We start from the raw sequence: 135,115 nt of genomic DNA, 5'->3' as shown, positions 1-135,115 counted from the left end.
TTAAATATTTTTTATTGTGCTTCCAGAATGTCCTCTGTAATAAATTTGGTCACAGCCTAAAAATAAGAATTGATAGCTTAACTTCTTATATCCTTGTTTAATTATCTGAAACGTTAGAAATAATAATAAATAACCATACTATCATCAGTTAACTATATATGAGTCAGCAAATGTATAGTGTATTATATTAGGGCTTTAAGGGATTATTCCATTAAATCCTCATTATATCAGTATCTAGTCATATAAAGAGGGTATCATTAGCTCCGTTTTATAGACGAAAGAAACGAGGCTTCAAAGGGCTTGAATAATTTTCTCAGGCTTCCCCAGGTATGAATTTAGCTCTTTCTGACTCTGGAAACTGAACTTCTAAGCACTAATCAATGCACCCGTTAGGACTGTTTTTAGGAGTAGAAACTACTGAAACTCTAACATAATCTGTAAATACAGAGCTGTAGTGAAGACATGCCAAAAAATATTTAGATTCATGCAAGTAAGATTCAAGAAAGCAGTCAAAGTTTTTAGAACTAGAATTTTCTTTGCCATGGTTATGCAGAAGTGGTTTAGTCATGATACTTAAACCATGATTTTCAGAACTAAATTATTGATAATTTTTATAATGAGCTTATTTTATTTAAAAATTCTTTTGTTATAATAACTTTAGAGATGGGTTTTTAAAATAAGAGTAGTTTTACATATTTGGAGTTAGACTAACAGAACAGGAAAGGTGCATTGTTTTTCAGAGTTATATGGCACTTACCTTATGGTTTCACATGTACTTTTTAAAAGATATTTTATTTAAATTCAATTCTCCAACATATACTGTAATACTCCGGGCTCATCCCATCAAATGCCCTCCATAGTGCCTGTCACCCAGTTACCCCCTCACCCACCCACCTCCCCTTCTGCAACCCTTTGTTTCCCCAGAGTTCGGAGTTTCTCATTGTTTGTCTTCCTCTCTGATTTTTCACCACTCAGTTTCCCCCTTTCCTTACGATCCTTTTCACTATTTCTTATATTCCGCGTATGAGTGAAACCATATGATGATTGTCCTCTGAATGACTTACTTCACTCAGCATAATACCCTCCAGGTCCATCCACGTCGAAGCAAATGGTGGGTATTTGTAATTTCTAATGGCTGAGGAATATCCCACTGTACACATAGACCACATCGTCTTTATCCATCATTTGTCGATGGACACCGAGGCTCCTTCCACAGTGTGGCTATTGTGGACATTGCTGCTAGAAACATCAGGGTGCAGGTGTCCCATAGTTTCACTACATCTGTGTTTTGGGGGGTAAATCCCCAGCAGTGCAATTGCTGGGTCATAGGGCAGGTCTATTTTTCACTTTTTGAGGAACCTCCACACAGTTTTCCAGAGTGGCTGCCCCAGTTCACATTCCCACCAACAGTGCAGGAGGGTTCCCCTTTGTCCACATCCTCTCCAACATGTGTGGTTTCCTGTCTTGTCGTTGTTAGCCATTCTCAGTCTGAAGTGGTGGCTCAGTGTGGCTCATTTTGATTTGTATTTCCCTGATGGCAAGTGATGTGGAGCATTTCTTAATATGTCTGTTGTCTATTTATATGTCTTCTTTGGAGAAATGTCTGTTCATGTCTTCTGCCCACTTCTTGACTGGATTGTTTGTTTCTTGAATGTTGAGTTTGGTAAGTTCTTTATAGATCTTGGATACTAGCCTTTGTGTGGTACGTCATTTGCAAATATCTTCTCCCATTCTGTAGGTTCTCTTTTAGTTTTGTTGACTATTTCATTGCTGTGCAGAAGGTTTTGATCTTGATGAAGTCCCAATAGTTCCTTTTTCTTTTGTTTCCTTTGCCTTTATAGACGTGTCTTTCAAGAAGTTGCTGTGACCGAGGTTAAAATGTTGCTGCCTGTGTTCTCCTCTAGTGTTTTGATGCATTCCTATCTCACATTTAGCTCTTATAACCATTTTGAGTTTGTTTTTGTGAACGGTGTAAGAAAATGGTCCAATTTCATTCTTCTGAATGTGGCTGTCCAATTTTGCCAACACCATTTGTTGAAGAGACCGTCCTTTTTTCCCTTGGATATTCTTTTCTGCTTTGTCAAAGATTAGTTGGTAATAGAGTTGAAGATCCATTTGTAGGTTCTCTATTCTGTTCCATTGATCTATGTGTCTGATTGTGTGCCAGAACCATGCTAATTTGGTGATTACAGCTTTGTAATACAGCTCAAAGTCTGGCATTGTGATGCCACTAGCTTTGGTTTTCTCTTTCAACATTACTCTGGCTATTCTGGGTATTTTCTGATTCCATACAAGTCTTAGGATTATTTGTTCCACTTCTGTGAAAAATGTTGATGGTATTTTGATAGAGATTGCATTGAATGGTAGATTGCTCTGAGTAATATAGACATTTTTACAATGTTTAATCTTCCAATCCATGAGCATGGAATATATTTCTATTTCTATGTGTCTTTCTCAATTTTTTTTTCATAAGTGTTCTGTAGTTTTTAGGGTATAGATCCTTTTCCTCTTTGGTTAGGTTTATTCCTAGGTATCTTATGGTTTTTGGAGCAATTGTAAATGGGATTGACTCCTTGATTTCTCTTTCTTCAGTCTCATTGTTAGTGTATAGAAATGCAACTGACCTCTGTGCATTGATTTTGTATCCTGCCATATTGCTGAATTCCTGTGTCTTCTAGCAATTTGGAGGTGAAGTCTTTTGGGTTTTCCACGTAAAGTATCATATCATCTGTGAAGAGGGAGAGTTTGACTCCTTCTTTGCCAATTTGAATGCCTTTTGTTGTTGTTTGATTGCTGAGCCTAGGACTTCTAGTACTACGTTGAACAACAATGGTAAGACGGGCATCCCTGTCATGTTCCTGACCTTAGGAGAAAAGCTCTCAGTTTTTCCCTATTGAGAGTGATATTCACCAAGGGCTTTTGTAGATTCTTTTATGATATTGAAGTATTTTTCCTCTATCCCTACATTGTGGAGACTTTTCATCAAGAAGGGTTACTTTAGTTTTCAAATGCATTTTCTGTATCAGTTGAGAGGATCATATGGTTCTTGTCTTTTTAGTAATGTGATGTATCAACAGTTGGTAGAATTTCTCTGAGAAGTGATCTGGCCCTGGAATCTTGGTTTTTGGGAGGTTTTTCATGACTGGTTCAATTTCATGCTGGTTATGGATCTGTTTAGGTTTTCTATTTCTTCCTGTATCAGTTTTGGTATTTTATAAGTTCTAGGAATGTATCCACTTCTTCCAGATTGCCTAATTTGTTGGCATATAATTGCTTATAATTCTTAACATTATTTGAATTTCCTTGGTTTTGATCATGATATCACCTCTTTCATTCATGATTTTATTAATTTGGGTCCTTTCTCTTTCTTTTTGATAAGTCTGGTTGTAGTTTATCCATCTTATTAATTCTTTCAAAGAACCAGCTTCTTAGTCTCATTTATCTGTTCTACTATTCTTCTGGTTTCTACATTATATATTTCAACTCTAATATTTATTATTTCTCTTCTCCTGCTGGGTTTAGGCTTTATTTTCTGCTTTTTCTCCAGCTCCTCTAGGTGTAAGATTCTGTATTTAAGGTGTATCTTGTGTATTTAAGATTTTTCTAATTTTTTCGGAGAGTCTTGTATGGCAATGTACTTTCCTCTTAGGACTGCCTTCACTGTATCACAAAGGTATTGAGAAGCTATGCTTTCATTTTCATTCATATCCATGAATTTTTAAATTCTTCTCTAATTTCCTGGTTGGCCCATTCATTCTTTAGTAGGATGCTTTTTAGCCTCCAAGTGTTTGAGTTCCTTCCAAGTTTCCTCTTGTGATTGAGTGTGAGTTTCAAAGCATTGTGGTCTAAAAATATGCAGGGATTAATCCCAATTTTATTGGTATCAGTTGAAACCTGATTTGTGACTCATTACATGAGTATTCTAGACAATATTCCATGTGCACTCAAGAAGAATGTGTATTCTGTTGTTTTAGAATGGAATGTTCTATATATATCTGTGAAGTCCATCTGTTTCAGTGTGTCATTCAAAGTCCTTGTTTCCTTATTGATCTTTTGCTTAGATGATCTGACCATTGCTGTGAGGGGATGTTGATGTCCCCTACTATTATCGTACTATTATCAATGTGTTTCTTTAATTTGGTTATTAATTGGTTGATATAATTGGCTGCTCCCAAATTAGGAGCACAAATATTTATAATTGTTAGATCTTCTTGTTGGGGAGACCCTTTAAGTATGATATAGTGTCCCTCTTCATCTCTTATTACAGTCTTTGGCTTATTTTTTATTTTTTAAAAGATTTAATTTATTTATTCATGAGAGGCAGAGAGAAGCAGAGACACAGGCAGAGTGAGAAGCAGACTCTCTGCAGGAAGCTTGATATGGAACTCAATCCTGGGACTCCAGAATCACACCCTAAGCCAAAGACAGATGCTAAACCACTGAGCTACCTAGGTATACCCAGTCTTTGGTTTAAAACCTAATTTGGGGTAGCCCAGGTGGTTCGGTGGTTTGGCGCTATCTTCAGCCGAGGGTGTAATCCTGGAGACTCCGGACCAGGTCCCAAGTTGGGCTCCCTGCATGGAGCCTGCTTCTTCCTCTGCCTGTGTCTCTGCTTTTCTCTCTCTTTGTCTCATGAATAAATAAACAAAATCTTAAAAAAAAATCCCAAAACCTAATTTGTATGGTACAAGGACTCCTACTCCAGCTTCCTTGGGATCCATTAACATGTTAAATTGTTTTCCACCCCTCACTTTCAGTTTGGAGGTGTTTTAGGTCAAAAATGAGTCTTTTGTAGACAGCATATGGATGGATCTTGCTTTTTCATCCAAACTGATACTCTGTGTCTTTTGATTGGTGTTTTTAGCCCATTTACATTCAGAGTAACTATTGAAAAATATGAATTTAGTGCCATTGTATCACCTGTAAAATCCCCATTTCTGTAGATTTATCTCTCTTTTTTCTGGTTTATGTTACTCTTGTGTTCTCTCTTCACTTATAGCATCCCCCTTAATATTTCTTTCAGGGCTGGCTTGGTGGTGACACAATCTTTTAGTTTCTGCCTGTCCTAGAAACTCTTTATTTCATCTTCAATTCTGAATGACAGCCTTGCTGGATAAAGTATTCTTGGGTATACATTTTTCTCATTTAGTACCCTGAATATATCATGCCAGCTCTTTCTGGCCTGCTAGGTCTCTGTGGAGAGGTCTAATGCCAGTCTAATGTTCTTACACCTCTAGGTTAAGAACCTCTTGTCTTGAACTGCTTTTAGGATTTTCTCTTTATCTCTGAATTTTGCAAGCTTCACTATTATATATCAGCATGCTAATCTATTTTTATTGATTTTGAGAGGGGTCTCCTACACCTCTTGGACTTGAATGCCTCTTTTCTTTCCCAGATTAGGGAAGTTTTCTTCTATGATTTGGTCAAGTATACCTCTGACCCTCTCTTTCTTCTCCCTCGGGGATTCCAATAATTATAATATTTAAAAAAAATTTGATGGCATGACTGATTTATTGAAGCCCCCCTCATGGTTCATTAGCTGTTTTTCTCTCTATTCCTCAGTTTCTTTCATTTCCACCAACTTGTCTTCTATGTCACTTACTCTCTCTTCTACTTCATTTATCCTAGTTGTTATAATATCCAATTTAGATGGCCTCTTAGAGTATTTTAATTTTGGACTGATTAGATATTATTTATGCACTAAGAGATTCTTTCATTTCTTTTATGCTTTTTTTCAAGCCCAGAAAAATAACCTTATAATTGTTATTCTGAATCCATTTCTGACATTGTACTTATATCCCTATTGATTAGATCTGTAGCAGAGAGTATTATCTTTGGTTCTTTCTTTTCTTGTGAATTCTTCCTTCTAGTCATCTTGCCCAGAGAAGAATGGATGAATGAGTGAGCACTATCAAAAATATCAACCATGACCCAAATGAAATACATACTAGACAAATCTGAGGAGGTCAGAAACTAGAAAAGAAAAATAAAAAAAAAAAACCAAAAAATAGAGAAAGAAGAAAAAAGGGGGAGATAGGATATAATCTCACAGGGTGGACAAAACAAGGTGATCCACTTGGTCTTGAATATATTTTGGTCTGTGTGTTAGAAGACACTAAATTCCAAAACTGTAGATAAAGCAAAACTTATATATATATACACAAAAATAAAAGTGAATACAGTGAAAGGAAGCCAAAAATAAAGAATATATTTATAAAATGTAAATGTTATAAATGAAAGTTTAAAAAAGACCTAAAAATAAAGAGTTGATAAAAGAAATGAGTTGAAGTGGGAAAAAAATGGAAAATTTAAAAGTGAAAGATAAATGAATCATAAGAAAAAAATCTTGATTTCTAAACACTATTTTCCCCTAGAGCTGGACTTGCAGTCCTGTTTGGTCTGTAACTAGTGGTTCACCTTTCCTTCCAGCTGGTCTTCTAAAGGAGGGGCCTATTGCCCTGATTCTCAGGTGTCTGTGTCTGGGCAGAGTTGTACTGCCCCTTGCCAGGGGGCTGGGCTCCGTGGAAGCTGTTTGCTGTGTGCAAGTTTTGTTCCCTGAAGGCTTTCTGCACTTTTTTAGAGGGTGAAAATAAAAATGGCTGCACCCTGTTAACTAGCCCTGGAACCAAAGGAGCTGAGAGATGTGGGTGTGTGCCAAACTCTGCAGACTCTTCTGGTGTGTGGGAGTCAGATCCTCCCAGTGGAAGGCAGAGGTCTGTTGATTTGTGCACTTTGCAGGGCTCAGCATGGAGAGCACTCACCTGACCCTGGGCACACCTGCTCTGCCACCCCCGCCAAAGGAAGGAGAAGGTCACCCCGTTTCTGTCCTGTAAGGGGCCCTGGCATGGAGAGAGCTCCCTGGCCGTGCTCACACCCATTCCACCTCTCCTGGGGGAAGGTGGAGAGTCCTTTGCGGGGACCCAACACAGACAGAGGGCATCTGGAGACCTCAAAAGTCCTGTCCCACCTGGAATCTGCCCCACTTTGTCACTGAGCACCTTCCAGGCAGGGAAACTTCTCCCTGGAGGTTTGCAATTTTGAGCTCCAGGGCTATGTGACTTTCTAGTACCAGCATATGGGGACTCCCTCCCCCATAGTTCATCTTCCAATATGTCTTCCATTTCTATTCTCCACAGTCCTACCTTCAAAAAGTGGTCGCTTTTCTATTTGTAGAATTCCAGCCATTCTTTTCTTACATCTCAGATTGAATTCATACTTGCTTAGGATATTTTGATAGTTATTTAGCTAAATTCAAGGGACCAGATGAAATGAGGACCCCTATTCTTTCCCCCATCTTGCCTCCTTCTCTCTGGAATTATGGAATTATGGAATCTTATTAAAGATAAGGTTGTATAAACAGTAGAAAGGAGGTGGATACTGGCCCAGTAATGTGAATTCTGAATCATACTATCACTTGTCATTACAGTATTTTTCCTATTTGTAAAAGGAAGTTCTTTCCACTTGTAGATATATTCCACAAAGTTATTGAGTCAATATTTTAGCTTTATTGGTATTGTGACAGTTTTCAATGTGTCCCAGCTCTTTTTTGATTGAATATCATCACAGGGGCAGGCTGTTATAAAGAAGCAGGAGAAAGGTTTTACCATTCTTCAACAAAGGCTGGGAGAGGCCACGATTAGTTCATATGGTATCACATCCTTGTTCAACAAATCCCACTACTAGACTCTAGAAAATTGAAAAGGATAAATTAGGGACAGATAAAATGAGGAATCTTAACAGGCTATAAGCTCTTAGAATTTGTTACCTCATATGCGGTGTACCTTCTACCAATATAAAACTTTCTTAAGGAGTTAAATTAGGTAAATTTATTAATAACTCCCCAAAAAGGAAGAGACACTTGCTGTTCTGGAAGGTGTACTTAATCTTTTGTGGGTGTCCTACCCTCTGCCCTTATTTTGGGCAGAGTTCTGGGGAACATGGTCAAAATCTGACTGAGACAGGGAATGTGAAAAAAGATGTGCTTTCACTGCATGAGGGTATATACATATTTAGGGGCTCCCAAAGACTTACTGTACAATCAAAAATTTTAATTATAATGCAAACTACATTAATGTCAATAAGGGAGCATGTATGCAGATTTGTAAAGAATAACTGGATTATTTTCTCAGCAATACTTCCTGAAAAATAGTTAGATCTTAAATATGCACACATGTTGGCAAAATAAATAAGAGTTGTTTGTTATTTCTTTAATGGCCATATAGTAAAATCTAGAAGAGCAATCTCTTCTGGATCACAAGTATAAAAACTTCAAGCTTCAAACTGTTTGGTGTATAACAAATATGGATCTGCACAAAATAGATTAAAAATTATCACTAGATATATGTAAAGGAGTAGCCAACTGATTATTATATGTAGAATTTCTTTTTCCTTTATTTTGAAGGAAGTATGTATGGAAGCCACATATCTTGAATTTTTTTGGAACTGTTCGCATTTCTCATAAAATCTGTTAGAGGTCATTCATGAAATATATATTAAATTATATCAGTATAAATAATTTCAAATATATAAGTCTAATTCAAGAATATTTAACCAACATATTTTGGCTTTATAAATATGGCCATGGTTGATATAATACATATCAATCTTAATAATTTGCAAAGATAGCTCAGTATTAAGTAATCTATTACTGTAATATACCACACTAATCAATTAAAGGAGAAAAAAATAATCATCAGCTAGATGCTGAGAAAGCATTATATAAAGATTCAACATTCATTAATGAAAAAGATAGTATTAGGAAACCAGGCAAAAAGGACACCACCAATTTGATGAAAGGTTATTTAAAATATAAATATATTGGTGACATTTTAAAAAACATTACTGGTAAATTTATGAAAAAAACTAAGGAATTCCTCAACCTTTGCTTCCTTTCACCAATTTACTGGAGATCCTAGCCAGAAAAATAAATAAAAGGAGAAAAGAATAAGAGCTATATTTGCAAATATTATCAGTTTCTACATAAAAAAATCCCAAAGAATCCAAAGACAAACCAATAAAACTAATAAGTGTCATCAGTAAGTTTTCATGTAACACAAATAGTTAACAAATATGAAAATCTAGTCCACCTTATTAGTCATCAAGATAGGCATTGGATTCCAGTCAAATTGATGAAAGTCTGATGATATCATGAATTGGTGATCATACAAGCAAACAGGAATTTCCATATATTAGTGGTGGAATTGTAAATTGGAACAATCCTTTTGGAAATATATTTGCATTTTCCAGTTAATTTAAAGTGTGCTCACCCTGTGTGCCCTGAGGAACTCTTCCAAGTTCTCAAGCAGACTTACACAAGAATATTTATGGAAGCATTACTCGTAATAGTGAACAATTTGAGACAACCAAAATATAAAACAACGGAAGAATAGACAAATTGTGTTTTTTATTCATACAACGGAATAACCACAGCAGTGAAGTGAATGGGCCATACCTATTGGTGTCAATACAAGCAAAAAATAGTTACAGAAAAATGTTCACTATGTTACCATTGATATAAAATTAAAACAAAACAAAACAATGTCATGTATGCTCACATGGATAAAAAGATACTAACTGAATAGAAGTCTACAATGTCTTGCACAACTTCAAGAAGTACCATTTGCACAACTTCATTTGCAGTGGAACTCCCATTCAGTACGATAGGAATGGAGTTCCTTGGAATCTTGCAATGCAGAGCTCCTGGTGACTGGCTCTGTGAGAGGAGGAGTGCAGTGGGCCCAGATTATCTGCAATGTGTTGTTTTAGAAAATATGAAGCAGATATAGAAAATGTTACATTTTGATTTATTTATCTATTTGTATATTTTTTATTGGAGTTCAATTTGCCAACATATAGCATAACACCCAGTGCTCATCCCATCAAGTGCCCCCTCAGTGCCCGTCACCCAGTCACCCCCACCCCCCACCTCCCCTTGTTCTTTTCCCAGAGCTAGGAATCTCTCATGGTTTGTCTCCCCCTCCGATTTTTCCCCACTCAGTTTCCCTCCTTTCCCCTATGATCCCTTCCACTATTTCTTATATTCCCTATATGAGTGAGACCATATGATGATTGTCCTTCTCCGACTGACTTACTTCACTCAGCATAATACTCTCCAGTTCCATCCTTTAAAAAGGAATACATCACTAGCGTTTTAGCAACAAAATCTTTATTTGGCAAAAATATTAGAGATAATCTAAGCAGCAGATATATTAGAAATCTGCTCAGTTGGGGTAGATCTCTGAATTTTAAAGACTATGCTTCAAGTAGTTCCAAACAGAGAGGAAACACAGTCTCTGTGCATAAAATATGTTATGACGTAAAGTAATGGCTTGTCTGAAGTGTCCCATCATGTGAGATCTGAATGGACCAGAGCAGCACCAGGCGCAGAAAGAAAAATGTGAGTGTGGGGCCAGAGCAACACGATGCCAGACACACCTAAGATTTCGCCACTGTCCTGGAGATGAATTGATGAATAATTACAAAATCTTACTAGAAATGCATCTGAATATTATTTGTAATATACCATATATATTAAGAATGTTAGATATTTACAGATGTTGAAGAAATGAAGAACATAGTGTCTGAACAAGGATTCACTAAATGCCAGTGTCTAAACTGAGTTGATAAGGTGCGACTATCTTTTACAAAATGGTGCTTAAACAGGTCCATTTTGCTTGGGATATTCCATAATATTTACACAGATAATTTTATTTTATACATGTTTGCTTATATCTGCATGCATACACTGTGAGCAAATTAATACAAGCATCCTTCTAAGATCTCAAACTAAGCTTCACTGCATTCAGAATATTTTTGTGGAACAATAAGTTATGCTGTTCTTGAATGAATTTATTAGCTAAACTATATTAGTTGTACACCTTTGAGTCTCAGTTGAGGTAATTTTAACCTAAAGGAATAAAATAAAAATTACCTGCTTCTTAAATTGTGACTTCTAGCTGTTATCTCTCTTTAGTAAAAGAATTAGACATGCTTTCAGTAAAATTCACCTGGCTTACCTACCGTCTATTAGTCCAATTGGCCTGAGCCCGGGATCGGGGACACAAAATTTGTAGTTGTTTTCTCTCCAAGAGCAATAGGGCTTGCTTGGTTTTGTGGTGCAGGCCCCTAGAATGCCATGCACTATGTCCGTAGGCACACTCTCTGGCTGCTGGGACAGCATCATTATTTTTTGACATAAAGGGCAGCATGCAGCATAGAGAACAACGAAGGAGTACATTAGTGGTATCTCCTCCGTGTCGTCTGAGTATCTGAAAGCCACTCAGCACTCGCACTGCCATGTGCAAAGCTACCGCTGAGTCTGCAGACATCAGCTCTGCCTGCAGCCGACAGCTGGGCTGCTTTGCCTTCATTTTTGCTGTTGCAGCGCTTTTTCCTCCATGAAGCTGGTCTAGGAAAAACATGTACAATTCTTGTCCTGTAAACCTGACGCAAGTCTTTCTTGTGATATTATTACCGTCACGTCTGCAATCTCCCACTCTCCATCCTCTCTTCCCCAAAAGAACCAGAGCAGCATCTGAATGACCCCTGCTTTGGGTTATTTAATTAATGATTCACACGGAGCCAGAGGTGTTTCTAAAAATGAAACTTCTGTTATGCTATTCACTTCCTGGATAAAACTCTCCAAACATACCCTATCATCCTTTAGATGAAACACAACTTTGAAGTGGTTGGAAGGGTTGGTTATCACTCTGCCTTTTGTCTGCTGTACTTTGCCTCTTCCTCTGTACTCTTTCTTCTGGTGTCCAAACTCTTTTGATCATGAGGCTTGTAAATAAAATAATTTTCTCAACGTTTTCGCCAGTCATACATTTTGAATATGTATTTTCTATGTACAAACCTTATTGTGAATCCTTTTTTTAAATCAGTAGGCATAGCTCTTTAGATGTAATAGGAGGCGCAGTAGATGTGCTAGCACTTCACTCCTCTAGCGGGTGTTCTTGCACGCACCTGGCGGGGGGGGGGGTGTCCCTTCTCTTCTGCTCTGGCAGTGTGGGGTTGCTTTAGAACCTCTGCACATCATCTTTCTTCTGCCTGGACCATTTTCTCCTAAACTTTATCTAGTTACTCCTACTCATAGATAAATTTGGATGTCTATGAAGCCAGTAGGCACTAAAAAGCCATTACTGTTAAGATGAAATGAGCCAATGTAAGCTCAGTAATTAAGAGTTATATCCAATCTTTAAGTAGGTGTTAGATTTTGCTAGTACCGATTGCTGAAACCACAGTTACAAATACCTGACTTTGACTTCAACCCTAAAGGGTTGTCATGTAAACCTGAGGCTGGAGGCTTGGGCTTTGCCAATCAAGGTCTTTCTTGTGATTTTGCTATTTCCACGAGCCATGTCTGCTACTTGCTCTGTCCTTCATTCCTTACCTGGTGGTTATGGATACTGTATGTTTTCACCGGATATCTCCTAGGATCTTGCTCCAGCTAAAAGCAGGTGAAAAGTCAATTTCTGTGCTGGTCCCTCAAGACAGGTGTGCCACCAGCCAGGGCAAAATGCACACCCTAAGTTTTTGAGAACAAGGTCCATACCTCCCCCCAGCACCAGCAAACCATACCAGAAGCCAGGGCCTCCATTTCCATGGCCACTAGCAAACTGGAAGATGGGGGATGGTAGGCAAGTAATAAAAATGTTACCACAGGGAGGGAAAATTAGATGAGGGTGGTCAAAAGGTGTAAAATTCCAGTTATAAGAGAAATAAATACTGGGATGCAACATACAACATGATGACTATAGTTAACACTGCTATATAGTGTAATTGAAAATTACTAAAACAGTAAATCCTTAAAGTTCTCATCACAAGGAAAACATTTTTTTTATGAATACAGGAGGTGATCGATGTTAACAAAACTTATGTGATGATCATGTTGCAATATATGCATGTCAAATCATTCTCTTGAACTTATACTGTGCTAGATGCCAACTATATGTCAACAAAACTGAAAAAAAAAATGCCTCTATGCTTTTTTACAGAAATTTATCTGCCTCTTTCTTCACTAAGCACTTGCGTGGTTGCTGTGTTTGATTAGATTTTAGGGTTCAGAAAATTTTATTTTATTTTATTTTATTTATTTTATTTTATTTATTTTTTTATAATAAATTTATTTTTTATTGGTGTTCAATTTGCCAACATACAGAATAACACCCAGTGCTCATCCCTTCAAGTACCCCCCTCAGTGCCCATCACCCATTCACCCCCACCCCCCGCCCTCCTCCCCTTCCACCACCCCTAGTTCGTGTCCCAGAATTAGGAGTCTCTATGTTCTGTCTCCCTTTCTGATATTTCCCACACATTTCATTTGATCAGTTTGCTTCAGTGAAAGTACCATTTTTTGGAGTTCATTACTCCATTGTTTCTGTGGTATCACTTCTGTATTCTCTTTTAATTGTCCAATCATAGTAAGTTAATCTCTACAGTTTGTGTGTTTTTTTTAAATAATTTCTATCTCTTTATTGATAGTCTCTTTTGAAATGACATTCCCATGATATCTTCTCTTCTTTAATCATGATTTTCTTTAAATTTTTGAACATGCTTATAATAGCTACTGTGACCTTTTGTTAAATTAGACATCTGATTGGTCTCACAGGCAGTTTTTGTTGCCGGCTATTTACTCCTTGGCATGTGGATCATACTTTCCTGTTCCTTTGTAAGTCTTATAATTTTTCCTGGGAATTGGATATTTTAGATGATATAACATAGTAACTCTGGGTACTGGTTCCCTTACCCCATTCTGGGGATTTTTTGCTTTTAGTTGCTTGTTTATCTGTTCTGTGACTGGCTGAGGTCTACACTTCAACCCACCCTGCAGTATTATACCTCTGATATTCTCCTCAGGGGATGTAGTTTTGGGTTTGCCTTGGAATGATGATAGTTTGGACAGGGCTCTGTTTGGTGGCTCTTCCGCTGATCATACCTAGCTGTTAAGCACCACTAATTGCCGATTCTGTTGTTTTCAACAATGTCCTGTTGCATAAATTGCTCCAAAGACTTATCTAACCACATTTGGGATCCCTCATAGGGAACGTTCCCAGGGACGGTGATTGAGCTTTGTTCTACCCTCAGGAGGCCCCCTCCTGCTCCCCTACTTCTCTCAGCAGAATCCCCAGCATATATAACCACCTATACCTTTAATGCATCTATTGTTCTCCCAGCTGCCTTTTTGTCAAACCCTAAGTTTGAAGGTGGTCAAACTGCTATTTTTGAGGATGCTGAAGCTTATCCATCACTGATGAAAATAAAGTCAATTACTTTGAAAAGAGATTAGGAGCTATTTGTTTTATAGCCTGTTTCTCACCTCGGGGAGGTGGACACACACCAGGTGGGTGGAGAAATGGACAAAATAGATAAAGAAGATTAAGAAATATGAAATTTCAGTAGTAAAATAAATAAGTGTAGCATAGAGAATATAGTGAATAATATTGTAATAAAGTTGTATGGTGACAGATGGTGACTACACTTACCTTAGTGAACACTGAGTAATGTATAGAATTGTTGAATCACTGTGTTGTACACTTGAAAAGAATATAAGATTGTATGCCAATTATGCTTCAATATAAAAATAAATAAAAATAAATTAAAAATCACAACAACAAAAAGGCAGAGAGAAAAAAAGAGGACACCAAGTCATTTATAGTACTTCATCCTTTATTTAATCTCAGCTGTCTGATCCAAAGCTACATTATCAATAAAACTGTACATATGCTTATGGTGATGTGGTTTGGAGGGGTGGGGTTCAGAGCCAATGATCAAGAAAGAATTCTTGAGACATTTTTGATGCAAAAATGGTGTTTTATTATGGCACAGGGACAGGACCCATGGGTAGAAAGAGCTGCACTGGGGTTGTGAGGAGTGCCTGATTATATAAGATTTTCTATCCTATTGAGGGGAGGGTGATGTTAGGGTTCCAGGAAATTGAGTCTAGAGGTTTCTGGAGATTGCTATTTTCTCATAAATCATTAGGACAGTTGCAAACTGATGGAGATTCATATCCTACATGACTGTGATCTCTATCAGTTAATTATTTTTTTTCCCTTTGTTTTGTTCTTGGGCAACCAGGGGTGTCTGAGGAATGTCACACATATTTCAACTGGGGAGTAATATTCCATTGCACTAACTTAGCCATCAGAAAGGATGAATACTTACCATTTACATAGACATGGATGGAACTGGAGGGTATTATGCTGAGCAAGATAAGTCACTCAAGGAAAGACAATTATCATATGGTTTCACTCACATGGGGAATGTAAGAAACAGTGCAGGGGATCACAGGGGAGGGGAGGAAAAACTGAATGGGAATAAATCAGAAAGGGAGACAAACCACAAGAGACTCTTAACTGTAGGAAACAAACTGACTATCTTTGGAAGGGAGAGGGGGCAATTTGGTGATGGGCGTTCAGGATGGCATGTGATATGATGAGCACTGGGTTATATGCAACTGTTGAGTTATTGAACTCTACATCTGCAACTCTACATTATTATTATATATTAGTTATTATTATATTATTATTTATTATTATTATTATTATTATTATATTATTATATTATTATTATATATTAGTTATTGAACTCTACATCTGCAATGTACGATATGTTGGCTAATTGAATTTAAGTTTAAAAAAAAAATCTCACCTGGGAAGGAGGGTTGTGTGGTGTTAGCTTGTGCTTTGCCCTCAGCTTTCCTTTTGCTCCTCATCAATGGTATCAGCAAAGCAGTTTAAAAATTTGATCAAAATAAAAGAACTGGGGCAGCCCCAGTGGCGCAGCGGTTTAGAGCCGCCTGCAGCCCGGGGTGTGATCCTGGAGACTCAGGATCAAGTCCCGCATCGGGCTTCCTGCATGGAGCCTGCTTCTCCCTCTGCCTGTGTCTCTGCCTCTCTATTCGCTCTCTCTGAATGAATAAATAAATAAATCTTTAAAAAAAAAAAAAGAACTGAAGGGATCATCATGGGAAAAATCTGAGCCATGTTGATCTTTCTTACTCAAATGTATGCAGTTTGATACTGTTTTTGTTTGAATTACATAGAAAGGTAGGGTAGGAAACCACACTTTCCCCCCAGTAATTATAAGTATTAAAAACCTTGAACTTGGGCAGCCCAGGTCGCTCAGTGGTTTAGGGTGTGATCCTGGGGACCCGGGATCAAGTCCCATGTCGGACTTCCTGCATGGAGCCTGCTTCTCCCTCTGCTTGTGTCTCTCCCTCTCTGTGTCTCTGTCTCTCTCTCTCCATGAACAAATAAATAAAATCTTAAAAAAAAAAAAAAAAACCTTGAACTGATTTGAAGATGCTAAGGACTAGAATTGACAATGTCTCTGAGTTGGAACTCAGCCTTTATATTTTGCCTTCTAGCCTTCTTGATTTTGTTTCTCAGATTAAACGTAACAAATGAAAGACAGTGAGAGGTGAAGGAATTTCTAGGTGATTTCCTTTGAGGACGGATGTAACAGCCGAGAGCTTGGGAGTGATGAGGGGATGGCAAAGTTACTAACAAAGCAGAATTCAACATGCACAGTACTTTGGGACTATTTATGACGGTTGTTAAATTGCACTACTCACCTCTATGGTATCACAGGAGGCACAACATCAAAGAAAGTCTACATTTTATTGAGAACACTCAGTTCAATCACAGAAAAAAATATTCTATACATTATTCTTTTAACGATAGAAATAACACTTAAAAATCACTTATAGGGTTGTGCTTTAGATTTTATGAAAAATAAGCTTCCATCTAGTGTCTTAATTATCAAGAAATCCAAGTTAACATACATTCGAGTAATATTGTCCATTTGGCAAGAAGTAACCAAGGAAGGATTTCTACAGAACACAGAGGACAAGACATACTTCAGGTTCCATCTCAAATCCATGATGAATGCTGTCTGGAAACCTGCCTGGAAATCTTGGTTTGAGTAAGGACTGGTGATAGCATCTTTAATGACTTACTTCTTTTTAGGGTCTGGTTATTCTTTGATGCTTATAGGTGACAGTCATAAAAAATAGTCACCTCCGCCCCCACCCCAGCACCTAGGGAGGATGGTCTGCTTTGTTGTCTTATCTCGGTTTCCTTACATTTCTGCATTTTGGGGATTCTTGTGAGCCTGACCACGGAGCCCCCTACCTCTCTCTCCCTACCTAGCCGCCCCCCCCACCTGTCCCTTACCACTACCAGGCAAGAAGTCCTATTTGTGGCTGGCTCCTCCTCTCAGCAGCTCAGGGAAAACTCCCTTGACGATCAAGCATTGCCTCTTGCAGAAGACTCAGCCACTCTCCGTGGGTCCCACGCAGAGCTGCTCGGTGAATTTAAAGACCTTACTTGCCTCTCTCTCATCACTCATCCCTTTAAATCACCCTCCAACTCAGCAAGGGCTTATGGTCAGAATTTGCTTCTTTTTTAAGCTTTATCTTTAGCTATTAAAAAATGGATGAACTTGCCAATTTTATTTCTATATTGTCACCGGGGACGCTGCTTCTCAATATCTGGCACCTTTCCTGTGGCTGACAGTAGAATGAAACTTTCCAGTGACTGCATCTGCCTCTTACACTCATCTGTGGAAGGAGTTAAAAGGTTTTTCATCAGTCTCTGGCCTGGGTCTCCATTCTAGCACTGTTCTTGAAGTGGTGTTTCCGTTTTGGTTTCTCCCGTAGTCACAAGGTGAGGTGAACTCACACTCTCTAATCATTCTACACAATATATATTGGGGTTTTTAGTCTCTTCTTTTACCCCTACATTTAGACACACGCACAAAGAATGGTTATGCTTTCTTCAAAAACGAACTAGGGGTGGTGGAAGGGGAGGAGGGCGGGGGGTGGGGATGAATGGGTGACGGGCACTGAGGGGGGCACTTGACGGGATGAGCACTGGGTGTTATTCTGTATGTTGGTAAATTGAACACCAATAAAAAATAAATTTATTTAAAAAAAACAAAAAAAAAAAAACAAATAGTCACATTTTTCCTCTGGCCTTTATTTATTTCCACATGGTCATGTATTAAATTTTTATTTCCTCCTCTGAAATTTATGCTTCTGAATCATGAGAGTTTTAACAGGAAAGGATTTTAAGGCCAGTGGGATACTCCATGAGCAAAGAGGGCTAACAGAGAAGTTTCCTTTATTATTGGACACTCAGAGCCGCTTATTTGACATTGATAATTTATGCCCTGCCTACTTCCAAAAAGATTTGAGATGGGGCACCGTCTCAAATGACTCAGTCCTTTGGATGTCTGACTCTTGATCTCAGCTCAGATTTTGGCCTCAGGGTCATGAGTTCAAGCCCCGTGTTGGGCTCCAAAAGATTGAAAAAAAGATTTAAGGTGGAATACAGTAAAGCAAGCAGGCAGGAAGGAGGGGGGAGGGCAGGGATTCTGTGTGGCTATGCTGGATAGTTGCAGTAATTTATTGGCACCTTTCACTTGCTTACAAACACGTTGTAGCTTGTGCCCTGAGCATCCGTCCTGGCGCTTTAACTTCTAGAAACTGATTACAACGCCCTCCAGCCTAGGAAGGCAATCTCAGCAACAGGCTTGCTAGATATCTATAGAAGAGCAAGTTTTTACCTTAGTGCAAAAACTCTTAGATTTATATGTTTATATTGCCATCTGTGCTTTGTAGTCGGTCATTCTTTTTCATGCATTGTTTTCTCTCTGTGGTCATAAAAGTTGTAACCTACGGCAAGACTCTTCAGGACTCTTCAAGACTCTTAGACTCACAGGACTAAGCTATTACAAACACTAGTTAGTGGGATAACCCTTGCGCACATTAAGGAAAGGACGGACCGCGGGGAAGCATGAGCATTTGTTGGTGTGTCATGTTATTCTGTTACTTGACAAAATTATCCCTGTTGCTTCTAAAATCAGGGACCAATAATTCCACTAGGACCTACTGCAGAAGACCATCTTCTTAAATGCCTCCCTGAGCTCAGGGCTCCTGAAGGCATATATAAAGGGGTCAATGACCGCATTGCACATGATCAACATGCCGTTCACCTGGAAGAGGGACATGTAGCAGGCGCAGTAAGGGTTATTTGGGCAAAATGTCATCAACAGAACATGAAGGACAAAGGGAGCCCAACAGAAGATGAAGACTCCAAGCAGGATGGTCAGTGTGATGGCCCCTTTCATGTTGGCTCTGGGAAGCGTCAAGATCTTCCTGGCGTGGGAACGGGCAAGCAAGAACATGTGCACATAAAGGCACAGGATAAAGACCAACATCAGAGGGAACAGCGACGTGAAGGTGATCACTGTGGGGACGTGATGAGAGAAGATAACCATGGTAATGGCACCGCCTGTGCAGCCTGTCCAGATGACCGTCAGGACAACGATGGCTCGGCGCATGGTCACAATGCTGTGGTACTGCAGAGCGTGGAAGATTGTAAAGTAGCGGTCAGCTGCTATCACAGACAGGCTGAAAATGGAACCAAGGAGGGAGAGGATGAACAGGGAGTCCATAATGTCATCCGCTGTGGTCTCAAAATTGCCCCGAGGCTTGAGATAACCCATGTTTCTGAACACGATCAGGATATTTTCAAGGATCTTATACAAGCTGCCCATCATATCAGAAATGGCCAGGCTGCAAATGAAAAAGTACATGGGTGACTGCAGATTCTTATTCTTGATCACAGCTAGAAGGACCATCAGATTTTCCAAAACCCCGATGATGGATATTATAAAAAATATCTCTTCCGGCAAAACCACATGAGGACAGTCTGAATTATTTCTTGCTGTATCGTTGATGTTTTCATGTAGATTGATAATGTGCTTCATTTCTCCGGCTAGTGGTTAAGACAAAGGTGTTACTCTGCCTCGGCAGAAAGCTTGATTGATTCTTCAGAATCTTTTCTTGTTTGTAGTACTTGCTGGAGGTCAGAGGTAAAAACCACCAGGCCACCTAAAGAATATATAGTGACATATATTATATTATATATATATTATAGACTAGTTGCTAAATAGTCTAAATAAAATAAAAGCTAAGTCACATTATCTTTTAAAAGCTCTATTGCTTCAACAAAATATGATGGTGCAGTAATTTAAATAAAACAGTTTACTGGATTCTCATCTTAACTTCTCTATGAGAAAAACATTGTTAATGGAATTCTGACTTCAGAGATAAAAACAAAGATTGTCCTTGTCCTCTCCTCTCTCCATGCCCCATCCTCATGAATCCAACTGTGTGTGAGATAGATTAAACGAGATGGATTGAAATGGAAAAAAAAAAAAAGAAGAAGTAAAACAAATGAAAGGCATGTGTAGAAACAGGAAAGCACACAACTACCCTTCTTTGATTGGAAGGTGGTGGCTGGATTCAATGAATAAATGAGATGTTTAGGTCCTTTCTATTTCACTGTCTTTTGGGTCACTGCCTGACCCTACAGCTACTGGCTTAATGGCAAGTATTGATGTACCGATCCCAAAATACATGTTATTATTTCTATTTCAAAGATAGAACTCACAGGAGTGGTATTTCTGGAGAACTCCAATAATTCCAAGGTGTTGGAGTTCAATTATGGCACCAGAAGGGTCCAGTTTCCCTCAAACAGAAGGGGATGAGGAAATCATAATTGAACAACTTTGAGAAGTCTTCTTCTGCTGAGAGCTTGTGGAATTTTTACTGATTGTGTTTTCAGATGGTTGGACACAGGCAGTTTTAAGAAATGTGTCAAGTTTGCCTTTGCCAAGGTGGTGGTTTTAAAGGCATGATCATAGATTTTTTACACTTTTCCCTTCAAGGGACGGAGCTTAATTCTCCTTCACTTGAGTGTGTGGGAAGCCAGCTGCCATGCTTTAGGGTGGTCCCAGGGAGAGTGCATCTAGGAGTGTAGCTTTTGATCAAAAGTCCACAAGGCATACGTTACTATATTATAGTGAGGTTTCTCCTGGAAAGGAAGGAATTTTCTTACAAAGGACTGAGGTCAGAGGTCAAGTGTTAAGGTGTAAGTTTTTGAGTTAGGTAGGTTGATGTGAAGAGAGAAGTGGAGGGGGATCCCTGGGTGGCTCAGCGGTTTAGTACCTCTCTTTGGCCCAGGGCATGATCCTGGAGTCCCGGGATCGAGTCCTGCATCGGGGTCCCTGCAGGGAGCCTGCTTCTCCTTCTGCCCATGTCTCTGCCTCTCTCCCTCTCTCTCTGTGTCTCATGAATAAATAAATAAAATCTTAGAAAAGAGAGAGAGAGAGAGAAATGGAGTGACAGGTGGTAGCAGCTGATAGGGTTCTACCTAGGATGACCACCTTGTCCTGTTTGCCTGGGACTGAGAGACCAGTGTCCAGTCGTATCCCTCAGCCCCAGGCAAACCAGGATGCTCAGTCATCCTAGCTTCCCCTAGTAGGCCTGGGAAGTCTCTATGCTGTCAGCGTGCACTCATGTATCTACGTATGTTGGAAAGGATGGGGCCAATGATGTGTGTCAAGTTGTGTGTCAACTTGACTGGTCTCAGGTGCCCTACATTTGGTCAAACATTATTCTGGGTGTCTGTGAGGGTGCTTTGGGGGAGAATAATACTTGGATCAGTAGACCGATTGAAGCAAGTTGCCTTCCCCAGCAGGCCTCATCCAATATGGTGAAGGCCCACATAGAACAAAAATCCTCCAGTGAGTAAGAGGGAGCTCTGTCTGCCTGACTGCTGAGATGGGTCATTGGACTCAAAAAGAAACATCAGCTCTTCTTGGGTCTTGAGGCTGTAGGCTTTTTTTTTTTAACATTTTATTTATTTATTCATGAGAGACACACAGAGAGAGGCAGAGGCAGAGACACAGGCAGAGGGAGAAGCAGGCTCCATGCAGGGAGCCTGATGTGGGACTCGATCCTGGGATGCCAGGATCATGGCCTGGGCCGAAGGGAGGTGCTCAACCGCGGAGCCACCCAGGCTTCCTGAGGCTGTAGACTCTCTGATTGAAACTATACCATCATCTCTCCTGGGCCTCAGCTTGAGGACTGTAGATCTTGAAACTCCTCAGCCTATATAATAGGGTGAGCCTATTTCTTATAAAGATGTAGCACCCTCTCTTTCTGTCTCCATTCATCTAGTGATGCCACTCAGGTTGCTTCCATATCTTGGCTATTATAAATAATGCTGCAGTGAACATAGGATGTGCATATGTCTTTTCAAATTAGAGTTTTCATTTTCTTCAGATAAATACCAAGAGTGGAACTGCTGGATCATATGACAGTACTATTAATTTTTTGAGAAAACTTCATAGTGTTTCCCATAGTGGTGGCATCATTTTATATTCCCTTCAACAGTGCTGGTTTTCCTTTTTGTTCACATCCTTGCTAACTTTTGTTATTTCTTGTTTTTTTGACACTAGCCATTCTGTGAGATGTGAGGTGATATCTCATTGTGGTTTTGATTTGTATTATCCTGATGATTAGTGACGTTGAGCAGTTTTCCATGTGTCTTTTGACCCTCTATATTTCTTCTTTGGAGAAATGTCTATTCAGGTCATCTGCCTATTTTTTAATTAGATCGTTTTTCATATTGAGTTATGTGAGGTCTTTATATATTTTGGATATTAATGCAACTCTATCAAAATACCAACGGCAATATCCAACGGCAATTTTCACAGAACTAGAACAAAGAACCTTAAAATTTGTATATAAATACAAAAGACCTCAAATAGCCAAAGCAATCTTGAACAAGAACAAAGCTGGAGATATCACGCTTTCTAATTTCAAACTGTACAACAAAATGATAATAACAAAAACACTATGGCACTGACACAGAAAAGACACATAAGTCAATGAACACAGAACAGAGTCCAGAAACAAAATCATTCTTATATGATCAATGAATCTTTGACAAAGGAAGCAAGAATATAAAGTGTAAAAAAAATATAAAGAAAACTTCTTTAATAAATGGTATTGGGAATACTGGACAGCTACATGTAAGAGAATGAAACTGGGCCGCTTTCTAGTATGAATATTTTATTTCTTAATTTCACTTTCTGATTGTTTATTAATACATACAGATGCCACAGATTTATGTATATTAATTTTGTATCCTACAACATTACTGAATTAATTTATTAGTTCTAATATTTTTGGGTGGAGTCTTTAGGGTTATATATGTAATATCATCTGTAAATAGTGACAATTTTACTACTTTTTCAATTTGGATGCCTTCTATTTCTATTTCTTCTCTCATTGCTATAACTAGGATTCTCAGTACTATGTTCAATAATAGTGACAGGACTGGGCATTTTTGTTTTGTGGTATCTGATCTTGGGGGAAAAGTTTTGAATATGACATTAAATGTGGGTTTGTGATATGGCATTCTCTTCTATACCCACTTTGTTGGGAGTTTTTAGTCATAAATGAATGTTGAATTTGATAAGATGCTTTCTCTGCATGTATTGAGATGATCATATCATGTTTATCTTCCTTTTTGTAACGTGATATGTCACATTGGCTGATTTGTGGGTGATGAACCATTCTTACATCCTTGGAATAAATCCCACTTTGTCATGGTGTATGATCCCCTCACTCTACAATTGAAATTGGTTTGCTAATATTTTGTTGAGTATTGAGTATTTCTGCGTTAATTCATGTTCATCAGAGATGTTGGCTTGTAATTTTCTTTCTTTGTAGTGTCTTTGGTTTTGGTATCAGGATAATACTGGCCCCGTAGGATGAGTTTGGAAGCATTCTTTCCTCTTCAATTTTTTGGGATCATTTGAGAAGAATAAGTATTAATTCTTCTTTAAATGTTTGGTAGAATTCATCTATGAAGAGTGTTTTGATTGTTGGGAGTTTTTTAAATTACTGATTCAATCTCATTACTAGTTATCAGTTTGTTCAGTTTTTTTAAAATCTCTTCTTGATTCAGTCTTGGAAGATTGTGCATTTCTAGTACTATATCCATTTCCTCTAGGTTATTTCCCTTTTTGGCATGTAGTCATTCATAGTAGTCTCTTATATCCTTAGTATTTTTTTGCTATCAGTTGTAATGTCTCCTTTTTTCACTTCTGGCATTATTTGAGTATTCTTTTTTTTTCTTGATGAGTCTAGCTAAAGATTTATCGGTTTTGTTTGTCTTTATTATTTCCTTCCTTCTACTAACTGTGGGCTTTGTTTTTCTTTCTCTATGTTTTTTAGGTGTAAGGATGGACTGTTAGAGATTTTTCTTGTTTCTTGAGGTAGGCTTGTATTCCTATAAACTTTCCTCTTAGAGCTGCTTTTGCTGTATCCCATAGATTTTGAACTGTTGTGTTTCCATTTTCATCTGTCTCAAGGTATTTTTTGATTTCCTCTTTGATTTTTCTCATTAACACATTTGTTGTTAAGTTAGCATGTTGTTTAGTCTTCACATATTTGCTTTCTTCTTGTAATTGATTTCTAGTTTCATACCATTGTGGCCAGAAAAAACGCTTGATATAATTCCAATCTTCTTAAATTTACTGGTACTTGTTTTGTGGTCTATTCTGGAGAATGTTCTATGTACACTTGAAAAAATGTGAATTCTGATATTTTTAGAGGGAATGCTCTGTATATGTAAGTCCACCTGGTCTAATGGATTGTTTAAGGCCAACGTTTCCTTATTGATTTTCTGTCTGGATCATTTATCTATTGATGTAAGTGGGTTGTTAAGGTCACCTGTTATTATTATATTACTGTAAATCTCTCCCTTTATGTCTGTTAATATTTGCTTCATTTATTTAGGTGTCCCTATGTGGGGTGGATAGATATTTACAAATGTTACATCCTTTTGTTGGATTGATCCCTTTATCATAATGTAAAGTTCTTTTTTGTCTCTAATTACAGTCTTTGGTTTAAAGTCTCTTTAGTCTGATATAAATATTGCTACCCCAACTTTCTGTCTCAATGTGCATGGAATACATTTTCCATTCCTTCACTCTCAGTGGCCGTGTGTTTTTTTATCTGAAGTGAGTCTCCTGTACATAGTATACATGGTATTGTTTTGTTTATCCATCTAGTGATACTATGTTTTTGGATTGGAACATTTAGTCCATTTACATTTAAAGTAATTATTTATAGATATGTACTTTTGCCATTTGTTGATTGTTTTCTGGTTGTTTTTGTAGTTCTTCTCTGTTCTTTCTTTTTTTTCCTTGCTCTCGTCTGTTGTGATTTGGTGACTTTCCTTAGTGTTGTGCTTATATTCCTTTATCTTTGCCTTTTGTGTATCTATTATTGATATTTGGTTTGTGGTTCCCATGAGGTTCACACATAAAATTCTATGTATATAGCATATAGCAGTCTATTTTAAGTTAATGGTTGCTTAAGTTCTAGTGCATTCTAAAAGTGCTACATTTTTATCCCCCTTGCTTTATGTTTTTGATGTTATATTTTACATCTTATTATTTTGTCTATACCTGAATAATTATTGTAGATCTAAATGATTGTATAACTTTTCTGTTTTAATCTACATACTAGTTATGCAGATGGTTGATCCACTACATTTACTCTATGTTTATTTTTACCAGTGAGATTTTTTTCTTTCATAATTTTCTTATTTTAATCATGGCCTTTTCTTTTCTGTTTAAGGAAGTCCCTTCAACATTTCTTATAAGATTATTTTAGTGGTGATGAAATTCTTTAGCTTTTTCTTGTCTGGAAAATTTCTCTTTCAATTCTGAGTAATGACCTTTCTGGGTACAGTATTCTTTGTTGTAGGTTTTTTCATTTCATCACTTAGAATATATCATGTCACTCCCTTTTGGCTTGCAGTGTCTGCTGAAAAATCAGCTTATAGTCTTACGGAGGATCCTTTTTATATAACTAGTTGTTTTTCTTTTGCTGCTTTTAAGAGTCTCTCTTTATCTTTAACTGTTCACACTTTGATTATAATTTGTCTTGGTATGGCTCCCTCTGAGTTCATTTTGCTTAGGGCACTGTGGTTCCTGAACTTGAATATCTGTTTTCAATGTCAGGTTACCTTTACCTCTTTTTCTGAGGTTTTGTTATCCTTTTGCTTGGAAGATATTCTGCTATTTCCTTATTTTGTCTAACTCTTTGGTAATTTCTATGTATTCAGTAGATCAGTTATGACTGATTAATTATGATCCCTAGCCTTAAAAGATTGACTTTATGCAGAAGGTCACCTGTGAGGCTTAGTAGCTCAAATTCTCCTGATCACTTGATCCAGGTGCCCTATGACTGACGCTTGTGTGGGCTGCGTGTACCCTCTTGTTGTGGCTGGATCACACAGTGCAGACTCACTGGTGTGTGTGGCTGTCCCGGGCAGGGCTGCCTGCAATGTTTTGCCATGGCTGCTGCAAGCATGCTGGTAAGCAGAGTTGGTCTTTGGCCCTTCTAGCTGGACTCCTGTGAGAGCACTGGTGAATGGGACAGGCTTCTGGTACAGCTTGCTGTGAAATCTGACTGAGACTTCTGTAGACATTCTGGTGTTCAGTGCTGGCTTCCCTGGATGGGGGTGCTTGGAGCGGCTCTGTTGCTTGCTGAGGGTACTTGCTGGACTGGTAGGGCAGGGAGCCACTTGGGAGAAGCCTGATGGCATCCACCAGGTGTGGTGGGGCCATGAGCCACTCGGGATGGGCTCTGGGGCAGGCTGAGGTTGTCTGCTGAGACTGGTAGGGCAGTGAGCCATTTGGCAGGGGCCTAGATCTGGCAGCTGGGTTAGATAGGGCAAGTCCACAGGGGAATTATGGGTCAGGATGAGCAGTGCTAGCACAGCAGGTACCAGTGCTAGGCCAGCTAGAAAAAAATGAGTGCCCATCATTGCTTCTGTCCTTGGGGAATGTTGCAACAGGTCCCTGCTGTCTGGCACAACCCTAATATTCGTCAACAGATCTCTGTGTATAACTCAGGTGTTTTTCAAACTTCTGTCTCTGTGCTGAGTCTCAGAGCAAGTGAAATCATGGGCATGAAGTCTCCATTTCCTATTGCCCTCTACATTTTCCAGACATAAGCTCTATAGTTTCAGACAGATGTTATAGAGGCTCATCTACTCAGTGCAGGTTTCTTGGACTGTAGAGCCCGTTGTGGGGTTTGGACTCATTGTTCCTCAGGAGGGGCTTCTCTGGCTTTGATAGCCTTCCCACTTGTGAGTTACCATCCTGGATGTATGGGCACTGACTAACCCACATGTCTGCCACTCCCACCTATCTCAATGTGGCTTTCTCTTTGTATCCTTAGTTTGTATGATCTGTTCTGCTAGTCAACTCAGTTTGTTTTCAGAGATAGCTGTTATATATACAGAATAGATTTTGTGTCTGTGGGACCTGGTAAGCTCAAGATCTTCCTACTTGATACCCTATCCAGAGCCAGTTTAATCAGATTTGGTATTATGCATTTTCAATCTTGAATGCATTTGATGGTAGAACTGATAAAGAAAAAAAGAAATGGTGAAAGAGATTCTGGTACTTCTTAGGAAGAGGTGGTTCTGAAACCCAACTTCAGTCAATGGACATTGATAATCTGTTCCTGTCAACCCTATAAATCCGAGGAGGCTACCGAACGTGAATAGAAATTTGAATTTGAAATAGTGTGGTCTATGGAGTCATCTTCAAGAGGCCATCAGTCAGCCATTGTTCATGTGGATTCACGAATTGCTGCCAATCTGGTTGGTAGGGTCTACAGGTGGAGTGCAACCCATTTTTTTAAAAAAAAATATTTAAATTCCAGTTAGTTAACATACAGTGTAATATTATTTTTAGGTGTATGATATAGTGATTCAGAAGTTCCATACATCACCACATGCTCATCACAGCAAGTGTAGTCCTTCATACTCATCACCTATTGAACACATCCCCACCCCCACCTCCATTCCCCTAACCACTGATTTGTTCTCCATAGTTAAGAGTCCATTTCTTGGTTTACTTCTCTCTCTCTTTTTTGTCCCTTTGCTTCTTTTTTTTTCTTAAATTCCACATATGAGTGAAATCATATGGTATTTGTCTTTATCTATTTCACTTTTTTCTCTAAATCCATCCAAGAAATTGCAAATGGCATGATTTCATTATTTTTTTATGTCTAAGTAATATTCCATTGTGTATATATAGCACATCTTTTTTATCCATTGATCAATCAATGGACTCTTGGGTTGTTTACATAACTTGTAAATAATGCTGCCTTAAACATAGGAGAGCATGTATTCTTGCAATTAGTATTCTTATTATTTGGGTGAAAACCCAGTAGTGTGATTGCTGGATCATAGGATAGTTCTATTTTTAACTTTTTGAGGAAACTCCACACTGTTTTCCAGAGTAGTTGCATTACTTTGCATTCCTACCAATAGTGGAAGAGGGTTCCCTATCCTCATCAACACCTGTTGTTTCTTGTGTTGTTGATTTTAGTTATGCCATTGATTTTTACAGATGTGAGGTAATATCTTATAGCAGTTTTGGTTTGTATTTCCCTGATGATGAGTGATGATGAGCATCTTTTCATGTGTCTGTTGGCCATCTGTATGTTTTCTTTGGAAAAATGTCTATTCATGTCTTCTGTCCATTTTTAACTGGATTATTATAATTATTTTGGTGTTGACTTTTATATTTTGGATACAAACCCTTTACCAGATATGTCATTTGCAATTATTTTTTCCCATTCTGTAGCTTTCCTTTTAGTTTTGTTGATTGTTTCCTTCATTGTGCAGAAGCTTTTTATTTTGATGAAGTCCCAATAGTTTACTATTTATTTGTTCCCCTTGCCTCAGGAAACATATCTGGAAAGAAGTTGCTATGACCAATGACAAAGAAGTCACTTCCTGTGTTCTCTTCTAGGATTTTAATGATTTCTTGTCTCACATTTAGGTCATTATCCCATTTTGAATTTATTTTTGTGTATAATATAAGAGAGTGGCCCATTCTTTTGCATGTCGCTGTCCAGTTTTCCTAATACCATTTGTTGAAGAGGCTGTTTCCTATTGGATATTCCTTCGTGCTTTGTCAAAGGTTAATTGACCATGTATTGTAAGTTTACTTCTGTGTTTTCTATTTTGTTCTATTGATCGATGTGTCTGTTTTTGTGCCAGTACCATACTGTTTTTATCACTACCACTTTGTAATATAACTTGAAGTCTAGAATTATGATGCCTCCAGCTTTGCTTTTCTTTTTCAAGATTGTTTTGTCTATTTAGGGTCTTTGTGGTTCCATACAAATTTTAGGATTGTTTGTTCTAGTTCTATGAAAAATGCTGTTGGTATATTGATGAGAATTGCATTATATGTGTGGATTGCTTTGGGTGACATAGACATTTTAACAATATTTGCTCTTCCAATTCATGAGCATGGAATGCCTTTCCATTTTTTGTATCATCTTCAGTTTCTTTCATTAGTGTCTTTTAATTTTCAGAGTAGAGGCTTTTCACCTCTTTGGGTAGGTTTGTTCCTAGGTATCATTGTTTTTGGTGCAATTGTAAATGGGATTGATTCCTTACTTTGTCTTTCTGCTGCTTCATTGTTGGTGTATAGAAATGCAACAGATTTCTATACCTTGATTTTGTGTCCTGTGACTTTACTGTCCTAGTAGTTTTTGTTGTTATTGTTGTAGAGTTTTAGGTCTTTCTATGTATAACATCATGTCATTAGTAAATAGTGAAAGTTTTACTTCTTCTTTGCCAATTTGGATGCCTTTTAATTCTTTTTGTTTCCTGATTGCTGTGACAAGGTCTTCCACTACTATGTTAAATAATAGGGGTGAGAGTGGACATCCCTATCTTGTTCCTGACCTTAGGGAAAATGCTCTCAATTTTTCCCCATTGAAGATAATATTAGTTGTGGGTTTTTCATATATGGAGTTTATTATGTTGAGGTATGCTTCCTCTTAACCTACTTTGTCAACGGTTTATATCAAGAATGGATGTTGTACTTTGTCAAATGTTTTTTCTGTATCTAATGATTTCTTTTATTAATGTGATGTGTCACATCAATTCATTTCTGAATATTGAACCATGCTTGCAACCAAATCCCATTATCTTGTGGTAAATGAGTTTTTAAGAAGTATTGTTGGATTTGATTTCCTAGTATTTTGTTGAGGATTTTTGCACCTGTGTTCATCATGGATATTGTCCTGTAGTTCTCTTTTTCAGTGTGTCTTTATCTGGTTTTGGTATCAGTGTAAAAAATTTGAACGTTTTCCTTCCTTCCATTTTTTGGGGATAGTTTGAGAACAGGGATCAACTCTTCTTTAAATTTTTGGTAGAATTCACCTGTAAAACCATCTGGTCCTGGATTTCTGGTTTTTGGGAGGTGTTTGTTTGATTTTTTTGTTTTGTTTTGTTTTGTTTGCCCCACTGATTCAATTTCTTTCCCAGTAATCAGTCTGTTTACATCTTCTATTTCTTTCTGTTTCAGTTTTGGTAGCTTATGTTTCTAGGAATTTATCCATTCCTTCTAGGTTGTTCAATTTGTTGCCATATAGTTCTTCATAATATTCTCTTACAAGTGTTTGTATCTCTGTGGTGTTGGTTGTTATTTTTCTTCTCATTGGTGATTTTGTTCATTTCGGTCCTTTCTCTTTCTTTTTTGTTGAGTTTGACTTTATCAATTTTATTTTATTTTTTTCAAAGAACCAGCTCGTGATTTCATTGATCTGTTGTATTGGTTTTTTTTTTTTTGTTTCTATATTATTTATTTCTGCTCTAATCCTTATTATTGCCTTCCTTCTGCTGGCTTTTGGCTTCATTTGTAGTCCTTTAGCCCCTTTAGGTATAAGGCTATGTTTATTTAAGTTTTTTTTGTTGTTGTTGTTTTGGTTTTTTTTTTTTTTTTGCTTCCTGAGTTAAGCCTGTATTGCTATATACTTCCCTCTTTGAATGAGTTTGCTGCATTCTGAAGATTTTGGATCATTTTGTTTTAATTTTCATTTGTTTCCATGTAATTTTAAATTTCTTTTTTGATTTCCTGGTTGACTCATTCATTATTTAATAGCAAGTGTTGAACCTCCATGTATCTGTGGTCTTTACAGATTTTTCTTCATATAGTTGATTTCTAGTTTCCTAATGTTGTGGTCAGAAAAGATGCATGGTATGACTTCAATCTTCTTGAATTGTTTTTTTTTGTTGTTGTTGTTTTTGTTTTTGGTGGGTGGGGGGCTATTATGTGACCTATTCTAGAGAATGTTCCCTGTGCACCTGCAAATAATGTGCATTCTGCTGTTTTCGGATGGATTGTTCTGAATATATCTGTTAAGTCCATCTGGTCCAGTGAGTTATTCCAAGCCTTTGCTTCTTTATTTTAGATATCTGTCCATTGATGTAAGTGGGGTGTCAAAGTACCCTACTATTATTGTATTATTATCAATGAATTCCTTTATTTCTGTTATTAATTGTTCTGTGTATTTGTGTGCTCCCATGTTGGATGTATAAATCCTTATGATTGTTATATCTTCTCATTAGATTGTGCTCTTTATTGCCATATAGTACTCTTCTTTGTATCTTGTTACAGTCTTTGTTTTAAAGTCTAGTTTGTCTGATATATAAGTATTCCTACTGCAGCTTTCTTTTGACTTCCACTTGCATGATAAATATTTCTCCATCCCCTCAATTTCAATCTGCAGGTGTATTTATGAATAAAATGAGTCTGTTATAGGCAGCATATAGATGGGTCTTGTTTTTTATTTATTCTGACACCCTATGTCTTTTGACTGGAACATTTAGTCCACTTACATTCAAAGTAATTACTGATAGATATAAATTTATTGTCATTTTATTTCTTGTTTTGTGGTTGTTTATGGAAATTTTCTCTGATCCTTTCTTGTCTTTCACGTTTTGCTGATTTTCTTTAGATATTTGTATTTCTTTCTCTTTATTCTTTGTATGTTTACTGGTGGTTTTTGATATGTGGTTACCATTAGATTTGTATATAACCTCTTCTGCATATATCAGTCTATATTAAGTTGATGATCATTTAAGTATGAACTATTTTTTGTCCTCTCCTTCCTGTATATGTTATTATATTTTATATACATTTTTTGGTTAGTTCCTTGATTAATTTTTTTTTACAGAAAGATTTGTTTTTGAGATGCCTAGGTGGCTCAGCAGTTGAGTGTCTGCCTTTAGCTCAGGGTATGATCCTGGAGTCCCAGGATTGAGTCCCACACTGGGCTCCCCTCAAGGAGTCTGCTTCTCCCTCTGCCTATGTCTCTGCCTCTCTCTATGTCTCTCATGAATAAATAAATAAAATATTTAAAAAAGAAATATTCGTTTTTACAGTTTTTGTATTTCCTACCTTCATATTGTTACTTTTGGTCTCTCCTTTCCACTCAAAATGGATTGGAAAGTGTATTTCTTGCAGGGCTGGTTTAGGACTCATGAACTTTAGTTTTTGTCTGGGAAACCGTTTATCTCTCCTTCTATTTTGGATTATAACCTTGGTGGATAGAGTATTCTTGGCTGTAGATTTTTCCCATTTAGCACTTTGAATATATCATACCACTCTCTTCTGGTTTGCAAAGTTTCTGTTGAAAATTTCCTACTAGCCTATGGGTTTTCCCTTGTGAGTTAATGACTTATTTTGCATCGCTTCTTTTAAGATTTCTTTCTTTATCACTATATTTCACAGATTTAATTACAATGTTCTTGGTGTAGACTTGCTTTTGTTGAGTTTAGTAGGGGTTTTTGTGCCTCTTGGATCTGGATATCTGCTACCTTTCCCATATTAGGGAAGTATTTCTTCAAATAAATTATCTGTTCTCCTTTCCCTATCTTCTTCTTTTGAGACTCCTATAATATGAATATTATTACATTTGATGAAATTACTGAATTCCTTAAGTCTATTCCTGCTTTGCATATTTTCTCTTTTGTTTAGCTTCACTGTTTTTCTTACTTTGTCTTCTAGAGCATTCATTCATTCCCCTGCTTCTTCCAGCTTGCTGTTCATTGCATCAAATGTATTTCTAATCTCATTTATTGCACTATTGATATCTGATTGATTCTTTTTTAACTCTTTTATTTTTGTAGTAATGATCATTATGATCATTATAATGATCTTATGATCATTGCTTTAAATTCTTCATCTGCATGTTACTTTTATCTGTTTTGCTTAGTTCTCTGGCCCTAGTCTTTTAAAAAAGATTTTATTTATTTATTTATTTATTTATTTATTTATTTGAGAGAAAGAGAGAGAGAGAGAGAGATGTTGTGCATGAGCAGGAGGAGGGGCAGAGGGAGAAGGAGAGAAAGAATTGTAAGCAGACTCTGCACTGACTGCAAAGCCCAACGTGGGGCCCAATCTTACAAACCTGAGATCATTATCTAACCTGAAATCAAAAGTCAGATGCTTAACTGACTGAGTCACCCAGAGACCTCTCTCTGGCCCTTGTCTTATTTAGTTCTTTTGTTTGGGATAAATTCCTCTGTCTTGTCATTTTGTCTAAGTCTGCCTGTATCTGCGTTTTAAAAAGTCAGTTATGTCTCCTGCTCCTAAAAGTAATGGCCTTATGAGGAAGAGATCATGTAGTACCCAAGGCCGGCACTTCAGGGAGTATCTTCAGTGTGTGCTCTCTGTGCTCTGCTGTTATGTTTCGGCTGCTCTATCCTTCTGGCCAGTCACCTGCAGAAGTTCTGTTTCCTATTGCAGGCCATGTTTGGTCCTTGGACTGAATGTGGTGAGTTTAGTTAGTTGTGCTTTGATCTAAATACCATCTCCACTGGAAATGACACCCTGCTGAACTCTCTGATTGGGAGACATGATGTGAGCAGAATTTTGTGTTGGTCTCCTGGAAGGGCAATTTCATCAGTGCACAGGTATGTGGGGCTAAGGGTAGCAAGTTAGGTAGCCAGTTCCAGCCTCTGCTGCTTCGCACAGGTGGCTCTATGTTTATGCTAAGGGGCAGTGGGAGGGGATGGTTCCAAACAACTCCTTTGTTCAGAGAGGTGACTCCATGAATGCTGCCTGTCAGGGATGTGCTCTGAGAACAAATATTCTCCCCTTCATGCACCCCAGGAACTCTTCAGATTACTGTTTACATGCTCTCTACTCCCAGGTTTTTTGCCTATCTTCTCTCCAAGACCAACACATTGACCTCTAGGGTCTATTGAAGCCTGCTGACCTTTAAAATTCCAGGCTTTAAGCCTCACTCATTGTAAATACTCAAGAAATTCAGCTCAGCTCACTTTCTATGCCAGTGGTGATGGAGAAATGTTCTCCTTGTGCATTCCCTTGTGTGTTTCCCTCTCTCTCTATCACCCTTCTCTGCTACCATGACTCCCTTCTCGCCACAGCAGCCATGATCTATTTGTACCTTAAACCACGTCTCTGCACTTCAGACCTTCTTCAATGTGGCCTCTTCTCTCCCAGAACAGGAGTTTGTTCTGTCAGTCTTCAGGTGGATTTCTGAGGTATTTAGGATGAATTAATAGTTAGTTGTATTCATGGATGGGCTTAGGGTCCTATTCTGCTGCCATCTTCATGCCTCCAGTGTGCAACCTCATTCTTGGTTGAAGAGAGCGATGACACTAATAGGTGTTTATGAGTGCTTACTATATACTGGACACCATTCTACGTACTCCACACACATTAATTCATTTAATTCTTACAACAACTCTGTAGGTAGGTAATGTTATTATCCCCCTTAGAATTGAGGAAACCATCCAAACAGTTTAGGTAACTGCCCAGTGCCACACTCTGGGCGGGTGTGTACTCGAGCCACCTCTTAACTGCCATACTTGCATCCCTTTCTTAAATAGCAAGAGTAATAATATGCAAAAATTAGACAAATCGTTCCCCACCCCAACCCAAACTGCAACAGAAACCGATATGTATTATTTGCTTATTGGTTCAGTGTCTTTCTTAGAGCTCTATAGGGATCATATGTTATAATATATTTATATGCTCCTGTTGCTCAAACTAAGGTATTATTGTAGAAAACATTAAGTAACAGAGGAAACAAAACTCTTTTCACTAACACTTTACAGTAATTCTTTGTTACCTGATCTCAATGATCCAAATATTTCAGGAGAGAATGTTCTTTGGCTTAAAGAATGTGGATAATAATCTCCACTTGCTGTGGTCTGGCTTGTACCAATTAAAAACTCTCTACTGCTTCTTTCTTGTTTGCTTTTGTGTCTTGATTTCTTTACTCCAAACAACACAGTTTTAGAGTACTTTTGCTTCCTTCCTTGGCTTGAAGTTTGCTGGGCAATAAGTGTCCACCTTACAAAACCATACTGCTTCTCTCCAACCAGAATTCTACTGAAACCTGCTTCTTGCTAAACAAAATGCGTCAGGAGCCCAGCTTAAGCTAAACCTCTCATCTCTTCCACTATGATCCCTTTTGCATTAACACCACTAGCACTTATGCATCTACAGTCATATTCTATATTTTAGGTTAAAGAAATTATGTTTTAATTGGAAACACTGTTTATAAATTTGTTTTCTTTTAGTTTGGCAGAGCCATAGACTACTACGATATCTTAAATATTGATTTAAAAAACCCTGCCCCATTTTAATACTCTTAAAAGACAAATTTAAATTCTTCATCATAGTAGGAAAATCTAGAGCATGCTTGAAAATTTTTGGCTAGTCTTTTTGAAAACCAATGTGATCAGTAAATATGAAAAGCAAAATAACTAACTATTCATGGGATATTTAGTAGAAAATAAAAATGAGCCTACTTGTGTTCCTTAACACCTGTCAAAATGTTATTAGTTCATTTTCTAGCTTCAATGTACCAAATGTGAGATTCTTTTCCAAATTAATAAAGAAACACATTCCTTGAAGCAACAGTTTTCTTTGTGAACATTTTGCTTTTTACAGTTGTAGTAGAAGGTGCAATTTAAACCAGGGGGATCTGGACTTAAGTGATAATAAATGATGAATTTCTATATCATGCTGCCAGAGAACACAGTGTGATAAGCATTAATGTTCCCCAGAATGTTTGCGGTCATTTGGAACAGTTGCTAAAGTTATGGCTAAACAAAGAATTTTAGAAAATAACACCAAGAATTATTAAGAATTATTATCCCACAATAAAGAGAGAATGCATTTAAACTAGCAGGTGTTTTGCTTTTGCTTTTTTTCTTTTTGCTTCCTGCTGACTCTGGCCTTGTCTACACAAATCGAGCATTTGATTCCCGACCTCAGTATGGCCATGACATTATTGATTGACCAGCTATTTGTGCATACCCCCTAAGGGAGGTCACACGCAACCTGACTAATCCAGCTAGTTTGGCTAAGTCTTGGTTTATGAGTGATATTTAAATTTTAGTCATTATTATATTTTTGTTCACCATTGGGATAAATTCTTTGTCCCTCAATCTTGAGCTTTAGAAACTGATGTCTTGGAAGGATCATCAAGACAGTGTGGTCCTGGCACAAAAACAGACACATAGATCAATGGAACAGAATAGAGAATCCAGAAGTGGACCCTCAACTCTATGCTCAACTAATATTCGACAAAGCAGGAAAGACTATCCACTGGAAAAAGGACAGTCTCTTCAACAAATGGTGCTGGGAAAATTGGACAGCCATGTGCAGAGGAATGAAACTAGACCATTCTCTTACACCAGACACAAAGATAAACTCAAAGTGGACAGAATAGCTAAATGTGAGACAGGAATCCATCAAAATCCTAGAGGAGAACACAGGCAACACCCTTTATTTACCTCAGCCGCAGCAGCTTCTTGCAAGACACGTCTCTAAAGGCAAGGGAAACAAAAGCAAAAATGAACTATTGGCACTTCATCAAGATAAAAAGCTTCTGCACAGCAAAGGAAACTGTCAACAAAGCTACAAGACAACCTACAGAATGGGAGAAGATATTTGCAAATAACATATTAGATAAAGGGCTAGTATCCAAGATCTATAAAGAACTTATTAAACCCAACACCCAAAAAACCAACCAATATAGTCAAAAAATAGGTAGAAAGGGATGCCTGGGTTCCTCAGTTGTTGGGCATCTGCCTTTGGCTCAGGGCATGATCCCAGGTTCCTGGGATAAAGTCCTGCATCGGGCTCCCCATGCGGAGCTTGCTTCTCTGCCTGTGTCTCTGCTTCTCTCTGTGTATCTCTCATGAATAAATAAATAAAATCTTAAAAAAAAGATATGGTCAGAAGACATGAATAGATATTTCTCCAAAGAAGACCTATATATAGGTCTACAAATAGACAACAGACACATGAAAAAAATCCTCCACATCACTTGGCATCAGGGAAATACAAACCAAAACCATGAGATACCACTTTATATACCAGTTAGAATGGCTAAAATTAGCAAGTCAGGAAACAAATGCTGGCAAGGCTGCAGAGAAAGAAGAACCTTATTAAAGTGTTGGTGGGAATGCAAACTGGTACAGTCACTCTGGAAAACAGTAGGGAGGTTCCTCAAGAAGTTAAAAATAGAGCTACCGAACAAACCAGCAATTGCACTGCTGGGGATTTACCCCAAAGACACAGATGCAGTGAAACGCCGGGACACCTGCACCCCATTGTTCACAGCAGCAATGTCCACAATAGCCACACTGTGGAAGGAGCCTTGGTGTCCATTGACAGATCATGGGTAAAGAAGATATATATATCATATATATATATATATATATGATATATATATATCATTGCTCAGCCATCAGAAAGGATGAATATCTACCATTTGCATCGTCATGGATGGAACTGGAGGGTATTATGCTAAGTGAAAAAAGTCAATTGGAGAAAGGCAGTTATCAAACAGTTTGATTCACATGTAGAATATAAAAATAGTGCAAGAGATCATAAGGGAAAGAGGGGAAACTGAATCGGGAAAAATCAGAGAGGAAAACAAACCATGAGAGACTCAACTCTGGGAAACAAACAGGGTTGTTGAAGGGGAGGTGCGTGGAAGGATGGGGTAACTAGATGACAGGCATTAAGGAAGGCATGTGATGTGATGAGCACTGGGTGTTCTATGTGACTGATGAAATATTGAAAACTACATCAGATAATAATGGTGTACTATATGTTGGCAGATTGAATTAAAAGAAAATTTCAAAGAGAAACTCTGAAGAACCGAATGAATGAAAAAGAAAATGTAATAGAGCACTGGGTGTTATATGCAACTGATGAATCCCTGTAATCTACCTCTGAAACTAATAATATACTATATGTTAATTCATTGAATTTAAATAAAATTAAATAAAAAATAAAAAAACAAGGCTTCATCCCTATGGTGTTGCCCTAGGAGTCAGCCAGTACGGTGAGTGATGGAGAAGTGAGGGAAGTCTTTCATAGCTGTGGACTCTGTACCCAGAAATGACCTTTGCTGACTCATTTGCCCTGAAGGGTCAGTTTAGAGAAAAAGTAGAGAATTATGGACAATCATAATCATATAAGAACTAGAGGTGAAATCAAATTTGTTTTGACTGAGTCTATGAAAACATGAATTATCAGAGCTAATGGCATCACAGGACAAACAAATGTGGCCCCAACTACTGTCATGTAGCTCAACTTGACAGATGCTTCTTGCAGAAACAAAGAGACCATGGGCAACTGTAAAATGAGATTTTTATTTATTTTTTATTTTTTGAAAAATATTTTATTTATTTATTTGAGAGAGAGAGAGAGAGAGAGAGAGAAAGCATGAGCAAGGGGAGGGGCAGAGGGAGAAGAAGACTTCCCACTGAAGGGATCCAGATATGGCATTAAATCCCAGGACCCTGGGATTGTGACCTGAGCTGAAAGCAGACGCTTAACCAGCTGAGCCACCCAGGCACCCATGAGATTTTTATATTGATTATTACCTTGGACCAGAAAGTGTAAACATATAATTTTTAATATTTTCAAAGAGCCCTAAAAGAAAAGAGAAAGCTCTGTTATTTGTTAAATCCCTGTTGTGTGCCAACTGGTACCATGACACATGCTGCACATGGCATATACCATTTTTATCCTTTTGTCAACAATATGAGGTAGTTATATTCTTCCCAATTTGCTTCTCTGAGGAATTGAGGCAGGGAGATCAGACCTCTTCAGACTACTGGTCTGAATTTCCATAGGATTTAATTGCAGAGTTGGGATTTAAATCAATGTCTGTTTGGCTCCCCAAATGAGAATTTGTTACAAGAAATCAGTTAATCCTAATGCTTTGTTGCATCTGTTAAGGAAATTCTATTGGCTTTAGTAGAAAATGAAAACATGATAACTTAAAAACCTGAAACCTGAGCATATTTAACCAATTCAGAATGATTTTCTCAACCCTCTCTTTGAAAAATTATTGAAGAAATTCAGAGAACAGAAAGGCCCCACAGTCCCCACTTTGGATTGAGAAAGGATATTGATGCCATGGGACGCCTTAAGCAGAAAGGCTGTAGATATCCTGCAGATGGTGGGCTGTGTGCTGGGGGTTCCTCTGAATCTTTCCAAAGGTAAGTTAACGACACTGTGCCAGCTGCTGTCTGTGGTGCTGGGGTCTTGTATTTGCTCTAAAGGAGGACAGCTGGGAAGGAGGATATCATGGCCTTTTTTTTTTTTTTTTTTTTACTAGGCAGATGAGTGATTTTTATTATAGGGCTTTCAGGTTATTCCAACTGGAAGAGTTTTGTAATATAGGCTTTGTGGAGAGCCAGCCTAGGATTTGGGCTCTGGGCCTGAGGGAGTCTGCGTGAGCTGTCAGGCATGACTGGGACTGAGCTGCGTGGAGGTGTATATGTGGGTTGAAGTTCTGGACTACTGAGTGAATTGATAGCTTCCAATTCCAATGTGAGAGGGGGTTCCACATCAAGCAATTCTCACACACCAGCTGGGTGTCCTACAATTCAACTCAATTTTGACACTGTCTGCCTGAAATAGCATCAGATTTCACAGGTTTAGGGGCCAGTACTGTAAGACTGCCCTCCCCCACTTCAGATGCCAGTCACAAGTCCAGTTTGTTTCCTATGCTTTTGATGTAACTGGCTATAGATCAGATTCCAATGACCCCCTCCTCAAGTCTGATTAATTTGTTAGAGCAGCTCACAGAATTCATGGGAAAAGCACACCTACTAGTTTACCAGCTTATTATAAAAGGACACAACTCAGGAACAGCCAGATGGAAAAGGGCATAGAGCATAGGGCAAGTATGTGGAAAGGGTATGGAGCTTCCATGCTCTCTGAGAATACCACTCTCCCGGAGTCTCCATGCGTACACCAACCTAGAAGCTTTCAAACCCCATCCTCTCGGGCTTTTATGGTGGCTTCATTACATGTGCACGATTGGTTAAATCATTGGCCACTGGGAATTGATTCAACCTCAGGGGCCTGCTCCCCTCCTTGGCTGTCAGAGGTTGGTATTGAAAGTTCTCAACACCCTAATCACATGGTTGAGTCCCTTGGTAACCAGCCCCTATCCTTAGGTTACAGAGAGCCTCTCCAAAAGTCACCTCATTACCCTAACAAAAGACACCTTATTGCTCCCATCTCTTAGAAAATTCCAATGGTGTTAGGAGCTCTGTACCAGAAAAGGGAAGGAAGACTAAATATATATTTCTTATTATGTATCACAGGGCTCCTCTCTGTATCTCAGCTTCTCTGCTGCCTTCTCTCCTTGTTTTCACTAGATGTTTTTAACATTTCTATTTCACTCTTTGAATAGGTACTACAGGCATATATATTTATATATGTATGTGTAAATGTGTGCAGATATGTATGAATAATAAAAAGTTTCCCTCTCAACTGTTTATCCCCTATTCCCAATTACTGCTCCTCAAAGAGGTAATGAATCTTCTGGGGTTTCTTCATACATATATAAGCAAATATGAATATAATCACTTTCTCCCAGTTGTTAGGGTCTCCGAGAAGTAGTGACAAGATGGAATCAGAAATGCCTGTGAAGGATGAAGGGGAGAGGCAGCAGGAGAAGAAAAGGGAGCCTTTGGATTATGAATGGCTCATAGTCTGACTCTTGGGGGCAAGGATGGGAAAGAAAGGAAGATTGAGTAGGAAGAGTCTCAGACTGTGGTCCAGCTCCAGAAAATGTTTTGACCTGGCCAATGAGGAGTCCTTGAGCCAAAGCTACCAATTCCAGGAGTCCTAGGTCCTGTAGAAATAGATCAGTTCTAGTACCCCTGCCATGCTCAGTCACGGGCTGGGAGCAGCCTAGGGAAATAGGACTGCAGCACGACCATGGTGGCAGTACATTATGCACCGTGTTTTGTACCTTGTGTCTTGGAGACTTCTCACAAAGCAGATGGCTCACTTTCTCTTTCTTTCTTTCTTTTTCTTTCTTTCTTTCTTTCTTTCTTTCTTTCTTTCTTTCTTTCTTTCTTCTTTCTTTCTTTTCTTCTTCTTCTTCTTCTTCTTCTTCTTCTTCTTCTTTCTTCTTCTTCTTCTTCTTCTTCTTCTTCTTCTTCTTCTTCTTCTTCTTCTTCTTCTTTAAATCATTGCGTGGTGTTCCATTGTGTAGATATATCTTAAGTTATTGAATCTTTTCTGTATTGGTAACTGCTTGGGCTCTTTCAAATATGTTGCAGTATAAAGAGTATTGAATGAATAATCATGTAAGTATGTAATTTCTTTCTTCTTTTTTTAAAGATTTCATTTATTTATTCATGAGAGACACACATAGAGAGAGTGAGAGAGAGAGAGGGAGAGAGAGAGAGGCAGAGACACAGGCAGAGGGAGAAGCAGGCCCCATGCAGGGAGCCCGATGTGGGACTCGATCCCAGGTCCCCAGGATCACACCCTGGGTCAAAGGAGGCGCTAAACTGCTGAGCCACCCAGGGATCCTGTAAGTATGTAATTTCTTATGTGCATATATGTGAACTTATTATGTTCACATAAGTGGACTTGTGGAATTATTTAGTGAAAGCGTATATGTGGTTTTCACAGATAATGTGAAATTGACTTCCAAAGGGATTGTGCCAATTTATATTCTCACCAAGTAGTGCATAGGAGTACGTTTCCTCCCATAGTCTCTTCAATTCATGGTTAGCAAACTTTTGGATTGTTGCCAATGAAATACCTGGATTTTGGTTTGCATACTTGCCATGAATTTTGTTATCTTTCTTTGTATTACTTAGGTATCTCAATTGGGTCATGTTCTCTACCACTCCTGCCCTTTAAGGCATTTCAGTTTTTCTGGTTTTAGATTCCTACTTCTGTCTCAGTGCCCATAAACACACCAGATTTGCATCAATATTTGGCTGAGACAGGCACCAAATGTTTCCTGTTTGGGCACAAACTGTCTTTATAATTGACTTATGCTTTTATTTCTTGTTCTTGAATTCAAAGAGAGAAGAAAAAGAATAGAAAATATGAGTAGCAAAATGCGCTACTGTTGATCTGTAGTACAGAAAGAAGAGCTAAAAAATAAGAAAAAACAGTAATCTTAAAGATCAACATGCAGGAGCAAGTTAAGTCTTACATAAATTAAAAGTAGCCAAAGAAAAACTGTCCTGAATGAACACATTTTTGAGTCTTATACAGATAGCTAAATAGATGTCAGTTTTTCTCAAATTACATTATATAGTATGAATAAAGATTAAAAGAGTCAATCACTGAAGTGGAAAAGCTGAGTCTCTAGGATACTTAGGTCTGCTTTCTTGTTTAACCATATTCCAGAGAAATGATGCACTTTTCTGGGAAAAGAGCTGGATATGTTCATAAGAATACAATTGAGGATGCTCAACAGAGGGATTACCTAAAAAATACTAAATCTCATCCCTAAACACCTCATCATGATGAGATATTTGGCTTCTGCAGTAGTTAATATTTTTAGTGATGACATATCTTGTGTTTCTACTTTTATTTCTTTCTCTTTAAAACAATTCCTAGGGCATCCTGGGTGGCTCAGTGGTTTAGCACTTGCCTTCCGCCCAGGGCATGATCCTGGAGACCTGAGATCAAGTCCCACGTCGAGCTCCCTGCATGGAGCCTGCTTCTCCCTCTGCCTGTGTCTCTGCCCCTTTCTCTCTGGATCTCTCATGAATAAATAAATAAAATCTTTAAAAAATTCCTAATATTCTTGGAAATTTTCAAATATTCCCAGAAGGGAAATCTGAGAAATTGTGTGTGTGTGTGTGTGTGTGTGTGTGTGTGACAGAGACAGAGAGACAGAATGAGGGAGAGAGAGAGAGAATGAGAAAAGATATACTAAGATCAAACTAAAATTTTATTTTCATTAGGGACAGGTAACTTCCTGGGTACTAATAGGGATTCTTATATCTAATTTATTCTAAAAAATACAAAAACTTTGTGGAAGTTAATTTTTATTTTAGTCTTAGAAAAATAATCATTGAAATCAAGAAAAGGCATTAAAGAAATAAATAGATATCTTTAGCCTTTGTCATCTTTAGTTCTCACATATGTAGGTGGAGATAATATTACTTAGTTCATAAAGTTCTTACATTATGGTTTTGTTTTCATATGCATACATAGGCACATGGTGTGGGCTTCATAAAAGTTATATTTCTTCAAAGAATTATCATTGCTTACAGAATAAAATCCAATTAAAAAAAACCAGCATTTAAGGCTCCCTACAATCAGTTCCAAGGTAATGTTTTCCTGCCATATTTTCCTGTATTCCATGTAGGACCTGCATGTCAGCCAGCCAGCCCAAGTGTCTTGTCTCCAGGAAACTTAGCACATCCTTGCCTTCCTGTTTTACTACTGTATTCCCTCTGGAATTTTCTAATCTCTCCTATCTAAATCCCACTTTTGTTTAAATCCAAAGTCAAAATAAAATGTCTTGAGTGTCCCTAGTTACCACCTCAACCCCTGTGACCTTTCTCTGCTTTCATGTCCTGCAGCGTGTCTTGTTCTTGCCTAGCATTTGGCATGTGGCACTCCGCTCATGAGAAAGGTCAACTTTGAGTGTTTATGTTCTGTCTCCTGAGAAGCTGGGTAACACCCTGGAGGGCTGGCACATTCTGTATCCCTCCTTTTTACATCATCCCAGGAACTCACTGAGGTGCCCAATAGCTATTTATTGATGTGTTACAATGAGACCACCATCAATAATCAGAAGTTCGTATTTCTAAAAAAAAGTATATTTGGGGGAGATAAATAAAATGTGCAAGAAACAGATTTAGTGATTTCATTTTTTTCATATATCAGAGCTTAAAAGTTTTACTGGATAATATTACAGTTGAAATCTTGTGGTAAAATGAGTACTTTTTTTAATTTCTTAATATTTTTTTTAATTTTTATTTATTTATGATAGTCACAGAGAGAGAAAGAGAGAGAGGCAGAGACATAGGCAGAGGGAGAAGCAGGCTCCATGCACCGGGAGCCCGACGTGGGATTCGATCCTGGGTCTCCAGGATTGCGCCCTGGGCCAAAGGCAGGCGCCAAACCGTTGCGCCACCCAGGGATCCCTAAAATGAGTACTTTTGCTAGAGATTAAAATTTTGCTTTTGTCTTCTTTTGAAGTGGTGCCAGTAATATGCACAACCTTCACTCTCTTCTTAGGGCAAAGTATCTAGACTCTTAGAAAACAACTTTATTTGCAGGTGCATGTGCAGGGTCCAAGGTCTCCTGGGTTGTAAAAGCAGAAAACAATGAGACCTTTTGTGAAAGAAAGAAAGAAAGAAAGAAAGAAAGAAAGAAAGAAAGAAAGAAAGAAAGAAAGAAAGAGGGTTTTGCTTAAAGGGAAAAGGACAAGTGAGTACCCTTGCCTATAGAAAACAGTTGAAATTAATCTCTTGCACCATACACAAAGATAAACTCAAAATGAATGAAAGATCTAAATGTGAGATAAGATTCCATCAAAGTCCTAGAGGAGAACACAGGCAACACCCTTTTTGAACTTGGCCACAGCAACTTCTTGCAAGATACATCCACGAAGGCAAGGGAAACAAAAGCAAAAATGAACTATTGGGACTTCATCAAGATAAGAAGCTTTTGCACAGCAAAAGATACAGTCAACAAAACTCAAAGACAACCTATAGAATGGGAGAAGATATTTGCAAATGACGTATCAGATAAAGGACTAGTTTCCAAGATCTATAAAGAACTTATCAAATTCAACAGCAAAGAAACAAACAATCCAATCATGAAATGGGCAAAAGACATGAATAGAAATTTCTCCAAAGAAGACATAGACATGGCCAACATGCACATGAGAAAATGCTCCTCATCACTTGCCATCAGGGAAATACAAATCAAAACCACAATGAGATCCCACCTCCCACCAGTGAGAATGGGGAAAATTAACAAGACAGGAAACCACAAATGTTGGAGAGGATGTGGAGCAAGGGGAACCCTCTGCATTGTTGGTGGGAATGTGAACTGGTGCAGTCACTCTGGAAAACTGTGTGGAGGTTCCTCAAAGAGTTAAAAATAGACCTGCCCTATGACCCAGCAATTGCACTGTTGGGGATTTACCCCAAAGATACAGATGCAGTGAAACGCCGGGACACCTGCACCCCAATGTTTATAGCAGCAATGTCCACGGTAGCCAAACTATGGAAGGAGCCTCGGTGTCCATCGAAAGATGATGGATAAAGAAGATGTGGTTTATGTATACAATGGGATATTCCGTTAGAAACGACAAATACCCCCCATTTGCTTCGACGTGGATGAAACTGGAGGGTATTATGCTGAGTGAAATAAGTCAATCAGAGAAGGACAAACATTACATGGTCTCATTCATTTGGGGAATATAAAAAATAGTGAAAGGGAATAAAGGGGAAAGGAGAGAAAATGAGTGGGAAATATCAGAAAGGGAGACAGAACATGAGAGACTCCTCTGGGAAATGAACTAGGGGTGGTGGAAGGGGCGGTGGGCGGGGGGGGGTGTGACTGGGTGGTGGACACTGAGGGGGGCACTTGATGGGATGAGCACTGGGTGTTATTTTATATGTTGGAAAATTGAACACCAATAAAAAATAAATTTATAAAAAAAAAGAAAATAGTTGAAATTAGATGTCTTATTTTTTGAAAGTTGAAAAGGAAGAAAGTGCCCAATTTCTGGGAATGTTTACTCTGAGGGAGAAAAAGAGACACAGTCCTTATCTAGAAAAAGTGAGAAGGTGAACGTTGGACCTTGTTTTGGCCCAGTGCTCTAGGGCAGTTAGTCCCTGTGGGTAGCTCTTGAGGTCTAAGAAAATGCTGAGGACTGAGAAGCCTGCTGTGTGGATCCCAGTGAGGCATGCTTGGCCTGGTTCTGTGTCTGGGGGAGTCAGGGCTGCCTGGACCAATAAACTCCTATGCCTGAAACTAATATTACATTATGTTAACTAACTGGAATTTAAATAAAAACTTAAAAAAAAAAAACTGGAGCATTTCCCAACAGTGACACCATATGACAGTGACCAAATGCCAAACTGTTCTTGCTGGGTTTGGGAGTCTGTAAGTCTCTGTAAGTCTGTAATTGGGGTTTAGAAAATTCATGGTACAGTGGCACCCCAGAGGAAGATATTGTTTCTTTCCCCTGACATAGTATATTGGTGCTTGAACATTTAATTCAAGTATTAAGAGATGTGACTATTTTTACCACTATTTTGTGGAGCTAACCAAAACTGGTATATGAGATCTATATTAATATATGAAGTCTATGACATATATTCAAGATAAAAACCACTGTTTTAGTGAATAAGACAGGAAATACACACCATGATCAAAAAGTTTAAGCTCAATATTATCAATATAAAGGGACTAAACTATTCATTAATTTCAGATTTCTGGGGTTCTATATGATACAAATCAAAAAATGGCCTAGTGAGTTGTAAAAGGTAATGGGTCTCCCAGAAGTAGATCATCCCTCCTTGTCTTTGTACAAAGTCTATTCATCCAGGAGAAAAATACTGATAATTGGCTGGAATGTCCAAGACATAATTATTCTCTGCTTTGGGTGCAATTTGGAGGGAAAGAGGAAAATGGTGATTAAAGCAAATAGTTTTCTATTAAGGTTGGAGACTTATCTGACCAATGACAGTTCAGAGAAATCAAAATCGAAGAAAAGAAGATGAAAAAATAGTTATAAATAAATTAAGGTGCTGTGAAAGATCATAATTACAGCTGATTAGTTAAATTTTAATAACTATAAGTTGTTCAAAATTCAGGTACCAATTTTTTGTTAAATATTAAGGGGTGCACTTCAAACCCCTTAATTAGAAAATGTATCATCACTAAAAGTCTAGAGTAATGATCCTAGTCACACACTTTAACCCAATAGAAGGTGACAGATAATAGTTCCACTATCACACTGCCTTTAGGAACTAAAAAACTGACTTATCTGTGACTCCATGGCCCTAAACAAATAATCAGTGATATGTGCAATATCATATATATGAGGGTGGGTGGGCAGAGGGAGAAGCAGACTCCCTTGCTGAGCATGGAGTGGACAGGGGGCTGATCCCAGGACTCTGAGATCATGACCTGAGCTGAAGTTAGTCATTTAACCAGTTGAGCCACCCAGGTGCCCCAGAATAATTTTTTTAAAAATAAAATTAATTTAGTTTTTTTTTCGTTATAAATAGAAACAGAAAGGGAGAGTGAGAGAGAGAGAATCTTAAGCAGGCTCCATGCCTGTTGGAGAGCCAGACCCAGGGCTCGATCTCTCAACCCTGAGATCATAACCTGAGCTGAAATCAAGAGTCTGTCACTTAACTGCCTGAGCCACTCAGGCACCCCTAAAATAAACTTGTTTTAGATTCATGGAAAAACTGTAAAAATAGTGCAATGAGTTCCCATAGGTAGTACACTCAGTTTATCATATTATTAACATCTTACATTAGTATGGTACATTAACCACCATTAATGACCAATACAGACATATTATTATTAGCTAAAGTCTACACTTTATTCATACTTCTTTTGTTTTACCTAATGCTCTTTTTCTGTTCTAAGACCCCACATGATATATAGGTGTGATTACATGTAGCATGTCTCCGATGCTCCTCTTGGCTGTGACAATTTCTCAGACTTTGCTTGTTTTTGATGATCTTGACAGTTTTAAGGAGTATTGGTCAGGTATTCTGTAGAATGTCCTACAATTAGTATTTGGTTGTTGTTTTTTTTCTCATGATAAGACTGGGGTATGGATTTTGGAGAAGACCACAAGAGATACGGTGATGTTGTCATTACAGCATGTCAAGGGGCATAGTATCAACACAACTTATTACAATTGACGTTGCCCACCCTCACCTGGCTAAGATAGTTTCTATTAAGTTTCTTTACTGTGAAGCACCCCTGCCCATCTGTGCACAGCCCACATTTAAGGAGTAGAGAGCTAGTCCCCCTCTCTGGTGAGAGTCGAGTATCTACATAAATTATTTACAGTTCTCCATTGGATATATGTCTATTTTCTTCTGTTTATTCATTCTATCATTTGTTTGTATCAACATGAATATGTGGATTTTTATTTATGACTTTGGCTTGAATTATTCCAACTTTGTTCATTGGGAGCTATTTAGTTGGCACCAGTGTCCTCTGAACATACCCTCATAATGGTGGCTTTTTGGAATCATTATATACTTTTTGTCACTAAGAAATGTTCTAGGCTCTTCTTGTTATTTTGTGCCCTCATCATGGAATCAGCCATTGTTCCAAGGATTCCTGATTCCTTTCCTAAAGAACTGTATTAGAAACCAAGATCTGAATTTTATTGGGTTGCCATAGCTTCTAGGCCCTTTTCAGCTAACAGAGAAAATACGCATGTCGCATGTGTGCACTAGCAATGCGTGTGTATTATATATATATGTGTGTATATATATATATACACACACAAATTTTTCTCTATCCATCTCTACCTATATTAAGCTAAACATGAGCTCATACTAATGTCTCCAACGTCAATCCATTACCTCATAGATCCCTCTAGACTTCTCTCCTTGTTTATCTATAACCTTCTACTTCAACACTGGGAAACTTGGCTAGGGTCCTTTTCCATGCATTACTTAATTGTACAATTCTAGTATACATTAACAAAACTGTTAATCCATATCACTGTTGTGGACTTTATTGACTAGAGAACAGTGTTTTTATCTTTATCTTATAGTCTCCATTCATTTTCAAAGTTACTTAATCAGCACCACCTTCATTCCCCCATTCATTGAGCATCTTTATAATACAATTAGATTTTTTCATTTCACTTCATCCTGAGATCCCCTAACCTCTTAAATGACTTGTAAGAATTTTGCATACATAAGATTCGCTGTTATGCCATAAATTTATATAGGTTTTAACAAATACAAATACATATACATATACAAATTTATATTTATATGTAAATGTATACATATACAAATGTCATATACTCACTATTACATTGTCATATATGATAGTTTTATACTCTAAAAATTCCCTGGTACTTCATCTACTCAACCCTCAATTCCTCCTCAAACCACCGGTAACAGCTTATCTGTTTATTCTATTATGGTTTTGCCTTTCCCAAGGCTTGAGTGTTTTTTTGGGGGGGCTTGAGTGCTAAATGATTGTTGAAGGACATCTTGGTTGCTTCCAAGTTTTGGCAATTATGAATAAGGCTGCCAAAGACATGCATGTGCAGTTTTTTTGTGTGTGAACATAAGTTTTCAACTTATTTAGGTAAATATCAAGGAGCATGATTGCTATATCATATGGTTAAGAGTTTGCTTAGTTTTGTAAGAACCGCCATACTGATTTCCAAAGTGCACCATTTTGCATTTGTACCAGCGATGTATGTGAGTTCCTATTGCTCTATATCCTTACCAACATTTGGTATTGTCAGTGTTTTGGATTTTAGCCATTTTGATGTATGTAGTGGTATCTCATTGTTTTAACTTTAATTTCCCTAATGATAAAAGATGACTGAGCATCATTTTACATGCTTATTTACCATCTGTAAATCTCCTTTGGTAGATATCTATTCAGATCTTTTGTCCATTTAAAAATTATATTTCTTGTTTTCTTGAGTTTAATAGTTCTTTGGAACTACTTTTTGGAAAAATAATACTGTTTTGGAAAACTAATACTTTTGGAAAAAACTCACTTTTTAATATTTATTTTGCAAGTATTTTCTTCCAGTCTATGGCTTGTCTTTCCACTATGTTAGTAATGTCTATCATAGAGCAAAAGTTTTAAATTTTAATAAAGTAAATTTATTTACTTTTTCTTTTATGGATGTGCTTTTGGCATTATATTAAAAACACATCATCAAATCCATGTTATGTAGATTTTTTTCTCCTTTTTACTTGTAGAAGTTGTATAGTTTTGTATTTTATATTTCCTGTTAATTTCTCTGTGTGTAAGACCTATATTTAGATTTCTTTTTGCATGTAAATATCCAATTGTCCCAGCATTATTAGTTGAAAAGCTTATTTTTCCATTGAATTGCTCTTTCACTTTGTTGAAATCAGTTGGCTACATTTATGTGGGTCTGCTGGGCTCTCTATTCCGTTCCACTGATCTATTTATCTATTCTTTTGTTAATACCAACATTCAATAAATATATATATACATATTTAAAAAACAAAGCAAAAAAAAGAGAAAAAAATACCAACATTGTCTTGATTTCTATAGCTTTATAGTAAGTATTGAAGTGAGATAATATCAAACATCCAACTTTGTTATTCAGTATTGTGTTGGCTATCCTAAATCCTTTGCTTTTTCATATAAATTCTAGGATGAGTTTATCAAAGCCTACAAAACAAGTTGCTGGGATTTTGATTGGGATTGTGTTGAATCTATAGACCAAGTTGGAAAGAGTTTTTTTGGAATCTGTGTTTTTTGTTGCTTTTCGAGTTTTCTGAGTTTGGTATTTAAAACATGTGTTGCCTGTTGGTGGGAATGTGAACTGGGGAAGCCACTCTGGAAAACTGTGTGGAGGTTCCTCAAAGGATTAAAAATAGATCTGCCCTATGACCCAGCAATTGCACTGCTGGGGATTTACCCCAAAGATACAGATGCAGGGAAACACCGGGACACCTGCACCCTGATGTTTCTAGCAGCAATGTCCACAATAGCCACACTGTGGGGGGAGCCTCGGTGTCCATCGACAGATGATGGATAAAGAAGATGTGGTTTATGTATGCAATGGAATATTACTCAGCCATTAGAAATGACAAATATCCGCCATTTGCTTCAACGTGAATGGAAGTGGAGGGTGTGATGCTGAGTGAAGTAAGTCAATCGGAGAAGGACAAACATTATATGTTCTCATTCATTTGGGGAATATAAATAATAGTGAAAGGGAATAGAGGGGAAGGGAGAAGAAATGGGTAGGAAATATCAGAAAGGGAGACAGAACATGAGAGACCCCTAACTCTGGGAAACAAACTAGGGGTGGTGGAAGGGGAGGAGGGCGGGGGGTGGGGTGACTGGGTGGTGGGCACTTAGGGGGACACTTGACAGGATGAGCACTGGGTGTTGTTCTGTATGTTGGCAAATTGAACACCAATAAAAAAAAAAACATAAAAAAAATAAATGTATTATTAAAAGAAAAAATAAAATAAAACATGTACTGCAAAAATACACGAGGGGAGCTTAGACAGTTTACCCTCAGCTTCCACTGAAGTACAGGAACCTGTAGACACTGGTTGGATACTCTCACCACTCTTTAGCACTGTGGTTTGCTTCTGTGAACCAAGCGCATGCCTTGGAGTCTCTTTCAAACCATCTCTGCTTCTCGTTATAAGAGTAGTTGCCTCAAATAATCTCAGCCTTAGCATGGGAAGATTTCTGGATAGCCCCAGGTGCCCTCAACTATCTTGCACAAAACTAACACCTCTTTGCCACTCCCATCCTGGTGCTTTCCTTTGGGTCAAAGTATCATCTTCAGATAATGCTTTCTTTTTCAATATATTTTATGATTTACACCTGAAGCAAGGTTGACACAATTTCACTTAATCCCATTATTTATGGTTTATAGAAAGTTGTCAGATAGTTCAGAAGGGAATATGTGCAGGTGCAGTTGACTTTGGTGAGAGTGTGAAGTAGGAAGACCCCAGAGTCGTATCATTGCTATGAAAAGGAAGCATGCCACAGTATTGGGGACCAAGTGTACATGGCCATAATGGGAGCTGAGGGCCCCCAGCAAAGGTGGGCATATCAGGGAGCAACCTTGGTGCCATTTGATCTCTCCTGGAACTTCATTTTTAGCAAATGAAGAAACTCCAATCAAACCCTTGTTGCAGTTCTCCTTAAAAATGAGTATTGAAGGGTAGCCCGGGTGGCTCAATGGTTTAGCGCTGCCTTCAGGATCGAGTCCCTTGTTGGGCTCCCTGCATGGAGCCTGCTTCTCTCTCTCTCTCTCTCTCTCTCTCTCTCCCTCTCTCTCATAAATAAATAAAATATAAGAAAGAAAGAAAAAATGAGTATGGATTCTTTCCTGCACAATTCCATTTCTATTCCCATTTCTGAAATAGCTCCAGATACTTCTTTTCCAAAAGCATAAAATGGTTTCTAACTGGTTTCTAATGGTTTCTAACTGGAACAAGTGCAATTAAATAAAACAACATAAACAATTTCTTTCCTCTTCCAGATGAAGAATTTTAAACTCTTCATATCTTTGGATGGATTCCCTGAAGCTTTCTTTGCCTCATCTGGCTCCTCTTATCACTGCCTTTGAAATGGGCTGACTCCAACCTAAATGGACCTCAAAGCTGCCATGAGCACAATGAGCAACTTTGGTCTTTGGATCCTGCTCTGGCGTTTTTTTGTTTTGTTTTGTTTTTTAAAGATTTTATTTATTCATGAGAGACACAGAGAGAGAGAGGCAGAGACACAAGCAGGCTCCATGCAGGGAGCCCGACGTGGGACTCGATCCCGGATCTCCCGGATCACACCCCAGGCTGAAGGCACACTAAACCACTGAGCCACCCGAGCTGCCCTTCTCTGGCGTTTTGAGGAACTAGTGGCCACTGACTTTGTGCTTCATGCACTCTGTAGTAGGTCTTAGTCCCAGAGGATGAGGGACTGTTAATTGGGGGCAGTTGTTATCAAAGAAGAGTGATGAGAGCGGGTGTATGGGAGGGTATGGAAAGGAGGAAAACTTTAGGACTTTTTGGCTTTAATTCAAGTAGTCAAATAAAGAATTATCATCTGTGGGTACCTTCTAGGACCCAATTTCAGGTTATATGTGGCTGGGAATAAAAAAGATAGAAACACCGTGCTGCCCACCAAAATCTAACTGGGGAGATGTGACATGCACACACAAGAAAAAGAATAGATAAAACTATATTGACTTGCTAACCTGAGTCATGGCTTCCACATGGTGTACATGGCATGAAAAAAGATTGGCTTTACCTACAAGTGACATAGGTAATTCATTGTCTACTGTGTAGAGCCCAAAATGTATGCCTAGCAATTTTAATTAATACTCTAACATAAAAAAATATAATATAAAAAAACAAATTCCCAGTACATCAGCACTTCATTAAAATTTTGTACTTTAAGGACAATTTGATTTTGTATGGCTTCTCTTACAATAATCTCTATGTTAGAGGTCAGAAAGGGTTCACAGTACATGCAAAGAGGTGCATAACTTAGTATTCTCTAATACAAAGTACATAAGAGGTACTATACCTATTCCCTGCTTTCCCACCCATTTCATGGATAAGAAAACAGGCTCAGAGAGATTAAGTAACTTTCTCAAGGTCAACTAGCTACTAAATCTGCCTTCCTCCAAGGCCCATGTTCTCTTCTTTTATTCCATACAGTCTTTGGAGGCTGAGCGTAAGTGGGAACAGCAGGATTCTGGACCACAAGGCTAGTCTGACCAGGTAATGATACTGACTCTTCAAGCATATGGGCATATAGGGGGTGTGTAAGTTTGGGCCTGGAGCAGTAGGAGTTGCTGAAGACTGGGGGGTCCCACTCTTAGGCCTTTTGGGTGCTAAATAGAATAGGATAGAATGGAATAGAATAATAGAATAGACAAGCATCATAATAAGACTTGTGGATATTATTAATCTACACTCTGTTGAAAGAAAGAGGGAAAAAGGAACTCCAGTGATAGATACGTTTTTAATTTACTTACTGACCCTGGGCTGTTCCAAACAGCCTTTGCTGGCATCACATCACCATTACCAGCTAATGCCAATTTTCTTGATCTGACTGAACAGAAGCGCCCCTAATTCTAGACATTGCCTATTCACACGGCAGTGTTATTTAATGATAATCGCTCATCTGAATCCAGTGCATATTCTTCTTTGAAGTACATCTAGGATCAATTGTAAGAGGACTCTTGGTAACCCTGTCTATTGGGGTATGAGGCAGCCGTGTTCTTTTCTTTCCCAATGCATAGTGTAGGCAGGAGCACTGTCAGGGTAAACATTCAGCTGGCAAAGGCCCCTGTAGGTGGCCAGAGTAAAGACATTATAACATTCTGCAGAGCTCTGCTCTTAGACTCTAATGTCCTATTTGACATTACAAGGAGACTGGAATTAGGCAGGAATGACAATGCTACCACATTTTAGGACAAGGACATGAAGGTCCCAAGAAGTGAAGTTTTGCCCACATTTACACAGCGGGGGAGGCTCCTGCTATGTGTGGGGTATCTCCATCCTCTTTTTTCTCTCCTCTTCACCCTGATCCTTGACTTGACCTTCCATTGACTCTAGAGCTCCCTTTGTTGAAGTTCTACTCCAGCGATACACATTTCTCCAAGACCCTTCCTGAATGTGTCTCTGTGTTGACCTTTCCCTGAGGGTGGTTGCTGTAGCAGCTTCAAAAATGCTTGCTGGCTCTACACTTTGACACTGGAACACATGCTAGGTCATTTAAGTGTCTATTGCTTGCATATGTTTTGTTTTCCCACCAAGTCAGGGTTCATATAAGTCTTATTTTTTTTTAAAGATTTTATTTATTTATTCATGAGACACAGAGAGAGGCAGAGATACAGGCAGAGCAAGAAGCAGGCTCCCTGCAAAGAGCCTGGTCCAGGGCTCGATCCCAGGACCCTGGGACCATACCCAGAGCCAAAGGCAGACACTCAACCATTGAGCCACCCAGTTGCCCCCATGTAAGTCTTACATGTGTTGCTGGCACAGTGTTTGGAACATGCATATTTTGAGCTGAGCACTTACTTTAAAGCCACTTTCTAAATTTTAATACTATGGCTCCTCATAGCTAGAGAACTAAGCACAAATTTAAGATCTACACTCTTTTCATACCTTCTTTCTTATCTCTCACTTTTCTGAGCTCCAAGTCCACCTGAGCTCCATGTACACCAGGCCGTCTGTCTTTCAGCTCTTATGTTCCCATTGAGCCTGTGCACAAGGCATAATGTCTGTGTGGTGCCCCATCCTCATCTTCTTCATCTCCTTTTCATGTTCATTATTTTCTCTGTGCAGACTTTCCTACGCTGCCTCCCCTCTCCTGAAGGAGGATGAGAGAGCTTACCATCTATGTTCCTATAGACCATATGTCCTTATTTCTCTGATGGCATTACTCTCATTAGAAAACACAACCTTCCCTCATAAATGGATTCTGAGCTTTCTAGGATAAGAACTGTCCTCACCATCTCTGTAGTACCCAGCAGAGAACCTGGCCATACTGATATCTGTACAATGAATGCAAGATGGGGGCTGTTTACACTGAGCAGAAGGATCTCATTAAAAGTTAATTAGCCATTAAGTATTCATATGGGAAACACATTTGGAAAAATTATCAAGGTAAAGAATAGGATGACTTAAAAATTTTTTTTTACACTGAACTGCCTTGAGTTGCTCTGAGGCAGTGAGGCGGCAATTTCTGCTGGAGCGAACCTCTCCCCCGTCATAAGAGATGCAGGGTTCCCTGAAAAGTAAAGATTGTTGCAGCGCCGTCTACTACATTCCCTACTAGGGGCCCTCCCTCCCCCTTCTACCCTGGGCTGAGGTTCCCAAAAGGTAGAGTTAGGTTTCCTTCTCTGTGCTTCCCCGGCTGGCTGCGTGTGTTCCCAGGTAGGAGGTAGTGTGAGATACTGTCTTATACCTGTGTCCTCAGCCCCTAGCTTCTGGAGGCTAGCAGCAGGCGCTCTCACTGTGGTTTGCAGCAAAGCCTGGCACCTAAGTATCAGCGGACAGTTTTGATCAATATGTAAACGAATGAGCACAGCTTACAACTGTCCCTTCCACACTCCTGCCCCGGGTGCACTGAAAGGAGTTTTCCTTTTCCCAGTCTCGCTCAAGATCTTACTCTCAGTACCTCTCTTACCCCATTACCATCTCTTCTCCTCCTGGGCTTTGTATGTGTGTATATGTTTATGTCTGTGCGTGTATGTGTACCTGTGTGTATATATGTGTATATGCATGTATTTAGGGGAGGGTGAGTGGTAGGGTTATCTCAAGGTAGCCCAAGGAAACAAAAATATGAAGAACAGTTGTTTTTACAAAAAGACTGAAACCTCCCCTCTGGAGAACGTGTGTCCTCCGTAACAGAGCTAACCAAGCAAAGACGGGATGTCTCAAGTCTGCCGTGACTCATTCCCAAATGAGAACCACTTTGAAGGAGTATGTGATAGTAAATGTATTTTTAATTCTTGTTTATATTATATCCTGTATTACTGCCTAGGAAATCAGAGGACTGTTGATCTTAAAGATCAGCCCCAGAACCACAAATAATCCACCTATAAATGCTGATGGCAGAGTTGCTTAGAGACTCATGCCAGAGGCACAGGAAGCCAACCACATGCCAGCATCCCTGATCACCATGGCAGTAAAACTGTAGCACTTGTAAAAACAGAAAAGCTAATCAGGTAAAAGGGTGACTCTCATGAAGGAGCAAAAGAAATATGAGGATAAACCTGGCCATAGTCCTTGCATAGAGCTTGATGAGACTTTAAAGAATACATATATAGAGAAGCTAAAGAAGTCATTAATAAGGAAGGCTGCTTTAGACAAACAAATAATAGATTTTATTATAATAGTTTAATTAGAAAGATAACAAATTCCTTCAAGAAGAATGGAAGACCATAATTAAAGGGAAATGCTGAGCTTAACTTTTCCCCAGATTTGTTCTTGACTGTTCTATATAGGGTCCGAAAGCACTCAAGAACCTGAGGAATAGTAAAAAAAAAAAAAAAAAAAAAAAGGTACTTACCTTCAGTTCTGAAGCATGAACTTTCTGGCTGAGAAGACTGAGAATGAATGAGGTTTGAAAGAAAAGCAAGCAAGTAGGCCTTGGGCTGGAAAGCACCAGAACGTATGCATCACTGGGAGAGACAGTTAGTTTGTTATCATAACCTTGAATAAATGTCATTATGAAGTGAACTGCATATTTCTGTTGATCTAAAGTTAGGGAAATGGAAAGAAACAATTCGATTAGGACATAGTTTCCATGGCCTCAGCTAGACAAGGCCACCTCCAATGTTTATGACAGGGTTTATGGCATATTATGGAATTGAAACCTTTCTCTTTTTTAACATCATTTTGGAATTGCATTTAATTTTTGTGCTAGGGAATTCAATAAACTGGGGTTTTGAGAAAATTATTTCGGAAGAATTTGTCTTAAAATTTCCAGCAAACTTCTCAAGACATCTTGCAAACATTTGCCTCACTCATCTTATTAAGCAGAAGGAAATAACCCTATTGTCCATATTTCACAAGTTCAAACAGTGAAACCGGGGAATTGTATGCTCAAGGGCACCTCACAGAGCACGTGCCAAGTCAAGGAAAAACCCTTATGTCCTGCCAATTCTTTTCTGTCATAAAACTGCACAGAAACTGCCATCAATCATCCCATTATTCAAAGCAAAATTGTTTAGTTTAGTTTAGTTACAATATCGTTGGTTTTCTGTTTGCCAATACTTGCAGGGAAGGAGTCCCGTTGGTACCAGGCACAACCACCTGCATGTTTCAGTGCAGCCTGGGGCCAGATTTCGGGATGCACCTGGGGCTCTGGGGTGGACTCCAAACCAGTAGCTGTTTCTGAAGATACCCGCCCCAGCCCCGAGCTGAGCGCTGTCCGCACGTGGGCGGTCTGGACAGGGCTGAGGACAGAGGTCGGAGTCCGACTTCCCAGGCATGGAAATACTTCTTATTAAAGTTACTTTCCTCTGGCTTGTCCTTGAAGCAAAGCATGTTCTCCCTGAGAGCTGCGTGAGTCGAGGTCATTCCAGGCTTAGCTGAGTGCCCCAGCAACGTGCCCTGGGGCTCAGACGAGGGTGTTTCACAGGCCTCACCAGAATCACATGGATGAGACAGTATAGGAGAGCTGGGCGGTGCCTCCAGAAAGCCACTGTTTATGTTACCTGGAAAAGAAGAGACACGTTGTCCTCAACCCTTAGACTTGCAGCATTATGGAACCTTTGTCAAAGATCTGCAGATGCGATTAGATAGTTGGGAAAACTGGTGGCAAGATCTAGGGAATGAGCCCCAGGCAGGTTGGCAGATGCAGGGGGTGTTGGAGCACTGGGCGCTCTTGGGAGAAGGCAAGCCTCAGCAGCTCCCCTCTGTGTGCAGTCCTGGGCGGCTCAGTTTAGGAGACATGAAAGAAATGTCAAGGATGGGTAAGGTGACCTAAGGGTTTGGCTAAGCCCTAGGAAAGAGAGTTGGTTTTGCTATTTTAGTTCTTCCTTTTTTGCGGGGGTGGGAGGGCTGATCTCCCTCCCATTATGCAAGAAAATAGAGCAAAAAAAAAAAAATCTCTTGGAAGGAGCAGAGTAGAAATGACATGAGCTTTAGAGCCAGAAGGCATGGGTTAGGGTTCTGATTCTGCTGGGTCTCTGAGTCTCCAGTTTCCTCGTGTCAAGTGGGTTGTTGGGGAGATTAAATGAGATTAGGTCTGCGAAACTGTTTAGAGAACTGTGCAATCAATCACACGCCAATCCCTGTGGTTCTCCTTATAGCAAGGCCCAAGATATAATTGAAAGAGTGGTCTCTTCTTAAAATTACCTTAGCTAGAGGGAAACTCATTCAGCTGGTGAACAATTAAAAGCAAACTTGTGAACTGAGATGCTGGCCAAACAACTGCAATGCTGGGTGCTGGGGGTACACCACATGCTACACCAGCCCATGCCTCTTCCTCTGAGAGGCCGGTAAAGGGGACTGTAGGGAGCACGCTTGGAGCTCTCTCTCTTCTTGTACAATCCAGCAGCCCAGACACTTTTCTTCTGCTCTTCACAGCTCCACCACCCTTCTCAGTGTTATGCTGCCTTTGTGGAAGGGGGGGGTGGGGTGGACAGAGAGAGAGAGGTAAGAGAGAGTGTGGGGGGAGAAAGAGAGACAGAGAGAGAGAGAGAGAAGGAAAGGGAGGAAGGCACAGAGAGAGAAAGAGAGAGATGGAAGAGGACAGAGAGAAAGAGAGAGGGAGAAAAGGGGGAGAAGGAAAGAGAGGAGAAGGAGAGAGAGGGAGAAAGACAGAAGGGGAGCAAGACAGAAAGAGAGTGAAGGAGAGAGGAAGAGAGTTGGGGGGTGTGACTGAGCCAAGAGACAGGGCCTGGGGAAGGATGTGGAATGGGGAGCAAGAAGAGACAGGCGCAGGTATCCTTCGCATGCAGGGCCATGCCATTTGCACAACACGTAAAACGCTGGGAGTTGGAAAGTAACTTGGTAAAAAATACACACACACTCCTCTTGTATTTCTCCTTGACTCACATGCTCAGAATACCTCCAATGCCAGGTGTGTGGGTGGTTTTTCACACATCAAGCAATGACCTGACACCAGCTGGTGTCCTATAATTCAATTCAGTTCTGACACTATCTATCTGGAGACGGCGTTGGGCCCTATAGATTCCATAAGCCCGCTCCCCACTTCCGATGCCGATAGCAAGTCCCAGGTTGTCACTTGTGCTTCTGAATTTGTAAATCTAGGTTCCCACGGCTACTTCCTTGGGTTGTGTAATTTGCTAGAATGACTCACACAACTCAGAGAAATACTTAGTTTTATTAGCTTATTATAAAGAATATTATGAAGGATATAAATGAATAGCCAAGGGAAAATATACATAGGCCAAGGTCTAGGAGTACCTGAGTGCAGGAGCTTGTGTCCCTGTGGAGCTGGCGTGTGCCACCCCTCGGGCATGTAGATATATTCAGAGCCCAGAAACTCTTCCAACTCTGTACTTTTGGGGTACTTATGGAGGCTTGATCTCAGACTTGCCTCATTAGAAGAAAAGACACTCCTATCGCCCAGGGTCACCCAAGGGCTTTAGAAACTCTGCGTCAGGAACCAAGGTCAAAGACCAAATATTAGAACAAAAGATGCCCCTCATGCACTTATCACTTACGAATTTACGAGGATTTTAGTAGCTCTGTGCCAGCAACTGGAAACAGAGGCCAATATATATTTTCTCTATTGCTTCACAAATTCACATCTTTGCTGAAATATGCCACTGAAGCAATAATAAAACTATCCATAGTGCTTCCTTTGCGCCGGCCACTAGCATTGTTCCAAGTGCCGTATACATGCGGACATTTGATCTTTACAACAAATGTGGGAGGTGGGCTCTTTGACTTCATTTACACAGGAGGTGCAGCAAAGTGCAGTCACTGGCTGGAGGCATGATAAATGCTTAAAATTCTATTTTGAGAATGATGTGAAGCCCCTGGGTTCTAAGGCAGGGGAGTGGCATGACATGGTTCAGGTTTTAAAAGGATCCTTCTGGCTTCTTAGAGAATGGATTGCAGGAGCAAGAGGGGAAATGGGGAGCAGCTGTACAGGTAGGGGCTCAGTTGGAGTTGCTTGAGGGGGTAATGGAGAGCGAGGTTGCAGTAACAGCAAGTATGGACAAGTGTTTCCAGAAGTTTTTTATGCAAGAGGTGGGTGTCAGCATGGGGAAAAGGAGACATTCTCTTCAGGCAAGGGTCTCATGGGCATGTGTGTGTATTGATGGGAACATCCACTAGGGAGGGGGCCCTGGGGAGGCAGGTGACAGTGCCAGAGAGGTAGCAAGACACAGTCTGAGAAGGCAGGGAGGACTGTCGACAGAAGTGGGACCCTTCAGCCAGAATGACAAGATGGCCTGTGGGAGGCAACGGCCTGACTATGGAAAGATGAAAGCCTGCCTGCTTAGTTGTTTATGTTCTCACAGAAATATGAAGCAATGTTATTTTAGTCTGATCTAACATTTGAGTTATTTCACCAATTTCTGAGCTACTTAGTGAATTAGGAGCACGCATTTAGCATATGTGTCTGACCAAAGGGGCTGGCTAAAGTCATGCCACCCAGAATAGAGGGTCAACTACAGATGTAAATTTAGCTTTCTGCCCGTGAAACCAAAGGGTGCAAATTTCTTACAGGTTTATGTTTCCTATTCGACCCCATTTCCAGTGGTAAAGGGAATATATTAAAATCTGCTTGCAGAAAACCTCTACCTGCACAAAAAGCCCAGCAATAACAATCGGCACAGAGCTGGTATTCAATAAAAGATTTTGGTTCCATCCTCACTCAAACCTTTCTGTTGTTGGCCCATCCACATACATTCGGCCCTTGGATCCTCATACCAACAGCATGTACAGCAAGGCAAAGATTTATCTACTCACTTGCTCATTTATTCAGCACTCCTTTGGTTTTAAAAAATTATTTATTTATTTATTTATTTATTTATTTATTTATTTATTTATTTGATCTTTTATTTATTTATTTGAGAGAGAAAGAGAATGAACAGGCATGAGCCGGGGGAGGGGCAGGGCAAGAAGGGGAGGGAGAAGCAGACTCCCCTCTGAGCAGGGAGCCTGATGTGGGGCTCCAACCCAGGACTCTGAGATTGTGATCTAAGCCACCCAGCACCTCCAACACTCTTTTTATTGTGTGCATCTCATGCCTGGCCCCCTGTTGGGTGCCAGGGAGACAGATGAGTATGACATTCTCTGACCTAGCAGGGTTCATCTAGTTGGGAAGAAGGATCACAGAGGAATCAAGGTGCAACACACAAAGGTTATGTGTAAAAAGTGCTATAGCCTAAGTGTATATACGGTACTTGAAGAATTTAGATATTAAGGTGCCTGTCTTTCCATTAGGTAAGTGTGAGGACGTCTTCCCATATTGTTGAAGTTGCACTGGGAAGAGTAAATAAGATTTTTCTAGGCAGACAGTTGAGAAGAGCATTACAGAAAAAGAAGGAAAGTGATGATAAAAGCATATACTAGAGGGTAGGAAGGAGTGGAGAGGGAATAGGGAGGGATGGGGTAAGGAGGTAGCCTACCACAGCAGATAATATAGATCTTAGAGCTAAGCTACACTGCCTGGGCATGGATCTGGATTTGCAACTGATGATCTGTGTGAGCTTGAACCTGTTACATAAACTTTCCAGGACTTAGTTTTTTGGTTATTTTCTTTCTGGAAAGTATGCTAAGATTTCCTATCTGTGGCAGGGATCCTGGGCTCTCCAAACCCCACGTGTGCTCTCTCTTTTCAGTTTCTATTATAGTTCAGTTGGGACTGATCATGTGACTGCTTCTGGCCAGCCCGCTATGAGTGAGGTGATAGGTGTCAGTCCCACACTGAGCCAGTGAAGGCCACTGTGGCTCCCCATTCGCTTCCTTTTTCACTTTTGTGGGGTCCTCAGAGGCCATCTCTTCCATATGATAAAACCACAGGGTCCTTGAATGACAACATGGAATGACAATGTGGAGCAGAGACCTCTCTGGCCCATACCATACAAACAATGAGCAACAAGTCTATTGTGTTTTAAGCCACTGATATTTTTGGGTTAAGTTGTTATTTTATTTTACCCTGCCTGTTCCAACTAGTACATTAGCAGTTAGTGATATTATAAGAGTCAAAAGAATCAGCACTTGTAAAGCATTTGGAATGATACCTGGCATATCGTAAGCACTGTGTAAGAATTTGCTAAGCTAAATACAGGGTTAGACAGTGGGGACTGGTGAAGACATGGGGGTAAGTAAAACCAGCATGATGTTGGATAGTGAAAAACCTTGAATGCCATATAAAAATGTGATTTTTTAAAAAAAGATTTTATTTATTTATTCATGAGAGACACACAGAGAGGGGCAGAGACCCAGGCAGAGGGAGAAGCAGGCTCCATGCAGGGAGCCCGATGTGGGACTCTATCCTGGGGCTCCAGGATCAGGCCCTGGCTGAAGGTGGTGCTAAACTGCTGAGCCACCCGGACTGCCCAAAAATGTGATTTTTTTTAAAAAGATTTTTATTAAAAAAAAAAAAAGATTTTTATTTATTCATGAAAGACACAGAAAGAGGCAGAGACAGGCAGAGGAAGAAGCAGACTCCTGCTGGGAGCCCGATGTGGGACTCGATCCCAGGACCCTTGGGTCACGCCCTGAGCTGAAGGTAGACGCTCAACCACTAAGCCACCCAGGTGCCCCAAAATATTATTTTTAATTAGAGGAACATATTAAAAGTAGATAAGAATTTTGGTAGCATGGGCAGAGAGAATAAAAAGGCAGAGCCTTGCACATAGTAAATAAACCCTTAACGATGACTGGTCTTTGTGCATCATGTTAAGTTCTTTGACTGGTGGGTGGGGTAAAGCAGGGAAGGTGGGGCGGTACCAGCTGCCACCTGAAGCTGAGCACTGTTAGAGAGGTTGCACTGATTGATTTGGGAAGGGGGACACGGTGGTGGTGGTGGTTTTTGAAGTAGGGATTTGTACCTTAGCCCCCTGCATGCAGATAATCACCCTTAGGGTTAAGGGAAGCCACAAAATAAAGGAGTGTGTAAGGGGGGGGGGGGCACACAGCCAGCATGGGAAAAGCCTATTTAGAACCAAAAGGCAGAGTCTCTTTATCTTGGTCAAGCTCTCTGGGTTTCACAGAGGAAGAAAGTGACTCCAGAGGCTGACATGCCCAAGGTCAAGTAGCTATCGTGTGCCAGACAAAAGTTAAGTCTGCACTTCCTCACCATTGCCTACTGCTCTTCATATTCTCAAGGAGCCCATGGTAATAAAGACTTTCTCTTGGTCTTTCCTTCTTCCAGTAAACTTCCGTTCTCCTGCTTCGCTTTATCCCAGTGGTCATTTATGTTTTTCTCTTGCTGAACTTCTGTAGCATTCTCCTATCCCTCCCAGATTACGGAGCTTTGTTTAGACAGTCAGAGTCCTGGAAAGGATGGCCCATCACACTGCATTATTTGAGAAGTGTCAAATAAAAGGACTATTTACAAAAATTGGGGCAGATTATAGTTAAACAGCCACAGATCCTTGGGACAGTCGTGCCTGTTTGCCTGTCTGTGGTCCTGGGCCTGAGGGGAGAGCAGAGAGTGTGGTGACCAGTTGCGCTTGAGGGGATGTATGACTGTGGTGACCCCATAGGGAGGAGCAGGAGGACCCCCCTTACCTGTTCCTTCCTCTGCTCAGCCTCATGGGTTTAATCCAACCCATAGCCACAGGGCAAGCAGTTATTGACTTGTCCCACTGCTTAGCCCCCCCACCCCCCGGGGCACAGAGCTGGAAGGATGGGTGGGACAAATGGAAGAGTTTCTGCACAGACCGTCAAGTTCAACGAAAGCGGGCTTGGAAAGGGTTTGCAGAGGTCACTGTGTGCTTGCCACCTGGCACGTATCGGCCTGAGCTTCCCAGGGCCGCACGTAAATAGTCACTGGCCTGTGCTATGTCCGTGCCCGTGTTTCCCCCCACACTGCTCCTCGTCTACTGAGCACTGCCATGTCCGCATCTTGGCTTTCATTACACAGCAACAGAGCGGTTCTGTAACACGGACACTCTGCGGTCTGTGAAGCTTCAAGTCAGGGACTATGCCTGAGGAGTCTGCAGGTGGGGAGAGGGTGCTCTACGCTCTGCAAAGATCTGTGTGCAGTTCCTGTGTTGAAAGCACACAACATTCCAGAGTGCTCCTTTTCCACTTGGCCGAACTGTCTAAAATGCTTCAAGATCTTAGCACTTTCTGTCTTCACCAGGGAGAGAGATTCGATCAGAAAACATAGCCTATCTGTGCTAATTTAAGTAAACAAATAATAAGGTTCCAAAAAATTGAGAACATAAGGAACTGTTAGTAAATATTCTGGTTTGGGCATAGGCATACCGTCCATCGTTTTTGGTTTTGGAGCTTCTCCCAAAAAGGAAAAATAAGACCCTTGGTTTTGTCTCAGAGCAAGTCCATATGCACAGGGCTAATCACTGCTACTTTTAATGAGAAACCTTTAGCAAATCCCATACTCTAAGGATTGGAAGGGCACTCACAAGTCCTTTGGTTTAAAAACTTCGATTTTCAGGAGAGGAAGGGGTAGGGGTTGGGGTAGCTGGGTGATGGGCATTAAGGAGGAGCTTGATGTGATGAGCACTGGATGTTATAAGCAACTCATGAATCACTAAATTCTACCTCTAAAACTAATAATACACTATATGTTAATTAAATTAAATTTAAATTTAAAAACAACTTTGATTTGAAGGTAAGGAAACTAATGCCCAGGGAGGTGAAATGATTCAGTGCCATCCTGTAAGGCCAAGTAATTCTCTTTCATACCTAACGCATGTTTCATTGAAGGCCCAAATTTTGCTTGCCTTGTCTCTCTCTCTCTCTCTTAACAATTAAATATTTGTATATTTTAAAGTTTTTATTTAAATTCCAATTAGTTAAGCTACTTATTAGTTTCAGGTGTCCACTTTAGTGATTAAACACTTCTATACAACGCCTCGTGCTTACTCCAAACACACACCTTAATCCCTGTTACCTGTTTAACTCCTCCCCCACCCACCTCCCTGCTAGTAACCATCAGTTTGTTCTCTATAGTTAAGAGTCTGTTTCTTGGCTTACCTCTCTCTCTCTCTTTTCCCACCTTTCCTCAATTATTATTTTTTTTTCTTAAATTCCACATATGAGTGAAATCATATGATATTTGTCTTTCTCTGACTATTCCTCTTAGGAGGAATGGTTGCTGTGGCCTCCACTTGTTCCGCTGCCCCTGGCATCTCCTTGCTGCCTTGCCCATCCATCTCGGCCCAGGCTGACCCGTCCTACGCTGCCTTAAGCCAGTAGAGGCTTCTTACTCTCCTAGCGTTAGGCTCCCGTGCAGGACAGAAGACTTGCTAGAGCAGTATTGTAGCTCAGAGCCTCCGCTTGTCAGCACTATTTATTCACCTAACATTTGTTCAGAGCTTGCTGTGCCTGACAATATTTTGGTTGCTGGCAGTTTGGCAATTAACAAAATGGGTCACCACTCTCATGGAGCTTTTCTATTAGGGCCAGTCTACTTTATCAGAAAGGCCCTTTTCTTTCCCTTTTCCCTCCGTGTCACCACCTAAATAGGGGGTCTGATCCCTTAAAGTACAATATTTTGTGTTATATCTTTTACAGTTTCAATCCTTGGCCTCCCCAAATTCTTTTTATTTTCAGTGGATCAGAGGAAAATTCAAAATCTCTTTAAAAAATATTTTAAAAGTCTGCCCCAAACAACACCTGTTTACTTGATTTTGTTAAACAGTAGTTTTAAAAGTATGGTCTGCGGATGAGCAGCCTGAAAATTATCTGGAAACATGTCAGGAACTCAGCAAACCTGCTAGATTAGAATCCTGGGGTGGAGGTAGGGGGTGAGGGAACCTGGCCACCTATGTCTTAAACTTTTCAGGTGATCCTGATTCCTGAAGTTTTGAAAACCACAGTTGCAGAGCAATTCAACTCCCACTTGTTTCAACCTTCTATTCCTTCTAGGCCTGGGCCTTTTCTTAACATAACCAACAGATCCAATAAAGTGTTTTCGTAAAGACAGGAAAATTACTTTCAGTAAGTTTAAGGGGAAAAAAAAAAAAGACAGAAGATGTAAAATTTCTGACTTTTAGAAACACAGTGGTCCTGTATCTTTGAAAACAGATCATCGGTAGGTATGAAATATTTAGACTCCCCTGGATATTATAGTTGTCAATATTTATTTATTTTTTTTAATTTATTTTTATTGGTGTTCAATTTACTAACATACAGAATAACCCCCAGTGCCCGTCACCCATTCACTCCCACCCCCCGCCCTTCTCCCCTTCTACCACCCCTAGTTCATTTCCCAGAGTTAGCAGTCTTTACGTTCTGTCTCCCTTTCTGATATTTCCTACACATTTCTTCTCCCTTCCCTTATATTCCCTTTCACTATTATTTATATTCCCCAAATGAATGAGAACATATAATGTTTGTCCTTCTCCAACTGGCTTACTTCACTCAGCATAATACCCTCCAGTTCCATCCACGTTGAAGCAAATGGTGGGTATTTGTCATTTCTAATAGCTGAGTAATATTCCATTGTATACATAAACCACATCTTCTTTATCCATTCATCTTTCGTTGGACACCGAGGCTCCTTCCACAGTTTGGCTATCGTGGCCATTGCTGCTATAAACATCGGGGTGCAGGTGTCCCGGCGTTTCATTGCATTTGTATCTTTGGGGTAAATCCCCAACAGTTGTCAATATTTACAACATAACAGGAATGATACCTTTTGCAGTTAAGCTTATGCTTAAAAAAAAACTTATGACAAAAAATGTTTGAAGTTCCATGAGAAATGTACATGGGAGAAGTAGGCTTCTGAGATTCTTGAGCAAAAAATATTCAAAAACAACTAATTTACAGTATCAAAGCTACACTTCTTAATGCAAATACCGTTTGTAAAATGGCTTCGGCTCACCTTTCCAATTTCCTACAGGGTAGGGCTAGTACATTCATCCTATCTCCACCTACCCTAAAAAAACTTGCAAAAGGGAGTGCTCCTGCTGCTCAGCCTACCACATGGGACACACATAGTGCTTATCTCTTTGCATTGTGACAATTTGCCCAGTTCCTCTACTAGGTCATGGGCTCCACAGGGGTAGGAACCATGGCTTCCCTCATATTGTCCCTTCTCTACCACAGATACTTTTGAATTACCCATCAACCAGTTTAAGTTTACCTTAGGTAGTAGCTCTAGCATTTTTTCTAAGATATCAGTATATGTCACACTTTGTCACTATCCTATTTTTCTCTGCAAATCATGTATTGCACATTTGTCAAACTAATCTATTTTGGTTTTCAAAACATTTATTTTGCTGAATATCCATAAAAAAGTTGGCATATGCATTCTTTCCCCTCTAGGACAACACTCAAGTTGAGGTTTCAGCTGCCTTGGCTCCTCATACCTCTGCATGGGAGACCTCTCTGTGAATTTGGTTAGCCAGGCACTCCACGTTCTGAGAAGTTCTCAGCCAGCCATAGAGTTCCACATTTGGATGGGAATTCAGAGCAATCCACACACAATTTGTGGCTGATTTCTTAAATTGAATTTGCTAAGAAAAAAAAATCATGTTTTCATGTCCTATGGGGTAAGCTCAGGTAACAAAAGGTATTTTTGTAATATCTAAGTTTTTTCAAGGCACTAAACCTCAGTTTAGTCTTTTAGACTTTTAGAATTCCAAACTCCTCTGCCCCTATTGTTGAGTCACTGATGTTAACTTCTTTCTGCGCAGGCATAAATGTTCTTGATATATATGAATAAACCTCAGATCACTGTGGAAAAGAGAATGGAGACGTTTTTGTCATTAACCAGCAAAAACAAGTAACAAATTGAGATGGGAAAAAGAAGTTTAATTCATAGTACAAAAAATAAGGAAATGACTAGGAACTAAATTCAACACTAGATTATAGGAACTATGTGAAGAAAATGACAAAATCTTTTTGAAAAATAAAGCAAGAGATGAAACTTAAAAATTATCTACTATATTTTTAGATGTGAAGACAATGTAAACTTATAAAACTTCAAAATTAATAAGCAACTTTAATGTAATTCTACCCAGAATCCCATTTTTTTGAATTTCATAAAATGATAAAATTGTGCAGTAATATCTGAGAGTAACAAAGAAAACAGTTAAATATAGACTTGTCTTGCTAATTTTTTAGTCAAGTCAAGAAACCTGGAAGCTAAGAATACATTAAAAGGGAATTTGACCTCATTAAAATTTCTAAGGTAAAAGATCTCATAAGTAAAATGAGAAATAATCATTTGTGATCAAAGTATTTCACTGCATAAGTCAGATAGAGGGACTTCCTTCAGCCATTTCCTGTGTCTCTCCTGGCCTTACATTTATTTCTCCACAGTATTGACTTCCATTAGACGTAATGTACCTCTTGGTGACTGATTGCTTGTCTTCCCACATTAGAGTAGAAGCTATCTGAAGGCAGAGACTTTTCTGTTTCAGTGTCCAGAGCAGTGTCTGGCTCTAGTATGAATTTAATAGTATCATTGAATGACTAAATAAATACTGTACAAATTGGCAATAAAAAGATAAACAATGCAATAAAGGGAGTTGAAGAGTATGAAAAGACCAATTCCAGAGATTCAGATCAAAGAAAAGAATAAATATGTAAACGGCTCTGTTCAGCCTTGGTGGGGGCAATGAAAAACAAGGCAACAATGACATTTAAGTTCTCACTAATTAGATTGGTGAAAATTTTAAATGATTATAACTTTAATCCTGGCAGAAGTATTCAGAAAATATATTTATATGGATTGCTGGAGGAAATTAGAATTGTTATAGCATCTTGAGAAAACAATCCAGCATTATCCTTTTTTGAGATTTTATTTATTTGTTTGTTTGTTTGTTTGTTTATTTATTTAAAAGAGAGAGAGAGAGGAAGGAGGAGCAGAAGGGGAGGGAGAGGGATAGAGAATCTCTAGTAAACTCCACACTGAGAAGAGGAACCCAAGGCCAGGCTTGATCTCATGACCCTGAGATCATGACCTGAGCCAAAACCAGGAGTCTGACACTGAACCAGACGAGCCACTCAGGCACCCCAGCAGCATTATTGTTTAAAATAAAATATAATGTACCCTTGAATCAGTGAGCTGACTCTTGAGAATTTATAGCATAATTAAAAAACACTAGTGTTTAAGAATATGCATACGCATTGACTGCAGCATTGGTTGTGATCACAACAAATAGAAAATTAACATACATCAGATGAGAAATGATTTAATAAGCCATGGTGTGTTCACACAGTGGGATATTTGTGACATTATGGAATGGAATAGTCTGGCCATTAAAAAGAATGAACTAGAGCCAAACCAGTTTTCATGAGATGTTGGATCAGAAAAACAAGATGCATAAAATATGCAATATAATACCAAATTGGGATAACAAACAATGAAAAAACTATGTGTGTATGTGTATGTGCATGCGTGTATGTGTCTATGAGTGTATAACTGTATGGAAGAGGGTAAGAAGGAAAAGAATGATAACAGAGAAATCAGTAAATCTATATATATTTGTATGGGAAGAATTATTAAATAAAAAACAAGTTGGATAACAATATGTATAACTTGTTTACAACTGCATTCAAAAACATATGTCTTAAAAAAATAAAAAAATAAAAAAATATGTCTTTATGTATGTATCTAAATACACTTGACTCTTGAACAACCTGAAGGTTAGGGGTGTTGACCCTCCACACAGTTAAAAACCTGAGCATGACTTTTGACTCTCTGAGAATTTAACTACTAATAGCCAACTGTTGCCTTACTAATAACGTAAACAATTACTACATATCTTATATGTTATATGTATTATATGCTGTATTCTTACAATAAATTAAGCTAGAAAAAATATTAAGAAAATCATAAGGGGACACCTGGGTGGCTCAGGCTCAGTTGGTTAAGCATCCAACTCTTGGTTTCAGCTCAGGTCATGATCTCAGGGTCCTGGAATCAAGCCCCGCATTGGACTCTGCACTCAGCACAGAGTCAGCTTGAGATTCTCTCTTTCTCTGCCCCTTCTGCTCATGCTCTCTCTCTCTCAAATAAATAAATAAATCTTAAAAAAAAGAAAATCACAAGGAAGAGAAAATATATTGACAGTACCATAGTATATTTATAGACAAAAAAAAAATCCATGTATAAATGGACCCAAGCAGTTCAAACCTGTGTTGTTCAAAGGTCAATTGTATATCATGAAAGATACTAAAATCTTAATGGTGGACACTTCTAGGGAGAGGGCTTTGTGGATTGGAGGTGAGATAAAGTAATGAAATAAGTTTTTATTTCATACACTTCAAATTTTTTTGCCTTTAGAATGTGGCAAGTTGCATATATAATGAGATTTTAAAAAATCAATAGTGTAGGATGGGATTTGTATTGACTCGTTTCCTATTTTTGCATTAGGACCTTTAGATGTATTTCGTCTGCATCAAAACTTTCTCAGTTTCCTTTAAAAATGCATTTTTAAACAAGATTTTATATATTTATTCATGAGAGACACAGAGAGGCAGAGACACAGGCAGAGGGAGGAGCAGGCTCCATGCAGGGAACCCGATGTGGGACTCAATCCTTGGACTCCAGGATCATGTCCTGGGCCAAAGGGAGGCACTCAACCGCTGAGCCACCCAGGCATCCCTGGTTTGCCAATTTTTTGACAGGGTGGATGTAGAAGGAAGAAAATGCTGTGTGTTTTTGAATGTGTGAATGTGAGTACGTGGCTGGGACTGTGGGTGTAGTAATGTCTGAATCAGTGAATGGCAGGACCAGAGTCTTTCCTTTTTAAGGATTCTACATGCCTCATATTTGCCTCATAAACTGGTTGGTTTAAGGAAATGTAGTAGTGTCAGCCTGTACCAGGGAATTCCCATAGTGGAGAAGACAGCTCAGTCCCATTGATGACAAATGCAGTTACACTTATTATGTAGGATAGAGGTAGTCAGGGATGGGAGAAGGGAGCACTTGGCACTTACCTTTCTGGTGGAATTATGGATTTTACCATTAGATTTGTCATGCTGCATCTACCCATATGGCCTTCCTGATCTCCCAAGAACTACTGCTCAGGTATATGGGTAGTCATGGAGAGCACCTCCTCCTCACTCTAACTCTGCTGCTCATCTCAGGTTTGCACATTAATTCTGGTATTTTAGTTGGCAGTAAGGTACAGGGCAAGGCTTAGGGGAAATGTTCACTATTTTTTTATGTACTTTCTCATTTACCAGCTTATCCATCTTTTGCACTACCCACCATATTTCACCAATATTTGTGGTGATCTGTGCCAATCTTGTCCTATAGCTGTAGATATCCTTAATGGAGAATAAGATCCATATCTGCTCCCTGGAGCTCATTATCTAGGTCTGGAGTCAGACAAAGTATGCTAGAACGTTTACTAGAACGTCATATGCATTATAACATAGACTGGCATGAAGCACCCCGGAAGTGGAAGAAGTAATTAATTCTGTTCTACATGTGGGGCTGGGGGAGCTAGGAAAGTTCTCCTGGGAAGTGATGTGGAGCAGGATCTGAAGTGAGAGTAGAAATCTTCTAGGAAGAAAGGGGGCACTTATAGAATGAATGGAAGGTGGTACAGGACAACCTGGGGAGGGGAAGGAGCATGGGCCCCAAGTGCATGTGGAGAACACAATTCTGGGCTGTATAGCTGGAGCTAAGGAAGGAACAGAAATGTTGAAGCTGGGCAGATTCAGTGAGGAAGTGACATGATCCACCTGCATTTAAGATTAATGAAAATATGAGTAGCACACCATTCCTTTCTTGTCACCCAACTTCACTATTTTCCCTTGGTAACATGGCTGTATGGTATAAAGACAGCCACACACGAATAAGTTGGCCTAAGATCATCATTCTAAAATTTAAGTCTTTTTTGTTTAAGTTTATTCATTCATTCATTCATTCATTCATTCATTCATTCATGAGAGACACAGAGAGAGAGGCAGAGACAAAGGCTGAGGGAGACAAAGGCTCCCTCCCCACAGGGAGCCTGATGCAGGCAGGACTCAATTTCAAGACGCCGGGATCATGGTCTGAGCCAAAGGCAGATGCTCAACCACTGAGCCACCCAGGTGCCCCTAAAATGTAAGTTTTATTTAGTTTTTGGTAGTGATAAAATTTGAAGAAGATGAGTTTTAGCACATTCAATAGAGGTCTACATATCTTACCTGCTGGTCAAGATGGCTTTGTTTCTTCCCAGGAATCACCTCACTTCAGAAAGAAAACAGGAGAAATAAACTGGTTACTACTGACAACACTTTTAATATTCAGAAGAATAATCCAGAGAACATTTTAACTTTCCCCACATATATCCAGATATCACTGGGGTTGAAGTTGAAGTGGGGTGAACTATGTTAACCTGGCTAAGCTGGAACCCTGTGGAAGATGGCAGAAGAGTAGGGTCTTCAACTCATCTCATCCCACCAACTTACCTAGATAACTTTCAAAACATCCTGAACACCTACAAATTCACCTGAGATTTATTTTTATTTTATCATTCTTTTATGCCTCAACACAGAGGCATATATTTATGAATTTCTTGCTTATATTTGGCATACATACTTTTTTGTGTGTATTTTTTATTGGAGTTCGAGTTGCCAACATACAGTATAACATCCAGTGCTCATTCCATTCAGTGCCTCCCTCAGTGCCCATCACCCAGACACCCCGACCCCCTTTCCACCTCCCTTTCCTCACCCTTTGTTCATTTCCCAGAGTTAGGAGTCTCTCATAGTTTGTCTTTCTCTCTAATTTTTCCCCACTCAGTTCCCCTCCTATCCCTTATAATCCCTTTCACTATTTCTTATATTCTCCATATGAGTGAGACCATATGATGGTGGTCCTTCTCCGATTGACTTACTTCACTCAGCATCCCTCGTCAGAATCATCTAGGGTGGAATTTACTTCGGTTGTGGTTGATATTCTGGACTCAGCCCACTCATACAGCCACTCTGCAACTGAGCAAAATGACTAGAAGGAGGAACTCACCACAAAAGAAAGAACCAGAAACAGCACTCTTTGCCACAGAGTTCCAGAATATGGATTCCAATTTGATGTCAGAAAGCCAATTCAGAAGCACAATTATAAAGCTACTGGCGGCCCTGGAAAAAAAGCATAAAGGATTCAAGAGACTTCATGACTGCAGAATTTAGATCTAATCAGGTTGAAATTAAAAATCAATTAAATGAGATGCAATCCAAACTGGAGGTCCTAACGACCAGAGTTAATGAGGTGGAAGAAAGAGTGAGTGACATAGAAGACAAGTAGATGGCAAGGAAGGAAGCTGAGGAAAAAAAGAGAAAAACAAGAGACCATGAGGAAAAGTTAAGGGAAATTATGATAGCCTCAGAAGGAAGAATCTAAGTATGATTGGGGCTCCAGAAAACACTGTGAGGACCAGAGGGCCAGAAAGTATATTTGAACAAATCATAGCTGGGAACTTTCCTAATTTGGGGAGGGAAACGGGCATTCAGATCCAGGATATAGAGAGGTTCCCCCACAAAATCATTAAAAACCATTCAACACCTCAACATTTAATAGTGAAACTTGCATATTCCAAAGGTAAAGAGAAAATCCTTAAAGCAGCAAGAGACGGGAGATTTGTTTTTTTTTTGAGATGGGAGATTCTTAACTTATATGGGGGAAAATATCAGGTTAACAGCATACCTCTCCACAGAGACCAGGCAGGCCAGAAAGGGCTGGCAGGATATATTCAGGGTCCTAAATGGGAAGAACATGCAGCCAAGAATACTTTATCCAGCAAGGCTCTCATTCAGAATAGAAGGAGAGATAAAGAGCTTCCAAAATAGGCAGAAACTGAAAGAATATGTGACCAACAAACTGGCTCTGCAAGAAATATTAAGGGGGAGCCTGTAAAAAAAAGAGGAAGCCCAAAGAAATAATCCAAAAAACAGGGATTGAATAGGTATTATGAGGACACTAAATTCATGTCTTTCAATATTAACTCTGGGTGTGATGGGCTAAATGATCCCATCAAAAGACGCAGGGTTTCAGACTGAATAGAAAAGCAAGTATATCAATCAATGAATAATCAAAGCAAAGACATATTTAGGTAATAATAAACTAATAGTAGGAGACTTCAACAAAGCACTTTCTGCAAATGACAGATATTCTAAGCACAACATGATCAAAGAATCAAGGGCGTTAAATGATACACTGGACCAGATGGATTTCACAGATATATACAGATCTTTGCATATGAATGCAACTGAATACACATTCTTTTCAAGTGCACATGAAACTTTCTCCAGAAGACACCACATACTAATCAGGTCTCAACTGATACTAAAAGATTGAGATTGCCCCATGCATATTTTCAGACCATAATGCTTGGGAACTAGAACTCAACCACAAGAAGTAATTTAGAAGAAACTCAAACATGTGGAAATTAAAGAGCATCCTACTAAAAGATGAATGGGTCAAACAGGAAATTAGAGAAGAATTTAAAAGATTCATGGAAACTAATGAAATTGAAGATACAACCATTCAACATCTGTGGTATACAGCAAAAGCAGTCCTAAGAGAGAAATACATTGCAATACAAGCATCCCTCAAATAATTGGAAAAAAACAAATACACAAGCTAACCTCACACCTAAGGGAACTGGAGAAAGAACGGCAAGTAAAACCCACACAAGCAGCAGAAGAAAGTTAATAAAGATTCGAGCAGAACTCAATGAAATAGAGACCAGGAGAACCGTAGAACAGATCAACAAAACCAGGAGTTGGTTCTTTGAAAGAATTAATAAGATAGATAAAACATTAGCCAGCCTTATTAAAAAGAGAAAAGACTCAAATTAATAAAATCATGAATGAAAGAGGAGAGATCACAAACAATACCAAGGAAATAGAAACGATTTTAAAAACATATTATGAGCAGCTATACACCAATAAAATTAGACAATCTAGAAGAAATCGAAGCATTTTTTGGAAAACAACAAACTACCAAAACTGGAACAGGAAGAGATAGAAAGCCTGAACAGACCAATAACCAGGGAGGAAATTGAAGCAGTCATCAAAAACCTCCCAAGACACAAAAGTCCAGGGCCAAATAGTTTCCCAGGGGAATTCTATCAAACATTTAAAGAAGAAACATTACCTATTCTACTGAAGCTGTTCCAAGGATAGAAAGGGACAGAGTACTTCTAAACTCATTTTATGAGGCCACAATCACCTTTATTCCAAAACCAGACAAAGACCACACCAAAAAGGAGAATTATAGACCAATATCCCTAATGAACACAGATGCAAAAATTCTCAACAAGATACTAGCCAATAGGATCCAACAGTACATTATGAAGATTATTCACCATGACCAAGTGGGATTTATCCCCAGGATGCAAGACTGGTTCAACACTCATAAAGCAATCAACATGATAGTTCACATCAACAAGTGAAAAAATAAGAACCATATGATCCTCTCAATAGATGCAGAGAAAGCATATGACAAAATACAGCATCCATTCCTGATCAAAACTCTTCAGAGTGCAGGGATAGAGGGAACATTCCTCAACATCTTAAAAGCCACCTATGAAAAGCCCACAGCAAATATCAGAGCCGGGGACATCGCAATGCCGGATTTCAGGTTATACTAGATCATCAAGACAGTGTGGTACTAGCACAAAAACAGACACATAGATCAATGGAACAGAATAGAGAATCCAGAAATGGACCCTCAACTCTATGGTCAACTAATATTCGACAAAGCGGGAAGGACTATGCACTGGAGAAAGGACAGTCTCTTCAATAAATGATGCTGGGAAAATTGGACAGCCAAGTGCAGAAGAATGAAACTAGACCATTCTCTGACACCAGACACAAAGATAAACTCAAAATGGATGAAAGATCTAAATGTGAGACAAGAATCCATCAAAATCCTAGAGGAGAACACAGGCAACACCCTTTTTGAACTTAGCCACAGCAACTACTTGCAATATACATCCACGAAGGCAAGGGAAACAAAAGCAAAAATGAACTATTGGGACTTAATCAGGATAAAGGGCTTCTGCACAGCAAAAGAAACAGTCGACAAAATCAAAAGACAAGCTACAGAATGGGAGAAGATATTTGCAAATGACCTATCAGATAAAGGGCTAGTATCCAAGATCGATAAAGAACTTGTTAAACTCAACACCCAAGAAACAAACAGTCCAATTATGAAATGGGAAAAAGACATGAACAGAAATCTCGCAGACGAAGACATAGACATGGCCAACAAGCACATGAGGAAATGCTCTGCCTCATGTTACTCATCAGGGTAACACAAATCAAAACCACAGTGAGATCCCACCTCACACCAGTGAGAATGGGGAAAATTAATGAGACAGGAAACACCAAATTTGGAGAGGATGTGAGAAGTGTGAACCTTCTTGCAGTGTTGGTGGGAATGTGAACTGATGCAGCCACTCTGGAAAATGGTGTAGAGTTAAAAATAGACCTGTCCTACGACCCAGCAATTGCACTGCTGGGGATTTACCCCAAAGATACAGATGCATGAAACGCCGGGACACCTGCACCCCGATGTTTTTAGCAGCAATGTCCACAATAGCCAAACTGTGGAAGGAGCCTCGGTGTCCATTGACAGATGAAGGATAAAGAAGATGTGGTCTATGTGTACAGTGGGATATGACTCAGCCATCAGGAAAGACAGATACCCACCATTTGCTTTGATGTGGATGGAACTGGAGGGTATTATGCTGAGTGAAGTAAGTCAACTGGAGAAGGACAATCATCATATGGTTTCACTCATTTGAGGAATGTAAGAAATAGTGAAAGGGATTATAGGGGAAAGGAGAGAAAATGAGTGGGAAAAATCGGAGAGGGTGCTGAACCATGAACTCCTGACTCTGGGAAATGAACAAGGGGTAGTGGCTGGGGAGGAGGGCGGGTGGATGGGGTGACTGGGTGATGGGCACTGAGGGGGGCACTTGACAGGATGAGCACTGTGTGTTATACTATATGTTGGCAAATCGGACTCCAATTAAAAAATATACCAAAAATAGAGCTTATGTTTTCCCTTTGATTCTGGAGTGGGTCTGTGACTGCTTTTTTTTTTAATATTTTATTTATATATTCATGAGAGAGAAAGGCAGAGACACAGGTAAAGAGAGGAGAAGCAGGCTCCATGCAGGGAACCTGATGCAGGACTCGATCCCAGGACTCCAGGATCATGCCCTGAGCCAAAGGCAGACGCTCAACCACTGAGCCACCCAGGTGTCCCTGTGACTGCTTTTCCAGTAAAAACATGGAAGAAGTGAGTTTTGGAACTTTTAAGTTAATATTTTAGCATTACCTACAGACTCAGCATCTTCCCTTTTGAGAAAGCTGTTATGGTGGGAGTTAGAATTAGTCAGTTCTGTGAAGAGGTTGACATGAATGAAAGGCCCAGCCCAACGTCCTGCGGAACCCCCTTGCTTCCAGGAGCAATGTGCTGGCCTACCCGTAAGTGAGCCGCCTTGAGCGTGGCCACCAGAGCCCCAGCTGAGAAACTCTGATACTACAAGGGCAAAAAGCAAAGATGAGTCCCCACTGAACCTGTCTATATTGCAATCCTTGAGTAAGTAAATGACCTTTTTTTTTTTTTTTTTTTTGGCCACTAAATTTTGGGATAAATTGTTATGTAGCAACAGACAACCTACATCAGAAGTAATTTTCTTCTCTGAGAATTTTATTTCCAAAAATTCTCAACAATGAGTTTAAAATGGAAGGCATTGGTGACTAAGAGGGGATTGCAAAAACAAACAAACAAACAACAGATTTAAAAACAACTAGAGAATGGGGGCAGGTAAAAGGATACTTGAGTATGTTTTTTGGAAGAGAATAATATGTTTTGGAGCTCTTAGATTTTTAATATAAAATAATAAAATATGAATTTGATCTATGTGAGACTTGTGGTCCCTCTTAAAGGAGACATCTTTGAAAAATGGAATATTATTATTTGAAAGAAAACACATGCAAAAGACAATATGTATATATTTTTTGAGAGTAAATCATAAACCTAGAGCATGCAAGAGAGTGATAGGGTTAGATCCAGAACTGAGATTGCTGGTTCTCAGTATTGAAGAATAGCAATTATTTATTCATTTTTTAATTTATATTTTTCAGTAAGCTCTATGCTCAATATGGGGCTTGAACTCACAACTCTAAGGGCAATAGTCACATGCTGTACCAACCGAGCCAGCCAGGTGCTTCCTAAAGAGTATTTTTTCTTATTTCAATTGCATATCGTATAAGCTTTCTGAAAATTGAATCTTAGTGAACAGACGTTCATTTTGGTTATTTTCATAGCTGAATCAATTGAGTGTTAAGCTGCAGAGAAGAAAGGATCTGTATTGGTTTTTTACGTATGAATATGGCTGAGAGTGAAAAATCAACATCCCCACTGGATGTGATCTAAGATTTATGGGGATTTGTTTCACCGCTTTTAACTGAGGCCAGCACTAGAAGGATATGAACATTTTAGCAGAAAACTAACAGACTCATGTAATTGGAGATAAGGGTGTTTTAAAATAGCACTACCCACCTCTCCATATGCCTCCATAACTTCATCATGAAACATTAATTCTTGCTTCGTATAAGTGAAGTTCTCCAGATGAAGCTCCTGAAATACCAGCGGAATAACCTTTAGAATAACCAGTTTGCTTCTTTGTCTTATTTCTCCCGAATGCCGTAACTTGCTTCAGACAGTGGAAAATAATTCAGTTTCATAATTTTTTTTTCAGTTTCATAATTATCCCAACTCGATATAACTTAGAATCTTTGGAACCATTGTCTTGTGTGGATCTGATCTTTGTCCTTGATTTCACAAGCAAGTATCTTGCCAAGTTGGAGAGGGGAGGTGGCTGGGGCTGCTGGTTGAAGAGCTGGTGGGTGGACCTGCACTTTCATACAGTAACCAACTTACCTGCTTTTGCTCACCTGAAACAACCTGCCTTGAGTGTTCTGATTAAACTTTATTTTCCCACTGTGGACTCTGTAGTGAGGATTTAGCATGTTCATTTTAGCAGGAACTGTGCCTATTAACATAGTATGTGGGTGCACAGTCACTAAATTCTCTCTCTTTTTTTTTTTTTAGCAACGGGAGGAATGAAGAGTGGATATGGAATCTCTATAAGTCTTAAACATCAATTGGAACCAAACGCAGGGATCATCAGCCAAAAGTTAGGGGAACTCTGGCTTCAGCCCTGGGATGATGGCAATAACGATGAAAGTTTGATAAATTATTTTTGTAAGTGGGGATGTTCCCAGGCCAGCTGAGGGTCTGGAGGTCCTGAATACTGGAAATAAGAAGAGTACAGCGAATGTTACATTATGCGCAGTGTCCATACTGTCAGGTGAAGAACACTGTTAAAGAATCATTAATTTGACAAACACTCCTATGCTTGGTGCTGAGGTACAATATTTCTCTGTCCTCAAGGGTTTCATTTTCTGATAAGTATATCATTTTCTCCCAAAATGCAGTAAGAATGGTGTTTAAAGGTATACTTTTGTTTTATTTGGTAAAATGAAACAAAGACCTAGAACAGAAAATGCTCGTCATTATCCGGATATTGTTTTGGAATTTGAAGACCATTATTCGTTCATCATTTTTTTCATTGTATCTCCCTCCAGCCACATAAAACAAAGACTTTCTACTGAAATTTTCTATTTTCCTTGTCTCCTCTACTTGTGTTATAAAATAATAGACAAATAATTCCTCAAAGTACAGCCTACATGCATATGGGAGGCATGGAGAGAGGGGCAAATTTTGGGGGTCTAGAGTGATAACAATTGGTTAAAATGTATTTGTGCAACTTGATGGTCATTAGAATTTGGGCAAATTACTTAGTTCTGTAAGCCTCACTTTTTTCATTTGTAACTTAATAATGATAAAGATAGTATTGGTCTCCTGGTGATGTGAGAACCAAAGGAAATAGGCCTGGTGCCTTGTAAGCAGCCAGTAGGTATTTGCCTTTTTTTATTTGTGCAAGAAAATATAGGAGGCAACAGAGAGGACCTTTGTGACGTAGGACATTTGGTGGAAAATTGAAACATATATTTTTTTAATTTATTTTTTTATTGAACTTTAATTGATGTACCATATCCTATTAGTTTGCCATACCCTATTAGTTTTCAGAATCGTAGTGTCCAGTATTTTTATAACATTACAAAACGATCCCCACAATAAGTCTAGTGACCATCTGTCACCATACAGAATTACTACAATATTGCAAACTATATTCCCTTTGCTGCGTCTTACATCCACATTACTTATTTATTTTATAACCGGGAGTTTGTACTTTTTAATCCCCTTCACCTATTTCACCCACCCCCCACCATTTCCCCCTCTAGTAACCAGTAATTTGTTTCCTGTAACTATAAGTTCATTTGTGTTTTGTTTATTCATTTGTTTTGTTTTTTAGATTCCACATATAAGAAAAAGGATACGGTATTTGTCTTTCTATCTAACTTATTTCCCTGAGCATAGTACCCTCTAGGTCCAGCCATGATGTCACAAATGGCAAGATTTCATTTTTTTCATGGCTGAGTATTATTTGATTGTACTTATATAGCACAATTTCTTTATCCATGCATGTATCATGGGCAGAGGTTGCTTCCATGTCTTGGCTATTGTAAATAACTGCAATGAGTATAGAGGTACTTATATCTCTTTGAATTGGTGTTTTTGTTTTCTTTGGATAAATACCCAGTAGTGGAATTGCTAGATCATATGGTAGTTCTATTTTTATTTTTTTTTTGAGGAACCTCTATACTATTTTCCATTGTGCCTGCATCCATGTACATTCCCACCAACAGTTTATTGGGGTTACCTTTTGTTTACATCCTTTATAATCCTTTTGATTTTTTGTCTGTTTGTAATAGCCAATCTGACAGATATGAGGTGGTATATATCTCACTATGGTTTTGATCTGTATTTCCCTGATGATTAAAGAAGTTAAGCAACTTTTCATATGCCTGACGGCCATCTCTATGTATTCTTTGGGAAAATGTCTATTCAAATTCTTTTAAATTGGTTTTTAATCGTCTTTTATACCAAGTTGTGTAAGTTTTTAAATATATTTTGAATATTAACCCCTTATTGGGTATAGGATTTGCTAATATCTTCTTCCATTCAGTAGGTTGCCTTTTTGTTTTGTTGCCGGTTTCCTTTACTGGTGCAAAAGTTTTTTAATTTGATATAATCCCATTTGTCTATTTTAGGGTTTTTTTGCCTATGATTGAGGAGACATATACCCCTCTCCAAAATTGCTAACTACTCAAAGAGCTTACTACCTATGTTTTATTTTAGGAGTTTTATGGTTTCAGGTATTATATTCAAGTCCTTAAACTATTTAGAATTAATTTTTGTATATGGTGTAAAAAAGTGGCTCACTTTTATTCTTTTGCACGTAGCTGTCCAGTTTTCCCAACACCATTAATTGAAGAGACTGTTGTTTAGTCTTCACATGTTTGTGGGGCTTTTTTCTTTTTTAAAACCAGTTTTCTTGAAATTTCTGGTTTCATAATGATGTCAGAAAAAAGTGCTTGAGTGATTTCAACCTTCTTGAATTTATTGAGGCTGCTTTTGTGGTCTAAGAAGTGACATATCTTGGAGAATGTTCCATGTGCACTTGAAAAGAATGTGTATTCTGCTGTTGTGGATGAAATGTTCTGCATACAGTTGATCTTTAAACAATGCAGGGGTTAGGGCATCAACCCCCCATGCAGTCAAAAATCCACGTATAATTTTTGACTCCCCTCAAACTTAACTATTAGCCTATTACTGATCAGAAGCCTTACCAATGACATACAAGTCAATTAACACATATTTTGTATATGTACTAGGTACTGCATTCTTAAAATAAAATAAGTTAGAGAAAAAAATGTCATCAAGGAAATCATAGGGAAGAAAAATACATTTGCAGTACTGTACTGTATTTTTAAAAATCTGTGTATAACTAGAGCTGTGCAGTTCAAATTCATGCTGTTCAAGAATCAACTGCATAGTATTAAGTTTGTCTTGTCTGGTGTGTTGTTTAAGGCCAATATTTCCTTATCGATCTTCTATATGGATGATCTACCCATTGATGTAAGTGGGATAGTAAAATCCCTTACTATATTGTATTACTGTCAGTTTTTCCCTTTATGTCTGTTAATCCTACCTTTACATATTTAGGTACTCTTATGTTGGATGTATAAATATTTATGAGTGTTGTATCCTCTTGTTGGATTGACCCCTTTATCATTATGCGATGCCCTTCTTTGTCTTTTGTTGCAGGCTTTTTAAAAAAAAGTTTGTTTTGTCTGATGCAAATATTGTGACTCCAGCTTTTTTTTTTTTAACTCCAGCTCTGCTGTTGCTTGTTTCCATTTGCACTGAATGTCTTTCTCCATCCTTCACTTTCAGTCTGTGTATGTCTTTAGATCTGAAGTGAGTCTCTTGTAGTTAGCACATAGATGGGTCTTGTTTTTTTATTCATTCAGTCACCTATGAATGGGTCTTGTTTTGTTTTTTTTTAAATCCATTTAGTCACCCTATGTTTTCTGATGGAAGCATTTAGTCCATTTACATTTAAAGTGATTATTGATATGTATTAACTTATTGCCATTTTGTTACTTGTTTTATGATTGTGTTTGTAGTTATTTTCTGTTCTTCCTTTTTGTCTTGGTCTCTTCCCTTGTGGTTTGATGAATTTCTTTCGTGTTATGTTTAGGTTTCTTTCTTTTCATTTATTTATTTTTGTGACTCTATTATAGGTTTCTGGTTGTTGGTTGACCATGAGGTTCTTACACCTCAACCTATACATATAGCAGTCTATTTTAAGCTGATAGCAGCTTAAGTTCAAATGTATTCTAAAAGCACTACATTTTTACTCTTCCCCCATGTTTTATGTTTTTACATTATATTTTAAAATTTCTATTTTGTGTATCCTTTATTTATTGTAGTTATGGTTGATTTTATTATTTTTGTTTTTAACCTTCAGACTAGCTTTTTTTTTTTTTTACTATTTTTTATTGGAATTTGATTTGCCAACATATAGTATAACACCCAGTGATCATCCATTAAGTGCCCCCCTCAGTGCCCATCACCCAGTCACCCCATCCCCCCTCCCACCTCCCCTTCCACTACCCCTTGTTCGTTTCCCAGAGTTAGGAGTTCCTCGTGTTTGTCTCCCTCTCTGATTTTTCCCACTCATTTTCTCTCCTTTCCCCTATAATCCCTTTCACTATTTTTATATTCCCCGAATGAATGAAACCAATATGATGATTGTACTCCTCCGATTGACTTACATCACTCAGCATAATAACGTCCAGTTCCATTCATGTGGAAGCAAATGGTGTGTATTTGTCTCTTATGATGGCTGAGTAATATTCCATTGTATAAATAGACCACATCTTTATCCATTCATCACTTTTTTACATCATATACAAAAATGAATTCAAAATGTTTTTATTTCTCTCTTCTGCTTAAAAAAGATACTTTAACATCCTTTATAAGGCTGGTTTAGAGATGATGAACTTTAATTTTTGCTTTTCTGGTAGACTCTCTCTCCTTCAATTCTGAATGATTGAAAAATTTTGAAAAATTTAAGAAAAATATTCTGAAAAATAGAACATTTTTGGTAGTAAATTTTTTCCTTTCAGCACTTGTAATATATTCTGACAATCATTTCTAGCTTAGTTTCTGCTAAAAAAAAAATCAGCTGATAATCTTATGAATTTCCCTTGTATGTGGCTGTTTATTTCTTGCTGAATTAAAGTTTTTTTCTTTAATTTTTGCCAGTTCAGGTATAGAATGTCTTGGTATGGTTCTTTGAGTTCATCTTGTTTGGAAGCCTTTGTGCCTTCCGGAACTTGATGTTCCACAGTTAAGTTAGTTTACAACCATTATTTCTTCAGATAAGTCTTCTGACTCTTGCTTTCCTCTTTTGGGACCCCTATAATGTGAATGTTAGTATGTTTGATGTTGTTCCCAAAGTACCTTAAGCTATTCTCATTTTAAAATTATTTTTTCTTTGTGCTGTTTTGTGGGTGATTTGCATATTCTGTCTCCCAGTTTGCTGGTTAGTTCTGTATCTTCTAATTTTCTGCTGATTCCCTCTAATGTATTTTTTTCTTTAACTCTTATTGGTTCTTTCACATATTTTCTGTATTTTTGTTGAAGTTCTCACTTTGTTCCTCCATTTGTATCCCAAGTTCAGTAATCATCTTTGTGACCATGACTTCTGAATTCTTCATCAATTAAATACTCATATCCATTTCATTAGGGTTTTTTTTTTCTTCCTGGGGATTCATCTTGCCTTTTATTTGAAACATATTCCTCTTTATCCTCATTTTGTTTGACTTTCTGTGTTTGTTTCTGTGGGATACGAGGAACAGCTACCACTACTAGTCTTGAAGGAGTGACCTCATGTAGGAACATCCCCCTTGTAGGCTGCATAGGATTGGCAGCTTTGGCAGGCTGGCTAAAGCTGGTATGTACATGAACTTAGGAAGTCCTGGGACACAGTGCATCAAGGCAATCTTTGTAGGACAGTTGGAGCTGGAGCAGGTATGAACTGGAGAGTCCCAAGGTATGTTATGCCAAGGCTACCTTTGTGGGATGGCTGGGGCTGGAGCATGTGGTAACCTTGGGTTCCCAGTGTGTGATGCGCTGGGTCTGCCTTGGCATAATGGCTCAAGGTAAAGCAGCTGTGAGCTAGGAGTTTCTCTGAAGCATGTTGTACAAGATAGCCAGAACTTGTGTGGGAACAGTTTTGGGGGGTTCCTGGGCACACCACACCAGTATGGTTGTGGTTGGACAGTTGAAGCTGAGGTGGGCATGGATCAGGAGGTTCTGAAGAACTCTGCACTGTGGTCACCCTGATAGAATAACTAGAGGTAAAGTAGGCATGGACTATGGGGTTTTGGAGCACATGTGTTGGGATTGCCTTGGTGGGGTGGTTGAAACAATAGTGGGTGTGAGCCAAGGGGTCCTGAGGATGTCAGTGCTAGAGCCTCTAGCAGGAAAGCTGGATCTAGATGGAGCATGGTTAGGTGAGGGTGTCCCAGTGTGCTCTGCACTAGGGCCACTCTGGTGGGGTGGCTAGAGCTGGTTTTCTTTTTTAATATTCCCCTGGCTATTTGGGGTCTTTTCTGATTCCACACAAATATTAAGATGATTTATTCCTACTTTCTGAAGAAAGTTCATGATATTTTGATAGGAATTGCATTAAGTGTGTAAATTGCCCTGGAGAGCATTGAGATTTTCACAATATTAATTCTATATGCCAATAAATTAGACAATTTACAAGAAATGGACCCATTTCTGGAAAACCACAAACTACCAAAACTGGAGCAGGAAGAAATAGAAAACATGAACAGGCCGATAACCAGGGAAGAAATTAAAGCAGTCGTCAAAACCCTTCCAAGACACAAAAGTCCAGGGCCACGTGGATTCCCAGGGGAATTCTATCAAATATTTAAATAAGAAACAATACCTATTCTACTAAAGCTGTTCTGAAAGATAGAAAGAGATGGAATACTTCCAAACTCATTCTATGAGGCTAGCACCACCTTAATTCCAATAGGAGACAAAGACCCCACCCAAAAGGAAAATTATAGACCAATATCTCTGATGGAACACAGAGGCAAAAATTCTCAACAAGATACTAGCCAATAGGATCCAACAGTACATTAAGAAGATTATTCACTATGACCAAATGGGATTTATCCCCAAGATGCAAGGCTGGTTCACCACTCATAAAGCAATCAATGTGATAGATCACATCAGCAAGAGAAGAAACAAGAACCATAGGATCCTCTCAATAGATGCAGAGAAAGCATTTGACAAAATACAGCATCCATTCCTGATCAAAACTCTTCAGAGTGTATGGAGGAAACATTCCTCAGGATCTTAAAAGCCATCTACAAAAAGCCCACAGCAAATATCATTCTCAATGGGGCAACAGTGGGAACCTTTCCCCTAAGATCAGGAACATGACAGGGATGTCCACTCTCACCTCTGCTATTCAACATAGTCCTAGAAGTCCTAGCCTCAGCAATCAGACAACAAAAAGACATTAAAGGCATTCAAATTGGCAAAGAAGTTAAATTCTCCCTCTTCTCCAATGACATGATACTCTACATAGAAAACCCAAAAGATTCCACCCCAAGATTGCTAGAACTCATACAGCAATTTGGCAGTGTGGCAGGATACAAAATCAATGCCCAGAAGTCAGTGGCATTTCTATACACTAACAATGAGACTGAAGAAAGAGAAATTAAGGAGTCAATCCCATTTACAATTGCACCCAAAAGCATAAGATACCTAGGGATAAACCTAACCAAAGAGGGAAAGGATTTATACCCTAAAAACTATAGAACTCTTCTGAAAGAAATTGAGGAAGACACAAAGAGATGGAAAAATATTCCATGCTCATGGATTGGAAGAATTAATATTGTGAAAACGTCAATGTCATCCAGGGCAATTTACACGTTTAATGCAATCCCTATCAAAATACCATAGACTTTCTTCAGAGAGTAGGAACAAATTATTTTAAGATTTGTGTGGAATCAGAAAAGCCAGGGATTTTTTAAAAAGAACACTATAGCTGGGGGCATCACAATGCCAGATTTCAGGTTGTACTACAAAGCTGTGGTCATCAAGACAGTGTGGTACTGGCACAAAAACAGACACATAGATCAATGGAACAGAATAGAGAATCCAGAAGTGGACCCTCAACTTTATGGTCAACTAATATTCGACAAAGCAGGAAAGACTATCCACTGGAAGAAAGGCAGTCTCTTTAATAAATGGTGCTGAGAAAATTGGACATCCACATGCAGAAGAATGAAACTAGACCACTCTCTTTCACCATACACAAAGATAAACTCAAAATGGATGAAAGATCTAAATGTGAGACAAGATTCCATCAAAATCCTAGAGGAGAACACAGGCAACACTCTTTTTGAACTTGGCCACAGTAACTTCTTGCAAGATACATCCACGAAGGCAAAAGAAACAAAAGCAAAAATGAACTATTGGGACTTCATCAAGATAAGAAGCTTTTGCATAGCAAAGGATACAGTCAACAAAACTAAAAGACAACCTACAGAATGGGAGAAGATATTTGCAAATGACGTATCAGATAAAGGACTAGTTTCCAAGATCTATAAAGAACTTGTTAAACTCAACAGCAAAGAAACCAACAATCCAATCATGAAATGGGCAAAAGACATGAACAGAAATCTCACAGAGGAAGACATAGACATGGCCACCACACACATGAGGAAATGCTCTGCATCACTTACCATCAGGGAAATACAAATCAAAACCACAATGAGATCCCACCTCACACCAGTGAGAATGGGGAAAATTAACAAGGCAGGAAACCACAAATGTTGGAGAGGATGCGGAGAAAAGGGAGCCCTCTTACACTGTTGGTGGGAATGTGAACTGGTGCAGCCACTCTGGAAAACTGTGTGGAGGTTCCTCAAAGAGTTAAAAATAGACCTGCCCTTTGACCCAGCAATTGCACTGCTGGGGATTTACCCCAAAGAATCAGATGCAGTGAAATGGCAGGACACCTGCACCTCAATGTTCACAGCAGCAATGTCCACAATAGCCAAACTGTGGAAGGAGCCTCGGTGTCCATCAAAAGATGAATGGATAAAGAAGATGTGGTTTATGTATACAATTGAATATTACTCAGCCATTAGAAACGACAAATACCCCCCATTTGCTTCGACGTGGATGGAACTGGAGGGTATTATGCTGAGTGAAATAAGTCAATCAGAGGAGGACAAACACTATATGGTCTCATTCATTTGGGGAATATAGATAATAGTGAAAGGGAATAGAGGGGAAGGGAGAAGAAATGGGTAGGAAATATCAGAAAGGGAGACAGAACATGGAAGACTCCTAAATCTGGGAAACGAACTAGGCTTGGTGGAAGGGGAGGAGGGCAGGGGGTGGGGGTGACTGGGTGGCGGGCACTGAGGGGGGCACTTGATGGGATGAGCACTGGGTGTTATTCTGTATGTTGGCAAATTGAACACCAATAAAAAATAAATTTATTATTAAAAAAATACAAACAAACATAGTACTAGAAGTCCCAGCCTCAGCAATCAGGGAACAAAAAGAAATAAAAGGCATTCAAATTGACAAAGAAGAAGTCAAACTCTACCTCTTCACTGATGACATGATACTCAACATAGAAAACCCAAAAGTCTCCACCCCAAGATTGCTAGAACTCATACAGCAATTCGGTAGCGTGGCAGGATACAAAATCAATGCCCAGAAATCAGTGGCATTTCTATACACTAACAATGAGACTGAAGAAAGAGAAATTAAGGAGTCAATACCATTTACAATTGCACCCAAAAGCGTAAGTTAACTAGGAATAAACCTAACCAAATAGGTAAAGGATCTATACCCTAAAAACTACAGAACACTTCTGAAAGAAATTGAGGAAGTCACAAAGAGATGGAAAAATATTCCATGCTCACCCCATTGTCTTTCATCTTTCAGCAGGCTAACCTCAGCTTTTTTACATGGCAATAGCAGTGTTCTAAGATGGAGCAAAATTACACAAGTGTCTTTAGCCATTAGCTTGATATCAGCATATTATCAGTTTCCTCACATTCTATTGACCAAAACAAGTATTAAGACCACCCAAATTTAAGAAATGAGAGAATCACCTCTACCTGCTGATGGGTATAGAATTTCCACCATATTTACAATACATCTATCCTAGTTTGTGTAGTGAAAATAACATTTATTTTGTAGTCATATCTATGTTTTATCACTAATTCTATGCTTACTAAGTTTATCACTTAGTAAGTTGGCCATAATTAAATGTATCTTATAAATGGCACATGCTTAATGTTAATTTCCTCCCATATATGGTATGCATAGAATGGATTTTGAGTCTTTGCATTAGAATGTGTCATGGACTGAACTAGGTTTCCTCCAAATTTATATGTTGAAGCCCTAGCCTCCACTATGACTGAATTTAAAGGTAGAGTCTTTAGGAAGTAATTAAGGTTGATGAAGTCATAAGGATGCTGTCTTACTCTTTTAGGACCGGTGTCCTTTTAAAAAGAGGACACCAGAAATATCACTTTTTCCCTATCCATACAAAGAAAAGGCCATATGAGGGTACAAGCCAGGAAAAGAGCTCTCATCAGAAACCAACCCTGATGGCACATTGATATTTGACTTCTAGTCTGTTGGTTGAGCAACTCAGTCTGTGGTATTTTTTTATGGTATCATGAGTAGACTAATATAGAATGGATATAATAGAAGAAGAAGAAGAAGAAGAAGAAGAAGAAGAAGAAGAAGAAGAAGAAGAAGAAGAAGAAGAAGAAGGAGAAATAGAAAAAGAAGAAGAAAGAAGAAAGAAGAAGACAGCTGAGTAGGAGGATCCTAGGTTTACCTAGTCCCAGGAATGTAACTAGATAACTATAGAAACATCTTGGATCCCCAGAAATCAACCTGAAGACTGACAACAAGCTCTACAACTGAAGGTAGAGAAGAGGGCCACACTGAAGAAGGTAGAAAGTGCAGAAATGGAGTAGGGAGATAAACAGGTATGACTGTTGTGGTGGGGAGGGGGTCATGGCCACAGAGAAGGGCAAAAGATATACTAGCACATAGGGAAGAGCATGGGGAAGGTGAATTCCTATAGAAATTGGCTTAGAAAGTGAGAGGGATCAAATTCTGTGAGTTCTTGCAACCACTGGGGCTTAAAGCCTGGAGTTTTAAAGGTCAACAGGCTTGCCTCGGATAAAATCCGGAAAGCATTGAGGCTGCTCTTGGAGAGAAGTCAGAGCAAACAGCTCACAGACTTACAGAGTGAAAACAGTGATCTGGAGAGTGTCTCACATGATGAGGAGGTTATTTGGTCATCTCAGAATGTGTCCCAGAGAGGCAAGTTTCACAGAAAGAAAGACCCTTCTAGGGACAAAGGAACTGGTAGGCACCATTACCCTTTCCTGCCCCTCAGCATAACACTGGGCAACCTGTGGGAACCAGTACAGAGAAGACTCTCACTGCCTAACTTGCTTACAACAAACTCCACCCCTCTGCCTCCTAGTGGAACTGCCCTTCCCAGTCATGTTTGCCTCAGTTCCAGCACGGAGGACACTTTTCCTCAGAAGTCTGGTTCAAATGCCTGTCCACACCTTGTCTCCCAACCTAGGAGATTTGCAAGGCTTTGGTTGCAGTGGCAGTGGTGACAGGTCTCATTTCACAAGGAGACCAGAGCATACCTAGTAAAATTTGCCACATTCAGGCCATGGACCAACAATGCCCACAACAGACAAGAAAGGCCTTTTTAGACTGGTCTTAAGGATAAAGAGGCCAGGAAACAACAGAAGAGTGCATGCAGCATACATTGGAGATACTCCTGGAAGTGCCAGGACCTGGAGAACAAGGGACGCTAAATAACAGGGCACTATAGGACCTCCTCTTCATAAAGCCATTACCTTCAAGAACAGGGGATGTAGCTAACTTTCCTAACACACAACAGCAGGCACAGAGACTTAGATAAAATGCAAGACAGAGAAATTTGTCCCAAATGAAAGAAGAGGACAAGGCCATGGCCAGATACCTAAGTGAAACAGATATAATTAACATGCCTGATGGAGAATTTAAAGTAATGATCATAAAGATACTCACTGGAATTGAGAAAGGAGTGGAAGGTTTCAATGAGACCCTTAACACAGAGATAAGGAATAACATAGCAGAGATAAAGACTCAATAAATGAAATGAGAAACATGCTTGAAGGAAGGAATACAAGATGGGAGAAATAGAGGAATGAATTACTGACCTAGAAGACAGATAATGGAAAGTAATCAAGCTGAGCAAAAGAGAGAGAAAAGAATTATGCAAAACAAGATTAGACTTAGGTAACTCTATCAAACATAACAACATTCATATTATTGGAGTCCCAGAGGAAGAGAAAGAAAGGGGGCAAAACATTTATTTGAGAAAAATAATAGCTGAAAACTTCCCTAATTTGGGGAAGGAAACAGATATCCAGACTTGGGAGGTACAGAGAACCTCCAACAAAATCAACAAAAGCAGATCCATACCAAGACATATTGTAATTAAATTACCAAAATAATGATAAAGAAAAAATTAAAGCAGCAAGACAAAAGAACAAAATATACAAGGGAAATCTCATAAGCTATCAGCAGATATTTCAGCAGAAACATTGTAAGCATGAAGAAAGTGGCATGCTATATTCAAAGTACTGAATGGGAAAAACATGTGGCCAAGAATACTCTATCCAGCAAGGCTATCATTCAGAACAGAAGGAGAGATCAAGAGTTTCCAAGAAAAACAAAAGCTAAAGGAGTTTGTGACCACTAAACCAGCCCTGCAAGAAATACATTTTTTTCAAGTTATTTATTAAATTGAAGTTAGTTAACATACAGTGTAATATTAGTTTCAGGTGTACATATAGTGAATATAGTGTTATTCAACACTTCCATACAACACTCGGTGTTCATCACAGTAAGTGCACTCCTTAATCTCCATCACCTATTTAATCCATCCCCTCCCCTCTGCTCTGATTGCCATCAATTTGTTTTCTATAGTTGAGTCCTTTTCTTTTTTTTTCTTTTATTTTTAAGAGTCTGTTTCTTGATTTGCCTCTTTTTTCTCCCCTCTTACATTTGTTTGTCTTGTTTCTTAAATTCCACAGATGAGTGAAATCATATGATATTTCTCTTTCTCTGATTTACTTATTTTACTTAGCCTAATGCTCTCTAACTTCATCCAAGTCATTGAAAATGGCATGTTTTCATTCTTTTTTTATGGCTAATATTCCTTTGTGTATATATACAACATCTTCTTTATCCATTCATTAGCTGATGGACTTTTGGGATCTTTCCTTAATTTGACTAATGTTAATAATGCTGGTTATGAACACCAGGGTGCATGTATCCCTTTGAATTAGCATTTTTGTATTATTAGGGTAAAAACCCAGTAGGAATTGCTGGATCATAGGACAGTTCTATTTTTAACTTTTTGAGGAAACTCTACACTGTTTTCCAGAATAGCTGTAGCACTTTGCAGTCTCACCAACAGTGGAAGAGTGTTCTTCCTTCTCCACATCCTTGCCAAAACCTGTTGTTTCCTGTGTTGTTAATTTTAGACATTATGACTGGTGTGAAGTGATATCTCATTGTAGTTTTGATTTTTATTTCCTTGATGATGAGTGATGGTGAGCATCTTTTCATGTGTCTGTTAGCCATCTTTATGTCTTCTTTGGAAAAATGTCTATTCATGTCTTCTCATGTTTTCACTAAATTATTTGGTTTTTTGTTTGTTTTTTGGGTATTGACTGGTAAGTTCTTTATATATTTTGGATACCAATCCTTTATCAGATATGTCATTTGCAAATATCTTCTCCCATTTGAGGTTGCCTTTTAGTTCTGTTGATTGTTTCCCTTGCTATGTAGAAGCTTTTTATTTTGGTGAAATCCCAGTAGTTTATTAGTGATTTTCTTTCCCTTGTACAAGGAGATATATCTCGTAAGAAGCTGCTAAGGCCAATGTCAAAGAGGTTACTGCTTGTGTTCTCCTCTAGGATTTTAAAGGCGTCCTATGTCACATTTAGGCCTTTAATCCATTTTGGATTTATTTTTGTTGATAGTATAAGAAAGTGGTCCAGTTTCCTTCTTTTGCATATTGCTGCCCAGCTTTCCCAACACTATTTGTTGAAGAAACTGCCTTTTCCCATTGATATTCTTTCCTGTTTTTTCAAAGATTAATTGGCCACATAGTCATGGGTTTATTTCTGGATTTTCTATTCTATTCCATTGATTTTTGTGTCTGTTTTTGTGCCAGTACCATACTGTTTGATGATCACAACTTTGTAATACAACTTGAAATCCAGAATTGTGATGCTTCTGCTTTTCTTTTCTTTCTCAGGATTGCTTTGACTATTTGGGGTCTTTTATGGTTCTACACAAATTTTAGGATTATTTACTCCAGCTCTGTGAAAAATGCTGTTGGTGTTTTGACACAGATAGCATTAAATGTGTAGATTGTTTTGGGTAACATAGACATTTAATAATATTTGTTCTTCCAATTTATGAGCATGGAATGTTTTTCCATTTCTTTGTGTCATCTTCAATCTCTTTCATCAGTGTTGTATAATTTCCTGAGTACAGTTCTTTCACCTCTTTGGTTAGGTTTATTCCTAGGTATCTTTTTGTTTTTGGTGACATTGTAAATGGGATGGATTCCTGATTTCTCTTTCTGCTGCTTCATTATTGGTGTATTGAAGTGCAACAGATTTATGTACAAGCTCTGCAAGAAATCAAGCTCTGCAAGAAATATTAAAGGGGATTCTTTGAGTGGAAAGGAAAAGCTAAAAGTGACAGTATGAAGGTAGGAAACACAAAAACTATAAAAATGAATACTTTTTTGTAAAAAGTTGGTCAAGGATCTCACTAAATAAAGGTTATAAAATAGGATGCTATATAGCTAAAAATGAGGAGGAGAGAAGAATGGACTCAAAACTAAATGGCCATTAACTTAATATAGACTGCTATATGCAGAAGAGGTCATATAAAAACCTAAATGGTAACCACAAATAAAAAACCACCAATAAGCATGCAAAGAATAAAGAGGAAGAAATCCAAATAATTAACTAAAGAAAATCAGCGAAGTATGAAAGAGAGAAAGGAAAGATCAGAGAAAATCACCAGTAACAAACATGAAATGGGTAATAAAATGAAAATTAATACATATCCATCAACAATTACTTTCAATGTAAATGGACCTGAAGCTCCAAACAAAAGATATGGGTGACAGAATAGAAAAAAACAACAACAAGATTCATCTATATGCTGACTATAAGAGATTCATTTTAGGCATAAAGAGAACTGAAAGGGAGAGGATGGAGAACTATTTGTCATGCTAATGGATGTCTAAATAAAGCTGGATTAGCTATACTTATATCAGACAAACTAGATTTTTTTTTTATTGGTGTTCAATTTACTAACATACAGAATAACACCCAGTGCCCGTCACCCATTCACTCCCACCCCCCGCCCTCCTCCCCTTCTACCACCCCTAGTTCGTTTCCCAGAGTTAGCAGTCTTTACGTTCTGTCTCCCTTGCTGATATTTCCCACACATTTCTTCTCCCTTCCCTTATTTTCCCTTTCACTATTATTTATATTCCCCAAATGAATGAGAACATACAATGTTTGTCCTTCTCCGACTGACTTACTTCACTCAGCATAATACCCTCCAGTTCCATCCACGTTGAAGCAAATGGTGGGTATTTGTCATTTCTAATAGCTGAGTAATATTCCATTGTATACATAAACCACATCTTCTTTATCCATTCATCTTTCGTTGGACACCGAGGCTCCTTCCACAGTTTGGCTATCGTGGCCATTGCTGCTATAAACATCGGGGTGCAGGTGTCCCGGCGTTTCATTGCATTTGTATCTTTGGGGTAAATCCCCAACAGTGCAATTGCTGGGTCCTAGGGCAGGTATATTTTTAACTGTTTGAGGAACCTCCACACAGTTTTCCAGAGTGGCTGCACCAGTTCACATTCCCACCAACAGTGTAAGAGGGTTCCCTTTTCTCCGCATCCTCTCCAACATTTGTTGTTTCCTGCCTTGTTAATTTTCCCCATTCTCACTGGTGTGAGGTGGTATCTCATTGTAGTTTTGATTTGTATTTCCCTGATGGCAAGTGATGCAGAGCATTTTCTCATATGCATGTTGGCCATGTCTATGTCTTCCTCTGTGAGATTTCTGTTCATGTCTTTTGCCCATTTCATGATTGGATTGTTTGTTTCTTTGGTGTTGAGTTTAATAAGTTCTTTATAGATCTTGGAAACTAGCCCTTTATCTGATATGTCATTTGCAAATATCTTCTCCCATTCTGTAGGTTGTCTTTGAGTTTTGTTGACTGTATCCTTTGCTGTGCAAAAGCTTCTTATCTTGATGAAGTCCCAATAGTTCATTTTTGCTTTTGTTTCTTTTGCCTTCGTGGATGTATCTTGCAAGAAGTTACTATGGCCGAGTTCAAAAAGGGTGTTGCCTGTGTTCTCCTCTAGGATTTTGATGGAATCTTGTCTCACATTTAGATCTTTCATCCATTTTGAGTTTATCTTTGTGTATGGTGAAAGAGAGTGGTCTAGTTTCATTGTTCTGCATGTGGATGTCCAATTTTCCCAGCACCATTTATTGAAGAGACTGTCTTTCTTCCAATGGATAGTCTTTCCTCCTTTATCGAATATTAGTTGCCCATAAAGTTCAGGGTCCACTTCTGGATTCTCTATTCTGTTCCACTGATCTATGTGTCTGTTTTTGTGCCAGTACCACACTGTCTTGATGACCACAGCTTTGTAGTACAACCTGAAATCTGGCATTGTGATGCCCCCAGATATGGTTTTCTTTTTTAAAATTCCCCTGGCTATTCGGGGTCTTTTCTGATTCCACACAAATCTTAAAATAATTTGTTCTAACTCTCTGAAGAAAGTCCATGGTATTTTGATAGGGATTGCATTAAACGTGTATATTGCCCTGGGTAACATTGACATTTTCACAATATTAATTCTGCCAATCCATGAGCATGGAATATTTTTCCATCTCTTTGTGTCTTCCTCAATTTCTTTCAGAAGTGTTCTATAGTTTTGAGGGTATAGATCCTTTACATCTTTGGTGAGGTTTATTCCTAGGTATCTTATGCTTTTGGGTGCAATTGTAAATGGGATTGACTCCTTAATTTCTCTTTCTTCAGTCTCATTGTTAGTGTATAGAAATGCCACTGACTTCTGGGCATTGATTTTGTATCCTGCCACGCTACCGAATTGCTGTATGAGTTCTAGCAATCTTGGGGTGGAGACTTTTGGGTTTTCTATGTAGAGTATCATGTCATCGGCGAAGAGGGAGAGTTTGACTTCTTCTTTGCCAATTTGAATGCCTTTAATGTCTTTTTGTTGTCTGATTGCTGAGGCTAGGACTTCCAGTACTATGTTGAATAGCAGTGGTGAGAGTGGACATCCCTGTCTTGTTCCTGATCTTAGGGGAAAGGCTCCCAGTGCTTCCCCATTGAGAATGATATTTGCTGTGGGCTTTTCATAGATGGCTTTTAAGATGTCGAGGAATGTTCCCTCTATCCCTACACTCTGAAGAGTTTTGATCAGGAATGGATGCTGTATTTTGTCAAATGCTTTCTCTGCATCCAATGAGAGGATCATATGGTTCTTGGTTTTTCTCTTGCTGATATGATGAATCACATTGATTGTTTTACAGGTGTTGAACCAGCCTTGTGTCCCAGGGATAAATCCTACTTGGTCATGGTGAATAATTTTCTTAATGTACTATTGGATCCTATTGGCCAGTATCTTGTTGAGAATTTTTGCATCCATGTTCATCAGGGATATTGGTCTGTAATTCTCCTTTTTGGCGGGGTCTTTGTCTGGCTTTGGAATTAAGGTGATGCTGGCTTCATAGAACGAATTTGGAAGTACTCCATCTCTTTCTATCTTTCCAAACAGCTTTAGGAGAATAGGTATGATTTCTTCTTTAAACGTTTGATAAAATTCTCCTGGGAAGCCATCTGGCCCTGGACTCTTGTGTCTTGGGAGGTTTTTGATGACTGCTTCAATTTCCTCCCTGGTGATTGGCCTGTTCAGGTTTTCTATTTCTTCCTGTTCCAGTTTTGGTAGTTTGTGGCTTTCCAGGAATGCATCCATTTCTTCTAGATTGCCTAATTTATTGGCGTATAGCTGTTCATAATATGTTTTTAAAATCGTTTGTATTTCCTTGGTGTTGGTAGTGATCTCTCCTTTCTCATTCATGATTTTATTAATTTGAGTCTTCTCTCTCTTCTTTTTAATAAGGCTGGCTAATGGTTTATCTATCTTATTAATTCTTTCAAAGAACCAACTCCTGGTTCTGTTGATCTGTTCCACAGTTCTTCTGGTCTCGATTTCGTTGAGTTCTGCTCGAATCTTTATTAACTCCCTTCTTCTCTTGGGTGTAGGATCTATTTGCTGTTTTTTCTCTAGCTCCTTTATGTGTAAGGTTAGCTTTTGTATTTGAGTTCTTTCCAGTTTTTGAATGGATGCTTGTATTGCGATGTATTTCCCCCTTAGGACTGCTTTTGCTGCATCCCAAAGATTTTGAACGGTTGTATCTTCATTCTCATTAGTTTCCATGAATCTTTTTAATTCTTCCTTAATTTCCTGGTTGACCCTTTTATCTTTTAGCAGGATGGTCCTTAACCTCCATGTGTTTGAGGTCCTTCCAAACTTCTTGTTGTGATTTAGTTCTAATTTCAAGGCATTATGGTCCGAGAATATGCAGAGGACAATCCCAATCTTTTGGTATCGGTTCAGACCCAATTTGTGACCCAATATGTGGTCTATTCTGGAGAAAGTTCCATGTGCGCTTGAGAAGAATGTGTATTCAGTTGAGTTTGGATGTAAAGTTCTGTAGATATCTGTGAAATCCATCTGGTCCAGTGTATCATTTAAAGCTCTCGTTTCTTTGGAGATGTTTTGCTTAGAAGACCTATCGAGTATAGAAAGAGCTAGATTGAAGTCACCAAGTATAAGTGTATTATTATCTAAGTATTTCTTCACTTTGGTTAATAATTGATTTATATATTTGGCAGCTCCCACATTCGGAGCATATATATTGAGGATTGTTAAGTCCTCTTGTTGAATAGATCCTTTAAGTATGATATAGTGTCCCTCTTCATCTCTCACTACAGTCTTTGGGGTAAATTTTAGTTTATCTGATATAAGGATGGCTACCCCTGCTTTCTTTTGAGGACCATTCGAATGGTAAATGGTTCTCCAACCTTTTATTTTCAGGCTGTAGGTGTCCTTCTGTCTAAAATGAGTCTCTTGTAGACAGCAAATAGATGGGTCCTGCTTTTTTATCCAGTCTGAAACCCTGCGCCTTTTGATGGGGTCATTAAGCCCGTTCACATTCAGAGTTACTATTGAGAGATATGAGTTTAGTGTCATCATGATATCTATTCAGTCTTTGTTTTTGTGGACTGTTCCACTGAACTTCTTCTTAAAGGGGAATTTTAAGAGGCCCCCCTTAAAATTTCTTGCAGAGCTGGTTTGGAGGTCACATATTCTTTTAGTTGCTGCCTGTCTTGGAAGCTCTTTATCTCTCCTTCCATTTTGAATGAGAGCCTTGCTGGATAAAGTATTCTTGGTTGCATGTTCTTCTCATTTAGGACCCTGAATATATCCTGCCAGCCCTCTCTGGCCTGCCAGGTCTCTGTGGAGAGGTCTGCTGTTACCCTAATACTCCTCCCCATAAAAGTCAGGGATTTCTTGTCTCTTGCTGCTTTAAGGATCTTCTCTTTATCTTTGGAATTTGCAAGCTTCACAATTAAATGTCGAGGTGTTGAACGGTTTTTATTGATTTTAGGGGGGGATCTCTCTATTTCCTGGATCTGAATGCCTGTTTCCCTTCCCAGATTAGGAAAGTTTTCAGCTAGAATTTGTTCAAATACATATTCTGGCCCTCTGTCCCTTTCGGCGCCCTCGGGAACCCCAATTAAACGTAGGTTTTTCTTCCTCAGGCTGTCGTTTATTTCCCTTAATCTATCTTCATGGTCTTTTAATTGTTTGTCTCTTTTTTCCTCAGTTTCCCTCTTTGCTATCAACTTGTCTTCTAGGTCACTCACTCGTTCTTCCACCTCGTTAACCCTCGTCGTTAGGACTTCTAGTTTGGATTGCATCTCATTCAATTGATTTTTAATTTCTGCCTGATTAGCTCTAAATTCTGCAGTCATGAAGTCTCTTGAGTCCTTTATCCTTTTTTCTAGAGCCACCAGTAGCTGTATAATAGTGCTTCTGAATTGGCTTTCTGACATTGAATTGTAATCCAGATTTTGTAACTCTGTGGGAGAGAGGACTGTTTCTGATTCTTTCTTTTGAGGTGAGGTTTTCCTTCTAGTCATTTTGCTCAGTGCAGAGTGGCCAAAGCAAGTTGTATTGGGAAAAAGAGAAAAAGAGAGGAGAGAAAGAAGGAAAGAAAAGAGAAAGAAAAAAAAAGGGAAGAAAAAGAAAAAAAAAAGAAAAAAAAAAAAGAAGAAGAAAAAGAAAGGAGAAAAAAAGGGGGTGGGGGAAGGAAACAAATCAAAAAGCAAAACAAAACAAAAACAAAAACAAAAACAAACAAACAAAAGAAGAACCACCGGGGAGTATCTTCTGATTCTGTGTTCTTTAAGTCCCTTGGCTTCTCCTGGAAGTTGTCAGTCCGTCTAGCTGGTGTTCTGGGGGAGGGGCCTGTTGTGCTGATTTTCAGGTGTTAGCAGTTGGGGGAGCTGCTGTGCCCCTGCCTGGTGCAGGGCTCAGTGGGGGTTGTTTACCCCGTGAGGCCGCAGGAGCAACAGCCCCAGTGGCGGGGCCAGCTCTGGAAACCTGGATTCAGCTCCGGCAGGAACTCCGTCTGCAGGGCCTGGAGGCTCCGGGGCGGGGCCGCTGATCTGCTCAGCTGGGGCAGGAGCGTCCTCGCTGTCCTGGGCCCTCCCGGCCTCTGCCTGTCCCGGGGGAGGCGGGATCCTGGGCTGTGTCCGGGCGCCCTGTGCTCCGGGGCCTGCGCTGTTGGATTCGCGCTCCCGGGCCGCGCAGCCCCCTCCGCGGAGCCGCCGCCCGAGCCCCTCCGAGCTGCTCCTGGAACCGCGCAGCCCCCTCCGCACGGAGCCTCTTCCTCTGCCCGAGCCCCTCCGAGCTGCTCCCGGGGCCGCGCAGCCCCCTCCGCGGAGCCGCCGCCCGAGCCCCTTCAGCTGCTCCGGGTCCCGCCGGGTCCCGCCGTGCGCGCTGCAGCCCTTAGGGAGCTCGGCGCACTCTCCTGGGCGCGCAGTTGCTGTTACTGTCCCGGGGAGCCCGAGGGCATCCCCGCCCTCCTGGGTCCTGCTCCACCTCCCTGGAGCCCCTTTCCCCCGGGAAGGTCGGTGCAGCTCCTGCGTCTCCGGGACGGGGCTCTCCTGTCCTGGGGACACTCGCCCCGGCCTCAGCCCGGCTCCTCGCGGGGCCCCTCCCCCTTGGAGGCCTTTGTTCCTTTATTTCTTTTTCCCCGTCTTCCTACCTTGATAGATGCGCGAACTCTTCTCACTGTAGCATTCCAGCTGGTCTCTCTTTAAATCTCAGGCCGAATTCATAGATTTTCAGGATAATTTGAAGGTTTTCTAGGTAGTTTGGTGGAGACAGGTGATTTGGGGACCCTACTCTTCCGCCATCTTGCTCCTCCCCCACAAACTAGATTTTAAAACAAAGATTGTAATGAGACGAAGGAGGATACTATATAATAAAGGGGACAATCCAAGAAGATGCAACAATTGTAAATATTTATGAACCCAACAGGGGACCACCCAAATACATTAAACAGTTAATAACAAACCTAAATGAACTAATTGATGATAATGTAATAATAGTAAGGGACTTTAACTCTCCACTTACATCAATGGATAGGTCATCTAAACAGAAAATCAACAAGGAAACTATGGCTTTGAATGATCTATTCAGAACATTCCACTTTAAAACATCAAAATACACATTTCTTTCAAGTGCACATGGAACATTCTCTGGAACAGATCACATATTGGTCCACAAAACAAGCCTTAAAAAATTAATAAAAGATTGCAATCATACCATGCATCTCTTCTGATCACAACTCTATCAAACTAGAAATCAACCACATGAAATAATCTGGAAAGACCACAAATAAATGGTGGTTAAATAACATGCAATGAAACAATGAAAAAAATGAAAATGAAAACACAACACCCAAAACCTTTGGGATGCAACAAAAGTAGTTGTAAGAACAAAGTTTATATCAATACAGGCCTTCCTCAAGAAGCAAGAAAAACCTCAAACAAACAACCTAAACTTACACCTAAAGAAACTAAAAAAAGAAGAAAAATCAAAGCCTAAAACCAGCAAAAGGAAGGAAATAATAAAGATCAGAATAGAAGTAAATGATATAGAAACTGAAGAAGTAATAGAACAGATCAAGGAAAGCAGGAGCTGATTCTTTGAGAAAGTCAATAAAATTGATAAACCTTGAGCCACACTTATCAAAAAGAAAAGAGAAAGGATTCAAGCAAAATCACAAGTGAGAGAGGAGAAATGACAATTAATACCACAGAATTATAAACAATTATAAGAGAATATTATGAAAAATTATATGCCAAAAAATTGGACAACCTAGATAAAACAGGTAAGTTCCCAGAAAAGTATAAACTACCAAAACTAAAACAGGAAGAAATAGAAAATCTTAATAGACTCATAATCAGCAAAAAAATTGAATCAGTAACCAAAAAACTCCCAATAAACAAAAGTCTGGGACAGATGGCTTCACAGGTAAATGCTACCAAACATTTAAGAAGAGTTAACTCTTATTCTTCTCAAACTATTCCAAAAAACAGAAGAGGAAGGAAAACTTCCAAGTTCATTCTATGAGGCCAACATTACCCTGATACTAAAACCACATAAATATATTGAAAGAGAGAACTATAGGCCAATATCTCTGATCAATATAGATGTAAAAATCCTCAACAAAATACTAGCAAACTAAATCCAGCAATACATTAAAAACATTCACTATGATCAAGTGGGATTTATTCCTGGGCTTCAAGGGTAGTGCAATATTTACAAATCAGTTGTGATACATCACATCAATAAGAAAAAGGCTAAGAGCCATATTATCATTTCAATAGATGCAAAAAAATCATTTGACAAAGTATAACATCCATTCATGATGAAAGCTCTCAATAAAGTGAGTTTAAAGGGAAGATACATCAACATAATAAAGGTCATATATTAAAAATCCACAGCTAACATTATCGTTAATTCAGAAAAACTGAGAGCTTTTCCCTAGCATCAGAGCAAGGCAAGAATATCCACTCTTACCACTATTATTCAACATAGTAGTGGACATCTTAGCCTCAGCAATCAGACAACAAAAAGAAATAAAAGGCATTTAAATCATTAAGGAAGAAGTAAAACTTTTACTCTTTGCAGATGACATGATACTCTATATAGAAAACTCCAAATATTGCTAGAACTGATAAACAAATTCAGTAAAGTTGCAGGATACAAAATCAATGCACAAAAATTTGTTGCATTTCTATATACTAATAATGAAGCAGCAGAAAGAGAAATTAAGGAATTAATTGAATTTACTGTCTCACCAAAAACAATAAGATAGCTAGGAATAAACCTAACTAAAGAGGTGAAAGAACTGTATTCTGAAAACTATAAAATGAGGAAGAAACTGAAGATGATACAAAGAAATGGAAAGACATTTTGTGCTCATAGATTGGGAGAACAGATGTTGTTAAAATGTCTATACTACCCAAAGCGATCTACACATTTAATGCAATCCCTATCAAAATACCAACAGCAGTTTTCACAGAGCTAGAACAAACAATTCTGCAACTTGTATGAACCACAAGAGGCCTGAGTAGCCCATGCGATCTTGAAAAAGAAAGGCAAAGCTGGAGGCATCATAATTCATGATCATTTAGTGAAAAGTGGGACCCGCATTTGTAGCCCCCTTCAGTCTGAGGCCGACTGTGTGGCTCTTTTGTCAAGTGGCCAGACAGGAGGGCACTGACTGCCTCACTGGGCTTCTTCGTGACCTTTCCTAGGGTTCAAGCTCTTCTCTGACAACCTCTCTTTAGCGACAACAATTTTATTCAGCCTTCAGATGCACCACAGCATGTGGCAGCATGCTCTTCTCTTACCTGGCAATGTAATCGCCTCGGGGTTTTGGTGTATCATGTCTTAGCCTTGGAGACAATGAGCCTGTGTCAATCGGGGCAGAAGATATGTACTAGGATGTTAAGCTGGGGTGAGGCTGGCATCAGCAGGGCATAGGTGCATCATGATTGGAAAAAGGGGGTTCGCTGACAAGGATGAGGTTGGGGCTGGCTTCCAGGTGAGCACTGTAGCAGGACTGTCTGCCATCTCCACCTGTAGTCCTGAGGGCAAACTGGTAGGCTTTGGTTGACAAACAGGAGTCAGGGGCAGCATAAGGGGCAAGATCGGGCCTGGGGCAAGAGTTTGAGGCCACAGTGGAGGTAGCTTATAATGCGCCTCACTGCTCCGTAGAAACTTCAGCCAACTGTTATATTTCATTTGCTGCAATAAAACACTGTCCTCGTAGGGGTGCATCTGTCTGAGTCAGTCCTTGGCCCTATGGGGCTTGGCTGTTGTAGGGAGCTTCTGGTAACTCAAACGTCTGGCTTTATTTTCATGAGTCACATTCCTCATTGGGGATCGTCCACACAGGACGTGGAAGCTGATCTCTTTCTCCCCAGACCTTTCTTTCTTCCCACCACCTCCCCGCTCCACGTTGCCCCGCCTCTGGGGCCAGAGCAGGCATCATGACTCTGGACCTGAGACCTTGATTGTAATGAGGCTACATTTCAGGTCACAAATGACAGGTTGGCAGTGACCAGAAGAAAAATAACATAATCATGCCTGTGGCCATTCTTTGCAAATTGTGACTCTACGTGTTAGTTGTTCTGAAGGCAAAAATAGCTCAATGAGTGGATCATCCACCTTCGTTGCTAGTCCTGTTCACGGCCATCACTGAAGGAGTCAAGGGGGATGTCCTCCATGCCTCCTTAAGTGTACCCCACTTCTAGCCACTGCTCCCTTATGGGGACCCATCTTGTCATCACACACTTGGCCCGCAATTCATAGCACCTGGTCAATTTTACTACATAGTGAAAAATGAACCTACATACATACCAGAGATAGGTGGGCATGCGATAGGCAGACAGTATCTTTGTAGTCTCCTCTGCTGGATTTACTACCCACTTAAGTCTGACATTTTTTTCATGTTTTTTTTTTTCTCTCCTTTATCTGTAGATTAGGCAAAATTCACTTTCTACCTTTATTTTTTATATTTTTTTTACTTTCTACCTTTAGTTAATGAGTATAAACAGCTGGTCTTTGATGGTACCACGTATTGTAAGTTCTGGCTAAAATTCAACCCTCCGAAATCCTCACACCTTGATTCTCTAAACCCTTCTGTCTTAAACCAGAATTCTAATTAGTTATTATCATTCCTCAGATGCTGCCTGAGGTCAGCTTGGAGGCTACCTCTATGTTTTTCTCCCTAAAGCACCTCGTTGCCTCAGTTGCCCTCGGCTACCATATTCCTCAACATAGGGCCAGGCTAAGGTTTTATGACAGTTGATCTCCTTACCTAAGTATTTTTCACCATCCGAACTTCCATAGCCATTGTTTGTACCATTCTATGAAACTTATCATCTACCCTGATGTTGGAGACCACACTGGGCTTTGGTGATTTGCTGCTCAATAGAAACACGAGGCATCCCATTTGTCTGTGTACTTATATCCTTGGCTGGAACCCATTTCAGGCTCTTTATTACACTACCTGAATCTCTTGAGCCATGTAGTGAGGTGACGTTCTTGTGCAAGAGTTCAATTTCCCTGCACTGCTGCATGTGAGGGTTGCATGAGATAATGTGCCTAAATAATTATCTCATAACATTGTGTTCTTGGCATTAAGCTAAGTGCTTTGTGTGCTTCATTTCATTTGACACTCATAAAACCTGTGTGAGGTAGTTATTATTAATAGCTTTGTTTTATAGATAAGAAAACTGAGGCTTTAGCATGCCAAGTAAGTTCCTCAAAGTCACAGAGCTAGCAAGTCATAGAAATGAGATTCAAATTCAGACTTGTCTTATTCCAGGTCAGTAATCAATCTCCCTCTTTATGTGACCTCTTGCATAGTGTTGAGCATTGTGCTAAAGCTCGCTAAACTTTCTAGAGGTAGTAGGTTTTATTTTTACCTTTCCTTTACCCTCACTCTTACATATGTAGGAGACTGTGGCTCCTAACAAATGTAAGTGATAAATCTCCTGGTCCCCAAACAGAATGAGTCTTGTGGGAGTGAAATAGCAATAACCCGAAATCTCTCAAATGTTCTTTCCCTCATTACCAGGGAAATATTCCTGCTTCTACCTACTGAGAAATCATTATGAAATATCCATCTTTATCTTTCTGACATCACCCCTTATGGTCAGATCCTGATTCCTTAGCAGTGAGGAATCAGTCCCAGGAGCTAACACCTTCCCTTCCTTCTGCATCTGGCTGTACATTCTTTTAGCTAGTTAGGCTTCTTCCTTCCTGATGACTTCGTGTATCCAAGGTGATTACTTCCTCATTTCCTGTAAGATATTTAGATCATTAGGACTACTTGAATCTCATATTCTGATTATTTACTAAGGGCACATTTCCTTTCCTTAAGGTGTTGTTATCCACGTCTCAGCATTTCACATTTTGTATTGTTTTTAATTAGCAGCATTTTAGGATACAAAAACTCTGGAAGGGCCCAAACTACCCACTTTTAAATCAGTTTGGGCTCCTGAGATATGTTATGGGACTAAGAGGAAACATCCATGTGCCTCAGTTTTTACATCAGTATATGGTATATAATATCAGTCAGTATACAGAAAGGAAAAATATAAGAAAAATAGGATGTGTTTCAGTTAAAGGCAACATTTGTCTCTGTTGTGTTAAAAGAGATGTGATTCTTTATCCTTTTTTTTTTTTTCCAATTTTTCTCTCAAAGATGTTTTTTTGTGACAAGTCCCAAGAACGTTTTCCCAGAGTAATAAAAACTTAGGACCATGTTCTACAATATATGTGAAATGTTGGTTTAAAAAAGGTGACCTTACAGAAAGCAAGCTAGTTTAAGAGAGGTTACTGTTTGGAAAAAGATATAAAAAGATCAACATCTATGAGTTATAACTAGGGGACTAAGTCAAACGATATTGACGGATTATAAAACTGAGAACATATTCTGTGCAAAGCTTGTGGTCTGCATAGGATATTAAGTCTTGGACAAGAAAACCAGGGAGTATTTTATGATCATCCTGGAGCTACATGCATTGTGCAGATAAAGGATTCTGAGAAGGGGCAGAGCCGTCAGGGTGGGGTTGTTAGAAAGGCTTGCAGAAGGATTGAGGATAGAAAGGGCTTTCAAGGGTGGAAAGGAGAGCGGAGAGCATTGTAGATCTATGGAAATGGGTGGCCAAAAGGACTGGGGAAAATGTGACCAATGAATCCTCCAGGATAGAAATTTCATAGTGGTTTCCTGTGATTTCTGTAATGGTCTCAGATGACTTTTGAGGATGTCATGAACTATGGGAAATTGTTTATGAAGTACTGTACATATGTGTGTATGTGTGTTTTCCTGAGACAAGGTCCATAGTTTTCACCAGATTATTTGGGGAATCTGTCTGTGACCCAAAAATATTAAGAAATATTATTCTGCTTATGTTCATATTGGACCACAATGCAGCTCTAATATTTATTGAGATCAAGGAAAAAAATTTAAAAATAAAGCTTGTTACACTGTTTTCTCTACCCTTTTGCTTTTCCTTTCCTTCTTCCTGTCCTTCTCAGCTAATATTCCCCAAAGTTTAATTTTTACTGTTTAGTTCATCTTTTTCCTGGCTCAATGCCTCAATTATTACCTTTCTCTGGATAATTTGCTACTATGTGTCTTCAGCTCCCACTCATTTCTGAGATCAATTTCGATGGGATGGCATTTCATAGTGAATATATCCTAAGCTGAAGTTAATAGAATGCTGTACCTGATGGCAATATCCTTATTGATGGCAGGACCATTTTTCCAATAATCATAGTGGTATATTTAACTTTTCATAAGCTTCATCCTTCTATGCAATCAGTGATTGAGTTTATCAGTTCTTCCTTCAGAATTTTTAGTTTGTTTGTTTTTGTTTTTACATCTGAAATGCCTGTTCCGTTACTAGCGGTAGTGCTCTGGAATTTGGATCAACTAATTTAAAAGACACAACAGGCTTCCTCATCACCAGGCTGACTTTGCTTTAAGAGAGATTATAGGGGAGAAAGCAACTCAGCTCATACCACACCTACAAACAGGGGTCTTGAGGCACAACTTTCCAAGTCAGACACACTGTGCTTGGGAGGCATGTGGCCAGGAGAGATGAGGTCTAGTACATGCATACAACCTAAATCAGGAGGACATCACTTCTTGAGTTCTTTTACCTTTGTATCTGCCATGGCACAGAGTTGCAAACACTAGGCAGCCCTGTGAAGGTTGATGCTCAAAGCTCCAAACCACCCCAACTCTTTCCACAAGAAGTGTGGCTGTCTTTGCTGAGGGTGTATTTTTCAGGACTCCATTGGGTGAGGAATTGCCTTTAGCATGAACCACTTTCAGTGGTTTTCTCACAGCCTCATTTCTATCTATACAGCAAAGTAATTTTAGACCAAGAAGGTTGTCAGGGCTGCCAAATGGATTTTATTTTCCATGTTGGCTCTAGTTGGTTGGTTGCTGGTATATGGCGTGTGGTGGAAAGGATTGTAATGCCTTGTACAGGATTGCGATGTCTTGTATGGAAAAAGTAGGGGAACCATGTAGCTGTATCTTTCCTGAGATTGAAAGTACTGAGTAGAGGTGGCATGAGCTACAAGTATTTCTTGACTTAACTTATTAGATGAGATCTCTAGTCTCATTTAAGCGAAATAACTTGTTCCAGATCACCTGGCTAGTTAGTCGCAGAACCAAGAATATGTCTGTTTTCAGAGGCCTATGTTAGTGTTCATGCTTCTCTTGTACTCCAGTTCGAATCAAAAGTGCTTCCATGGCACAAAAGACACTGTTCAACTTGGCCCCTCTTCCCCATCAAGAGTCTTCCACTCAGAGAAGTCCAGTCCTTCAGATGAACCTGGTCCATTTCTAACTCTTCATATTTATTTATACTATGCACCCTCACCAACACCATTCTTCCCCTCAATTTGACCAATGTCCACAGTCTTGGACATCCTCCTCTATTACATTCATCCAGACCGCAGTTATCTCTCCTTTTTTCTGAATTTCTTTCTAATAAGATGTGGCTTAATGCAAATCTCCTTGCCAGTAAAAAGGCAGGGAGGAAGGAGGGAGGGAGGGAAACAGGGAGAGGGAGAGAGAGAAAAAGAGAGAGAGGGGTATTTGGTATTTGGAATGATTCCATTGGGTATCATTTGGTATCATTCCAAATACAATGGTATTTGGAAGCGAAATCATAGACTGTTAGAGAAGGGATCTTAGAAATAATTTAGTCTAATCTCTTCATTTTACAGATAAGGAAATGTGCTCAGGCTCTGCAAGCATGGCTGTTTCTTTGAACACACTCTCAAATCATTTGTGGCATGGAGTGTCTAGCAGCAATAGGAAAGCAGAGGTGACATTTGTTTGGCTAATTTGATTAGTGTAAGAGCCATATGGAAAACTTTCTGGACAGAAGCTTCCTGAAAATACAGTGATCAGTAAGGTGTCCAGTGACCTTGTTTATGTGTGTCTACACTGAGACTATTACTGGGGATAAAATCTTGGCAGCAAGGACTAAGGTTGATGCTCTTTGAGTGTTCACCATGTGGAAGGTGCTGTGCTAAACATTTTATAAATAAGTTTGCCCTTCCTTAGGCATGTACAGGCAGAAGTTAATGCATTACTTCACTATGTGATACAGAAGAGATATAGGGTATAGAAAACTGAGTGGAAGTGCCTAAGACTGCCATTGGATCCCCTAGAACAGTGGCTCTCAACCTTGGATTCTGATTAGAATCATGTTAGGATAATTTTTTTTTAAGATTTTGTTTATTAATTCATGAGATACACGAAGAAAGGGACAGAGAGGCAGAGACAGAGGCAGAGGGAGAAGCAGGCTCCATGCAGGGAGCCCAATGTGGGACTCGATCCTGGGACCCCAGGATCACGCCCTGGGCGGAAGGCAGGTGCCAAACCGCTGAGCCACCCAGGGATCCTCGAGGATCATTTTTTAAAATTCCCAAACTACTCCCACTTCCTACACTCCACCAGAGACTGAGTCAAAATCCCTGGGATCATCCCCGAGAATCTATTTGTTTTTTTTTTTTAAAGTTCCCTACGTGGTTGTGAGGTTGAAGACCTCTGTCCTAGAGGGAAAGCATGTGGGTGGATGCAATTAGTTTTCAATCTTCTATCTCTTTTCTGGTTCTTTCACCTCTTCTCTCTGTTTATACAGATCGGACCATTCTAGATTTCCTATTTGAGGAGTTCTGTGAATATATCTATGCAGTCATATGTACTTGGGTTTGAATCCTGGTTAACTCTCTGTAACCCTGAAAGTGAAGTTAGCCGGCGTGCCTGAGGTAAATACAGATTTACCTTCCATCTGCTTTTGTTAGCTGTCTTCATTCTGATTTCCAATTTTCTAAGAATGTCAGTGCTTACTCACTCCAAATGGCAGGTGCAGAGAGGACTGGATAGCGCACACTGCTCTTGCTATCCCCTCCTTGCCTCTTGGCGTTGCTGTTGTAGGTGAATCCTACACATGTCCACTTAGCAGTGGTGCTATTCTTGGGCCAGACCCTGGACTGGCCTCAGTGATTCCCCACACTGCTTACCAAGGGCTCAGCTCTTTTAATTCATAGTACATGCTAAGCTGTTCTCCCTTCAGGGATGCCGCAAGCTGAGTTCCCTTAGCACCAGCATCAGGCACACACTCACTGCCCAACCAGGAGTCCCCTAACTCCCCTGAACCCCTGATGATGACCTCAGGCCAGCAGCCCTAATGTCTTTTTCATTATTTTGAGCCTTTGATTAGCCCACTCTGTCAAGTTCCCATAACTCTGGATCTCCAGGCCAGCAACTGGCTTGATTCCTTGTCTCTCAAAAGACCTTCAGTCTCTTTTGTGAATTGGTTCATTCCCTTCTTAGATCTCTTTATACCCCCAGGTGAGGGAGCTTTCTCACCTGCACGTGGCCCTATTACACTCCCATTCTGGGACAATGGGTGCCTACAGGCTGTATGTTCTAAAACACAGTGACTGCTAACTAACCATGTTACTTTACCCTGTTGTGGCTCCTGGTGATCTCAGTCTGGGGGCGTCACACTCTGTGTAACCCTCTCCTCTCGAGTGTGCGAGGGACACAATGACTCATTTCTGATAAATGGAATATGATAAGACTTATAGACTATCCCTTCTGAGGTTAGGTTACAATGACCTGGTAGTTTCCATCTTGGGGTCTCACCCTCTCTCTTACTCACTTGGCCTGAAATAAGGCAGCTGCCATGTTGTAAGTAGCTGTGGGAAGAGTCTCAGATGTCAAATAACTGAGGACTTCAGCCAACAGCCTGCCAGCAGTGATATGAGTCAGCTTGAAACTAGGTCCTCCTCCAGCTGAACCTTGACAGGACCACAGCCTTAGCTGACACTGTGAGTGAAATCCAGGATGATATATAAATGCTATATAATGCTATATAGCTATATGATAACTATAAAATGCTATTTTAAAAAATATATATATTTTATTTATTTATTTGAGAGAGAGAGAGTGCACAAGTGGGAGGAGGGCCAGAGGGAGAGGGACAGAGTCCCTGCTAAACAGGGAGCCTGATGTGGGGCTCAATCCCAGGACCCTGAGATCATGACCTGAGCTGAAGTTAGATGCTTAAACTGAGTCACCCAGATGCCCCATATAATGCTATTTTATGCTAATTTCAACTTCCCTTTCCCAGCATGAACATCTGAAAACTTACAATTGAAGTTTTCAATTCAATTGTAAGTTCCTTTTGTGATTATTGAGATGCATATGATTTAATCGTCATTTTCCTTTATCCTTCCTTCCACGGGCTGTTTTCCTTTAATTTGATAAAGTTCAACTTTCCATAGCGGTGTGTGCAAAGAGCAGTGAGTTAGAGTGACACTAAGAAGAAAGGAAAAACAGCAACTTTCTAAATATAAGGAAAGGCAAATAAACAGAAGAGTTTTTCATTGGCATTTCATTGTTCTCAGAATACGTGTCTCTCCCACTGGTGAAAGAGGAGGAGCTTAGATATGTTATGGTTTTCATAGTTTGTACAACATCTACCAATTTGGTGACATTCTATAGCATAAGTATTTAATACAATTGCTGATTAGTGAACTTTGTGATTAAAACTCCTCTGAGTTAATTCAAGTTTTCATTTTCTTTCTAGAATCAAAAGTTTTTGGTGTAAGAAGGGAATGTAGTCATCATTGAGTCCCACCCTCCTTTTACTGACAGGCCACCTAGGTGTAGCAAGACAAAATAATTTGCTTAACATTATGTGTAAAACCTGTGCAGAAATCCGGCTGAGTGCTCACTTCCTCCAACTTCCAGTCCAGAGCTTTTTCACTGTGCTCTGCTGCCTCCTGGAGTCTAGGATGTCTGGCTGGGCACACAGGCCAAAATTTGGTGAGGAAGGTAAATTTACTTACCATGGGAATTTATTTCAGGATGTTCCAACCAGAATAGGTAGGTATTTGTATATATGATCTTTGAGTTTATGCCTGTTGCTACAACTTTCTTTTGATATTTTTAAAATGTTCTAAAACTTAAAAATATATGGAGAATTTTTTTTTTCCAATAAAATCAGATCAATAATAGGTAAAAGTAAAGGTAAGAGGCAAGGAACAAATGTGAGGGAGGCAGCTGTACCTGTGCTCTACTTTTCTCCTCACTTCAGCCAGTCACTGAATCTTCTGTGGGAGCGGAACTCATTGTAATTTTCCATAATCCCAACTGGGATTATGTGTGGGAAAGAAATCAATTCCCAGCCGAGGCATAGGTTGATATGTGCAGGAAGTGACTGTCCCAGGGAGATAAGCATGGTGCCCTCGACTGATTGCTAGAACTAGAAGGTGATTTCACAACCCTTGCTCAATATGTGTATATAGTGCTCGATTTAGAAGTTTCCACAGCATGAGATGTTTACTGGGAAACACTTCAGCCTCTCGCTTTTGGAACACTTTTTCTTTTGTTCTTTAGCCAAATTAAACCTTGTGTTATCTCTTGTAGTGGTACCAATAGAGACAAATCAGTTGATTTTAGTCCTTCTGTGTTCTCATTTGTCTTAATGAACCAGATATGGTTCATTAATATGAACAATTGTGAGGAAAAGCAAAGAATCCCAAAGAAAGAATGAGAATATTCAGAAACATGAACAGCAAATGAGGTAATAATTGATGAGCTCTAGTCTCATAAGATTTATTATTATTTCTTGAGTTCTTTTTTTTTTATTGAAGTACAGTTGATATACAATGTTACATCAGTTCCAGATGTACAAAATAGTCGTTTGTAGCTCTATGTTATGCTGTGATCACCAAGAGTGAGTACTGTCACCAAACAGTGCTATTACAATGCTATTGACTATTTTTTATTGAGATATAATTGACATATAACATTGGAAGTTTAAATTAGTACAATATGTTGATTTGATACATTTCATTTTGCAGTATTATTTAAGTAGTCACTCCTTATCCCTGGGGAATATGTTGCAAAACCACCAGGGAATGTCTACATTCTTAAGCTTTAAATAAAATATATCATAGGGACACCTGAGGGCCTCAGTTGATTGGGTATCTGCCTTCAGCTCAGGTCATGACCCAGGGTCCTGGGATCAAGGCCCACATTGGACTCCCTGCTCAGCAGCTAGCCTGCTTCTCCTTCTCCTCCCGCTGGTGCTCTCCCTTGCTAGCTCTCTTTCTCAAATAAACAAATAAAATCTTTTTAAAAAATAAAATGTACCATAGAAACTTTGCAAGGGTATTTAAAATGTAATCACCTTTATTTATTAAGATCATCTAAAACAGATCTTATGGAAGAAAAATTATATCTGTATATCTATTATATATAGAGAGAGATTAGCTTATATCTGTAGAAATTATCTTAAAGCCAAAAGATAAACTCTTGTTTTATAAGTAACTCTTAATTCTTGCTTGTGCACCGACAGGTTCACTCTGATTTGAGGTATATTGTCCAAAAAAATGGATCCTATTTTACTAAGATCAAACATCTTTTTTAAAAAGATGATGTATGTGATAATGAGGAAGATCTGCCTTAAATGAGTTGCTTCATATGATTTTAATATGCTTCATTTCTCTGTTTTTCTGCTTCAATTCCTTCTCATGAACTCGATTTCTGCTAACAAACTGGTCTTTCAGCAAATAAGACCAGGATGCAAGGTAGACTACTGCTCATGTTAGCGAGGTGAACAACCTTCTTTTCTACTACTGGAGGAGTAAGATGAAGGGTGAGTCACTAGGAACATTGGGAGAGAGAAACCTAATTTCTAAATGTGGGGGACAGTGTTGGACATGAAAGGCCAATTTGGGTAGAGCTTCATAAAGGGGTTGGTGGAAACAGTTGAGAGGATGATTTTGAGCTGGTGAGATGAGTAATAAAAATGAGCATCTGGAGAAATTCCAGAACAGAAGAGGGCAGAATCAAGAAATAAGATTGCATCAAAGGCAAAATTAGAAATGTTAGATTTTAAGTCCTGACAATGATAATGTAAAAATGATAAAAATTTGAATTATCTTCTTGATGTTTTAACTAAACTTTTAAAAATTTTGAGGTATGTGCTCTCTTCGGCAGCACATATACTAAAAATTTTGAGGTAATTGAAGATTCACATGTATTTTTAAGAAATAATAATAATTAATAATAATAATACCTTATATACAATATCGTATTGGGATATTGGCACTGATACAGTCAAGATACCAAACAATTTCTCCACCACAGGATCCTTCATGTTGCCTTTTTTGTGGGCATAATCACTCCTATCTTACTCTCATCCCCTACTGAACCTCTGATAGCCACTAATCTATTTCTATTTCATTACTATAATTTTGCCATTTCACGAATATTACATAAATGGAATGATATATTTTGTATTCTTTTGGTATTAGCTATTTTCCCACATTAAAATTCCTTGGAGATTCATCCAGATTGTTGTATATATCAATATTCCATTTCTTTTTATTATTGAGGAATAATCCGTGGTATGAATGTAAAGTTTGTTTAGCCATTCACTCACCGAAAAAGAGCTGTGTTGTTTCCAGTTTTAGACTACTGTGATTAAGCTGCTGCAGGATTTGTATACAGGATTTTGTGAACATAGGTTTTCATTACTTTGGGTTGTATGTGCTCAGTAGGGCAATTACTAGGTTGTATGGCAGCTGGATACTTAGTTTTTTTAAGAAATTACCAAACTGTTTGCCAGAGTGGTTGTACCACGTTACACTCCACCCACCAGTGTATGAGTAATCCAGTTTCTCTTTACATCCTCACTAGTATTTGCTGTTGTCACTATTTTTTTTTATTTTAGCCATTCCAATAAATGTGTATTGATATATAAATGTGGTTTAATTTGAATTTTTAAGTTGCCAGTGACATTTAACATTTTTTCATGTGCTTGTTTTCCACAAGTATATTTTCTTTGGTGAAATGTCAGTTAATGTCTTTTGCCTATTTTCTTTTTTTTTTTTTTTTTTTTTGCCTATTTTCTAATTAAATTGTTTATTGTTTACTACTCAGCTTTGACAGTTTAAAAAATATTCTGAGTACTAATCCTTTGTCAGATATGTGATTTGCAAATATATCTCTTGTCCTTATTTTTTTCTTTTAATCTTCTTAACAGGGTATTCCACAGAGCAAAAGTTTTAAGTTTTCATTAAGTTCATTTAGCCAATTTTTCTTATTTTGGATTATACCTGTTGGTATCAAATCTGAGAACTCTTTGCTTTGCCCTAGATGTCAAAGATTTGCTGATGATTTTTCTCATTGTTCCAGCACCATTTGACTAAAAAGTTATCCTTCCTGTACTGATTTTGCATCTTTGTCAAAAATTAGTTGTGCATATCTGCATGGATCGATTCTGGGTTCTTGACTCTATGATACTTATCTATCCATCTATCCCTCTGCTGTATAGTCTTCATTACTGCAGTTATACAATAAGTTTTAAAAATAGATACACTGATTCCTCTTACTCTTCTTTTGCAAAGTTTTAGAAACTATTCTGTTTCCTTTTCCTTTCCATATAAATTTTAGAAAAATCTTATTTATATCCATGAAAAATCTTGCTGGGATTTTGATAGATATTTCGTCATATATCCATTTTATTATTTTATTGGAGAGCAAGCTGTTTCATTGAGGTTTTTCTGTTGTTTTTCTGCTTAAAACTTTATTGACTTCTGTTATTGTTTCCTCCTTATTGTTTTGAGCTTATTTTGTTTTCATTTTCCTAGACTCTGAGATGGACTGCAGATTACTGATCTGAGACTTTTTATTTTTTTCTAGTATGGATTTAGGGTTCTAAATTCCCTGTAAGTACTGCTCTAGCATTATTCCCCAAATTCTAGAATATTGCATTTCTGTTATTATTCATGTCAATGTACTAATTATTTTCTTTAGACTTTCCTTTTGGCCCATGGTTTTTTAAAAGTGTGTTTAGTTTTTAAGTATTTGGAGGTTTTTGAACTTTCCCTTACTGATTTCTGGTATGATACCATTGTGGCAGGATAACAAACCATATACGACTGTGATTTTTAAAATTTTTGGAAGTTTGTTTTATGGCCTGGGATATGGTCTGTTTTCATATATGTTTCATATGGACCCCCCCCAAAAAACTGTGTTTTCTGCTGTTATTCAGTGAACTGTTCTGTTAATGCTGATAGGATCATGTTGGTTGATGGTATTATTTAGTTCTTTATTATTCTTGCTGTGTTCTATCTAGTTGTTCATATTGTATTTTCATTTGCATCTGTTCAATGTATTTCTACTGAGAGAGAGGTAGGGTATTGAAGCCTTAAACTGTTATTATGGATTCTGGATTTGACTATTTCTACCAAGTTTTGCTTCATGTGCTTTCCAGCTCTGTTGTTAAATGCATACACATTTAGGACTGCTAGGTGTTCTTGGTGAATGGATCTTTTTATCATTATATAATGTTTCTATTTTTGATAATTTTTTCTCATATTTTCTTTATCATATATTGATATATCTACTTATGCTTTCCTGTACTTAATATTTGCATGGCAAATGTTTTATTCATACTTTTACCTTACTTTCAGTCTGCCTATAACTTTATATTTGAAGTGAGTTTATTGTATATAGTATTTATTGGAGTTGTGTTTTACAATACATTTTGCCAATCTCTTTTAATTGATGTACTTACACCATTTATATTTAATATAATTATTGATATAGTAGGGCTTATATTTACCAAGTTATTTTTTATTTTCTTTTATATATATTTGGTTTTTTTTTAAGAGTTCAATTTGTCAACATATACTATAACACCCAGCGCTCATCCTGTCAGGTGCCCCTCTCAGTGCCCATCACCCAATCACCCTGTCCCCCCTGCCAACCCCCCCTTCCACAGTCCCTTGTTCATTTCCCAGTCCCTTGTTCTGTCTCCTTCTCCGATTTTTCCCACTCATTTTCTCTCCTTTCCCCTATAATCCCTTTCACTATTTTTTATATTCCCCGTATGAGTGAAACCATATAATGTTTGTCCTTCTCCAATTGATGTACTTCACTCAGCATAATCCCCTCCAGTTCCATCCACGTTGAAGCAAATGGTGGGTATTCATCGTTTCTAATGACTGGCTAATATCCCACTGTACCCATAGACCACATCTTCTTTATCCATCAAACTGCCAGTGGACACCGAGGCTCCTTCCACAGTTTGGCTATTGTGGACATTGCTGCTATAAACATCGGGGTGCAGGTGTCCCGGTGTTTCACTGTATCTGTACTTTGGGGTAAATCCCCAGCAGTGCAATTGCTGGGTCATAGGGCAGCTCTATTTTTAACTTTTTGAGGAACCTCCACACAGTTTCCAGAGTGGCTGCACCAGTTCACATTCCCACCAACAGTGTAAGAGGGTTCCCTTTTCTCCGCATCCTCTCCAACATTTGTGTTTTCCTGCCTTGTTAATTTTCCCCATTCTCACTGGTGTGAGGTGGTATCTCATTGTGGTTTTGATTTGTATTTCCCTGATGGCAAGTGATGCGGAGCATTTCCTCATGTGCTTGTTGGCCATGTCTATGTCTTCCTCTGTGAGGTTTCTGTTCATGTCTTTTGCCCATTTCATGATGGATTGTTTGTTTCTTTGGTGTTGAGTTTAATAAGTTCTTTATAGATCTTGGAAACTAGCCCTTTATCTGCTATGTCATTTGCAAATCTCTTCTCCCATTCTGTAGGTTGTCTTGTAGTTTTGTGGACTGTTTCTTTTGCTGGGCAGAAGCTTCTTATCTTGATGAAGTCCCAAGAGTTCATATTTGCTTTTGTTTCCCTTGCCTTCATGGATGTAGAAGAAGTTGCTGTGGCCAAGTTCAAAAAGGATGTTGCCTGTGTTCTCCTCTAGGGTTTTGATGGAATCTTGTCTCACATTGAGATCTTTCATCCATTTTGAGTTTATTTTTGTGTCTGGTGTAAGAGAATGGTCTAGTTTCATTCCCCTGCATGTGGATGTCCAATTTTCCCAGCACCATTTATTGAAGGGACTGTCCTTTTTCCAGTGGATAGTCTTTCCTGCTTTGTCGAATATTAGTTGACCATAGAGTTGAGGGTCCACTTCTGAGTTCCCTATTCTGTTCCATTGATCTATGTGTCTGTTTTTGTGCCAGTACCACACTGTCTTGATGACCACAGCTTTGTAGTACACCCTAAAATCTGGCATTGTGATACCCCTGGTGCTGGTTTTCTTTTTTAATATTCCCCTGGCTATTTGGGGTCTTTTCTGATTCCACACAAATCTTAAAGTGACTTGTTCCAACTCTCTGAAGAATGTCCATGGGATTTTGATAGACATTGCATTGAATGCATAAATTTCCCTGGGTAGCATTGACATTTTCACAATATTTATTCTTTTAATCCATGACCATGGGTATTTTTCCACCTCTTAGTGTCTTCTCAGTTTATTTCACAAGTGTTCTGTAGTTTTTTTTAATAATTAATTTATTTTTTATTGGTGTTCTATTTGTCAACATACAGAATAACACCCAGTGCTCATCCCGTCAAGTGCCCCCCTCAGTGCCCACCACCCAGTCACCCCCACCCCCCGCCCTCCTCCCCTTCCACAGTTCATTTCCCAGAGTTAGGAGACTTCCATGTTCTGTCTCCCTTTCTGATATTTCCTACCCATTTCTTCTCCCTTCCCCTCTATTCCCTTTCACTATTATTTATATTCCCCAAATGAATGAGACCATATAATGTTTGTCCTTCTCCGATTGACTTATTTCACTCAGCATAATACCCTCCAGTTCCATCCACGTCGAAGCAAATGGTGGGTATTTCTCATTTCTAATGGCTGAGGAATATTCCATTGTGTACATAAACCACATCTTCTTTATCCATTCATCTTTCGATGGACACCGAGGCTCCTTCCACAGTTTGACTATTGTGGACATTGCTGCTATAAACATCGGGGTGCAGGTGTCCCAGCGTTTCATTGCATCTGTATCTTTGGGGTAAATCCCCAGCAGTGTTCTGTAGGTTTTAGGGTATAGATCCTTTACCTCTTTGGTTAGGTTTATCCCTAGGTATCTTATGCTTTGGGTGCAATTGTAAATGGGATTGGCTCCTTAATTTCTCTTTCTTCAGTCTCATTGTTAGTTTATATAAATGCCACTGATTTCTGGGCATTGATTTTGTATCCTGCCACACTGCCAAATTGCTGTATGAGTTCTGGCAATCTTGGGGTGGAGTCTTTTGGGTTTTCTATGTACAGTATCATGTCATCTGCAAAGAGGGAGAGTTTGATGACTTCTTTGCCAATTTGAATGCCTTTAATGTCTTTTTGTTGTCTGATTGCTGAGGCTGGGACTTCTAAGACTATGTTGAATAGCAGTGGTGAGAGTGGACATCCCTGTCATTTTCCTGATCTTAGGGGAAAGGCTCCCAGTGTTTCCCCATTGAGAATGATATTTGCTGTGGGCTTTTCGTGGATGGCTTTTAAGAGGCTGAGGAATGTTGCCTCTATCCCTATACTCTGAAGAGTTTTGATCAGGAATGGATGCTGTATTTTGTCAAATGCTTTCTCTGCATCTATTGAGAGGATCCTATGGTTCTTGTTTTTTCTCTTGTTTATGTGATCTATCACGTTGACTGCTTTACCAGTGTTGAACTAGCCTTGCATCCCGGGGATAAAACTCACTTGGTCATGGTGAATAATCTTCATGTACTCTTGGATCCTATTGGCTAGTATCTTGGTGAGAACTTTTGAATCTCTGTTCATCAGAGATATTGGTCTATGATTCTCCTTTTTGGGGTTGTTTCTTTGTGCTTCCTCTTTCTTTTATGGGGTCCCCCTTAATATTTCTTGCAGATCTGGTTTGGTGGTCACATATTCTTTCAGTTTCTGCCTATCTTGGAAGCTCTTTATCTCTCCTTCTATTCTGAATGAGAGCCTTGCTGGATAAAGTATTCTTGGCTGCATGCTCTTCTCATTTAGGGCCCTGAATATATCCTGCTGCCCTTTCTGGCCTGCCAGGTCTCTGTGGAGAGGTCTGCTGTTAGTCTAATATTTCTCCCCATATAAGTTAGGGATCTCTTGTCACTGCTTTAAGAACTTTCTCTTTGGAATTTGCAAGTTTCACTATTAAATGTTGAGGCGTTGAACGGTTTTTATTGATTTTAGGGGGGGATCTTTCTATCTCCTGGATCTGAATGCCTGTTTCCCTCCCCAAATTAGGGAAGTTATCAGCTATGATTTGTTCAAATATGCTTTCTGGCCCTCTGGCTCTCTCGGTGCCCTGTGGAACCCCAATTATATGTAGATTTTTCCCCTGAGGCTGTCATTTATTTCCTAACCTTTGGTGGAGTCTTTGGTTTTGGAATCAAGGTTTTGTGGCCTCATAGAACGAGTTTCCTCGTTCCTCATAGTCTTTTAATTGTTTTTCTCTGTTTTCCTCAGCTTCTTTCCTTGCCATCAACTTGTCTTCTATGTTGCTCACTCTTTCTTATATCTCATTAACCCTCGTCATTAGGACCTCCAGTTGGGATTGCATCTCATTTAATTGATTTTTAATTTTGGTCTGATACAATCTAAATTCTGCAGTCACAAAGTCTCTTGATTCCTTTATGCTTTTTTCCAGAGCCACCAGTAGCTTCATAATTGTGCTTCTAAATTGACTTATGATGTCGGATTGGAATCCATATTCTGTAATTCTGTGGCAGAGAGTACTGTTTCTTGTTCTTTCTTTTGTGGTGAGTTCTTCTTTCTAGTCATTTTTCTCAGTGCAGAGTGGCTGTATGAGAGGGCTGCATCAAAAATATCAGCCACGACCTAAGTAAATTTCACCGTAGATGATTCGGATAAGGTCAGAGACCAGAAATTGAAAACAAAGATCAGAACAAAATAAAACAAAAGGATCACTAAAGTGGAAAACAAATTTTAAAACAAAGTAGTAAAAAATAATAGTCCAAGAATCCCCAAAAAGAAGAGAATAAAAGAAAGAAAAGAAAAGGAGAAGACAAAAAGGTGGGGTGGGTGGAAGATGGTGGTGGTGATGAAGTTGTAATGGAGGAGGAATGTAGTCTACCTGAGGGGTCCTAGAGGGTGATCCTCTGTGTTCTGAGTATTAAGTTCTGTATGTTAGAAGATGCTCAGTCCCAAATTTATATAAACCAGCAATACCTGTAGAAGGCCCCAACATTGACCTCAGGAACATAAATGAGATAAAAGAAGGGGGCAGAATGAGAATGAGGAACCTCACAGAATGAAACAGCACAGTATACCACTTGGCTCTGGGTGCTGCTGGTCATGTTTTAGAAGGTATTAACTTCTGCTATTGTAGAGCAAAAGGAGGCAGAGAAAACAAAAAACACAAAACAAGAAATGTAAATTGTATATCTCCCCCAAATTAAGTATGTTGAAGGGATTCTAGAAGTGGAAAATATATCTAGGACTTGTCATTGTAGAAATATGAAAGTCAAAAAGGAAGAAACTTATAAATGAAGAGATGATAAAATATTGTAGTTAAGGTGAGAAAAGAGAAAAAATTGGATATTTATAGTCTGATATAAAAACCAGTTGTACTGGAAAAAAGGGGGAAAACAAAAAAAGGAGAGGTACCTTCTGGTTCAATATACTGTAAGTCCCTCGACTTCCCCTGGAGCTTTCCAGCGCTGCTGGGTCCAGACCTCGCGCTTCCCTGTCCTTGCAGCAGGTCTCTGGGGGAGGGGCTGCTGTGCTGACTCTCAGGTGTGTGCACCTGGGGATATGCGCCCTGGCCCCCCCATGCCGGGCTCAGTGGGAGCTGTTGACCCGGTGAGGCCCCTGTCCCTTTGGGTCCAACCTTCCCGGGCACAGGGTGACACCAGGAGGAACAACCACACTGGCAGCAGCCAGGTCTCCAGCCCTGGGGTCAGCTACCCCAGTAACCACCACAGCTCCCAGTCCGCACTGGCCTGGGTGCTCTTGGGGTGAGGGCACTGACCTGTACAGCTGGGGGGTGCCCTTTGGCAGGAGGGTCCTCACTGTCCTGTGTCCCCCTCTCCCCCCACAGGCAGGAGAGTCCCCTCCATCCTGTGCCTTCCCCTCCCCCCACCTACAGGAGGGTCCCCCACATCCTGTGCCCTCCTATCCCCCACCCTCCCAGGGAACCACAGGATGGGGGCTGTGTCCCCCGGGCCCTGGGATCCGGGGCCTGCGCTGCTGGAATAGCGCTCCCAGGGCGACGCCTGAAGGCAGGAGGATGCAGCCCCCTCCCTGGAGGGATTCCCCCCTCCCCCTGCCGCCACCGACCAGTTTCTCCTGGAGCCCCCCCCACCCCGCCCTTTACTGAGACCCCTGCGGTGTGGGTACGCTGTCCCAGGGCCCCTCCTCTGACAGTGACCCCAGGGACGGGAGGTCCCCCCGCACCCCCGGGTCCCCCTCCCTGTCCCTCTTCCCTCCTGGGCCCCGAGTCCTCACTGAGCCCTTTCCCTCCGGGAGGAGGTAAAGTCCCCGGGTCTCCGGGGGGGGGTCTCCTTTCCCCAGGCTCCTCTCCGCCCCCCTCCGGGTAGGGCTCTCCTGTCCCCGGGCCCCCCTCCCCCATCCTCTCCGGGTGGGGCTTTCCTGTCCCCAGGCTCCCCTCCCCTAGCCCCTCGGGTGGGGCTCTCCTGTCCCCGGGCCCCCCTCCCCCATCCTCTCCGAGTGGGGCTCTCCTGTCCCCAGGCTCCCTTCTCCCCTGCCCCTCCGGGTGGGGCTCTCCTGTCCCCAGGCTCCCCTCCCCCCCATCCCCTCCGGGTGGGGCTCTCCTGTCCCCAGGCTCCCCTCCTCACCTCCCCTCTGGGTGGGGCTCTTCTGTCCCCAGGCTCCCCTCCCCCCTCCCCTCTGGGTGGGGCTCTCCTGTCCCCAGGCTACCCTCCCCCCCAGCCCGGCTCCTCGGGCCCCCTCCCCCATTGGGTCCTTGTTTATTTTATTTCCCCCCTTCCTACCTGGTTAGAAGTGCAGACCCTCCTCTCTGTCACCCTGGCACTTCTCTCTTTACATCTCAGGTGGAATCGGCAGGTGTTCAGGATGGAGTGACCGTCATGCAGGTGATTGGGGGGTGGGTGAAGTAAGGACCCTGCTCCTCTGCCTTCTTGCCTTGCCCTAGAATAATTATTTTAATGCACTTTTGGGTTCAATTTACCCTTATTTTTATTTATTTATTTTTTACTTTTTTAATTTTAATTCATTTTGTCAACATATAACACCCAGTGCTCATCCCATCAAGTGCCCCCCTCAGTGCCCATCACCCAGCTACCCCATTCTCCCACTCACCTCCCCTTCTGCAACCCTTTGTTTGTTTCCCAGAGTTAGGAGTCTCTCATGGTTTGTCTCCCTCTCTAATTTTTCCCACTCAATTCCTCTACTTTCTCTTACAATCTCTTTCACTATTTCTTATGTTCCACATATGAGTGAACTCTTATTTTAGTAATAAATTTTACATTCATGTTCATCAGGGATATTGGCCTGTAACTCCCCATTTTATTGAACTATTTGTCTGATTTTCAAATCAAGTTAATACTGGCCTCATAGAAGGAGGTGGGAATTTTCCCTTCCAGTTTTACTTTTTGGAATGGATTGAGAAGAATAGATGGTAAGTCTACTTTAGATGTCTGGTACAATTTTCCGGGGAAGCCATCTGATCCTGGACTTTTGCTTCTTGGTAGATTTTTGATTACTGATTCAATTTCTTTGCTTGTCACTAGTCTGCTTAAATTTTCTATTTCTTTCTGTTTCAGTTTTGGTAGTTTGTAGATTTCTAGGAATTTGCCCATTTTTTCTAGGTTGCCCTGTTGGTTGGCATGTGATCTTTCATAATTTTTTTTATGATTATTGTATTTTTTGTGTTGTTGGTTGTGATCTGTCCTCTTTCATTCATGATTTTATTCATCTGGGATCTCTCTGTTTCTTTTTCTTAACTCTGATTAGGGATTTATCAATTTTATCAATTCTTTCAATGAACCAGCTCTCAGTGTCATTGATCTGTTCTACTGTTTTTTCTTTGTTTCTGTATCATTTATTTCTGCTCTAATCTTTCTTATTTCCCTTCTTCTGTTGACTGGAGGCTTTATTTCCTGTTCCTTTTTTACCTTAAGTTAAGGTTAGGTTGTATATTGGAGACTTTTATTGCCTCTTGGGTGAGTCCTGTATCACAATATACTTCCCTTTTAGGATTGCCTTCTCTGCATCCCAAAGGTTTTGGATTATCCTGTTTTCCTTTTCATCAGTTTCCACGTACTTAATTCCCTGGTTAATTTATTCATTCTTTAGTGGGATGTTCTTTATCTTTATGTATTTGTGGTGTTTTCCAGATTTTTTCCTGTGGTTGATTTCTAATTTCATAATGTTGTGGTCTGAAAATATATGATGTGATCTTGGTCTTTTGTACTTGTTGAGGGCTCATTTATGACCCAATATGTGATCTATTCTGGAGAATGTTCCATGTGCACTCAAAAAGATTGTGTATTCTCTTGCTTTAGGATGAAATGTTCTGAATATATCTGTTAAGTCCATCTGGTCCAATGTGTCATTCAAAACCATTGTTTCATTGTCAATTTTCTGTTTAGATGATCTGTCCATTCCTGTGAGTGGGGTGTTCCTCTGCTATTATTGTATTATTATCAATGAATTTCTTTGTTATTAATTGATTAATTGTAATTAATTGATTAATTTTTTACAAGTTGCAGGCATAAATATTATATACTTGTTAGATATTATTGATGGATAGACCCTTAATTATGCTATAACACACTCCATCTCTTGTTACAGTCTTTGCTTTAAAATCTAGTTTGTCTGATATAAGTATGGTGCTCTGGCTTTCTTGGACATCCATTATCATGATAGATGTTTCTCCATTCCCTCTCTTTCCTTTTTTTTTTGTATATTTTTTATTGGAGTTCAATTTGCCACCATATACTATAACACCCAGTGCTCAGCCCATCAAGTATCTCTTTAGTGCCCATCACCCAGTCACCCTATTCCCCCGCCCACTTCCCTTTCCCAGAGTTAGGAGTCTCTCATGTTCTGTCTCCCTCACTGATAGTTCCCACTCATTTTCTCTCCTTTCCCCTTTATTCCCTTTCACTGTTTTTTATATTCCCCAAATGAATGAAACCATGTAATGTTTGTCCTTCTCCAATTGACTTACTTCACTCAGCATAATACCCTCCAGTTCCAGCCATGTCGAAACAAATGGGGGGTATTTGTCGTTTCTGATGTCTGAGTAATATCCCATTGTATATATAGACCACATCTTCTCTATCCATTCACCTTCCAATGGACATCGAGGCTCCATTCCCTCTCTTTCCATCTGCAGTTGTCTTAGTTCTAAAATTAGTCTCTTGTGGGCTGCGTATAGATGGTCTTTTTTTTAATCCATTCTGATACCCAAGGTTTTTGATTGGAGTATTAAGTCCATTTACATTCAGAGTGATTATTGAAGATAGTGCCATTGTGTTATGTGTAAAGTTGGAGTTTCTGGTGATGTTCTCTGTTTCTTCCTAGTCTTTGTTGCTTTTGGTCTTTTTTCCCCCTACTCAAAGTCTCCCTTAATATTTCTTGAAGGGCTGGGTTGATACACTTTTAAGTGTTCACAAACTCCTTTAATTTTTGTTTGTCTGGGAAGCTCTTTATCACTCCTTCTATTTTAAATGACAGCCTTGCTGAATAAAGCATTCTTGGCTGCATATTTTTCCCATTCAGCACATGAATATATCCTGCCATTTTTTTCCTGGCCTGCCAAGCAGGAAGATAGATCTGCTGCAAACTCAATGTGTCTTCCCTTGTAGGTTAAGAACTTCTTTTGCCTTGGTACTTTCAAGACTCTTTCCTTGTCTATTTTTTTAACTTGACTATGATATGTCTTAGTGATCACCAGCTTTGTTTAATTTAATGGGAGTTCTCTGTGCTTCTTGGATTTTGATGTCTGTTTTCTTCACCAGAACAGGAAAGTTTTCAGCTCTAATTTGCCAGAATAATCTTCTTCCCTTTTTTCTCTTTCTTCATCTTCTGGGATTCCTATCATATTAATGTCATTATGTTTTAATAAGTTGCTGAGTTACCTAAGACTATCTTCATGATCCTTTATCTTTGTTTCCCTCTTCTTTTCAGCTTCATCATTTCCCATTATTTTATCTCTCTATCACTGGTTCATTCCTCTGATTTGCCTCTCCTCATTGTTATGGCATCCATTCTGCTTTGCCTCTCCACTATAGCATTATTAATTTTGGACTGATTAGATTTTAGTTCTTTTACCTCTATAGTAAGGGATTATCTAGTGTTTTCTCTATGTTTTTCTTTCAAGCCCAGTTGGTATCCTTATTATTGTTTTATTTATTATTTATTTATTTATTTATTTATTTATTTATTTTTATTTTATTATTTATTTATTTATTTTTAAAGATTTTATTTCTTTATTCATGAGAGACACACACAGAGAGAGGCAGATACATAGGCAGAGGGAGAATCAGGCTCCATGCAGGGAGCCTGATGTGGGACTTGATCCTAGGACCCCAGGATCATGCCCTGAGCCAAAAGCAGATGCTCAACTACTGAGCCACCCAGGTGTCCCTTGTCTGGCTTCTTTTAAAATATTTTCTTAATCATTATAATTTGCAAATTTAGTTATAATATGTCTTGGTGTCCATCTGCTTTTGTTGATTCTGCTGGGGTTTCTCTGTGCCTCCTGAATCTGGATATCTGTTTACTTCTCCAGATTAGGGAAGTTTTCAGCTATTATTTCTTCAAACACATTTTCTGCCCTACTTTCTTTCTCTTCTTCTTTTGGGATTCCTATAATAAGAATGTTATTAAATTCAGTGGAGTCACTGAGTTCCTTAAGTCTATTCTCATTTTGTGCAATTCTTTTCTCTTTTTTTTAACCTTGATTACTTTCCATTATTCTTTTAAGTCACTGATTCTTTCCTCTTCTTTTCCATCCTGCTGTTCATTCCTTTTTTAAAAAAAGGTTTTATTTATTTATTCATGAGATACAGAGAGAGAGAGAGAGAGAGAGAAAGGCAGAGACACAGGCAGAAGAAAAAGCAGGCTCCATGCAGGGAGCCCAACGTGGGACTCGATCTGGGGTCTCCAGGATCACGCCCTGGGCTGAAGGCAGCACTAAACCGCTGAGCCACCCAGGCTGCCCTGTTCATTCCATTAAACATGTTTCTTATTTAATGTATTGTGTCTGTTTATCTCTGCTATGTTATTCCTTATTCTGTTAAAGGACTCATGCATACCTTCCACTCTCTTCTGAAGTCCAGTGGGTATTCTTATGATCATTGCTTTAAGCTCTCTATCACACATATTACTTATACGTGGTTCAATTAGATTTTTGGCTATGGCCTTGTCCTGTTCTTTCATTTGGGATAAATCTCTCTGTCTTGTCATTTTGTCTGCTTCTCTGTGTCTGTTTCTCTGTGTTAAGAAAGTCAGCTCTTTCATCTGCTCTTGAAGCCAGTGATTTTATGAAGAAGAGGTTTTGAAGTGCCCTACAGTGCAATGTCCCCTCTTCACCAGAACCTGGCCCTTTAGGAGTATCTTATATGTGTTGCTTATGCCTTGTTGTTTTGTCTGAGTCAGTTTTCCTTTCCGTGCAGTCATCTGCATTGATGCTCTGTTGTAGGCTGAACTTGCTGTCTACAGCATTAGTGGAAAACAGGCTGGCCAGCTCTAGGAGGGCATGCCCTATGGAGAACTTGGGAGCAGGGTGGTGGTGTTGGCCAAATTTGTCCTGGGCCAATAGTCATATGTCAGACCCCCTGAAGCTTTGCGGTTGCTGGAGGTTTTGTGTAGCTTGGTACACAAAGCAGAGCATTGTACATGACAGTGCCTGTGGGTGCCAGGCTGAGCAGGCTTGTGATGACCCCTAGAAGCATGTGGCTGAAGGTGGCAAGCAACAGAAGCTAGGGTTGCACTGCTGGGCATGACATGGTGGATATGAAAGGTGTGTATTGACTTCTGTGCACCTGGCCGTTGGATGGACTGCCTGCACAGCTTTAACAAGATTGCCTGAGCCCAGGGCTGAAGCCAGCAGGATTGGAGTGGGTAAGTTAGTCAACCTTGTGAGTTTGATGCACTGTTAATGGGTTAGGTAGCAATGTCTGTGCAGCCTTACTTCCTGCAAGTGTCTCTGTGTTTATGCTGTAGTGTAAAGGAGGAAATGGTGCCTTTTAGATCCCTCATTTTCAAAGTCCCCCAACACCCTGTGAAATCAGTAGGAACAAATCTATCTCCTGTTTGCCCTTGGCATTGTGTAAACTGCCATTTTTATGATGCCTCTCCATGCAATCTGCTGTCTCTTCAAGAATAGTTACCCAGCTATCACCTTCCCTGCTAGCCCAGGGCAGTCAGCTGGCTTTTAAAGCTCCAGGTTCCAAGTCCCGCTGGGTATACAAACCATGGAATTCAGTCCCTCTGGTTTTAAAGCCAAATGTTATAGGGATTAAGCTTTTCCATGTGAGCTCGCTGGTGCAAGAGCCCACTTCTCTGCCCTCTCTGTGCACAGAGCTCACTCCCTCTTATGGGTAGCCTCCCTCTGCCTTTCTGATCTTCCTTTTAATTAATTCCTTTTGAATTAATATCTACTGTATCAGTGATCTATGCTACATAACAAATTAACAGGTTAAAACAACACCCATTTCTGTAGATCAGAAGTCTATGCTGAAATCAAGGTGCTGTCTGGGCTGCAGTCTCATCTGTATGTCTTAGGGAAGAATCTCTTTCCAAGTTCATTTAGGTCATTGGCAGGATTTTGTTCCTTGCATTTTTAGGAGTAAGGTCAGTGTTTACTTGCTAGATGCCAGCCAAAGGATGCTCTTTATTTGCTTTGAAAGACTTCCTGAATTCTTTGCCACATGACCTCTTTCATCTTTAAAGCCACCAACAAAGAATCACTTTCATGTCAAATCTCTCATACTAAGACATTCTTCCACCAGAAAGAGCTCCATCTTATAAACCAAGAGTTTCCTACCCAACAAAACTATCCCTCAAAAAAAAGAGAGGTGAGAATGGCAAAATAAGGGTGTTTTCAGATAAACAAAATCTAAAAAAAAACGTTAGGAGACTTGTGCTACTAGATATGCTAAAGAGACCTTTATGTTGAAAGGAAATAACATTTAATGGTGTGAAATCCAGGGCCCAATTAAGATACTGGATCTACATAGCAATATGAAAAAAATTTTCATATTAAGACTTATGAACTATAGTTAGGGACTGGAATAAAAATTTATTAATAAGAAGTAAAATGGTATAAGGAGCAGCTATTAGGGGATCCCTGGGTGGCTCAGCAGTTTAGCGCCTCCCTTTGGCCCAGGGCGCGATTCTGGAGTCCCGGGATCGAGTCTTGTGTAGGGCTCCCAGCATGGGGCCTGCTTCTCCCTCCTCCTGTGTCTCTGCCTCTCTCTCTCTCTATGTCTATCATGAATAAATAAATAAATAAATAAATAAATAAATAAATAAATAAATCTTTAAAAAAAAAAAAAAAGGAGCAGCTATTACACTTAAGACTGTTGTGATTACCTAAGGAAGAGTCCTTCTCCCTGCCAGGACTGAAATCCAGCCTTGTTGTGACCTTTTTTGTGTGGCTACATTCACTTAGCATCATGTTTTTGGAGGTTTGTCCTCCATTTATCAATACGTTATCCATATTAATGGCTGAATAATATTGTCATATGTATATACAACAATTAGATTATCCTTTGAACTGCTGATGGGAATTTGGGCTATTTCTCTATTTGGCTATTTGGTAAATAGTGTTGCAATGAACATGTATATTCATGTATTCACCTATTTTCAGTTCTTTTGGGTATATACTTAGGATACTTTACTTTTGATAGATAATTTTACTAGGTATAGAATTTTAAGCTTTTGAGATTTTATTTTTTCAACCTTTAAATATATCACTCCATTCTTTTCTTGCTTGCATAATTTCTGATGAAGAGTCCAGTGTAATTATTATGCCTGTTTCTCTATAGGTAAAGTTTTTTCCATTTTCTTGCATCTTCCAAGATTTTCCTTTTGTTTTTGTTTTTGCAGTTTGAATATGATATCTAGGTGTAGTGTTTTGAAAGTAGGTATAGTTTTTGGTGTTTTTCCTACTTGCTGTTCTCTGAGCTTGATGTCCATTGTTAACGTTAGAAAATTCTTTGTCATTATTTAATATTTTTCAAATACTTTCATTCAAATATTTCTTCTTCATTCCATTCTTCTTCTTTTGGAATTCTATTACACATTTTGAAATTGTCCCACAATTCTTGGATGTTTTATTATTGTTCTTGTTTCATTTTGGGTAGTTTCTACCAAAATATCTTCAAATTCACTGACTCTTTCCTCAACTTAGTACAGTCTACTAATGAACTCATCAAAGACTTTCTTCGTTTCTGTTCTAATGTCTTAATATCTAGTATTTTCTTTTGATTCTTTCTTAGAGATTCCAACTTTCTGTTTAAATATCCTATCTGCTTTTAGGTAGTGTCTGTTTTCTGTCCAAAAAAGTCACAGATTTTCAGGTTTTTCTTGTTGTTCAGATGGAAATGATGACTTGTAAGGTCTTTTCATGTTCAGACTAAATAAGGAAGTCCAATAAAAAATAGTTTAAGACCTGGCCACATACCTAGTAGAGTATGCTGTTATCAGTATTGAAATGTCTATCTTTTATTGTTACCATGTACAGCTTAATACTTACACCCTTAAGCTCTATAACCAAAATGTGGTAATGAAGCAATTAGTCACATACTTCAGTGTTAAAAAGTGTATTTCATTGACATTGATGAATGACTTAATTCTCTACCCTGGCAGATTCAACTCATTATCTACTTACTTCTCTCATATACAAACTAAAGATATAGTCATTACAAGATTTCAAAAGATAGGAGACATTCTATAGACATTCATATATTTGGCACTGGAAGCAGTAGAGTTTTTCTTTCTAAATCAAAATCTTGTGCTTGAATTCTAGCTTCAAAGCACTGTGGCCTGAAAATATGCAGGAGATAATCCCAATTTTTGGTATTGGTTGAGACCTGATTTGTGGCCCAGGACATGGTCTATTCTGGAGAAAGTTCCATGTGCACTTGAGAAGAATGTGTATTCAGTTGCATTAGGATGGAATGTTCTGTAAATATATCTCTATTTGAAATCTATTTGATCCAGTGTATCATTCAAGGCCCTTGATTCTTTGGTGATGTTCTGCTTAAAAGTTCTGTCATTTGCTGAGAGGGTGATCCTTTTGGTTCTGAGTGTATTTTGTTCTTTATGTTAGAAGATGCTCAATCCCAAATTTATGTAAACCAGCAAAATTTATATAGAGACCCAACATTGACCACAAAAACATAAACAAGGTAAAGAGGGAGGCAGAATGGGAAGGAAGAGAGAATATAGTCTCACAGAGTGAACCAACACTGTTCCACTTGATTCTGGGTGAATTTTGGTACGTGCATTAGGAGGCACTAACTTCCACCATTATAAAACAAAAGAAGACAGAAAAAACAAAAAACAAATACCCATATCTTGTATATCTACCAAAATTAAATTGAATATGCTGAAGGGAATCCAGAAGTGAAAAATATATCTAAGACATGCAATTGTAGAAATATGAAAGTCAAAAAGGGAAAAACTTAAAAATGAAGAGGTGGTAAAATATTGTAGTTAAGATGGGAAAAGAGAAAAAATAATGGAAATTTTTAGTCTGATATAAAAACGAGCCCTAATGTAAAAAGGGAAAAAAGGGGGTGGACCCTCTAGTTCTAGATACTATTTTTTCTCAGGCCTGGAGCTTTCCAGTGCTGCTTGGTCAATCAACTTGCTCTTCCCCTGTCCTTCCAGCAGTTCCTCTTCGGGGAGAGCCTGCTGTGCTGATTCTCAGGTATGTGTCCCTGGGGGAGCTGCCCCACCCCCTGCCAGGTGCCAGGCTCAGTGGGAGCTGTTTACCCCGTGAGGCCTCTGTTCCCAGGTGGCCCCACCTTTCCCAGGCACACAGTGAAACAAAGAGGAAAAACAACAATGAAAGTGGCCAGATTTCCAGCTCTGGAGTTGAGCTGCCTGCAGGTGACTAAACACAGTCTCCCAGTCTGCACTGGCCTAGATGCTCCAGGGTGCAGGTGAGGGTGCACTGATCTGCACAGCTTGGGGGTGCCCAGCAGCAGGAGAGTCCTTGCTGTCCTGTGCCCTCTCCGCCTCCACCTGCCGGGAGGAAGTGCAGGCTCACTGGCTTTGTCTGCATGGATGCCCTGGGATCCGGGGCCTGTGCCACTGGAACTGCGGTCCCAGGGCCACCTGTCCCCAGGGGAATGGAGCTCAGCAACCTCCTTCTGGAGCCGCCCGTCTAACCCACTGGCTTCTCCCAAATGCCCACAGGGCTGTGGGGCTCCAGCCCTTTACTGGTATCAGACTGTGGTGTGGGGGGAGCTTTCCCCCCAGGGCCCCTCCTCTTGTAGTGACTCTGGGAATCTTGAGGCCTCACTGCCCCTCCTGGGATTCTGGCCAATTTCCCTGCTAAGCACCTTTCCACCAGGGAAAACTCTGGCGCAGATTTTTTAAGTTCCCACATCTCCAGGGCTGGGCTTTCCTGCCCTTTCGGTGGTTTTCACTGCTGGGCTTTAGAAGGGTTACTCACACTTCCCCTCCCCCACTTTATTTATTTATTTATTTATTTATTTATTTATTTATTTATTCACCTTCCTAACTTGTTAGAAGTGATAACTTTTGTCTCTGTAGCATTCCATGTGTTCTCTTTATATCTTAGGTCAAATTTGTAGGTGTTCAGGATGGTTTGAAAGTTATCTAGGTAAGTTTGTGGGGCTCAGTGAGTTGAGAACCCCTACTCTTTCACCATCTTGCCCCTCCCTCTCTTGAAAGTGAAAAACAAATTTAAAAAATAGTAAAAATCAAACAAAAATGTTTGGGAGGAAGTGGTAGTGGAGAGAAAATATAGTGTCACAGAGTGGACCTAAGAGGGTGATACTCTTGGTTCTGAGTGTATTTTGTTCTGTATGTTAGAAGGAGCTAAATTCCGAATTTATATAAACTGCAAAACTTAACAGAGACCCAACATCAACCACAAAAACAGAAACAAGATAAAAGAGGGATGCAGAATGCGAAGGAAGAGATAATATAATCTCACAGAATGAGCCAACACAATGCTCCACTTGGTTCTGAATGTATTTTGATCTATGTTTGAAGGCACAAACCACAATCATATAACAAAACAAGCTGAAAAAAACCCCAAAACCCAAAAAACAAAACCCATAACTTACATATGTACCAAAATTAAATTGAATACATTGAAAGGAATCCAAAAATGAAGAATGTATCCAAGGCATGTAATTGTAGAAATACAAAAGTCAAAAAGTCTTCTGAAAAATGAAGAGTTGGTAAAATATTAAAGTTAAGGCAGGAAAAGAGAAAAAATATTAGAAATTTTTAATGTGAAAGATAAATGAATGATAAGAAACACCTCAAGTTCTATATACTATTTTCCCTCAGTCCTGGAGCTTTCCAGCACTGCTTGGTCAGTAAACTTGCTCTTCCCCTCTACTTACAGCTGGTCTTCTGGAGGAGGGACCTGCTGTGCTGTTTCTCAGGTGTCTGTGTCTGGGGGGTGATGCCCTGCCCCTTGCCAGGTGGCCTGCCTCAGCATGAAACCATTTATTCTGGGAGGCCTTTGTTCTCTGGAGGCCGTGTCTCTCCCAGGTGAAAGGCAAAAAGAAAAGAAAAATGGCTGTGGCCAGATCTCCAGCCCCAGAGCCAAGAGCTCCCCTCATGTGCCGAACCCAGTCTCCCAGTGCACACTGGCCCAGATCCTCCCAGGGGCAGGTGCAGGGACACTGATCTGTACAAATGGAAAGGCACCTACCAGCAGGAGGGCTTTCACCATCTTGTGTCCTCTCTGGTTCTGCCTGTTGCAGAGAGAATGGAGGAGAGCCGGCCCTGTTTCCTGAGGTGCACAGAGACAAGCACTATGCAGCAGGAGGGTTTGGGCTCCTGAGGTGCGCCTCTCCTGGAAGGAACTGATGATAACTCACTTTCACCCATTGATGGGCTCTGGGGCAAAGAAAGCTGCAGTGTTGGCCTGCAGACCCAGTGCACTTCTCCCAGATGCCCTGAGAGCATTGTGGTGTTCCAGCCCTTTACTGAGATCTGACCGCAGTTTGCAGAGAGCTTTCTCCTGGGCCCTCCTACTCTTACTGTGTCTCTGGGAATATTGACAGTTCACTGTCTCTCTTGCACTTCTGTCCTGTGTCCTCCCCGCTTTCTCCACTGAGCACTTTTTTATTTTATTTTATTATTTTATTTTATTTCATTTATTTTATTTTATTTTATTTTTTATTTTATTTTTTAATTTAATTTAATTTAATTTAATTATTTTATTTTTATTGGAGTTCAATTTGCCAACATATAGCATATCACTCAGTGCTCATCCTGCCAAGTGTCCCATTCAGTGCCTGTCACCCCCACTCCCCGTCCACCTCCCCTTCCACCACCCCTTGTTCGTTTCCCAGAGTTAGGAGTCTCTCATGTCCTGTCACCCTCACTGATATTTCCCACTCATTTTCTCTCCTTTCCCCTTTATTCCTTTTCACTATTTTTTATATTCCCCAAATGAGTGAGACCATATGATGATTATCCTTCTCTGACTGACTTATTTTACTGCTGGGGATTTACCCCAAAGACACTGAGCACTTTTCAGTCAGGAAAGACTCTTTCAGGTGCAGATTTCTAAAGATCCCAATATTCTGATTTCCCACTTGCTGCCGTGGATTTCCATGTCTCCGTCCCCTGACATTTCTCTTCTGAAACATCCACTCCATTCCTCTTCTCTGCCCTCCTACCTTGTCAGTAGCGATCACTTTTCCCTCTGTAGTGTTCCAGCTGTTCTCTCTTTACATCTCAGGTTGAATTCATAGGCATTCCAGATGTTTTTAAAGTTATCTAGGTAAGTTTGGGGGACCAGATGTATCAAGGACCTCTACTCCTCTGCCAGCTTGCCTCTCTCTAAATCAAAATCTCTTAAGACACTGAACTTTTTTGGGCAAGGAGCTTTAAATGGAATAGTTATGTAACAGTCAAAGTCATGAATTGAAATGAATGTGATTAGAAAAAATACTTTTACAAAGCCTACATAATAACATAAGTATCACTCATTTGCTTACATTTTTAAAATACTTTGTTTTGCTTTTCTAATTCTAATGACTTCATAGTGGTTTTTGCTCTTTTATTCCAAGAATCTCATATCAATAATCATTAGTTAATTCAACTCTACTTTAAGCATTCAGAATAGTTTCTTAAATGTTAAAATTACATAACAGCTATAAACAAATACAACCTTTGAGAAACTACACAATAAACATGATGGCATTTACTTCTATAGCTAAAACTTAACAGAATGGATAGATAATAAAAATCAGTAAGATGTCTATTTAAA

At 39.4% G+C, this 135,115-nt stretch overlaps 1 protein-coding gene and 1 long non-coding RNA gene across 5 annotated transcripts; both read right to left on the bottom strand.

Moving 5' to 3' along the window:
• Positions 1-16,606: 16,606 nt before the first annotated feature.
• MC2R (melanocortin 2 receptor) lies at positions 16,607-56,916 on the bottom strand. 4 transcript variants are annotated; one of them, XM_035705202.2, is made up of 4 exons: positions 56,815-56,911; positions 36,534-36,566; positions 34,172-34,263; positions 16,607-19,903 (listed from the first exon to the last, which is right to left on the bottom strand). In XM_035705202.2, exon 4 carries the CDS (start codon positions 19,777-19,779, stop codon positions 18,889-18,891), a length of 891 nt encoding a protein of 296 aa, XP_035561095.2. In that variant the 5' UTR covers positions 19,780-19,903; positions 34,172-34,263; positions 36,534-36,566; positions 56,815-56,911; the 3' UTR covers positions 16,607-18,888. The 4 variants fall into 4 exon arrangements, with proteins under 4 accessions (XP_035561095.2, XP_025277666.3, XP_035561096.2 ...); XM_025421881.3 differs by lacking the exon at positions 34,172-34,263 and having other exon boundaries at positions 56,815-56,916; XM_035705203.2 differs by lacking the exon at positions 36,534-36,566 and having other exon boundaries at positions 56,815-56,863.
• Positions 56,917-66,619: 9,703 nt separating this feature from the next.
• Positions 66,620-73,356, bottom strand: LOC112644112 (uncharacterized). The gene is made up of 3 exons (XR_003126136.2): positions 73,217-73,356; positions 72,525-72,567; positions 66,620-68,108 (listed from the first exon to the last, which is right to left on the bottom strand). It is a non-coding gene; the product is annotated as an uncharacterized LOC112644112 (long non-coding RNA).
• Between the last annotated feature and the right edge of the window lie 61,759 nt (positions 73,357-135,115).

Source organism: Canis lupus, chromosome 1 (assembly GCF_003254725.2).
Source record: "Canis lupus dingo isolate Sandy chromosome 1, ASM325472v2, whole genome shotgun sequence".
Taxonomy (NCBI): domain Eukaryota; kingdom Metazoa; phylum Chordata; class Mammalia; order Carnivora; family Canidae; genus Canis; species Canis lupus.
The sequence above is the reverse complement of the archived record's forward strand: the minus strand, read 5'-3'. Positions and strand labels throughout refer to the sequence as shown.

Excerpts from the sequence above, each read along its gene's own strand:
- MC2R (XM_025421881.3), bottom strand. The coding sequence starts at position 19,779 with ATGAAGCACATTATCAATCTACATGAAAACATCAACGATACAGCAAGA.